This window comes from Medicago sativa, chromosome 2 (assembly GCF_051527215.1).
Source record: "Medicago sativa cultivar Bolivia chromosome 2, Bolivia_mono, whole genome shotgun sequence".
In the NCBI taxonomy this organism is placed as follows: Eukaryota; Viridiplantae; Streptophyta; class Magnoliopsida; order Fabales; family Fabaceae; genus Medicago; species Medicago sativa.
Window position 1 is genome coordinate 50,856,274 of NC_140750.1, and position 140,698 is coordinate 50,996,971.

The 140,698-nt window shown below is 33.7% G+C and overlaps 8 protein-coding genes, 1 long non-coding RNA gene and 5 pseudogenes across 27 annotated transcripts; 8 read left to right on the forward strand and 6 right to left on the reverse strand.

Annotated features, from left to right (window-relative positions):
- Nucleotides 1-5,711: 5,711 nt before the first annotated feature.
- LOC146948640 (F-box/kelch-repeat protein At3g23880-like) lies at nucleotides 5,712-13,845 on the forward strand. 11 transcript variants are annotated; one of them, XM_085744845.1, is made up of 9 exons: nucleotides 6,886-6,947; nucleotides 7,656-8,820; nucleotides 8,988-9,097; nucleotides 9,299-9,399; nucleotides 9,931-11,494; nucleotides 11,999-12,209; nucleotides 12,319-12,497; nucleotides 13,038-13,620; nucleotides 13,751-13,845. In XM_085744845.1, the coding sequence occupies exons 2-5, from the start codon at nucleotides 7,745-7,747 to the stop codon at nucleotides 9,952-9,954; spliced, it is 1,311 nt and encodes a 436-aa protein (XP_085600971.1). In that variant the 5' UTR covers nucleotides 6,886-6,947; nucleotides 7,656-7,744; the 3' UTR covers nucleotides 9,955-11,494; nucleotides 11,999-12,209; nucleotides 12,319-12,497; nucleotides 13,038-13,620; nucleotides 13,751-13,845. The 11 variants fall into 11 exon arrangements, with proteins under 11 accessions (XP_085600970.1, XP_085600969.1, XP_085600975.1 ...); XM_085744850.1 differs by lacking the exon at nucleotides 13,751-13,845 and having other exon boundaries at nucleotides 9,931-11,348; nucleotides 11,451-11,494; nucleotides 12,319-12,488; nucleotides 13,038-13,101; XM_085744844.1 differs by lacking the exon at nucleotides 6,886-6,947 and adding an exon at nucleotides 5,712-6,365 and having other exon boundaries at nucleotides 13,038-13,845.
- A 1,912-nt stretch (nucleotides 13,846-15,757) lies between these two features.
- Nucleotides 15,758-21,736, reverse strand: LOC146948641 (transcription termination factor MTERF15, mitochondrial pseudogene; annotated as a pseudogene). Of its 2 annotated transcripts, XR_015026928.1 has the most exons (3): nucleotides 17,713-21,736; nucleotides 16,216-16,425; nucleotides 15,758-16,106 (listed from the first exon to the last, which is right to left on the reverse strand). The product of XR_015026928.1 is annotated as a transcription termination factor MTERF15, mitochondrial pseudogene, transcript variant X2 (transcript). The 2 variants fall into 2 exon arrangements; XR_015026927.1 differs by having other exon boundaries at nucleotides 15,758-16,425.
- Nucleotides 21,737-29,368: 7,632 nt separating this feature from the next.
- On the forward strand, nucleotides 29,369-38,716 carry LOC146948642 (uncharacterized). The gene is made up of 6 exons (XM_085744852.1): nucleotides 29,369-29,717; nucleotides 29,880-30,627; nucleotides 31,587-31,793; nucleotides 32,783-33,689; nucleotides 34,694-37,214; nucleotides 38,168-38,716. The coding sequence occupies exons 2-6, from the start codon at nucleotides 29,949-29,951 to the stop codon at nucleotides 38,195-38,197; spliced, it is 4,344 nt and encodes a 1,447-aa protein (XP_085600978.1). The 5' UTR covers nucleotides 29,369-29,717; nucleotides 29,880-29,948; the 3' UTR covers nucleotides 38,198-38,716.
- A 2,920-nt stretch (nucleotides 38,717-41,636) lies between these two features.
- LOC146948643 (uncharacterized) lies at nucleotides 41,637-47,368 on the forward strand. The gene is made up of 7 exons (XM_085744853.1): nucleotides 41,637-41,813; nucleotides 42,812-44,430; nucleotides 44,519-44,600; nucleotides 44,748-44,814; nucleotides 46,137-46,322; nucleotides 46,432-46,492; nucleotides 46,675-47,368. Exons 2-7 carry the CDS (start codon nucleotides 42,843-42,845, stop codon nucleotides 46,887-46,889), a joined length of 2,199 nt encoding a protein of 732 aa, XP_085600979.1. The 5' UTR covers nucleotides 41,637-41,813; nucleotides 42,812-42,842; the 3' UTR covers nucleotides 46,890-47,368.
- Nucleotides 47,369-48,750: 1,382 nt separating this feature from the next.
- On the forward strand, nucleotides 48,751-54,961 carry LOC146948644 (uncharacterized). The gene is made up of 2 exons (XR_015026929.1): nucleotides 48,751-49,115; nucleotides 54,288-54,961. It is a non-coding gene; the product is annotated as an uncharacterized LOC146948644 (long non-coding RNA).
- On the reverse strand, nucleotides 49,834-52,239 carry LOC146948645 (putative disease resistance RPP13-like protein 1). The gene has a single exon (XM_085744854.1). The coding sequence runs from the start codon at nucleotides 51,585-51,587 to the stop codon at nucleotides 50,913-50,915; it is 675 nt and encodes a 224-aa protein (XP_085600980.1). The 5' UTR covers nucleotides 51,588-52,239; the 3' UTR covers nucleotides 49,834-50,912.
- A 6,565-nt stretch (nucleotides 54,962-61,526) lies between the features above and the next one.
- On the reverse strand, nucleotides 61,527-67,095 carry LOC146948646 (putative disease resistance RPP13-like protein 1 pseudogene; annotated as a pseudogene). 2 transcript variants are annotated; one of them, XR_015026931.1, is made up of 3 exons: nucleotides 63,518-67,095; nucleotides 63,256-63,411; nucleotides 61,527-62,989 (listed from the first exon to the last, which is right to left on the reverse strand). The product of XR_015026931.1 is annotated as a putative disease resistance RPP13-like protein 1 pseudogene, transcript variant X2 (transcript). The 2 variants fall into 2 exon arrangements; XR_015026930.1 differs by lacking the exon at nucleotides 61,527-62,989 and having other exon boundaries at nucleotides 63,093-63,411.
- A 627-nt stretch (nucleotides 67,096-67,722) lies between these two features.
- On the reverse strand, nucleotides 67,723-70,517 carry LOC146948647 (cell division cycle 20.2, cofactor of APC complex-like). Its single transcript, XM_085744855.1, has 5 exons — nucleotides 70,423-70,517; nucleotides 69,628-69,819; nucleotides 68,864-69,236; nucleotides 68,272-68,750; nucleotides 67,723-68,070 (listed from the first exon to the last, which is right to left on the reverse strand). Exons 1-5 carry the CDS (start codon nucleotides 70,489-70,491, stop codon nucleotides 67,927-67,929), a joined length of 1,257 nt encoding a protein of 418 aa, XP_085600981.1. The 5' UTR covers nucleotides 70,492-70,517; the 3' UTR covers nucleotides 67,723-67,926.
- Nucleotides 70,518-73,680: 3,163 nt separating this feature from the next.
- Nucleotides 73,681-79,521, forward strand: LOC146948648 (protein EMSY-LIKE 3-like). The gene is made up of 10 exons (XM_085744856.1): nucleotides 73,681-73,925; nucleotides 75,301-75,509; nucleotides 75,599-75,708; nucleotides 75,822-76,074; nucleotides 76,236-76,454; nucleotides 76,541-76,609; nucleotides 78,044-78,280; nucleotides 78,372-78,440; nucleotides 78,553-78,616; nucleotides 79,201-79,521. The coding sequence occupies exons 1-10, from the start codon at nucleotides 73,898-73,900 to the stop codon at nucleotides 79,248-79,250; spliced, it is 1,308 nt and encodes a 435-aa protein (XP_085600982.1). The 5' UTR covers nucleotides 73,681-73,897; the 3' UTR covers nucleotides 79,251-79,521.
- Nucleotides 79,522-89,039: 9,518 nt separating this feature from the next.
- Nucleotides 89,040-95,785, reverse strand: LOC146948649 (DNA-binding bromodomain-containing protein). The gene is made up of 3 exons (XM_085744857.1): nucleotides 95,061-95,785; nucleotides 94,218-94,941; nucleotides 89,040-90,400 (listed from the first exon to the last, which is right to left on the reverse strand). Exons 1-3 carry the CDS (start codon nucleotides 95,423-95,425, stop codon nucleotides 89,351-89,353), a joined length of 2,139 nt encoding a protein of 712 aa, XP_085600983.1. The 5' UTR covers nucleotides 95,426-95,785; the 3' UTR covers nucleotides 89,040-89,350.
- A 7,310-nt stretch (nucleotides 95,786-103,095) lies between these two features.
- Nucleotides 103,096-108,386, forward strand: LOC146948650 (protein N-terminal asparagine amidohydrolase-like). Of its 2 annotated transcripts, XM_085744858.1 has the most exons (9): nucleotides 103,096-103,302; nucleotides 103,386-103,547; nucleotides 104,119-104,183; nucleotides 104,301-104,400; nucleotides 104,534-104,572; nucleotides 104,674-104,865; nucleotides 105,522-105,700; nucleotides 106,348-106,467; nucleotides 107,930-108,386. In XM_085744858.1, exons 1-9 carry the CDS (start codon nucleotides 103,237-103,239, stop codon nucleotides 108,033-108,035), a joined length of 1,029 nt encoding a protein of 342 aa, XP_085600984.1. In that variant the 5' UTR covers nucleotides 103,096-103,236; the 3' UTR covers nucleotides 108,036-108,386. The 2 variants fall into 2 exon arrangements, with proteins under 2 accessions (XP_085600984.1, XP_085600985.1); XM_085744859.1 differs by lacking the exon at nucleotides 104,534-104,572 and having other exon boundaries at nucleotides 103,100-103,302.
- A 3,393-nt stretch (nucleotides 108,387-111,779) lies between these two features.
- Nucleotides 111,780-123,443, reverse strand: LOC146948651 (uncharacterized; annotated as a pseudogene). The gene is made up of 14 exons (XR_015026932.1): nucleotides 121,805-123,443; nucleotides 121,047-121,696; nucleotides 120,846-120,967; nucleotides 120,532-120,716; nucleotides 119,047-119,285; nucleotides 117,228-117,422; nucleotides 116,937-117,012; nucleotides 116,032-116,158; nucleotides 115,592-115,830; nucleotides 115,430-115,480; nucleotides 115,176-115,327; nucleotides 114,874-115,006; nucleotides 113,229-113,386; nucleotides 111,780-112,213 (listed from the first exon to the last, which is right to left on the reverse strand). The product of XR_015026932.1 is annotated as an uncharacterized LOC146948651 (transcript).
- Nucleotides 123,444-128,846: 5,403 nt separating this feature from the next.
- On the forward strand, nucleotides 128,847-133,211 carry LOC146948652 (uncharacterized; annotated as a pseudogene). The gene is made up of 9 exons (XR_015026934.1): nucleotides 128,847-128,984; nucleotides 129,067-129,142; nucleotides 129,267-129,348; nucleotides 129,880-129,962; nucleotides 131,468-131,576; nucleotides 131,941-132,029; nucleotides 132,129-132,193; nucleotides 132,292-132,370; nucleotides 132,891-133,211. The product of XR_015026934.1 is annotated as an uncharacterized LOC146948652 (transcript).
- An 89-nt stretch (nucleotides 133,212-133,300) lies between these two features.
- Nucleotides 133,301-138,577, forward strand: LOC146948653 (uncharacterized; annotated as a pseudogene). Its single transcript, XR_015026933.1, has 7 exons — nucleotides 133,301-133,946; nucleotides 134,259-134,486; nucleotides 136,992-137,065; nucleotides 137,184-137,342; nucleotides 137,754-137,873; nucleotides 137,994-138,102; nucleotides 138,187-138,577. The product of XR_015026933.1 is annotated as an uncharacterized LOC146948653 (transcript).
- Nucleotides 138,578-140,698: the final 2,121 nt, after the last annotated feature.

The following is a 140,698-nucleotide window of genomic DNA, read 5'->3' on the forward strand; positions in this document are numbered from 1 at the left end:
ATGCTGGCTGAGGAAGCTGATGACTGGTGGGTGAGCCTCCAACCTACCCTAAAGCAGGATGATGCAGTTATTACTTGGGCTGTGTTTAAGAGAGAGTTCCTAAACAGATATTTTCCTGAGGATGTTCACGGAAGAAAAGAGATCGAGTTCCTTGAGCTGAAGCAAGGAAACATGTCGGTGACAGAGTATGCAGCAAATTTTGTGGAGCTGGCTCAGTTCTATCCACACTACACTGGGGACAATGCTGAGTTCTCTAAGTGTATCAAGTTTGAGAATGGTTTGCGTGCTGATATTAAGCGGGCCATTGGTTACCAACAGATCCGCGACTTTTCTGCTTTGGTGAGCAGATGCAGAATCTATGAAGATGACAGCAAAGCTCATTATAAGATTATGAGTGAGAAGAGGGGCAAGGGCCAACAAAGTCGCCCAAAGCCTTACAGTGCTCCTGCTGACAAAGGAAAAGGAAGAGCTAATGATGAGAGGAGGTCAAATAAGAAGGATGCTGGTGCTGAGGTTGTTTGTTACACTTGTGGCGAGAAAGGCCATAAGAGTAATGCTTGTACTAAGGATATTAAACGGTGCTTTCGTTGTGGCAGTAAAGGACATACACTTGCAGAGTGTAAGCATGGGGACATTGTGTGTTTTAACTGCAAAGAAGAGGGTCATATTGGGTCTCAGTGTACGAATCCGAAGAAGACTCAGACTAGAGGGAAAGTGTTTGCTTTGACTGGGACTCAGACTGAAAACGAGGATCGTTTGATCAGAGGTACTTGTTATATTAACAATACTCCTTTAGTTGCTATTATTGATACTCGTGCTACACATTGTTTTGTTGCTTTTGATTGTGCTTCTAAGTTGGGTCTTGCTGTGTCTGATATGAGTGGAGAAATGGTTGTCGAAACTCCAGCTAAGGGTTCGGTGACTACTTCTCTTGTTTGTTTACGATGTCCTTTGTCTATGTTTGATCGTGATTTTGAGATTGATTTAGTTTGTCTGCCTCTGAGTGGAATGGATGTAATTCTTGGTATGAACTGGTTAGAGTACAACCATGTTCTCATTAATTGTTTTAGTAAGTCGGTGCGTTTCTCTTCTGCTGAAGAGGAAAGTGGAGCAGAATTTTTGTCTACTAAGCAGCTGAAGCAATTAGAACGCGATGGGATCTTGATGTTTTCCTTGATGGCATCCTTATCTTTGGAGAATCAAGCAGTGATTGATAAGTTGCAAGTGGTGTGTGATTTTCCTGAAGTTTTCCCTGATGAAATTCCTGATGTACCACCAGAGAGAGAAGTTGAATTTTCTATTGATCTTGTTCCGGGAACGAAGCCTGTGTCTATGACACCTTACCGTATGTCAGCTTCTGAGTTGGCTGAGTTGAAGAAACAGTTGGAAGATTTGCTAGATAAGAAGTTCATAAGACCGAGTGTTTCACCTTGGGGAGCGCCGGTATTGTTGGTTAAGAAGAAAGATGGAAGTATGAGGTTGTGCATTGATTATCGACAACTGAATAAAGTAACTATAAAGAATAAATATCCACTTCCTAGAATTGATGATTTGATGGACCAGCTGGTAGGTGCACGTGTGTTCAGCAAGATTGATTTAAGGTCGGGTTATCATCAGATTAAAGTAAAAGATGAAGATATGCAGAAGACGGCCTTTAGGACGCGATATGGTCATTATGAATATAAGGTGATGCCTTTCGGTGTGAGTAATGCGCCTGGCGTGTTTATGGAGTATATGAATCGCATTTTCCATGCATTTTTGGATCGCTTTGTGGTTGTGTTCATCGATGATATTTTGATTTATTCTAAAACAGAAGAAGAACATGCAGAACATTTGAAAATCGTTTTGCAAGTGCTGAAAGAGAAGAAGTTGTATGCTAAATTGTCTAAGTGTGAATTCTGGTTGAACGAGGTAAGTTTTCTGGGCCATGTTATTTCTGGTAGTGGTATTGCAGTCGATCCATCTAAAGTTGAAGCAGTATCACAATGGGAGACTCCTAAGTCAGTTACAGAGATTAGAAGCTTTTTGGGTTTGGCAGAGATTTATATTCGTGACATAGTGAAATTGCATGGTGTCCCTTCAAGCATCGTGTCAGATAGAGATCCAAGATTTACTTCTAGATTTTGGAAGAGTTTGCAAGAGGCTTTAGGCTCTAAGTTGAGATTGAGTTCGGCTTATCATCCTCAAACAGATGGTCAGTCGGAAAGAACAATTCAGTCACTCGAAGACTTGTTGAGAGTTTGTGTACTTGAGCAAGGTGGAACTTGGGATAGTCATCTTCCGTTGAAAGAGTTCACTTATAATAACAGCTATCATTCAAGTATTGGGATGGCACCTTTCGAGGCTTTGTATGGTCGGAGGTGTAGGACTCCGTTGTGTTGGGTTGAGACAGGTGAAAGTGTGGTTCTAGGACCAGAAATTGTTCAACAGACTACTGAGAAGGTGAAAATGATTCAAGAGAAGATGAAAGCGTCGCAGAGTCGACAGAAGAGTTACCATGATAAGCGTAAGAAAGACCTTGAGTTTCAAGAGGGAGACCATGTGTTCTTGAGAGTTACTCCAACGACCGGTGTCGGTCGTGCATTGAAGTCAAAGAAGTTGACTCCAAAGTTTATTGGTCCTTATCAGATATCTGAGAGAATTGGCACGGTGGCTTATAGAGTTGGCTTACCACCGCATTTATCGAATTTGCATGATGTGTTTCATGTATCGCAGCTGAGGAAGTATGTTCCAGACCCGTCCCATGTGATTCAGAGTGATGATGTGCAAGTTAGAGACAACCTTACGGTAGAGACCTTACCCTTGAGGATTGATGATCGCAAGATGAAGACGTTGAGGGGCAAGGAGATACCTCTAGTGAGAGTTGTTTGGAGTGGAACGACTGGTGAAAGCCTGACATGGGAGCTGGAGAGTAAGATGATGGAGTCTTACCCAGAGTTGTTTGCTTGAGGTAAATTTTCGAGGACGAAAATTCTTTAAGTTGGGGAGAGTTGTAACGCCCCTCTTAATTATTCGATTATTTAAAAATATATTTATATATATGATTTACGTGATTTTCATGATTGATATGTGTGAATTTTATGATTCATGAAGTTGAGTGGGTTATATGATTTATAACTGAATTATGTGGAGTATTTTGTTGTGGTGAAGTTGTTATGTTGTTATGACTTATTTTATTATTAAATAAAATAAGATATGAGAAATAAAATAAAAATATTAAAAATTGGGCTGTGTTGTGAGATGAGCAATTAGTAGTGAGAAGAGTAAAAAGGAGAGATAAATAGACAGACATAAGTTAGAAAAAATAGTACGTACGTTTTTGGAGAAAAAGGGAGAAAAGTCAGAAAGAGAGAAGAACCAAGGGAGGGCTGCGATTCTGCTATTATCAGGTAAGGGTGAGACTAATTTTCAATATTATTAAGATTATAATTCTGTAAAATGATTTAGCATGATTAGGTTGAGTTTGGTGAGAATTGATGAATTAGGGTTTGAGGGAGTTTGAGGATTAATTGATGAAAAGTTGTTAGATTGATGAAGAGACTGTAATTAGACCTTAGATAATCCCCATAATGATTATCAGAAGTAATTTTGAAGCTAAAACTATGTGATTAGATGAGATGTCGGTGAGTTAAGAATCAGGGTTGTGAGGTTTTGGAAAACGAGTTTTGAGTGGTTTAAACTTGAATTTTTCTGTAGAATATGATAGAGCTTAGTGTCAGGAGCGCGTAGGCGAAAACGGCATCGAAAACGGATTAACGGTTTGAGTTTTACGGCCGAAAACGTGAAAGGTAGAAAATCTGAAGTTGTCTGTCGAACTATGAACGTGCCACGATGGAAGCCCAACGTGCCACGATTTTTCCAGAATCGAAACCATTTTTAGGCTGTCCAAACGTGCCACGATGGTACCTCAACGTGCCACGATGCAGTGTTGACTTAAACTATATTTGACCCATTTTTATGTCTCTAAAGGAGTCCTAAGATGTATAGTAAGACCCCAAATCAATAACCTTAATGAGAGGGATTGTAATTAAGGGTTATAGTAGTAGTTTCTTTTGCCATAATGTGGTATTGTTATATGAGTATTATGTGGATTATATAAGGCGTTTAGGATGTTTTTGATTATCATTGATATTGTTATATTGTGATGTGGTTTCTGTGCTGCCATGTTGATGTCACTTACTGAATTAAGCTGTATGAGTCTATCCAAGATGTTGTCCTAAATGTTGGTTATTAATGTCATGAGGTTCTATATGTTGGTCTAAGTTGTAAGTTGTAAGAAGTTGTCCATGATTATGAGTCGTATGAGTTGTTCATGTTGTTGTCTAAGTTGTTGGAAGTTGAGTTCATTGCATACTCATTAAAGTTGGGGGCTTTAGGCCCGGCAGCCTTTGTGCTCATTAAAGTTGGGGGCTTTAGGCCCGGCAGCCTTTGTGCTCACACGTTGAGGAGCCTATTATGCTCATTATATTGTTGATTGGTACCACATGCATTTGCATATCAAGAAGTTTCATGATGTTTAAGATTGTCAAGTTGTTGTTGAGTTGATAGAGTTGCATGGTCTAAGATGAGTTGTGTTGTCAAGTTGTTGTTGAGTTGATAGAGTTGCATGGTAAAAGGTGAGTTGTGTCGTCAAGTTGAGTGTTAAGTTGATTATGATTTGTGATGAAAATTAGTAATGGTATTAGATGATTGTATTTGTTATGAAATGAAAAATATGCTAATTGTTAATTGTTGATATGTTATTAATGTTTAAGTTGTTAAATGCATTTTATTGGATTATATGCTTAATGTATTGATTATGAAATCTCACCCCTTCTGCGTATATGTTGCCTCGACCGTGGGTAATGTGCAGGTAATAAAGATTAGAGGCGTTCGTGAGTGGACTCCTCACTTGGTGTCTAGGTGCTCTGATACGTAACGGGATGGGGGCTTTGCTTTTACTTCTATTCCTTACGTGTCTCTTTTATGAACTAATTTATGAGATTTTCCAATAAGGCCTGCGTGCCAAGACTTTTAAATGTTGAACTATTTTCCGCTGCAACAGTTTTAAGATTTTCATGATGTTGAATTTGAAGGATAATTATTATTATCTGTTTGAGATGTTAAAGTAGTGTGTGACATTCCGTTATGAATTAAATACTCTGATTTTAAATGAAATTTTTAAGTTGGGAAAACGGGGTGTTACATATACTCATTGGTAGAATACCAAAATAGTAGTATCACAAGCTCAAAGAAGATATAAAAAGAATATTGTCTAAATCAAATGTGTGTTGATTGAAGATTCAACAAGAAGATGAATTTTATGATCAATTGACTCATCCTCATCACCACATGGTTTTTAGCAAAGCCTTAATGATTCGAGGAATAAAGGGTTAATATTTAAAAGGAATGATCTTCAAATAGCTTCTAAAAAATGTTTTTAAAATCCTCACATTTTTACTTCGTTATAAAAAATAGTCCTTACTGTCAATTCTCTAACGAGATGCTGATGTGGTAGTTAGCGGGTCCTAGTTATTTTATGATGTGGCAAAAAATCCATTACACATGGATGTATACGTGGCAGTAACAGGTCCCAGACAATAAATTAAATAAGAGTAAATTAATAAAATGATTAATGCTAATTTATAGTTAATTTGATTAATTAAAAGAAAAGTGAAAATTAAAATTAGAAAAGAAAAGAAGAAATTAAAACAAGTGCAGCAAGAGTTATCAGTTTTGGAAGCTTAGTGGAAATCAATTTGCAGAAAACAAAATTATATCTTTCTCCTTCTCTTTCCCGTATCCCTCATTCATCTCTGTTCTCTCACATCATCACTTCTTCCTTTTCCAATTTTCTTCCACAAATCAAACACCCACAAGAAAATTTATACACCTAAGCTAAGCTATCTCATAATCCAAGTGCTATTTGGGGTTAGGGTTCATTAAGGCTCCATGAGGTATATATATCAACTTTCAATCCAATTAGTGCATATTTAGACATGTGTTGGTTGTTTAGAAAAGGTTACTTCAAGCTAGAACAAGTATGTGGTTGCATAGTGATATGTGGAGGTTTATGCCAGAAATTAATACAGTAATTAGGTAGATTGTATTTGTACGTGGCTTGAAAACCAGGTATTGGGTTGAAGATATACTAGAGATTGAGGAGGGATATAAACGGGTTTCATTCAAAAAAATAAAATTATAGTGAGATTGACACCTACGGTGGTTAGTGATATCCATAAACTTGAGGAACATTTCTTCATACATATCATGGAGGACATGATACCCACTTGGTCGTGACTGGGATTCCTAACACAATTGATAATGATATTGCTATATGGCGTCGAATGCTTCACATGTTTCTCAGGAGTGGTTTCGTCATAACTGTGAGTTGATGATGATCATTATCACTTATTTTAATTATCGTTATTATTGATAATTTGGTGATTTTCTAAGTTAAAGTATTTATCAAAACGGGGAGCACACCCTTTGAACATTTTCACTAAAATTGGATTTTTATACTTTCTTTAAAGTTGATTATTTTGATTCCATTTCATTAAATTCGATTTTTATATTCTATTTGGATTTGATTATTTTGATTACTTTTCATTATGCGTGATTTCGATGTTTTCTTTAAAGTTGTGGATTTGGGTTCACCTTTTTACGACATTGGGATTTTGATATAGTCTTATTTGGTTTGATAAAGTTACAAAGTTTTCCGAATTTTCATGATACACTTGATCGTGAGTTTATTATATTTTTATACGGGTACTAGCTTTGTAAATTAAAATTTGATTTGAGAAAAGTAAATCATTGTGCCCTTGTGTGTTTCCCTTCTAGTTGGTGGTGGTTGTTATCTCTCACTAAGTCCTTGTGACTTACTCTTTCATTTTCTATTTTTTTCAAATTTCCAAGCAACTAAGTAGAAAGCTGCTATCAGATTCAAAGTTTTCGCAATGTCACTTTTGGTAGGTCCCCCTTGGTTGGCGTCTCTTTTGTATATGTATATTTTAGTGTCAATTGATGTATCTGCAGCTATTTAGAAGTCTAGGATGTTTTATTTTGAGATGTACAAAAATGGAAAAAATGTTATTTTGAGATTCTGGCTGATGAAACAGGTTTTTGAAACAGGATTCAAATCTTGGAAATGTTGAAAATACAGAGGATACTCTGTCGAAATTTCAGTGGATATGATTTTAAGTGAAAGTAAATTTGTAAATTGTCAAGTGTCGTCAATAGGCTTGCCGAGCTAGGATGTTCTAGTTCGTGAGCCGGTCACGATTAGTGTTTTTGGGCCGTGACAAATTTTATGTTGATTTTTGTTTAGGACATATTGCTCTCGATTTTATGTTCAATTATAGTTCAATTTTACACGATTTCTGTTTCACACGTTCAATTTTATGTTCAATTATAGTTCTGGTTATTTAATTGATTGCTTTTGTAAAATTACACTGTATTGGGAACATGTCAATATGAAAGAAGGCATGTACTGCTACTGCTAGTATACATTATTTCTTGTTAACCGATAAGTACATTGTATTATTATTAAAGTAAATTATTGTTCTCGTTATGGTTTAACTAGCAATTCAATTCAACTTGGCATTCTATGTTTGTCCCGATTTGGGAACTCACTGAGATCGCAGTATCTCATCCCATTCTGTTGATTTCTTTTTCAGGTATAAGCTATTTTGAAGTCAATCGGATACCAGATCACAAGTGTCTGTAAGCTATTTCTGCTTGTGCTTTCTTCCAACAACTAACTCCGATGTCGTCACTGATCCTCCCCGACGAACTCATCCCCGAAGTACTCTCCTTCCTCGATGTCAAATCACTCATGAAACTCAAATGTGTTTGCAAATCATGGAATTCACTCATCTCCTCCAATCCAATATTCATCGAAATGCACCTCCACAAATCTTCACGAAACCCGCACATCACACTCTTTTCCTCAGAACCTGCTCAACTATGCAATCCCAACCCTTTACTTCGCCAGACCGTCCCCCATCCCGACTGTCAATTACAAGACTGTTGGTTGGTTATTGGTGAATGCAATGGATTGATTTCTTTGCTCTCTCCTCACCATGACAACCCCTGTCCAGGCTTCTACCTCCGTTTTTGGAACCCAGCTACCCACTCACTCTCTCCAAAACTCGGTTTTTTTCCCAACAAATATTATCAACGTGATGTTTACGATCCACGTGATTTTGACTTTTACTCTGAGATTTCATTTGGTTTTGGTTATCATAACTTAACCAACCAATATAAGGTGGTGGCCATCTCTCCTCCCAATCAGGTTAGTGTTTTCACTTTGGGTCACAATGTTTGGAAGACAAACATTCAAAATTTCCCTACAACTGCCCCTCCTCGTTCTTATGGTGTCTATTTCAATGACACTCTTAATTGGTTTGCCGACCTCCCTTTTGTCATTATCTCACTTCATTTGGAAACCCAGACATACACACACTTTCAATTTCCTCTTGATTTTGGAGTGCCACCACGTGGTGCTCCAACTCTTTGTGTGTTGATGGAATGTCTCTGTTTTTCTCATTACTCAAATGAATCTAGTTTTGTTGTATGGCAAATGAGAGAATTTGGAGTTGAAGACTCTTGGACTAAATTCTTTCAGTTTGATCATCAAAGTCTTGGTCGCCACATATCTGAATTGGTCCCATTACATATTTTTGAGGATGATCATACAATCATATTGGCAAACCAGACCGGACTACTAATTCAGTATGATGCGAGAGATAACAAGCTAATCCGGAAAACTAGAATTACCAATGGCATAAAATGGTTTTTTTTCAACCATCATGTTGAAAGTTTGGTTTCAACTGGTTCCGAGTAAGTTCCTCTTATCATTTGCGTGTTTGGATTTTTATGTTAGCTCAACCATGTTGTTTAATGCCTTGTTTTCTTTCTTTACAAAGCTGCACCTTTGATAATCATGCATTCATTTTGTGTTTTGTAATTTCACTATGCTGTCTAATAAAGTTCTTTTCAAATTATAGATCTACGTTCATAGCTTCAAGCACAAGCGAAACTGATGGTACATGGTGGAATGCTTTGAAGAAAGCTTTATTGAAGAAAACACATTCGATATATTTTCTACTTGAAATAGGTAGTATGGCTGTTCTTGTGCTTGCAGTTTTATTCCTGATATATTTAAATTTTTTTCAATTGATTGTATTGTTGTGATCTATTTGCTATCTGAGTAACTTTCAATAAATAGCTACTGTTGAATACTTAAATTCTTTCAAATTTATGTTGTCATATGGTTATATTTCTCATATTATGGGCTTCTTGTACTCTGATTTTTCAGGATATGTCTTGATGATACCCATAATTCTTTTGGTCTGTGCAAGGGCTTTTCAATCTGCATTGAGATATGATGTGAATGAGAATTACTTTGATGTCTCAGAGGTAACATCATTCATCATCTATATTTATTGTAGTTGGCATGGGGATCCTTCCTAGACTTTGTTATCTTTTGGAGGTAAAAAGTAATTAGTCATGATGAAACATTCGGTGTCACTAGATTCTGTGTAGAGACGCTTATAATTTGGGCTAGGTTTGAGTCAACCCCAAAAGCTATCTCAAGGGGGTGAGAATTGCCCAAATTTTATAAGAAAAACTCTGACTATATCTGTAGTTGATTTGCAATCTCAACACACGCTTTCGTGCTAGGACAGGACATTTGGAGTGTGGATTAATGCATGATCTTCAATAATAGTTCTAGAATAGACCCTGATACTATCTTAGATTTTTTGATAGGCTTAACACAAACCTAAAATCTAGTTCGAGGGATGGGGATTGCCCAAATTCTGTAAGAAACACTTTGATCAAATCCGTAGTCAATGTGGGTTTCGGCCAAGATATAATTATTAAGAATGCTTTTCTGCTTAAGAATCAGTAAACTTCAATGTCAAACTCATTATATTCTAATGATTGCAGACAGATCCCACGGCAGCTTTGTAAGAGAGTATTGTTTCCATACTGATTGGCATAGCAAGGCATTCTCCTTCATGTGCTAATGCTGTGCTGAAGTGCGAAAGACTTATTCAGACAATTGTGGAGATTTACTGTTGGCGACTTTGAAATTCAATCTTCAAGATAAAGCTTATCGAAAGCGATGTCCTGTATGAATCTACTTGCATCTCTAGGGAAGCATATCTTTTTATGGAGTCTTTGACCAGAAGACTTCCAAAAATTTATTTTCACAACATCCCGAGTTGACCGATGATGCAGAGGTTTGGTCTTGGAGTTATTTTGGTTCGATGATTGACTTTGGCATAAACTGGATTGCAACAAGAAGTGATCCACAATCATCTAAATTGCAAGGGGGGGATATTTCTGCGACTTCTTTGTCGTGGGTGTATGCTGCTATGACTCACATGCTTCTCAGAGTTCTTGGAAGGGTGACATTGCAGGAAGCTAATGGACATGTGCCATGTCTTCCAGAATTTTCTCCAAAGATCAGACTTGAGTTGATCAAATATTGGCACCTGGCTTTTAAGGGACAAAATGTGGTGATGAATGACTAATTCATTTGAGGCAGAAGGGTGGTGAGTGGTGACCCTGAAATGTCTTTTATAAAAGAAAAGTGTTTGTGGAAGGCGTAGGTGTTTGGTTGAAATAAGGTCTAAGCTTCATGTCTTCAACTTCTTCAGTGTGGCAGCACATGCAGTCCATTGAATTGATGTTATGCAGAGGAGGACCAATTCCAGGTGTGGGAGTTGGATGAGGTGCCCCTGGCGAAGGATTTTGGTCAAAAACAATTTTATCGTTTCAAACAGATGCAAGATTTCTCACCTACTTACTTTAAATTTTTGAAAATGCAACTGAAGAGACGACCTATACCATTCAACGGAACAACACTGCCTTGGAACTATGTTTAACGGCAGGACCTGGGGATATGGTTGTTATAGAGAGACCATTGGGTTTATTGTTCCATGTCTCTGTTTTGAAGTACTTTGACCTCTGTACACAGAATTTTCTCAGTAGCTGGAGGGGTAAAGAAGCCTTTAGGTGGCAGCAATGTGTGGACTTTTCTTTGTTTTAGGCATTGAAACAATGTCCAATTTTCAAGGAACTGACAACATTCCTTTTCCTATTCAGCATTATCATTGACATGGAAGTTACATTCATTATCTATCGATTTCCTTGTTGGAATTGAAGTATTTGTACAAAATCAGGGTGGGATACTTTTGAAGCTTTACAGGATCTTTATGGTGAGCTTCTCGATAGGGCAAAGTTTAACCAAAATAAACAAATTATTTTGGATGATAAAAAGCATATTGAGTTATTGAGATTCAAATTCGAGATTCACGAGAGTTGCTCGATATTTACTCGATGTCAACTTCTTTTGCCTGGCAAGTTTCATTATATTTACACCACTGTGTTGAATTCCATTTGACTTGCCACCTGGAATACACTGTCGAATGCATGTGTTCCTGAACTTTTGTTACCTTCAGAGAAATGCTTTTCGAGAGCTGAAGGATACCTTGAACCTGCAGAGGTAAAACATAATTAATTATCAGTTGTATTATAGCAGAGCACTACCTACATAGAATATTTCTTATGCTTTTGATACTTTTTTTTTAAGTTGAAGATATAAACGTCACTTGTATGTTGTAATAGTTATATACTTAATTGAGAATATGGGTGTTTAAAGTGTGTTCTAAAACATAGAAGCATCAGCTCCAGAGTACAGTAGATGCTTTTTGTCTTGTATCAAAGCAAAAAATTGGTAAAAGTTATTGGACAAATTCTTTAAAGCGTTAAAAGGAAAATTTCATTAATCTTTTATGCACCTTTAGTATCTCTTAGTTAGATTTAGCTGTTGGGAAAGTTTTTAATAATGAACTTGAAGAGTATTCAAGGATGGGAAGAATAATGAAGATGTGTCTGACGAAACTATCATTTCAAACGCTTATTTTATAGATAATGTTAGGTGGGGCAATTTTATTTTCCCTAACGTAGTTGTACCAAACAATATTGATTATGTTGACTTCCACTGCAGGATAATGAAGATATTTTGGAGGTTTATGTCAAGTCATAGGTTTCTGATGCCCTTGACAGGGCCGCGATTTGAGGATCATTTGCATATACTATGGTTGTCCATCACCTTCCATCATTCATATTTCATACCTGTCCTGTGGATAAGTTATTGTTGCGCAACAGGCTTGTTGGGTCTCTCTTTGAGAGATTATGCTGGGAAACAGCAACATGAGGTGCACGCATTTTGAATGCTTTTCCCTGATGGATTAAGATGGAAGATAAGATTTTATTGTATCTTATTTGTTCTTATTGGAAATGTTACTGATCCAATTTGCGTTACAGGGAATGTTAATGAATATCATTTGCCATAGCAAGCAATCAACATCTGACATGGATGAAAAGAGTTGGTTGGAGTTGAGGATGAAAGAATTGATTGAGGCATGTGATGGAAATTCCTCTCTTCTGGCACAGGTGAACAAGTTGAAGGATGTTGCTGCTTAGAAAAATTTACTGTGAGTGAGGTATACATGCAAAATTCTATTAGATTTGTTTAAATGTACTGACTGGAGAGTAGTGGGTTGTGGCATATGTATTCCTTGATGGAATGATATGGCCGTCAAGATTTTGTGATGCAATGCTGGTGAATTTTAGGATAATTATTTTATTTTATTAGTACGTCTATCGACGGGATAATTAGATGCTAAATTCTATATAATATTGTCCATACTATTTCGCAAAAAGAAATGATTCCATAGCTACACGGGCAAAAAATGCTTGGTTTGATTATTTTTTATTATTGTTTTTAGCAAGAAAATTTATCTTTTTTATATATGCAAGAAATTTAATCATTGATTTGTTATTGGTAAAAATGGCTTATATAATCATGATAGATATTTGTACATGGACTTGAAGTGTAGAGTGAAACAATTAAAGGTTATTATTTTAAAAGGTGAATAAAAAATAAAGAATAGCTATTTAAACAAAAAGTTGAATAAACGAAGGGTTGCCGAGTCTTTTTTAGAGTAGCAAAATCATAGTGAATAATTCAAATCCTTGGGCAGATAACACCAACTAGAAGCAAAATTCATTCTCAAGGAACAACCCCGGATGAAAAAGAAAGAAAAACACAATTTATGGATCTTGCAACTCATTGAGCTTTGACGTGTTGCAGAACAACATTTTAGGCTTCATGTTCCTCCCCAAACCCCAGCCCATTCTCCGAGTGTCTTTGCACTAGGAACTGTCAGAAGACTAACATTGTGCTCAGCACAAAGAGCCTTGACAAGTTTAACATAGCCAGGTTGGTTCTGCAAAAACACAAAGCTGTCTTGCGTGCTTCTCAATTACTTTTGCTTCTTCATGGAGGCCACGTGCAAGACCACCAATGCCAGTGACTTCGTAAGCACACAATGCAAGGCTGTCATGATGTCCATTGGCTCGCCTGGAATTCCAGTAACAGTGGCGACAACAGGCTCAACTGCAGCAACAGCTTCCTCACCTGACATTTTTCTTCAAGAATTGAAAAAACAAGAATTTTTTTCTGTTTGTGGCTGCCGACTATGAACTCCGTCGGGGTTGAGTTCAGCGAGACTACAAATCCAGTCCAATCCCAAGGGTTGCCAAGTGACTCTAATTCCTTACTTGGTGAGCAAGGTTAAAATATTTGTAAATGGTTCACTCTAGACTATGGTTTCCTGGTATTTTCCTTTGGTTTATAATTTTCAAGTTCATATACCATATTGCTTAGTTCTTGTTTGTTGTATATTCACATCAGATGATATCTTATGTTAACATTTGCAAGAAATAAGCCGGAAGTGTGAGTATGAATTTTAGCATTCACAGGTATCCATCAATATCCGTATTATTCTATATTTTCTGTTAGCATTTATATCCATTAGATGTTTACGTGTGCTGCATATTAATTGATATCCTTATTGTTCTGCTAATAAGACATGAATATAAATATATATATGTAAAATTTTCTACGTATAGCAGTTCTTCTAGTCATGTTGCGGATAATGTCGGTGAGGATTGCCCAAATTTTATAAGAAAAACTTTGACTAAGGATTGCGTGCGTGGTGCCTTGGTGCTTCTGGTTGGAGACAACAACCAACCATGAAAAACTGTGATATATAAGCCTGTATACATGTTAATAAATGAGAAATGATATTTTCAAATTTGACAACAAATTAAATGAACACATTTCAGATGAGATAGGTTTAAGTAGACATAAATACAAATAAAATTATTTAGGCGTACACACAACAATGTTATAGAAATTGATGGTGGACTGAGGAAGATGGAACATCATGGTTATGGGTTCACTAGAACCTGGCTATATGTTGTTTAAATGGGGTATTTATTCAGTCTTAATCAGCCATTTTGATCTAAAAGGTTGATATATCTGTGTGTGTTAAACACTTAAAAAATTGTGGTTAATTAAATTCAGTTTATGGTTTATGAGTTGCAACACCATGTTCTATTCATTAACAATTTATTAAGCATAATTAACGACATATTTGAATTGTTATAACCATCAAATTTGTTGTTGCAATTTGATGTCAAATTTGTGTCAAAATAATACAAACTCTTATAAAAAACTACAGCCACGATGCTGGGTTGAATTTGCACAGTATATAATATAGGTATCAAAATTCCAATAAGCAATAAAAACTGAGCAAAGCATATGACATTATGCCATTCAATGATTTTGTCCTCTTGCTACAAACAAAATCTTAATCTGAATCTAAAACAACATTGAGTTGTTGATGAAATTAATCTAGTATTGTTGTTATTTGTCATAATTTAGTGTCAGAGGATCGCATGCTGACAGATTTAGTCCAACACATGCAGATTTCACACAAATCTCTCACCGACTCTAAGCCTAGTTGGTTTGATTATGTCCTTCAATCCAACTTCAAACCCAGTTGCACTTTTTCCTTTCAAAAAACACACATAAGTGCAAACAATCAAAGCATATTTCATCCTATGAACTAAAAACTTGATCTTCTTCTCAATATCCTACAAATCATAACTAATCAACCTCGGTTTCTTCCACAACGCCTTCAAAGCATCCCTACGAATAATCAAGTTGTGACCGCACAAACAATCCACTCTCAGTTTCACTTCAAAACAAAAATAAAATGAATTTGACAAAACTAAAATGAAATTAATGTATGTCTCACATTTTAACTCATGTTTGTTTTTCTTTTTGTTTAATTGATAAATGAATTCACCGTCTCGTCAACAGCTAACTGTTTTTTAGCGACATCATCAATTTTAGTTAATTCCTTTCAAAATAAAAAATTGTAGTTAGAGTTTCAAGTGACTTATTGAACCATCTATCAAGATGACCCACTTTAGAATAAAAGAAAAACAATATGCTAATCATGTTTTCTCAAGTACATGTTTGACTTGAGGGTGGCATAATCGTGTCACCCTGATTTTACCAAACCCTATAGTATCTCTCCCTTCTCACTTGGCAATCCTTCATTTAAATAACTTCTCTTTATTTTTTATTCTCCTTTTTTGTACCATTAATTGTTTCAGTCTACACTTCAAGTCCATGTACAAATATCTCTCGTGAATATATAAGCCATTTTTACCAATAACAAATCAATGATTAAATTTCTTGCCTACAAAAAAAAAAGATAAAATTTCTTGCTGAAAATATGATAAAATGTTAATCAAACCAAGCATTTTTTATCCGTTTATCTATGCAATCATTTCATTTTGCAAAATAGCATGGGCAATATTATATTATATAGAATTTTGCATCTAATTACCCTGTCAATACACATACTAATAAAATAAAATAGTCATCCTAAAATACACCAGCAAAGATTCACAAAATCTTCAATCAGTACAAATGTCGCTACTCACTACCCTCCAATCAGTACATTATTAACAGAATCTAATAGCCCTTGTTACTTTTCTAATATCTACATGCTTGTATAACTCACTCAATTTTTCTAAGTAACAGCATCCTTCAACTTGTTCACCTGTGCCAGAAGAGAGAAATTTCCCTCACATGCCTCAATCAATTATTTCATTCTCGACTGCAACCAACTCTTTTCATCCATGTCAAATCTTGATCACTTGCTATGGCAAATAAGGTCCATTAGAATTCTCTAAAACACAAATTGTACCAATATCAGTTCCAATAAGGACGAATAAGATACAATAAAATCTTGTATTCCACTTTAATCCATCAAGGATAAGCATTCAAAATGTGTGCACCTCGTGTTGTTTCCCAGCATAATCTCTCGAGAGACCGACCTAACAAACCTGTTGCGCAGCAATAAACTTATCCACTGGACAGGTATGAAATATGAGTGGTGAAAGGTGATGGACAGCCATAGTATATGCAAATGATCCTCGAATCGTGGCCCTATCAAGGGCATCAGAAACCCATGACTTGGCATAAGCCTCCAAAATATCTTCATTATCCTGCAGTGGAACTCAACATAATCAATATTGTTTGGTACAACTACGTTATATCCAATGCATGTATTGCCACTACAGATATGTGAGGGAAAAGAAAATTGGCCACCCATGGACGGATGTAGTGTGAAACATTGTGTGGCAGCCGCCACACCAGATTGTAGCCTAATTTTTTTTTTTTTTTATATGCATAAACAAACACAAGGCACTTAGGCACGTGAAGGAAGGAAAGTTAAGTGGAACAAACACAAACAAAACACATACGGCACGGGAAAGAAGGAAAGTGGAACAACACAAACAAAACAAAAAGCAAATCACAATCGGTTTCTTCTCTTCACAATCACAAGTCACAAACAATCGGTTTCTTCTCACAACAAACAAACAAACCTCTCCTTCTTCCACTCTCATCAGTCAGCAGCATCATTTTATCTCTTCACTCCTTCTTCAAATCTAGTGTATCTCTCTGTTCTCACTCCAAGTCTAAGCCAAGGTAAGTGAAATAGTCAATTGATTCTCTACTTTCTCATTCATTCTACAATTGCTTTTTTAGGGTTTTAGAATTGTGAATTGAGAATTGGGGTTTTTTTAGGGTTTGAATTGGGGTTTTTTAGAATTGTTCTGCAATGAATGAAATTATTGAAAGAGATGTTCTTTTCACAATTAGCACTGATGTTATTCTAGCTCATTTTCAACAAATGGATGGTAGACGATTTTCATTGTAATTTAACAAATGAATGGTTAAATGTTATATATTATTTTAAGTATAATTGTATTATAGTTTCTTTAAAAATTTTGCCACACTAATATGACATGTCTAGATCCGCCCCTGGCCACCTAACATTATCTATAAAATAAGTGTTTGAAAAGATCATTAAAAAATTGTTACGTCATCAACATCTTCATTATTCCCCCTATCCTTGGATACTCTTGTTCATTTGAAAAAACTTCCCCAACAGCTAAATCTAACTCAGAGATACTAAAGGTGCATAAAAGATTACCGAAATTTTGTAACCGAAAAAAAAAAAAAAAATTAACGAAATTTTCTGTTTTCGGACTTCAAAGAATTCGTCAATAACTTTTAACAATTTTTTCCTTTGATACAAGACAAGAAGCTTCTACTGTACTCTGTAGCAGATGCCTCTATGTTTTAGAGCACACTTTAAACACCCATATTCTCAATTAAGTATAAAGTATTAATATAACAACATACAAGCGACGTTTATATCTTCAACTTAAAAGAAAAAAGGTATCAAATGCATAAGAAATATTCTATGTAAATTAATTATGTTTTACCTCTGCAGGTTCAAGGTATCCTTCAGCATCTGAAAAACATTTCTCTAAAGGTAGCAAAAGTTCAAGAACACGGGCATTAGACATCGTATTCCAGGTGGCAAGTCGAATAGAAGTTTCAACATAGCGGTGTAAATATGGTGAAATTTTCCGGGCAAAAATCAAATCACCATAAGATATGGCAGAAAACTGCTCTGCAAGGTCTTCAATAAATATGGAGTAACTCGTGAATCTTGGATTTGAATTTCGAGAACTCAATATGCTTTTTATCATCCCCATAATAACTTGTTTATTTTGGTTAAACCTTACCTTATAGAGAAGCTCGCCATAAAGATCCTGTAAAGCTTCAATAGTATCCCATCCTGATTTTGTTTCTATTCCAACAAGGAAATTGACAGATAATGAATGTAACTTTCATGTCAATGATACATGCTGATTGCTGAATAGGAGAAGGAATGTTGTCAGTTCCTTGAAAATTGGACATTGTTTCAAAGCCTAAAACAAAGAAAAGTCCACATTTGGCAACTTCAAAGCAAATTAGTGGGATCATCTACACTACCAACTTTTAGAGGACCAGCTTGCTTGGTATGGGGAAATGTTGAAACTGCACCAAGGAAAAAGTGGACTGGAAGTGGTAGTTTCTGTCGAGCCCATTCTATCATTTAAGACTTCTCATCAATGACATGTCCGAGTCCTCATATATTGTATCGAAATGCCCATCAGCTTTTAGAGAGCCCTTAATGCCAGAAGAACTTCTGCCATCCACGGCTTTAGATTTTATCTTTACGGACAACCATCTACTCCTGAAATGAGATGATAGAATTCTACTAAAGTGCATATGCAGTCTTCTTCATATTGCTGCCACCTAAAGGCTTTTTAACCCCTCTTGTTACGGAGAAATTTTTGTATACAAAGTTCAAGGTACTTCAAAATAGAGACATCAGACATGGAACGATAGATCCTATGTTTGCTCTATAGCAACCATATCCCCAGGTCCTGCAATTAAACCTAATTCCAAGGCAGTGTTAATCCGCTGCAAGCTGAAGGTTGTTTCTTCAATTGCATATTCAAAAATTTCCAGTAAGTAGGTGAGAAACCTTGCATCAAAAAAGGTATTAAAAAATTTAAAATATGTACTATCACTAGCGGCATATTGATTTCCCACATGCTCAAAAGACCAAGTACCAAATAGCCCATATCTACAATTAATTGCATATCATCAGAAGCTGAGCATTAATTTAACAAATACCTAAAAGACAAAACAAGGAGCAGCCTATATTATTATTTATAAACACATGCAGCTAGAATACCGATCATGATGCAGTTGTGGATGCAAGGATCGTATATAGCATTACTTTGATATTAGAACTCATAAGCTAGACAAAAAAAAAGTGCGAAAAATGAAGAAGGCATACCACACACAGGTTACAGTTGAGTATCAACAACATCCCCAGCTAATGAATATCGGAACTCCCTAATGGCCTCGACTCTATTGCTCCAAGCATTCCATGAGCTACTGCTTGTGGTTGAAGTTTTTCCACTAACATTTTTATCATTCTTGTCTTCTATCTGCCGACGTTTAACTTTTTGAGTATCTGAACATGCGAATTCACAGATTCGGCTACAGTAACCCTTTGTGATTTAAAACTATTTTCGGGTTTATTATACGTTTCCTTCCCCCTTTTCTGCAGTACTTTGAGTAATGAAGTACATATGGTACTTCTTATCTTTTGCTTAGTAGAACTCTACGTAAACTCGTTTTGCATAGGAAAACGCATAGTCACACAATTCGTTGACTTTGCTAGGAACCACGTACCAATTCGTACGAACCGGTTCTCCATTCGTTTGCGTATTGGTTCTTAATAATTCGCCTATGAATTCTCTAAAAAGATAGTACCAGCGAATCATACATTCCCACACAAAAGATTTCGAAAATTAAACATCAATGGCCCACTATTTAAATGTATTGCAGTACACTTGGCACTGGATGGCACTGGATAGATGTGTTACAGAATGGATGTGTTGGAGACTGTATTTATAAGACTTATTACCTCTCAATGTTTGAAAACCTTCCGATGTGGGACATGCTATTTTTTTATGTTAGATAAAACACATTATATTTTTCCATGTTGGATAAACCTCTCAATGAAACATCACAAGTCCATCTTCCTTAGGTCTGAAAGGATAAAAAATGTACAACGAACTCATGACGTACCGACTATGTATACCCGCCACGTACCGAATTCTTTGAAAGTTACGAACCACGTACCCGAACCCATACCGCGTACCGAAGCGAATTGCGAACCATGTGACTGTGGGAGAACGAATTTTAAACTCTACATGTGTGTTCACTCTCAAAATCATGGACCGTTCATCCAACTAACATTATACATAGAACAAATCACTACACCAACGAGTCCATGAAAGCCTTCATGTTCTTCACATCTTTACTGGTTTGAGGGAACTTTGGTGGTTGGAACATCTTCCAAAGTCCAGCTGGATGCTTTCTTTTAACTTCAACCTTTTCTGAAAATCTGCCATATATTTTTTCACATTCAGGGTAAGGCTTGACATAAAGATTATAAAATCTAAGTCTAGTTGGTTTGATAATGTCTTTCAATCCAACTTCAAACCCAATTGCACCTTTTCCTTTCAAATACTCAATCACATTGTATCTAGGAACAATCTGGTTTTCAAAATTCACACCCATGTATTCAGGAACTTCATGCAAACAATCAACACCATATTTCATCCTTTGGATTAAAAACTCAATCTTCTTCTCAATATCCTCCAAACCGTAAGCAATCATCCTTGGTTCCTTCCACAACACCTTCAAAGCATCCCTACGAATCAAACCGTGACCGCACAAACAATCCACTCTCAGCTTCACTTCAAAACATGCCCTAACCAAACCCTCCCCAAAAATCTTCTCTTTAATTGCCTCCCTGCATTTCAAACTCTGCAACAACTTCAAACACCGTGAAAATTCCCCAATCTCCATTCCCAAAATCCTTGGATCCCTGACAACCTCCGCCCTGACCTCTCGACTGGAAAACCCCAACCCCCTCAACTCATGAATCAACGGCTTCAACCTATCCTCAATACAAAATCCCAAAACCCTAGGAAACAATCTAACAACCCTATCAATCTCATCCTTAGGAACCCCAAATTCCATAAGAAAATTAACGACACCAACAATTTGAGTTTCCCCCATTACAACTGCAATGGGAAATTCCTCCAAAACCCTTAACAAAACATCATCAGAAAATCCTAAACCCCTAAAAATTTCAACTTTACGGGAAATTTCAAGTGGGTTTAAATGGAAAGTTGTAGAACAACTCAACAAGTTGGCGATCATCAACGGGGAAGCATTAGAAAGCTTGGATATGAATTTTGGAAAACCCAATTCCCAATTAAGTAGAAATTGAGGTTCCAACACAGAAGGGCAATCTTGAAGAAGTGAAATTAGGTTTTTCTGTGGAATTTTGAAGGAAAAGAGGGTTGTTAAGGATTGGCGAAGGTGGGATGGATCCGAATTGAAGAGGAAGTGGTTTTTGGAGAGGAAATGGGGAAGAGAAGAGGAAGGGAAACCGAAGGTTTGGAAGAGATTAGCGAGTGCGATTTGTTTTCTGTAATGAGATGTAGGTGGATTAGAAATGGTGGAGAAGTAGTTGTTATTAGTTGAAGAAGTGGTTCTTACAAGAATAAGGACGTTGTTTCTTTTTCTGACTATGGTGGAACCCAACCCCATTGGAAAGATTGTGAATGTAGTTTGAAAACTAAAGACGGCGAGACAATGTGGTGGTTTCAAACTGAGAGTCAGGAAAATGGCGGTGGAGGGAGTTGGTTACGGCGAGGAGAGAGATATGGATGGAGAAGAAAATGGTGTTTTTATTTGGACGGAAGATGTTAGTAGCGGTGACTCGCGGCGGAGTGACGGGCCTTCACGGCGGCGGTGAAGCAGGAAACGTGAGGGAGGAAAAGGGAGCGAACAGTTGAGAAGAAGAGCAACAGTGCAAGGCCGATTATGTGCCCGTTTGGTTCAGCTTTGAATATAATTGATTCTGAGAGAATTGATTCTGACAGAATTGATTCTGAAAGAATTGATTTATGTTTGGATACAATTATGTAGAATTGATTAAACAAAATGATTTATGTTTGGATGCAATTATGTAGAATTGCTTTTGAATGTATAATTACTAAAATAGACATAGCTAAAGGAGAATTGATAAAGAATGAGAATTGATAAAGGGCAATAAAGTAAAATAACATGTTGTAATAATAAAATATACAAACCTATACACGTTGTTCAAGGAGAATTGATTCTAGAAAAGCTAGAAGCTAGGATTTGTAGCTTCATGGAGAATTACTTTTGGAGGACAAAAGCAATTCTGAAAAGCTGAACCAAACACGTTGTTTTTGGCTAGAATTGCTTTTGGCACTGTAGAGGATTGATTTTGGCTTAAATATGCTTTTATTCCATGCACTTTCATCAGTGTTTTTTTTTAACAAAAAGTTAACAAAGGGATTAATATCAATATTTTTACGAAGTACAGGGACCAATGCCAAACAAAAAAAAGTGCTGGGATCAATGCCAAAATCTAATGAAAGTGCAGGGACCAATGACACATTTAAACCTATTCTTTTTAATCTCAAGTTCTCAGTCAATTGATTTTTGGCTTAAATATGTGATTCGTCACTCTAAATTGGGAGCGTTTTGATTTTCGTCCTTGTAAAAAAAAAATATCCCTGCAAAAAAAAATTTGTTTTAAAATGGTCCCGGGCTCCACTTCAGTTATGATTTGGCATGGTTTTGGCCACGTGGCAGTTGCTGACTATGCAACTTTTGCCATGTGGCGCTGACGTGGCATACCACATAATTAAAAAAATATTTTTTTAAAAAAAATTCTGAAAATTCTTTTTTTAAATTAAAAAAATCTGAAAATTAAATTTTCGAAAATAATTTTTTTTAATTTGAAAATTATATTTTCAAAAGTTATAAATTTTGAGATTACATAATTTTTAATTTTATTTTTCAAACAATTATTTCTTGATTTAAAAAAAAAACTAATTCCCAAATTTTTTCTTCATATTTAAAAAAAAAAATTGGAATTTTTTATGATTTTTTAATTTATTTTCAGTTTTTTTAATTTTAAAAAATTATTTTCAGAATTTAAAAAAAAATAAAATTTTTAATGACGTGGCTTGCCACGTGGTCAAAACCATCCCATGTCGGCAAAAAAGTGGGGTCAGGGACCTTTTTAAAACAAAAAAAAATTGCAGGGATGTTTTTAAATTTTTTTTTTTGCAAGGATGAAAATCAAAACACGCCCAAATTACAGGGACGAATTGCATATTTAAGCCTTGATTTTTTTTGGTCAGGTTGCATGGAGCTGACATTCACACATTATGCGTGGAGAAGCATGGAGGTTCAAACTTGACTTCTGCACATAATGTAATGTACAGATAGGTACTTCCTCGGATCCTATTTATAAAAAACATTTGATTTTGATCCATTGTATAAATGATGTATTTGATCTATATTTTAGACAAGAAACATCGATTATTCAATGAATCTAAAAGGTCAAATTTTTCTTATAAATAAGATCTGAGGAAGTATCAACTAAACTTAGGAGTGGTTTTTGATTTCGACTTTTGGAAACTACCATTGCATTAAGTTATCTTTGTTAATTCAAAAGTGAATTCGTTAGAGTATGAATGTTATTATATGAATGTTTAGAATATTATAATAATCTGATTCAAAAAATTATTTTTTTAATAAAACATGAATTAAATAATATGATTTTAAAAATAAAATAAAAAATATTCATGTTTAATTCATCATTTGTTAAAAAGTTATAAACATTTTTGAGAGAGAGTGTTGTAAAGTACTAGACATGAATGCGACAACAAATTCAAAATTTCAAATGATACACGTGAGTTAAGTTAAAAACATGGATCAAAAGTGACAATGAAAAGCTTTTGAAAAACTAAAAATCGAAAAGAAAAAAAACTTTAGAGGAACTAAAATAAAAGGTTTTAATCCTTATATGGACCAAAAATATATTTAACCCTTTTTAATATATATTTGATTTAATTAGTAATAATGGTCGCTCTTGTATTTTTTAAGTAGTAGTGAATAAGAAATATTAGTGAATTAACTTATTTTAAATATTAGTTTTACTTTACGTCATTTTACCTTTTTAGCATAAAGGTTGTATAAACACTTGGCATGTGCCTCATTTATAATCAATCAACTTTTCAACAAAACATATATTTTTCCCCTATGAAATCTCTCTTTAGTATTTTTCAATTCACTCTTCATCATTAGAGTTTATTCAATCATCGAGTTCCCCGAGTTTAAGCATGGATTTTATCTGTTTTTCCTTGAGTTTCCTTGTGCTTAATCATGGGAGATTCTGAGCCAACTCAAACAGAATCGGAATTTTTGGAGCTTCATATGTTGAAGAACTATTATGAAACACAAGAAAAAAATTGTCCTATAAATGTATGTGCGGGTCTTACTATCTCGGTCAATTAAGGTCTATCCTTCTGTCTGTTTAGTCGTACCTGCTGATCATACAATGATCTTTACGTGTGGGTTTATCTCACTCAGGGGTAATTGAAACATAAACTTAAGTTAAAGTTCCTAAATTTCCAAAGGTATGATGGTCAATGTTCCTAAAGGTTCCCTCGTCTATGAATCTTAAAAGTGCATAGCACACTCTCCCTCTTAGTAGTTCTACAAACTGGCAGCCCTATCAGTGTCTACCTTACCAAGGAAAGAGAATGTAGTTACTGGGCTGATTTAAGTTGTTAAGTCATAGTTTCCTTAATTACTAACTACTTACTACATGATTTCAGCAGATGTTCATTAATATTAGGTATGTCGCCTTCCTAAGTACTCATTATCAAGGTGAACTCGCTCTCGGTTTATTTCTCTAGTTACTAATTAATTACTTCCTGGTTATACAGATATAAATATCAATATTAGGCTATGTCACCACCCAAGTACCTGAATCAGGGTTATGCTAGAGATGAGACAAATCTTACGCACGACAGTAAAACTAAATAACAAACAAAAAATGTCTGAATAAAGAATTTAAATTGAATAAATATCCAACTAATAAAATAGAGGTTCATCTTATAACTCTAGCATAAAAAAATTTAGTTACTCATGGTAACTAAAAACAAATTACAAAAGAAATAAAACATACCCTAGAAAAACTTGGAGTGAGGAGAGAGAAACTTCTCCCTGTAAGCTCTCAGTGTCTGCCTTCCTCTTGAACCGTTTCGTTCTGAATGAGAAATTGTGAATGAGGAAAGCGGTTTTTTCTTCATTGTTTTTTTGTTCTTAGTTTATATTAGATAGATGTTAATTAAATGTTTAGGCAATTATATGCTGTTTATTTATAGTTATGGGTGAGAATGCGAATGATGATCGGGTTGATCCAAAACCTATTTTTGTCTATTCTTTCGTCGATATCAAACCGCCTAAGGTTGAAGCTTCCGTGAAAGTTGACGCTTTACGTGTCAATTATGGTGTGTCCAATCTTCGTGACAAACGGAGTGGAAAAGCTCAATTATTTTCAAGCCAGGATACACGAAAAGATAAAGATGAATTGCTCGGTTGGGTACGTCGACAAGCAAATAGGGTTGAATTTATGGTTGTCATAAAAAGATATTGTGCAATAAGGAATCCAATGTTGGAGTTGGTTGGTGAAAGGAGTGGCGAACACAAAGTGCCGAAGAAAAAATTGAAGAATGAAGCAACGAGATCAACAAAATGTGGGTGTTTGTTCAATGTACGTGGATGTTTTGTTAAGGAATTAAATGCTTGGAAGTTGGCTATTCTTAATGGTGTTCGCAACAATGAGATTTTGTCGTATTTAGAAGGTCACCTTCTTGCGGGAAGATTAATGGATGACGACAAGAAGATTGTACGTGACTTGACCAAGAGTTCGGTAAAACCAAAAAATATTTTGACAAATTTGGAGAGAAAAAAACGAGAGTCCATGGCAAATATAAAACAAGTCTATAACGAACATCATGAAATAAAAAAGGCAACCAGAGGTGACAAGACGAAGATGCAATATCTAAGTTGGAAGAGTTCAAATATGTTTATTTCATAAGAGAAAAATGTCAGAGTGCTATTATTCAAGACATATTTTGGGCTCATCCTCAATCAGTTAAGTTGTTTAACAATTTTCTGACAGTTTTGGTTATGAACTCAACCTATAAAACCAACATGTACAAGATGCCACTGTTTGAGATAGTTGAGGTCACCTCAACCAATATGACATATTCGGTTGCTTTTGCATTTATGACGGGTGAGAAGGGGGATAACTGAGAAAATTGTGGATGTTAGAGGCGATGAGAATTGTGGGTTTAGGGTTATACCTGAGTTCATGGGTTTGACGGAAGAAGGTCATGTTATAGTGCGGAGAGCACTTATTCGAGAGATGAAAGAACATAGGAACCATTACATGCGAATATATGGGGCGAGGATTGTTATAACTATATCTTGAATGGATTGCATCCTCCCGAAAATGGCAGTGGTATTGCACCTTCAGATAAATGGTTAACATTGCCGGCTATAAGTCACATTGTTGTAACTTATTACAATAGGTCTGTGGTGAAGATAACTATAGCCTTGAAATTGGAATTTCGAAGACTTTTTACCCAATTAGAGGTAGACCTTCAATTAACCCGAAAAGCCACATCATGTGTCATGTGTTAATCTTAAGTCATTTTGTTCTTCTTTTTTCGAAAGATGATTGCCCACTACCTCCATCATCTACGGAGGGGAAGATACACAAGAACGAAGAGGCAGCTTCATTGGAATTTGAATTTTTGGATCAACATGATCGCTTTCGAACACTCATGAAAATTGAAAGAGGAGACAAACCGTCATCACCTAAAAAAGAATTAAACCGAGTCAACCCAATTTTGTGTGAACACTCCTGAAAAAGCCAATGAAAAATTTGAAGTTATTGCGGAATATGAAGATGATTCAATTTCATTAAATTAAATATGACACTTTTTTGTCGGTGTTCATCTTTTTTTGTTGTTGATATATACCGACGTGTTTTTTTATATATATAATGTAACGCCATTTTTTGTGGCCAACGTGCAACTAACCTTTTTTTTTTTTAAACAATGTATATATGACTTTTATGTTGTGTACAAGACACCGACATTTTACTCGGTTATTAATGTTCCGCATTTATTATAAATATATGTTTTAAGTTTCAACATTAATGTACTTTACCTTTCATTTTGTTTTATTCGGATATTTGCTTTTTTTTTTTTTTTTTTTTAACTTATGTGAAGTTCAACATGTCTCAAAATGTACAAATTAAAGGTCACCAGACATATTCCGCTTTCAAGAAGACGATTAAAGTTTTCTTAACTCCGACCGACACTTTGGATGACTTGAAGACACAACTTAACAAATACTTTTGTGTTTCATGGTGAAGATCATAGTACATCTCATGTATTTGTACATGTACCGTGTGTAGATGTTGGGGCGGACAAAGACGAAGAGATGTGGAAAAGAGTTCATTATTATCGGGTTATTCGTGATGATAGCGACATAAGATTTATGTTTAGGAGGATGGTTGAGAATAATATGTTACATCTATGTGTTCTTTCCAACTGCAGGTGCCTAGAATGCTCACGAGAGATTTGATGTCATTTAGTGCAATGTGTTGCATAATGTGAAACTTTTGTGGAATTTCAAACATTTTTGTACCGTTAACATATTGTCATATTATTGTACTGTTAATGAATCATTGATAAATTATGTAATGTTCTTGTTTATGATTGGTGGTTGTTGTTGTATTGATTAAATGTCATCAGGAATTGATGTTTGTAATCACATGTCAAACATGCCGAAAATTACTTGGTTTTACATTGCAGACAACACTGGCTTCTGTTTCTGGCAAGACTAGTAGTTAACTACCGATGGGGGTAAAACTGTCATTTCCATGCGTGTTTAGGAAAAAAAGTGATGTCAAAAAAGCAATTTTTTAATATTATTTGTGTAGAACAAAATGTAGGCCCGAACAATAGGGCCCATGATGAGTGGTACATAGGGCTGCACGATTATAAATAGAGAGGCTATGTCCCCTTTGCCATCACTCTGTTAATTTTGCTCATTAGTGGTTTTTCTCATTGAAAACCCTAAGTTCCCGAGCACGTGAAATGCAAATGAAGATTCTTGTTCTCGATATCGGCGAATATGATAATCATGATCATAATTGTCTTCTACAAAAAAGTGTGTTTAAATTTCGTATAATAATTCAATCTTTGATTATTTCATTATTACATTTTTATCATCTTAGGTTGATTTTTATTCAATTGTTTGGTTAAAATAATGTTTCTCATAAACTATGAAGGGGAAGGATCGACCATTTCAGTTAACTCTTTTGAAACTCATTTTTCCACATGGGGTATTAAAATCTACAATTACATTTTGTCTTTGTAGTTTATTTGTCTGAGATTGATTCAATGATAGTTGAATTATTTTTTTGTCCTATAAATGTAGAAGAGGATATATGTGTGTCGAGCTTTCTTTTCGCGCTACTTCAAAGAAATTCATTCTCTCGAGACTCTTTGGTCATATGTACCAAGTGTTAGCCGTTTCAAGGTTCAGATTGGTAAAAATAATGACGATAATATTTTGAGATTTGATATTGCTGTTGCTGAGCATCTATCTTTGACCAAACCATCTGCTGTGAAGATTGAATATATTGGAAACAAAAGGTGGTTTAAGTTGACGTTTTTGAGGGAGTATGTTGTTCCTGCTGAAAGTCAAGATGTTAATGGAGAGGTTATCGACAATAGTTATGACAAGAAAGGTGAAGGGGCGAATCAAGTTAACAACGATCAATTTGATCCTTTTGTGGTTGATAATATTGAACAAGAATTTATAGCCGTTGATTCTGATGAGAATGTCGAAGATGTGGAAGTGGTCGATCATCATAATTTTGAGAAACCCGTTACAATATCCATGTATAATACAAAAATGACTCAAGTTATGGCATGTTTACGTGATTTTGTTGTTCTAATGTTTTTCTTTTATTTGTGTGTGTGCGCGCGGGTGTCCCATATATATATATATATATATATATATATAATTGAAAATTAAGGTTTTTATTGTATTTTCAGCATTTTTTAATCAAGACTTCAATCCATGTTTTGAAAGAGAGGCGTGGTACTATAGTTGTGAATGATGATTAGAGTGTTTTTGAATATACTTTGATTTGAAATTATACTTTGTAATTTTCTTTACGCTTTCAATCTAAATATATGTTTTTCTTTTGTGTTGCATTTCGTGATTTTTCATACAAGTACAACATTGTTTTGATATAATAAACAATTGCAATAACAAAAATTAAAATATAGAGTCTCTGTGAACTTATTTCAATTGGTAAGGATAATTCATAATATATGCAAAGTACGAGGTTCGAATCGAATCCCAAACACCATCAAAAATTGAAATATAAATAAATAATTTTGGATAAAACAATTTTTGAACAAAATATACTCATGATAATCGGAGGAAGTTAATAAAAAAATAATAATTGAAGTGTAATTAGTTTGCTATCTCAAAAATTGGTGTTTGGAAGTAATGGAAGATGCGATATTCCCCCACACACACAACACAACACAACACAACACAGCACTAGTGTTTGTTTCTTCAGTTCGTTCCCCCTAAATAAACAAATTATCATCTTCTTCCTCTTCGTGAATCCAACGTCTAATTAGGGTTTATCTTATTTATTTATCACTCATCCACCCACCTGAAAACCCTCTCAACAAAACCCCTTTCTTCCCCCTTCTCTTTTCGCGATTCTAACTTCTGCGCGTTTCTGTTCCATTTCCAAATCCAACTCCAAAAGCAACTGAAACGCCGCGTTTCACTGCTTCTGCTGCTGTTTCTTATTGCCCAATGTCGCTAATTGCCTAAATCATTTCAATTCAACATACTCAAATCTTTTACGGTATGTATGTATATATGTTTGATTTATTTTATTCTATGAGAAATTAAATTAAATACTCCAATGTGTGAAGTGAATTCAATGCTGATTAGGTTTAGTTAGCCCATCAATTCAATTATTACTATTAACTCGTTTTTCTTCTGATTATCTTTGTTTTTTATTCAGGGGATTCTCTATTAACTATCAAGATTCGCTTTTCTGTTGCTTAATTCATAGTGTTACATTTATTTAAACATGTATAATCAAGGGAACCACACCTCGAATTCTGGTCCTCCACCTCCACCTACCCTGCCGCCACCACCGCTACAATCGGGTTATCAGCAGGGTTTGCCACCTCCTCCGCCGCCGCCCCATTTTCAGCATTTTGCCCCACCACCACCTCACCATGTTTATTTACATGGACATGGACATGGACCCCCCACCACGCCAAACACCGCACTTTCATATTCCATCCCTCCCCCTATTGGCCACTCTCACCAGCAGCCATCTTGGCCTCCCCAAGGACAAATGTTGCATAATCGTCATCTTCCTCCACCGCCACCTCCCCCTTTTCGTGCTCCGTCTCCTGATGGGGTTTATTTCCAGTCTTACCAAATGCCTTCTGTTGCTCCTCCACCATTGCCGGCTGCTCCACCACCAATTCTGCCATGTCCACCACCTCCTAATGGCCTGAATTCCTCTAAGGGTGTGGATTCAGTAGATGGATTTGTAGCTTCCTGTCCATCTGATATTGCACCTGTACATAATTCTGAATCTGATACCAATCAGGATGGTGGAAATTGTAGAGAGGTTGCACCGGTTTCCCTTAGAGACGAGCTATTGCCAACTAGGAGTGTGATGGATCTTCACCCACCTCCGCCCCAGACAGTAGAAGAAAATACTGTAAGCACTGATTCTGACATGGAGATGGAAGGTTAGTTTGTGTTGTTATCTAACACCTTTTTAAACGTTCTATTAAATTATGATATACTTGGCTCTGGTCTCGAATTGGTGTGTGTGTGTGCATGTGTGCTGAATATGTGACCAAATGTATGAGTCTGTTGTTATGTATTCTTAATATTACTTTTTTATATTGAATCTGGATGCTAATATAATATGGAGTTTCTTACCATTGTTAGAGATGCTGATGGAGTAGAGTTTTATAATATTCTTAATATTACTTTTTTATATTGAATCTGGATGCTAATATAATATGGAGTTTCTTACCATTGTTAGAGATGCTGATGGAGTAGAGTTTTATAATATAATATACAGAAAATTGGATAACAAATTATAGATAAGTATAATCCATCCTTAGTATTCCATTGAGGGTTACTACTCGGCTGCTCGCACTTTAAAAAGTAAAGACATACAGTTCACTTGATATAATTCTATGATGGTGGCCATAATAGTGAATATCCTAGCTATTATTTTCTGTTTATCTGTTCTCTGCAATGTTTATATAGCTGAATAGGTAAAAGTGCATACTGGAGTTAGGATCCTCTCCATTTCTTCCATTTGGAGAGATAAAGACACAAAGAAGTTTTAAAAAAATATAAAATAATTAATGGTGGTGGGACCCACTTATTGGTAGGATCCATTATCTATGATGTGTGTCTTTCTTTCTCTATGACATCATCCATTTATTTTGAGAAATGAAGATGATCCTTACTCGTGTAACTGGTTTAGTTTAGCTTAATTTTTGAATGATAGCTGCCTCAAAATTGCCTAGGGGAAAGAGAGGAGTGGCCAAAACTCAGATAGTGCTTTTTAGGGTATATTTTTATTTTGAAAAATACTTACTTTTAACGAACAGATTTTATTCTTTAAAAAAAAATTATTTTATAACTTGAGCCTGATCTGCTTTATTTTATTTCTCATGTTCTGGTTAAGATGATATCACGCTTTCTGACAAAGACCAAGGATCAATTTATGCAACTGAAGTGGTAACTCAGCAGCATGATCGGGTTGATGAGGTGTTTAGCATGAATGAGAACATACATCAGCTGCAGAATTCAACTGAAATCGAACCTGCGAAGATAATCTTATCCAGTGGTGCATCATCCTTTGGGTCCACAGGAGTCGGCAAACAAAATGAAGGTTTCATTTCAGAGAAACACTGTTCATTGTTTGATTGATTTTTTTATTTCCTGTGTGATTAGAGTTTCCATACATTTATATGTTTATTAAATCAATTATTCATCGTGGTGATTGATATTTTTAAAATTTAGGGACAAAGAAGATTTTTCATTACACTGTAAGTTTCAGCACTGGAATCCTGCCAATGTTGTCTATGGCTGAATGTGGCGGAAGGCTAAAAACACACCATATAAACACATCATTGTGGCCTATGGTGCCACCGTGACGGGCGTCCCTTCACAAATTGCCTATGTCTGTAGTAAAAAATTCCATCACGCAATTCCGCTAAGTTGGCGCCTGACCACCATTAAAAAACCCTGAATCCAGCACTGATTTTTCAGTAATTGATCAATAACTTTTCGCTTTGATGTTTAGACTCCAGATCTAATTGATAAAAACTTTGAAAAACATATACAAATTAATCAGAAGTTATGCCAATTGCTTAAGTGAAAGTGCTCAGTTTTTATCCTGTTACTGAGGTAGCCCTCTCAGAATTGAGTAGCTCTTACATGTTAGGATTTAGGAACTCACAATGGAAATAGGGGAAATAGAATGAACAAGAGAAAAATTAGAATTTTTTTTTCTCCAATGGTTCCTCCTTCACAAAGGATTCTCTCTTACAAACAGAATTTTTAATATTTTGAATGAACTCTTCCATCTCCCGATCCTCCAATTTTATAACTGATACCCACCCCCCCAGCTAATTAACCACCCAAACTATCCCCTACCATACTATCCTAACAGTAATGTTAGAGTATTATGTGTCTGTCCTCGTGAGCTTAGCTCAGTTGGTAGGGTCCGGAGTTCGAACCCCGGCCACCACCAAAAAAGAGTAGTATGTGTGCTTTATTATTTGATGCCAAATCCATGCTAGAGTTAACTGTCTTATATTATTCCTTTTTCTGAGAATTTTGCATTCCTGTGTTGATAACTCTTAAAATAAAATGCAGGACCAGGACCTTCAACTGATGTTGATCCCATGAAATGTGCAAGGTCAGTTACCAAGTTTCATAGTCCCCTGAATGACTCAATTGAAGTGTCTGAATCACTCCTGGGGACTGGACCGGGAAGATTGGCAGCTCCTCTAGACAAGGATTTTATAAGAAATGGTACTTCTGATCATAGCGAAGCCACTAATCCCAACAGAGATTCTGAGCAACTTATGCAGATTGGCAGCCCAATAAGACTTCTTCAAGATTATGCTTCTGATGAAACTTCAGATAATGAAGATGAAGGCTGTATAAAAGATGCTAGTAGTGGTTTTACAGTCTCTGCAGAAGCTGGTCCTGGTGTTCCGGATGCCCATAAAGATTGTGAGAGTAATTTGGAGACTGATATTGGATTTAGAAGTCCCTCCTGTAGTCAAAAGGAGATCGGGCAGCTCTCCACATCATCACAGAATAATTCAAAAATATCTCCATGTTTAGTTCAAGAGTCTGAGGAAACCTGTAAAAGATCCGTCTCACGTACTGGTGATGGATGTGTTGAGCCTAATCTTGAAAATCAGGTGTCTGTTAATTTTGATTCTCCAGTAGAAGCTTTCCAAGGAAAAGACGGGTTAGGTGATACTAGCTTTGACATTGATAGTAAGAGTGGTACTGCTGAACAGAAACGTGAGAAGGAAACCACAAAGTTTGAACCAACTGTTCTAAAAGTAGATGAATTTGGGAGGCATATCAAAGAAGGTTCTGCAGATAGTGACTCTGACGAATCTCGCAGTCGTCGGACTAGGAGGAAGAACAAAAGAGATAGAAGCCGGAGTCGCAGTCGGTCTCGATCTCCCCTAGACATAAGGAGTAGGAGGAGAAGAAGAAGTAGTCCTCGGAGGAGAAAGGATAAAAGAAGCCACTCTCGCAGGTATATACTGCTGTAGTGCATTGTAGGATGTCTTGATTACCTTCTATTAACTTGAGCATTGGCTACAAACAAACAGATTATGTATGCACAAGCGGTCTTTTCCTAGGTTATTTTGTTGTCTGAGTTGAACCTCGGCTAAAACCTCTCTCTGTTAGCTGATGATTTACTAGCACCAACATTTTTTATTTCCGGTATCGTACTCAATTATGTGTGATATGTTGATACTCTCCAACACACTGTTGATACGTGTTGGTGCAGTATTGGAGACCACAACAATAACCAAGCCTTATCCCACTAAGTGGAGCCGGCTACATGGGTGGTGTAGTTTGGAGACCATTTTAGAAAGAAAAAAAAAAAAAACCGATGCTTTTGAATATGCCATTGACATGCTCCCGACACGCCGTCGACACCTCATTCTTCATGACTCTTCTCAGATACATATTTAATAGTAGATGTTGAAGCTCTCATTCATTAATTGCAACAAATATAATTTATATCACCCATTCAGCTATTAATCTGTTTTTGCAATTTTATACACACACACACACACACACACACACACAGACACTCACACACAGACACAAATGCAATGTATATTACCCGTTGACCAATTTTTCACCCATTTCATATTTTCATCTCTATTTTCAGTCATGATTGTTGGAATGCATTGATATATATATTCTTTTTTCTTTTTTGTTAATTGAGATACTATATTTATTATATTTTTTTTTATCTTTTTTGTGAATTGGGATACTGTATTTATTATATTTTGTGGATTTTTTTACTTCTATATATCTGTATGCTAAATATATTGCATCATATATTTTTCGAGGAAAATCTTATCTGATACACCATACACATCGTATCTAATACTCATATCGTATCTTTGCATCATAATTGAGGATTGATTATCTTACTTACATTTCTAGTTCTGGATCTTCATCACTTCAATTACTCCTTTGAAGAATATTCTATTATAAATTTTCAACTTTTGTTTGTTGCAGCTGGTCTCCTCGGCGGCGTAGGAGCAGGAGTAGGTCTCCAATGTTAAGACGTTCAGGTGACGTTCATGGTGAGAATGTGAGAAAGGACAAGGCTCAATGCTTTGATTTCTTACGTAGAAAGTGCTATCGTGGAGCATTGTGTAGGTTTTCTCATCATGAATCTGACAAGAATGCTACTTCAAGGCGCTCTAGGAATAAGCATGATGTGGAACTCTATTCTCGCGAAAAAAGTTCTAGGATTAATGAAGTGCAGAGTATTTCTTCTAAAGTGTCAGATTATGAGCATGATGGAGTCAGAAATCAGGACATAGATCTTCACCAGAATATAACTGGCCAGGAAGTAGTGCAAAGAAAGGAAGATTCTGAGTCCCGTGCTGTTTTGTCTACTACCTTTGGTATTGACGGTCAATCAGTTAATAGCAATCCAAGTTCTGAAGGTATCAGAGAGGTTTCTCCTAAGGTGCAGGAAACCTTAGATGTCAGAGAAAAGTCCAAGACTTCAATACAAGAAAATGATAGTTTTCAGAACGCAGTAAATTCTCATCAGCAGCACTTGGTTGATGATTTTCAGCCTGAAGCTTTAAGTAGTGATGATGCTTCTAAACCATCTGATGGTATATATAAAGATGTTATTCCCTCAGAAGATGGTTCATCTGTTCAGCATCTACTACAGTCCAATGTTTCCGTCGGAGTTCCTGAACTTTCTGGTTACCCGTCTCAGTTTCTAAATGCGGCCTGCGTGACTGATTTGTCATCTGATAAAAGATCAACGATTTCTACTAATGAGGTTTCTGGCAGTGACCCTTTACCATCTACACAACTACAGTCAGCCACTAGTTCTGTTGGTCCATGTGTAGCATCAGAGCAGGCTTCATTGCACTCTCAAGCTTCTAAAGAGTTACCTCCGCAAAGTGTTTCATCAGTGGGATTTCTGCCTCATACTTACCCATTGCCTGCTTTTGTTGGTTCACATTCCCAAGGTGAAAATGCTGGGCATATGCCACAAATTCCAAGCCAATATGGTGTGATGCAGCAAAATGCATTCTTTCCTTTCCAATCCACTGCCAGAGAAAACTTTGAACCTTATCCAGCTCCATTACCGCCACCAAATTCTCATTTCAGTGTACCACCTAATAGTTCTTGGACGTCCTTGCCACCACCACCGCCACCACCATCACAGGCAGTGTATAATTCCAGTTCAAACTTGGGAGTTGTAAAATCATTTATTTCTTCAGAATTTAATCAGATTCAACTGCATTCGAGAACTGACTATGTATCCCAGACTTCCATGATTCCTGGGTTACCAACTCATTCTCAAAGTTCGCAATTTGAGCATCAAGCCTACCCTCCAATGCAGGATAATTCACGAGCTTTCATGCGTGAGCCTTTCTCTCCCAAGCATCTCCATCAGGGGAACCCAGCATACCAACCGCTTCCAAGCTCCACATCTTTTGGCGGCCCGCATCATCAACCAAAACAATTTTCCTGGGATTCAGATGTGAACAGACCACAGCTTTCTTATGGCGGCAGGTTGCCTCCTGAAGGACATTTCAGCACATCTTCCCACATTAATCCATTATCACAGCAGCAGCAGCAGCAGCAATCAGTTCATAATTTTCAATATACTTCATCTGAGGTTAATTTGGCTGGACCTGGAGGGACTGCTACCGTATCCAGATATCCACCAGATATTCCTGATAGCAATCATTCAACTTCTCTTCCGAATTTCGGAGCATCAAGAGGTTCTGCTCACCATAATCCTTATGCATCAACCTTTGAGCAGCCACTTAGTTCAAAATTGAGTTCAAGTTTTCTACAACAAGAAAATGATATAAATTATGATAATAATTATGATCCTTCTAGATATAGGGAAGGAGATAGCGCTGGATCAAGACAGACAGCATCGCCAAAACCAGCAAGAGCTGTTGATCAGAACTTGCCAGGGTCTCGTGTACAATATGATCCACTTTTTGATAGCATTGAACCATCATCCTCTTTGAAGAAATTTGATTTTGAGCAGAAGCAGGAAGTTACTGGTGAATCCAATATCAGCCTAAGGCCTAAAAGTTCTCGCAAGTCTCTGGATACCAAAGAGAGGAAGCATGAGAAGGTTGGGGCTGTTGCCTCAACCAGTTCTCTGAATAATGATGAATATGGTGAGACAGCCGATGCGGAAGTGGGTGCTGTTGAAAATGAGAGCCTAAGTAATGACATGGATGTTGGAAACCTGTCTCCAGGGGAGGATGAGATTAATCAGATCAAATCTCCAGGGAAAAGAAAGAAGAGCAAGGATTCCAGATCAATGAAGTTGTTCAAAGTTTCCATTGCAAACTTTGTAAAGGAGGTTTTGAAACCATCATGGCGACAGGGTAATATGAGTAAGGTGGCTTTTAAAACCATTGTGAAAAAGACTGTAGATAAGGTGTCCGGAGCCATGAAAGGCCATCGTATACCCAAATCTCAAGAGAAGATAAGTCAATACATTGACTCATCACAGCGAAAGTTGACTAAACTTGTGATGGTAATTGATCTTCTCATCGCTGTATTTTTTGCATTTAACTCATAGGAAGCATTTAGGTAACTGTTTATGTTGGTTTTCTGTTTATACATCACTATCTGAAGCTGTGGATACTGCACAGAAATAACTCAGTTCTGCATTTTATAAACAATTCTGTGTTTGGAGAAAATAACTAGAGTCTGGATACACAGACTTCCATTTTCAAAGAAAAGATAAACTCTAACTTGGTTGAGAGGGCTAGTGCTGTGGTTTTGTCTGCATCTTAATCTTAAGGGGCTGTTTGTTTCAATTTTACTAGATTTATTCCTAGGAATAACTTTCCTTAGAATTTAAGGAATCGGAGTTTTATTCCCAGGTATTTTAAAAAAAGTTGTTTGGTTAATATTATAATATTCCCCGATACCATTATAATAGGGAGGTTAATTGGTAGTTACACTAGAAATTATTCTCATATTCACGAGAACTTTATTCCCACCCTTTTCTTTGGGAAACTTTTTCTATTCCCAGGAACATTTTATACCTAGTAATAAAATTTTAATAAATCTGTAACAAACATAGGAATACATATTTCTATCATTTTATTCCCAGGAATTTCCATAGATAACTTGAAACAAACGCACCCCAAGTATAAATATTTTACTGATCTAAATTGAAAACTTGATCATGTGTTGTCTTCTGCTTACTAGTTACTATCCAAAATTCTTGATGGTCAACTCGTCTTACCTGTCTGAAGACAGATTTTAGAGACTATTGAACTTCATAGAACTGCTGCCTTTTTTTCTTCTATCGTTTTTGATTGAAAAGGAAAGAGAAGTAAAGCATTACATTTGAAATATATTATTCAAAAATTATAAATAATTGTCAGAATTGGAAAGTTGGTTTAAGTATAATAACTTGCCTTAGTGTTCAAATGATGATTACTTTCAATGACTTTTCATGTCCTACATTTTCTTCAGGGTTATGTTGACAAGTATGTCAAGGTGTGAAGATTGGAAGTGAACTTCGCCAATGTTTTTTCAACATTCAATTGTCAGTCTGCAGACTTTTGTAGAAAATGCCGGTGCTTACCTGGAGTTTGCCCCCTTTCAATTGAAAAGCGTATCAGATCATGATCTGTGACAGTTTTTCATCAGCATTCCATTTCCTGGAGATTTCTTGGTCAACTTCAAATTTGTATGTATATTGTGAAATAGTTTTTATTTTGTAGTATTTTCAAGAGGTTCGGCCATAAGTATCGCTAAGTTGGATTTTCCCCAAGATATCTCCTCTGTTGTTTCAATGAGCTAATAACTTTAAAGAAATTGCAGTCAAAAAATTGCCGTAAGAAAAGAGTAAAATTTTCCGTTCTTTTTTCTTGTACAAAAGTTCTTTCTTTTGACTTCGCAAGTACTCTGGGTTCCAAAGCGTCTCATGGTTGACAGAGATCTTACTTGTAGCCTCATCAAATATTTTCCCTGAACCATGGAAATGAAACATTTTTCTCGCAGAGGTGCTGTTAATCCAAACTGTCTTCTATCGTGGAGGGTTTATGATGCATTATATGTCATGATTAATTATACTGCAAAATGTTATAGGCCATTTTACTTTTTTATTTTATAAATTTTTGAGGTATTTGCTTACTTCTGAGGAGAGGTATTAATCAACTTCCTCTGGTAGAGAGTCAGGTTAGCACCTAAGACTAATTCTCTCTGGCAATGCCATTGGTTTTCACTGTGTAGAGCAAAAGAGTTTATAGCTTGCAAGTGAATATATTACTATTCTCGTTCGAACATATTGGTTTTCACTGTGTAGAGCAAAGTAGTTTATAGCTTGCAAGTGAATATAATACTATTCTCGTTCGAACATGATTTAGTTTACATTGTTTCTTGTACCTTCATGTATGTATGCCAGGAGGAGTGATTTAATTTTAAGTTATGATCCTAGTATTCAAGGTTTTCTATCCTGTCTTTGTTTTTCACGGATTTCTGTAAAATTGAACGAATTAGCAACATTGTTTGCACACAACAATTGTAATTTTCAAATTTATTATTTAATACATGTAAACACAACCTTAGCATCTTACAGGTCTTCCAAATTTAAATATATATACTGCTTAAAATAAAATCGAGATTTGACTTTATAACCAAGTACATGATTTGGAAGTTTCTCCCTTTCTTTTTCTTAGCTCTTGCATGTACCTTGGACAATATCCCTCCTAAGTCACCTTGCTTTCGAATTTCAACTGTTTTTGCACAAATCCTTGGGATTTTCTCGACCTTATACTTATCTTGCACAAATATTCATTTTCCTTATATCAATGATATCTTGGTCCCTTATTTTCAGTATATGCTAAGCAGCTCTGGTTGGAGTTTGTTAATTTTGATCATGTCATGGTTGACTACAATTGTCTTGCAATGATTGCAAGTTTGATTTCATCACAATCTTAAACAATTTCCCAATCCAACTTTTCAAGGTTTTAAATGTATTCAATCATCTTGTGAATGCAAAGCTTCAAAAAGATAATGTTCTGCTTAGATATATCATGTATTTCACCTCTAACCTTTTCTTTGTAGAGCTTTGTTGAGAAGAACAATCATAACATAAGGCGCAATACTCATTTTTTTTCTTTCTTCTAAAACTGAAGGAAGATTCATTCAACTAGCATGAAATAACTGATATTTAATGCAAAATTCCAAATTTATCGACACGACATATTTTTTTAATGACATATTTTTTCCGAGAAAATAAGAATTTTTTTTAACGGAAAATGTTAGTAGTTAATTGTTAGATTAATATTTACTCATTTGTTCTGGTTTGAACCATAACTTCCGACTCCTTAACCGTTAACTCAAATCAGTTGAGCTACCCATAAAAATAAAATAGGGTTACGAAAGTAGTCATCTTTCTCTCGGTGCAAAGGAAGGACACCGCTTCAAACATGATTTTATCCTTTTTAGTCAAACGAGGTTATAAAACATAAGTTATAAGCTCAAAGACAAGTATTACTACCCTAGATGCATCTTATATAACTCATGGATAGTCAATTGAGAGAACAATTCCAACCACGTGGTAAGAAATACCGAAGAAACCCAGAAATTACAATAACATGTAACCCATAAAAATTGGAAAAACAAAAATGGGGGAAAACCCCATCAAATGATAGAAGGGGAATGAATTGGGAGAAAAGGGTTTACATTTGAAAACATAAAATAAAAAGAATTCTCTATCAAATTTTGTAGTGAGCGCCAAGATAAATGAAGATTTTTAAAGGAAAACGACGTTAACAATAAAACATAAATAAAAATTTCAATGTATTTTAAACAAATTTAATTAATACGTACTTGGTCTACATGTATATTCAATGATGTGTCGTTACTTCAATTAATAATTATAAAAGTTATCATAAACATAATTGACGTGAAAACACATCATTAAATATATATGTAAAATGATTTTACATTATCGGTGTATAATAATTAACGTCATTTTAAAATAGTGTCGATGTATTTTAAAAATGATTTGAATTTGTTTGCCCTACAAATTGAGCGGCAATTTGGGTATTGACTCAAACAAAAACTTGGTAGCATTCCCTTCTCTTTCTCTTCTTCTATTTCTTCTCAACCCTTCAACTATTGCATTGGGAAAATTTCATAGGAACTTTATTCCCACCTTTTTCATTGGAAAAATTTTTCTTGAAAATTTTTCTATTCCCAAGAATGTTTTATACCCGGGAATAAAATTTAGTAAACTTGTAACAAACATAGACATGCATATTTCTATCTTTTTATTCTCGAGAATCTACGAATATAACTTGAAACAAACACACCCTTAGTGAGTAAATTGTAAACGAAGAAAGAACGATATGACAAATTAATGATTTGTTACAACGTAAATTCAATATCTATCTTCGATATTTGTGAAAAAAAAAATTCTTTAATACTCCATCCATTCTCATCTATCTTTGTCATTATCAATTTCTTAAAAAAATGTTTGTGTAATTAATGCGTTGTCGTTTATTTATATGTGTATTATTTGATATTAAAAAAACAATAATATTAATTAGGTGTGTGTCTTTATTGTTTTTTTTTGACAGAAATGTGTTTAGGAAAAATAATAAATGATTTGAAAATCAACTTATATTTAGGAACAAATTTTTAGTCAAATAATTGCTTATATATAAGGACAGAAAAAGTATTAAATAACTGTTGATATAGTCATTATGCATTAAATTCATTTTAGAAGAGTCAGATCCGCAAATTTATACAAAAAAAAAATGAATTTATTGTTGATCGTTAAATCTAAACCGTTTAATCTCACCAAATATAGAATCCAATTGAATGACTGCGTGACTGCATGAAATCCAAATTCCAATTGTAACCTTTAGAAGATTCGGATCAGCCAATTCCTATGCCTGCCAATAGGAAGAGCTTTTTCCGTGTCTCATTCACATCACATTCTTTTCGTCTTTCACCCTTCTTTTCTTTCATATCGCGTGTGTATGCGTGTAACAAACAAACTCAACAACAAAAACCCTCGCTCTCTCTCTCACTCTCTCTCTATTCATAATATCAAACTCAATCTCTTTCTCTCACCCTCACCGCGGCGTTTCGCTTCTCAACTCAGGTAACTTCTCTCTCTCCCTCTACTTCTTCTTCATCGTTCAACTATGGCATTGCTTTTTCTTTTCAACGCATTCTGAAATTTTTCATTTTCAATTCTACTTTTTCCGCTTTTTATTATGTTCTTGTGGAAATTGCATTTGGTTGCTTGCTTCAATTCTTTCAAACTTTGAAGATCTGAATACGTAACAGCTTCGATTCAATTTTTGTTTTCGAATCTCACCGTTACTTTCTACATTGCTGTGTTTCGGATTTTCATTTTCAATATCTATCAATCAAACTATTAAGTTGTTAGAGACTAAATTGACGGATTTTTATACACTTAACATGACCAAGTTCAAATATTTTAGGGTCTACGTAGTATATTTATATAGTTTAAGGACTAAATTGGAGAGAGGATAGTAGTTTAGGGAGTGAATTGATAGTTTAAACAAGTTGACTTGGAAAATGGAAAATCATAATTCCTCAAACTATTGATCCTTTTTTTCAATGCATTCTGACATTTCTCGATTATTTCAATTATACTTCTTCCGTTTTTTGAATCTGTTGTTTTTGTTGCTGTGGAAACTGCATATGGTTAATTCATTTGTTTGAAATTTGAAGATCTGAAACCTTAATTGGTTATTATTATTATTTTTTGGATATGAAGTTTATTTTTGAATTTGAGCTTTCTTTTCTACATTGCTTTGTTTTGGGTTTTTGTTTTCAACACAAATGAAACTAGTTGACTTAGAGAAAGGAAAATTATACTTCCAATAATAATAGCATTTTTTTTAGTTTGTGTTATTAGGGGATTATCCATAGTTTTTTAGCCGAGGTGGAAGAGTAGTAATTTGGTAGTGGAACAATGCATTGTTATGTTCATGAATTTAGAAAAATTAAACAAAGTTTCTTTAGTGATATATGTTGCTTTGAGTTTTGATTTATTTTCTGTACATGTTTTGATTTTTCAAATTCTGATTTATGCTTAAAATGATCAGTAATTTTTTTGTTGTTTTTTAGGGAATTCTAGGGATTTATTTGGTGACTTAATATGGGACCAAAGAGAAGAGGAAGGAAGACCAGACGTACAGTTCAAAGTGATGCCAATGGTTGTGGCACTCAAGAGAATACTGTTTCATCAAAACCTTCTACATCTGTATCCGATATGCTTTCTGAACATCCCATTCAATGCGAGTCCACTGATGCGTCAATGAGCCAATCTTGTGTAGAAGCAGATATTTGTATGCCGGCAAATGAAGAAAAGGAGCAGAATATCCTCGGTCAAGCTGCAAAAAAGGACAATGGAGGGAGTGATATCCAAGACAAAGGGAGTAACTGCCCTTCAGTTGTTGCTGATACAGAGTTATCAGCAAAAGAGTCTGTGTTAGAAGTTGTAAAAATGAACGTGGAGCAAAGTATAAATGAGAAAAGTTCCAACCCCGACGAAACAGGTGATTCCGTGAAGAATGGGAGTCTGGTAAAGAATCAGGATGAGGACCTAGAAGTTCATGATTTGTCGGGTTCCCAAAACAATTTAGATGTTAAATTGACGAAGAAAAGTAAAAAGAGAAAAAGGAGGAAGACTAAAAATAACGTAGTCGAAAGTGATGCCAATGGTTGTGGCACTCCAGAGAATACTTTTTCATCAAAAACTTCTACATCTGCAATGGATATGCCCTTAGAACATCCCATTCAATGTCCTTCAGCTGATGCATTAATGAGCCCACCATGTGTAGAAGCAGATATTTGTTTACGCGAAAATAAAGAGGAGGGGCAGAATATCCTCAGTCAGTCTGCAGAAAAGGGCAATGGAGAGAGTGATATCAAAGACAAAGGGTGTAGCTGCAGCTCAGTTGTAGCTGATGCAGAGTTATTTGCAAAAGAGTCTGTGTTAGAAGTTGTAAAAATGGATATGGAGCAAAGTATAAATGAGAACGGTTCCAACCCCAAGGAAACAAGTGATTCCTTGAACAATAAAAGTCTGGTGATGAATAATGATGAGGACCTAGAAGTTCATGATTTGTCTGATAAATCTGAGTGCATTAAAACCTATTCAAGGAAAAATTCAAACAATGTACATTGTATCAAGGAACCACCTATCCAGGACCATCACAATGATGATTCACATGAAGTTTCTGATGGACCATTGACAGATAGCTTAATGGAAAGAGAAACGGAACATTCAACCGATCAGAACAAAGTTGAAGCTGAGGAAATGGAGTTGATAGTAGAGAATAGTTCTGAGCAAAGATCTACAACTACATCTTGTCTTGTAGACATTCCAGGGACACCACTTGAAGAAATAAATGCTAGTCAGGTAGATCATGCCGAGGTTACTAGAAATGGTGGTAATACAACGATATCACAATGCTCAGTGGAGAGACCTACATCTTGTCTTGTAGACATTCCAGTGACGCCACTTGTAGAAACAAATGCTAGACAGGTAGATCATGCTGAGGTTACAAGAATTGGTGGTAACTCAAAGATATCACAATGCTCAGTGGAGAGACCTATTATCAGCAACTCAAAGAACAAGCTTCTCATCCTTGATGTGAATGGATTACTTGCTGATTGTGTCAGTGATGTTCCTAACGGATATTATCAACCAGAACCAGATTTTTGGGTTAGAAGGAGAAAAGGTAACATGGTCAAATACCAAGTTCTCTCATATCAAGTCCATATCTGATCTTGGTTGAATTTAACAAATTTTACCTGTGCCTTTTGCAGTGTACAAGAGGCCCTTTTGTGATGATTTTCTACAGTTTTGCTTTGACAGATTTCATGTGGGAATTTGGTCATCTAGAGCCAAGTATTTGCTAACCTTTGATTGATTTTATCTTATTTCTTGTGTTTATTAGTTTGTCTTGGGTTTACAATGTAATCATGTGCTGGTTTATTCGCATTTCAAAATTTAGGCTTTATTTTTACTATTCTTGATGCTTGTGCGTACTGGCAGGTGTAATGTTGATGACGTAATCAAACATCTTATGGGGAAATCTGCATCCAGACTGCTCTTTTGTTGGGTAATCTATTCTAATTCTTTAGTTTTTAGCATAATTTTAGGGGATATTTGGTTAGATAAGTAAGTTTGCTATAAATAATTTCTATATCTCAAGTTAGTATTGGGATAAATGGTACATCTTTTCCTAGTTGTACTTCATTAACAATTTTACTGGGAGAATTCTTGCTGACCAACAAAATATTGCAGTATCATGTCGCCTGTTTAATTTTAACATATTATATATATTTGGGAAATAGTTATTGTGCTGAGACTAAGAAAAGATACCAGAATTACTAAAATTCAATTTGGTTTTATGCACTTGGGGTAGACTCTAGAAGCAATTTATTTGCTACGACGAGTGATTATTAGAGGGATCAAAAAGACTTTTCCATGGTTTTCAGTTATTTGGAGGTGTATGATAGAGTGCCAAGAGAGGTTTGGTTGAAGAGCTAGAAAAGATAGGGGTTTTGATTTCCTACATTAGAACTATCAAGAATATGTATGGGGGGCCACACAAGATTTTCCAATATCCACAGAACTGCATTATAGGTCAACTAAAGTCTCTATCTTTTTAAAGTCTTGGATGTACTTATGAAGCATATTCAAGAGCCAACACCAAGGTGTATGTTTTTTTTAATTTTAATTTTATTTTTTATGATATAGTCCAACTTGGAGATAGTGGGATAAGGCTTGGTTGTTGTACAGTCCTATTTGGAGAGTTAAGAGAGGAAATAAATTGGAGGTTAGAGACTTGTAGACAAGCCTTAGAAGCATATGGCTTCTGCTCAAGTATAAAGAGAAGGAGCACAAGGAATGTAAGTTTGGTAAAAGGCAAAGCACCCTTGGCTAAAAGGTGGAATGCTGAGAAAAATTAGAGGTCAATCATTTAAGTAGAAATATGATTCGTGATAGAACATTGTGGCATCGTTTGATCTATGTAGCCACCACACCTAATTGGATAAGGCGTGATTGCTGTTGTTTGCTTCTGCTGCAGAGACATCCCACCCTTAATAGCATTGGTCTCTGCATTATAACTCAATATGCTTTTACAGCCAAGCTGACTTGCATGCCTTCCCTTGTGGAGGATTTTCCATATCATTTACTAACAAGTAACTACTACTATTAATTAACAGAAGCAATAACTTTTATATATGGATTTCACTTTGGACAAAATGGATTTGGATTTGATATTGTAAATTACAACTGTGTTAGTAAAATAGTTTGTTTTTCGTATTACTAATTAGTAAGTTAAAGATGAAGTTCAAAATTATTATTGCTGTTAGCAATTAATTTCTACTTGGAATTTTTCTAGATGCTAATGAATCTTTTTTATGTTTTCTTTAGAATCAGTCCCACTGTACAACAACAAAATTCAGTACTGTTGAGAATAAAGAGAAGCCCCTTGTGTTGAAGGAACTCAGAAAGCTGTGGGAGAAGCTGGAACCTGATCTTCCGTGGGAGAAGGGAGAGTTCCACGAGTCAAACACATTATTAGTGGATGACTCCCCTTACAAGGCGCTTGTGAATCCTGTAAGCTCATTTTGTTTTCCTTTCATTCATTATGCATTAAGCTTTGCTTTCTTGTGTTACACTGGTTTTCCTCCTATGTGGTCACTCCTCCCAATGGAATTGTTTTCAGATGCATACGGCCATATTCCCCTACTCTTACCGCTACCACTACACCAAAGACTCGTCATTAGGTAGTCTTCTGTTCATATTTCTCTCCTCACACACCTTACCTTTTGCTTATTATTGCTAATTTCCATTGATTGACATATTCAAAGTCTTTTTTAGATTCCAATGCTTTCAATATATTTTGATATTTATGCATCTAAGATTGTTTATTCATGTTTACACTTCCATTCCTTTTTACTATTAACAGGACCTAAAGGTGATCTTCGGGGTTATCTAGAAAGGTTGGCTATGGCTGATAACGTTCAAGAGTTTGTGTCACGGAATGAATTTGGCCAGCGGCCCATAAGACCAGCAAATCCATCATGGGGTTACTATCTCAAAGTTATAGAATCAGTGCAGGAAAATGATATACCCTCAGCACCAGATGGGGGAGCAAACTGCTTAAAGAAGAAAGTAGGATGAAAGCCATTGAGACGAATATTGACACATGCCGTTCGTACTTTAGAGTGTACTTGTTTGTGTTACGAACACATTACATACATCATAGGACACAGATATGGGGCCAAATATTTTTTGGTGTTTTAGAAATGATATTTATCACGAAGAATTGACTCACGAAAGCATCACGAATTCCAAACTGATTAGGTGGTACAATATTAATGCTATACCCAACCGTGTTTTCCAACCAACAGAGGATTTAATTGGTTCACTAAAAATCGCGACTCCTTGCGTGAAATTGTTGTGAAATTTAGCCCTGCTCGTTGGATTTTTGTTTCATACATTGAGGTCTAAAAGTGTATTTGCCTCAAAAGAACTATATATTTCAGGATTAAATTTACTTTTACAGTTAACTGCATACCAAGCTTACACAAATATTTCAAGGCCACATGCATGTCCAAAGCAGTTGAAATGGCAATACAAACTTTATTATGATTCGGTAAGGTATCTTGAATGCTATGCATACACGCATGCATACTGTTTAGGTGAGACAAGCTTTGGCATTTATGATTAACACCTGCTTCAATGTTCAGTTTAGTGCGCCTATGATATTGTGTTTATCTTCCTTTAGGACTTTCAATACGTGTTTGTATTCAATTAATGATAATGATAATGATAATGATGGATAATTTTGGTAATCAATAACTAAATATTAATTTATTTTAAATTGAATTATCTAATACATGTTTTATTTAGATAGTTTTTTCGTTCCCATGAGTTTGGTCGATGGCTCTCCATGTTTTTGTATTTGTTATTATTTTCTCTCTCTTTGACTCCTTATTTTTTCTTTCGATTTATTATAAATTACTACATATGAATGTTATAGTCTAAGGTAATGTCTTGTTCTTTTATAATCCAAGCTAAAAAAAAATGTATTTTATATTTTAGTGGGTGTTTTTTGGGTTTGATAAAATTACGAATTATAATTGAACATTGGTGTAAAATATGTCTTCACTACATAATTTGAGACGGTTAATGGTTTTGTTGGTGCAATTTAGGGGGATTGTTTTGAGCATCTGTCCTTCGTTTCCCTCCTTTCTTCTACCTACAACCCCACACTCAACGATATTTATTATGACCAAACCAACTCTCTTTTAATCACCCACACAAGTAGTCGGTATATGGTTTTGAGTGAGAATGCAAACAAACTATAAATGAATCCTGGAGGGTATGGGTTTGGAGATGAAGAAGAAGGTGATGGGGTCAAGAGCAGGGACGGATCCAGACTTTAGGTACATGTGGAGCTAAAATTTCAAATAAGTAATACTCCTTCCGTCCCATAATAACTGAACCATTTGTAAAAAAAAATGTCCCAAAATAACTGAACAATTTCATTTTTCAATACAATATTAATTACTTTTCCCTTTATAACTCTAATTAATATTACTTTCATCATTCTAATTCAATATATTCCACTTTATATTTATGATAGTGAAAAATACACCAATAGTTAACAAGTGCACATAAAACTATTTTTCTCTCCTTCATTTATACATTTTTCTTAATACTTTCTTAATACATATGAAATGAGCTTTTGGCTCAGTTAATCCGGGACGGAGGGATCAATAATACAAACAATTTTTTTTTAATCGTCAAATATTATTACCTTATTGTTTGATGCAATACATTACAATGAAAATCATCTCCTATCCATTTGTTGAAAATGAGATAAAACGACATCATTGCTAATTATTAATAGAACATCTCTTAGCCACTAATTACCCATTTTATTACATAGGTTACTCTTCACAACTTTCATAGCTAAAAAAACACGTTCAACACTTGTAGTTGCTACCATGCGTGTATGCTATATGTGTTTTATCTATTAAAAATAAAAAAAAATAGGGAAAAGCATGTGGAGCTATAGTCCCATATAGCTCCAACATGCATCCGTCCACTCAAGAGGATGCCAAATGAGTCTGCCTCATAATTGGAACGGGAAGAACTTGAGGTAGAGGGGACTCGGGAGCAGGATTGTTGGTTGTATACTGGTTTGATCCCGTCATACTTCACATATAAAACTCAAAAAAATCTATTTGTATATAGGCTTGAACGGAAGTTCAGTGCTCTGCAGGTAGAATGCCCATCCTTCGTCAATGTTAGCAGCACTTACAACAAGCATAAATGCAAATCAAGCTGTGTGAGAAATGAGAATCAATTCAATGTTGACTAGATGTTAACATCTGTTGAGTAAGAACTTCTCTACACTTTCAAAATATTTTGCTTTTTTGTTTTGTTATTTTTATTTTTCATGAAAAATAATAGTATTTTGTAAGGCTGAAGAATAAGACACACGTGTAAAAGATTATGCTGTTCATCTTCAATAGGATTTTAGGCAATTAAACTTTAGGGAGAAATACTTGTTGTGTGTGCTGCTCTTAACATTCAGATGATAATCATTTCTAAAATCATTGAGGGTATTTTACCCAGATGCTATTATTACTTTTGGTGTTCTATCTATTACAATATTGACTATCATTGTCGGTCATTTATTCGGATGAACATTTTTTGTTCTTCTCTCCTTTTATGTTATCCTTAGTCTAGACATACGGATATCTCTTGCACAAATTAGTTTCTCTATTCCTTGAGTCTGTTTTCATGGAAACCAGCACGGCAAAATTTTGTAATTTGTTTGCAATGAGTGTTCTTGATCTATGTAAATTGGTTGTTGAAGTGCATGACATTTTAGATATCAGAGTCTATATGGGTTGGAATACCCGTTGTATTCCCTTCCTAATATAAGCCTTTTGCTCCTTAAAAAAGAGTCTATGGATAATTATAATCATGGCATTGTGTAGTCTTTTTTATCATTGAAGAGAAAGAGATAGCAGTTAAGGAACTAACTAAAGAACACATTTTCATGAAAATCAAGTTTATTGGATTAAACTTGCAGACTTATGAGGTGTCATGTCTTAATGGGTTTCCAATTATGCTCAAGTTACAAGTATGCTCTTTTAAAAGATTTATGCCGATTTTATGTGTTCTCCCTCTCCACTTTTGTACCTTCCTAGAGCAACCAAATGCCAATAACTTCTAGCAGCACGATCCTTGCTTCATTGTTACCAACTCGATGAAGGTTCTTACCGAACCACTGGAAAGCCTAGAAGCTTTGTAAGCTCGCTTCAAAGCCCATGTATGAGTATATTTATATTGTGGGTGCTGCCTTTATATGAATTGAACCCACAAAGGTGGAGGTTGTGGATCACTTTCAAATGTTTTAAAAGTCGAACTAGACATTGAACTGCTTAGACTTCTAGATCAGGTTCAACAACTTTAAACCACTTGAACTGGGAAAAAACTGCAATCGAACTGTTGCCAACGTTGGTTCACAGTTCAACCAATTGAACATTCCGGTAAGGTTTAGCTTTTAAAACATTGCTCACTGTGCTATGTTTTCCAGACCAAAGTTATGATGCTTGTGGGGTGCACAAGCAGGTGTTGGAGGTTTTTCAATCATTGGATGGAACTAGGATATGTGATTCTGCAGGATACTTGGGAGCAAGTGAGATTTGATGGGTATTATCACAAGTTAATTGTGGGTAATGATTACTTGCATAGATGGCTATGTGGACGTGTAATCTATGTGTCCCCTAAAAGCAATATTACGATCTCGCTCGATGATTCCCTCTCCGAACATTACCAGTTCACTGTTAAACAGATACCAATGAGTAGAACCATTGTAAGTTGGATGGATAAGTTTGTGATTGTCGATCATACTGTCACAAACAACAGATGACCATGTTATCCCAATTCAACAAAAAAAATAACTCTGCCTAATTGCTTTTTTGCATTTTAAAAACAACAAAAACCAAATAAAACTCGACCATATATTTGAAGTCAGAACTCATGCAAAGCATACTAGACTAGTACATCTTCGTTTATGACAACATTGAAGGATTCATTGTAGATTATTATATATATGTCATGATTTACCTTTCATTTATCTTTTAAAACAAACCGCCACATTTTTGGCTCCTCAAGTCTCATTCATGTAAGAGAAGCTTCCAAACTTTGTATTATGATATGTTCACCCTTCTTCAATATTGTGATAATATCTAAGTAACGCAGGTTAACCAACCTAAGAAAATCTTTAGGAAGTTCTTGTAGGTTAGTACATCCAACTAGCTTCAAAGTTTCCAAATTGTACAGACAACCAATGCTTTCCCGCAATATGTTCATCTTAGCCCCAGACAGATCTAGATACCGAAGATGTATTAGTTCGGTAATTGAATCAGGAAACCCCTTATTATATATGCCTTCCAAAGATAACACCCTTAAAGACTTGAGCTTGATCAACAAGTCATGTGGAATCTCATCAATAAAGCTCACAGATTTATCTACTAACCTTAATTCCATGAAGGTTCTTAGGTGAGTAGCTTTGCTCATAGCCTTCCAATGTACAGCAGGGAATTTATGTGCAATCAAATGCAGCAGATATCGAGCACTTTCTTCCACTTCTTCATAATTGCCTTCTATTCTGACAGAAAATTTTCCAGATACAAATTGAGCTAAATCATTTACAAAATGGTGCATTACAAAACACAACTTATTGCATTTCGATTGCTGAAAAAACGATCTAGACACTAGTTCACTAAAGGTCTCATCTCCAGCTTCTTCAATTCTCTTGCGTCTTCTCAATGGTTGCAGTAAACCTTCTGCCATCCACAATAAGATCAACTTCTCCTTCTCAAATTCATAATCTTTTGGAAAAACTGAACAATAAGCAAAACATGGCTTTACATGTGATGGAAGATAATGATAACTTAATCTCAAAGCTGGGAGAATATTACTCTCATCATCCTGCAAATCCCATATCTCACTGTTCAGTACTTTGTACCATTCCCTTGTATCATCTTTAGACCTCAGAAGTCCTGCAAGTGTCTTCACAGCCAAAGGCAATCCTTTGCACTTTTTAATTATTTGTTTACCAATTTTTTTAAATTTTGGTGAACATTTGAATTTGCATATCCAAATACATGTTTTGTGTAATATCCCGCCTGTCAGTATCAGAACTGTATCAGTCGATCGTCCCAGAGAACTTATTTTGGAAGAAAGTTTAATGGAGAATATTCATTACGTAATATCAGCTTATTACGGGTTAAGTATCAGAGGCGTGTATAACACGCTTAAGTCAAGGGCAGTTTGGTAATTGCACGAGAGGAAGATATTTATTTGGTGGAGGACCAAAAATATCTCATTTCCTCTTCTCCATTCTCTCTCCTAAGATGTTGGCAAGGCTTTTCTCTTCTTTCCCTCTTCTCCATCGGTTCCCTCTCTTCTCTCCCTACCACACCATGTTATCAAATCTTCTCCCCCATGGATCAAACATCATAGTTTCCTTCTCCTCCTCTCTCAAGAACAACAAGAAGCTTTGGATTGATATCTCTATTTCCTCACATAGAGATTCCTTTGAGACTAGGGTTTTGGTTAGAAAGCTTTGGGTTGGAGTAAAGATGATCAAGCAAAGATCAAGATGTTATGGATTGCAAGAAAACAACAAGATTGGTTTGGTTTGAACAAAGAATGCAAAAAGGGGCAAAAAGCTAGGGTTTGGTCATGTGAGGTGAAGATGATGCTTGAAGCTTGGGAATCATGTGTGAATCATGTTAGGTGAGTTCCTTAGATAGCTTTCCCACCTTGAGTTTATGTTATTGACTTGTAAGATAAGAAATGAATTTTTAGGGTTTGCATATAGTGTGTAAGCACCCCTTTTTATGTTATGCTTGCTATACTTGCCAATGCTTGCAATTCAAATGTTTTACAAGTTTCCTATGACCTCTAGAATCATACTATGCATAAAGATATTTGGTTTTGAGGCTTTTGGGTCAAGAACACCTTTTATGCAGGGCTGGACTGCCACAGCTCGCCTCGCGAGCAAGTGAGCTCGCCATGGCGAGCAAGACAACTGAACCAGGGGTACTGCTCGCCCCTAGCTCGCCTCGCGAGCAATGCAACTAGCCACGGCGAGTAATGCTGCTCGCCTCGCGAGCAAGACAGTGCTTAAGGCATTGTTTGCTCGTCTTAGGTCTTATTGACGTCCCTTAAGCCGGTGTTACCCGAGCAGCCTTTTATGAAATAAACCCCTCAAACCAAGATTCTATTGGCTAATTTTAAGTAAAGATCTCTTGAGAAGAAGCAAGTATTTGGCATAGTTAGCAAAGCATGGCAATGAAAGAATGTTAAGATAAGAAACGGGTAGCAAGTCAACCATTAAGAAAAGGGAAATCTAAAGCCTCGACATAGTTGTTGAGAACTAGTAAGTTAAGTAAGAATCTCTAGAATATTAGGACGTGAAGTGTAATCTCTTCGCATAGAAGTTAAGTGCCATACGAGTATGGTAAGATGTGAATCGATTTATATCCGTTCACAAAGTAAGTTAAACAAGCATTAAGCTTACCTCTAGTGGGATCGTTTAAGGGTCCGAGGTAAAAGAGATAACATGTTTAAGTTTATTTCTCATGCATAAGACTAAGGCTTATAAGAAAGTAAGAAAGAGTGTCATGTCTCTTGTTATCCAAATTGGATTCAAGGGGTTCCCCAAGGGGAATGGTTAAACCGCAAGGGAGCCGCATTTCACTAAGCTAAGGTGCCGTGTCTTTTGTATTCAATCCAAGGTTGGGTACAAAAGGTTCTCCAAGGGGAACGGGGTAAGCCGTAAGGGACCCGCACGTTCACTAAGGGAGTCCGGTGCGCTCTTGCTAAGCATTTCACCGGTAGTAAGGGATTATCTTCCGGGGTTACTCCACTCGGAACTAATCCGTAAAATTTGAACCAAGATAATTGTTTGTTACACGCTAACATAATCAATGAAGTTGACTATGCATATTCATCATACATTTATGTGTGTTATGTCATAGAGCCTTGGCATAGACTGTCAAGAACTAAAAAGAATATAGAAGTAGAAAGTCAAGAGCTAGCAAGCTAGAAAGAGTCACTTTTGTGGCAAGACTAAGGAAGTTTATTAGATACATCTTATTTAAGTAAGAAAAGTAAGCAAGTTAAGAGAGTTATACCGATGACGATCTTAGGTTCCCCTAATCGTCCGGTTTAGAGTCGTGTCATGACTTTAGCAAGTGAAGGCCATGATGCGTAGATCGTATCTTGGCATTGCGGTTTTAGTTTCCCCTTAACCGCCATGACACGTATAAGAAGAGAAGCCTATAACAAGTAAGATAAGCCTATGACGGGTCTAGCATGCACTACCGTCTAGGGAAGCAAGACTCCACACACGTATAATCAACCGTCAGGTTGTATTGTAGACACGTGGCGACTATAGGTTTTTCCCCAGAGGTCGCCTATAGCCTAGGGTTAGGTGGAACTCACTGAGACATTATGTCTCATCCCAATCCTTATTTGTTTCAGATATCAGGATGGTTTGCAAGCTAGTAGCCGAATGGATGCTGTGACAAGTGTTGGTTCGTACCCGATGTCGTATGATGTGGATCTTCAAGGATGTATACATTATGTATTAGGAAAGTTTAAGATGTAATCTCTTGTACGAACGCATGTTGTTGTATAAACATTCATTTGAAGTTTTATTGTTGTAAATTTTAATGTATCCAGTACTAAAGATAACGCACGTGCTAGACTTTCTAGATACGTCTAGTATGGGTGTTACATTTTGAAAACAGCATCCAACAATCATCATCACATAGTTCTGAAAGATAATAAGGCTTAACAGTCTGCATAATTGATGCCACATGAGCAATTCTTGTTGTTACAATAATCTTACTTCCAGGAGCTCCATACACAAATGGATTCTTCAAAGTTTCCCAGCTAATGTAGTTTTGATTCCATACATCATCTAAAATGAACAAAAACGTTTTCTTTAACAACCTTTTCTTCAAATCATGTTGGAGTAAATTCAGCTCTTCAATACTGCAACTACATGAAGTAAAGGAAAAAAATTGGTGGCTTGATCAAGATCCATCAAACTTCTATTGGGAATGAACCGATCACCCTGTAAAGGAAAAAAATTATATAAATGAGAATGCAATAATGCATGCATGCATGCATATGAAGAAATAAAAAGAAAAGAATCATATTCATAATAATGGAATAGTAGTATTACTGGGAAATCATAAAGGGTGGGAGGGTTGAGGAGGTGTTTTGGAGAGTACCAATCACGATCAAGATTCCACATTTTGTGAAAGAAAGAAAGAAAGAAAGAAAGAGAGTAATGGAAGAAGAATGAATGAATGGGTTTGAGAGAAATTGAAAGAACAAGAAAAATTTATAAATTCAATATATTATTGAACATAGTGTTATATACATTCATAATATGAAAGTGATGTTACATGTACAACTCTGCCATACCAGTAGGCGCATCCTTGTTTTTATCTGATGAATCGAAGTCAGCTGCCTTTTCTTTTTCTTTTTCATCATCCATGGGTGCAAGCGCTTCAGTATTGAAGATTAATTAGAAGGAAACAAATTTTATATCCATTGACGCCATGATGGTCAGTGAAAGAAGATATATAAAAGGTAGGGTTAGCAACGAGGGAGCAATCCAGGTTAGCACTTGTGAATTATTGCTAGACTTTGCAGAAGAAGGAATGATGGCAGAGGAACAAGTCGTGATAATCAAAACGAAGATAAGGAAAAAGGTTAACCGAGGGTTAAACATTAAGACAATTCAAATCTGTGAGAATTTGCGGTGAAGAATTCAGAGGTTCAAAGTATTTGTTACTTTAAAGTCAAGCTTCAGAGTCTTTATATAATGGTTTTTTCTAAATTGCCCTTTGAAAACTCATGGGCAATTTACCCAAACCAATCAAAAGTTTCCATGTGTACTCCATTTGAATAAACACATTTATTATTTTATTTTGCAAAAATTTAGCATATATTTTATTATTTGCTTATTCACCCCATTTTAAATTAATGATGTTTTGCAATTTAAACCATCACATTAATTAAATTTCTCCTCCAATCCCTCTTCAAACCTCTTTATTTTTTATTTATTTTTATCAAAATTGGATTCATCTTCTTCAACCATTTTTTTTTATTAAATCTGGGTTCATCTTCTTCAACCATTTTTTTTATTAAATATCATGCATTCATTCCAATTTAGTTGAACTTGGTTTAAGAATGGCTTTGCAAAAATTTGAAAATTAAAAATATTATCACCCCTGGGAATCGAACCAGGGTGCTCTCCCTAAAAAATATATCGAACCAGGGTGCTCTCCCTAACTTTTTTAATCATATTGCCAAACCACTTGGCCAATACATCTTTTATGAAATTATTTGGAATGCAAAAATATGTTATTAGTGAGCAATTTTTTTTTTGCAGTGTCTTATAACCTAGCTTGTGTAAAAAAAAAAAAATCATTGTATATGTGTTTATTTAAGAAATCTTAAATCTTTCTTAAAAAAAATAATTTGAACTCATTCATTTGATTTTTTATATTCTAAATATCATTCTTTTATATAAATTCATACTTTTATCTAGATTCGATGAACTACAACAATATTTCATTTGTGATCAACCGAATTGTGATTTATTTTAGGTACTATCTTTCGTTTGGATCAGATAAATTGTTTAAAGGTATTAAGTGAAAGAAAATTTTCAGAATAAATGTAATGTTTGTATTAAATATTTTTACATTTTATATGTAAAAAATATGTTAAATATTTGCATTGCTCTCCTTAAGGATTTTATTTGCTTATATATATTGATACAAATTTTTATGTATCAAGATGAGAAAGTTAATATGACAATTTTGAAAGCCAATGACTACTTTTAAAATGTGCTTCACGGCGTGCTGGGAGAATCACTTTTGGTTTAATATTAAATCTCATTTTGGCTTGTTAAAAAAAATAACTACTTTTAAAAATCTATATTAATGCAATGTTTCTAATAAATATATATATATATATATATATATATATATATTTTATTTTATTTTCAAAATATCGTTAAATAATTGTACCACACTCGTCGCGAAATTTAAGTGTTTATATTTACGGAAGTAAATTTTACGTATAGTGTAATAACATAATTTAAGAAAGCAAAAGAAAGAAAGAAGGACAAACGGAAAGAAAGAAAGGGATATTATTATAATAAAAAAAGAAAACGATGACAACGGTTGGGGAAAAAGATATTGAGAATAGATGTAAAAGTGACATTGGAGAAATATATATATATATATATATATATATATATATATATATATATATATATATATATATATATATATATATATATATATATATATATATATATGTTTGTGAGTTTAGCTTAGTTGGTATGGACAATGCATAAAATATGCAAGGTTTGGGGTTCAAACCCTGATCACCACAAAAAAAAAAAAAATACACACACACTTGATTGATATCCTTAACTAAGATATCCTTAACTATTTATTACTTTTTTTTTCTTTTTGTTTCTTTAATTTATCTTTCGCATACTATTTATTAAGGATAATTTTGTAAAACAACTCATAATATCTCTTTTTTATAGAAAATTAATTACATTTCTTAATACATTTTTTAGGAAATGCCCAAAGCGTCGTATAATTTGGGACGGATGGAGTATTCATTTGTTCTTTTTATTCTTTTATATACTTTGTCTTTTCTTTTAACAACTAATTGCTAATATTTGACATTAAAAAAATCCTTTATTTTAAGGACAAAACTTTGTTGCATTTTTCTTACATGCTTTTTCGTATGGTTCTTCACATATTTAAAATTCATTTTTTGTGGTTATAACAAACTTTGAAAAAAATTGTTTTTTTTTTTTGAACAAGCTTTGAAAACCCTAAACCCTAAAATATAATTTAAAATGAATTTTAATGAAGGAGAAAACTGAGAAACGAATAAATAGTTTGAAATAATGACAGAACTCATGTGAATTTCTTTATGTGTTTTTCATATGATTCTTAGCTAAAAATACACTTTTCATGAGTAATCTATTTGGAAACCATATGAAAAGCACCTAAGGAAATACACCTAAGTTTCTTGCTAGAATCAAAATAAAGATAAAACTTAGGTACATTTGAAAAAAATTGTTGATTTGATAAATCATAGATATATAGTTGTGAGTATTTTATGTTACGTACCACACAAAAAGCATATAAGAAAATGTACCTAAGTTTTATCTTTATTTTGATTCTAGCAAGAAACTTAGGTGTATTTCCTTAGGTGCTTTTCATATGGTTTCCAAATAGATTACTCATGAAAAGTGTATTTTTAGCTAAGAATCATATGAAAAACACATAAAGAAATTCACATGAGTTCTGTCATTATTTCAAACTATTTATTCGTTTCTCAGTTTTCTCCTTCATTAAAATTCATTTTAAATTATATTTTATTTAGCATAGATTTTGTCAAATTTAGTAGATAATTCATTCATTTTTAAAATATTAAATTGATAGAGAAAATTTAGATGATTATTTGATTAAATTAATTATTTTAATCAATTTCATATATTTATAAAGAAATAATTTTGTTTGCCTACATGTGCTCATTATTTTCATTTTAAACACGCACTCTTGATAATTTTATCAACTCAGATGACTAGGATTTGTTTATTTTATATTTTAAGTAGTTTTTCATAAAACTTGATATCTGGTCCTATGACCGACTCTTCCAAGAGGTCCAATTCCACAGTCTATTTGCTGGATCCAATTTAAATTCATATTTTAGGCCGATATTAATAGTTTATTTAACAAGTTATGAGTTATATCACCACAAAAAATTACGTGTTATAATATAAATAAGATTTGTTCTTTTATTACTTTTAAGTTATATTATATGTATTTTGAATAAATATTATACATATAACACAAACACTAATATTATTGATAATTTTTTCAATTTAGAAAACTACGATTTATTTATTATTTTGTCAAAAAAACTATAATTTTTTTTTTATACTTTAAGCATATACTAACAATTTATTAATAAAATACGAGTCATAATATGAATATTTTTTTTTTTATTGTGAAGAGATCAAGAGAGTAATTTTTTTTCTTTTATAACTTCTTAGTTATATGAACTTTTAATACATAAAACACAAACATTAATATTATGTATAGAACCCGAGTAACAACTATAAAATACACTAGTAATAAAAAAAGTAACATAAAAAAAGTAATATCAATACTTCAATGATATCATATTGACTAGGATGAGTTTTTAATGGAGGGAGTATTTATAATTTATTATCTCTTTTTGACCCTTTATTTTTTCTTATTCGATTATTATAGACTGCTACACATATTGTTAGTCTAAGCCTTAGAAGCCCGGATACGAGATACGATACGGATACGATACTGCATCGATACGGAAAAATTTCAAAAATCAAGATACGATACGATTGAGATACGTTAATAAAAAAATTATATAATTAAATGTACAATATAATTATAACCATTTTTTTAATATGCAAATATATTAACAAACAAAAGAAACCAGTCATAGGCTCATAGCACATCAACATAAATATAAATAATATTGACGATTAAGAGAGTGATGATTAGTCAATTACATACACAATATATCCCAAAAAGAGCACCATCAGTGCTATACTATATCCAAAAGAAACATTGTTAGACCTATATCGATCCAAAAAAAGAAGCACTATATCCAAAAAAGAACACATCAGTACTCAAGAGTTAAGTTATTTTAATTAACAATCAATTGGGGACTATCGGGGCAGGTAGCGGTGCATGATAATTATCGGATACTCTTCTGATACATATCGGAAAGTATCGGATAATTATTTAAAAAAAATAAGATTTAATCTTCGGATACTCTCCCAATACGTATCGGGAAGTATCAGGAAGGTATCAGTGCAAAATACGCAGAGGATACGATACGTCGTCTATTTTGAAGTATCGGGGCTTCTCAGGTCTAAGGTGATGTCTTGTTTTTTATGTTTCTCTTGCAATCCATGCTAAAAAAACTGTATTTTATAATTGTAGTGGATGTTTTTTAGGTTTAACAAAATTACGAATTAGAATTGAATAGTGGTGTAAAATATGTCTTCACCCCATAATTTGGCCAGTTAATTAGTTTCGTTGGTGCAACTTATGTCGATTGTTTTGAGTATTTGTCTTTTGTTTCCCTCCCTTCCTCTATCTACAACCTCACACACAACGATTTTTATTATGACCAACTCTCTTTTAATCAACCACACAAGTAAATGAATCTAAGAGGGTATGGGTTAGGAGACGAAGAAGACGATGGGAATCAAGAGGATGCAAGATGTGAAGAACAAGGGGACTGATGCTAAAAGAAACAAAAGAGAGAGAAATAAAAATAAAAAAGAATTGGTGCAACAGTTATTAGTTACACAAATGTGTCACGCAAACCTATGTTATAATAGTGTAACTAATATTATATTTAGTACATTAACACACACTCTGAAGAGTATTGTCATCATAGATAGTTTGTGGTATTTCGTTAGGCAGGTAAGATGCCCGTTCTTCATCTATAACTAGTTTAGAGACCTGGTGTTGCCCGGGTTAGATATTAAATAAGTTTTATAAATTTGTGTGCACGAATACACGTGCAGTATATTAGATTGAATTTTTTTAAATTTAAAATTTTAATAATATCATAAAAATAAATATAAATGATGAGATGAATGTCCAATGCAAGAATAAAAAGTTTTACAAAATCAATAATGAATTATATATATATATATATATATATATATATATATATATATATATATATATCAAAGTATATGTATGAGAAATAATAAAATTGGTGTTTGGCAAACCTGAAGAAGAAGAAATGTTAGATGAAAAAAAGGTTTGAGGTTTCTGCTTGTGCTCAAAATATGTAAATATGTGATTAACGAAAATTTATTTATTTATAGTTAACATTTGCATTTGAATATTTTGTCAAAAAATTTGCATTAGAATATGCTGTTAAAAGATAACATAATAACTAATAGAACCTTTTTTTTATCAAAAAAAAACTAATCGAACGATTTTTTTCCTCAAACATAAAAACTAATTGAATGATATACTGCTAAAAGATTAGTAATAACTAATTGAAGCTTCTTATCCTAAAAACAAATAAACAAATTGGAGTCTTTTAATCATAAAATAAAATCGTATATGTAAAGTAACTAATCATAAAATAACTGATCGTATATGTAGTTTGTTGAGATATTTCTGCTACATAAAATATTAGGAATTCAATAAAAATTTAAAGAAAATATTGAGTGGATAAGATCAAAATGTTGTTGAGATATTTATGTTAAATAAAATATTGGTTTTTAAAAATAGAAAAAATAATAAAAATATTGAGAATGAATGTGGAAGTGACACGTGACATAAAAAACCTTACTTTATATATATACTATTGATTGATTGATTGATATTGATTGATGATTGATGTGTAGTTTGTTGAGATATTTCTGCTACATAAAATATTAGAAATTCAATAAAAATTAAAAAAAATACTGAGTGTATAAGATCAAAAGTTTGTTGAGATATTTATGTTAAATAAAATATTGGTTTTTAAAAATAGAAAAAATAATAAAAATATTGAGAATGAATGTGGAAGTGACACGTGGCAAAAAAAACTTTACTTTATATATATATATACTATTGATAACAATACTAGCATGGAAAAATGAAGAATCAATTCAATGATAACTAGATGTTAACATTAACAACTTTTCTACATTTTCAAAATATTTTTGCTCTTTTGTATTGTTATTTTTGTTTTTCCATGAAAAGTAACAGTACTTTGTAAGGCTCAAGAACAGGATACATCTGTAAAAGATAAAATTATGTTTATCTTCAATAGCATTAGTAAATGGAGAAATACTTGTTGCGATGATAATCATAACACACACAAACTCACAAAATAACTATGAGAAAACAAAGGAGAGAATTTAATCGAACACACTATTTTTTTATTCATGAAAACTTAATATTACACAATGGATGCTTCATGCCTTTTATAGGCCTAGTTTTTTAAAGCAATTCTTACATGCTAGGAAAGTAAATGCTAGACTATTCAAGGTGTGTTAGTACTTATATTTTTTACTTTGAATAAGCAACAGACAATCTTAATAACCAAGTAAATCTAATCTGTTATCTCATAAGCCACATCATTCTAGTAGATTCTTGATTTAATTTTCCACAATCATTTCTAAAATCATTGAAGGTATTTTACCCGGATGCTATTATCACTTTTGGTATATTTTGACTATTGTTGTTGGTCATTTATTCGGATGGACATTTTTTGTTATTCTCATCCAACTCTCGATATACGGAGATCTTTTGCACAAATTAGTTTTCAATTCCTTTAATCTGTTTTCATGGAAAGCAGCAAGGCAAAATTTTGTAATTTGTTTGCATTGCTTGCGTGATCTTGATCTATGTAAATTGGTCGTTGAAATGCATGACATTTTTGATATCTGGGTCTATTGTATTGTATTCCCTTCCTAATATAAGCCTTTTGCTCCTTAAAAAAGAGTCTATGGATAATTATAATCATGGCATTGTGTAGTCTTTTTGATCATTGAAGAGAAAGAGATAGCAGTTAAGGAACTAACTAAAAAACACATTTTCATGAAAATCAAGTTTATTGGATTAAACTTGCATACTTATGAGGTGTCATGTCTTAATGGGTTTCCAATTATGCTCAAGTTACAAGTATGCTCTCTTAAAAGATTTGTGCCGATTTAAAGAGTTTATGCGTTCTCCCTCTCCAACCAAATGCCAATAACTTAGTCTAGAAACTTTGTAAGCTCACTTCAAAGCCCAAGTATGATTATGTTTATATTGTGGGTCCTGCCTTTATATGAATTGAACCCACATAGGTGGAGGTTGTGGATCACTTACATGTTTTAAAAGTCGAATCAGACAGCTCAAATAATCACTTGAACTGGTGAGCCTTCTAGATCAGGTTCCACAGTTTTAAACCACTTGAACTGGGAAAAAACCGCAATCAAACAGCTCAAATAATCAAACTGTTTCCAATGTTGGTTCACAGTTCAACCAATTGAGCACTCCGGTATGGTTAAGATTTTAAAACATTGCTCACTGTGCTAAGACCTGGCTTGATGGTTCCCTCTCCGTCCGAACATTACCAGTTCACTGTTGAAAAGATACTAATGAGTAGAACTACTGTAAGTTGGATGGATAAGTTTATGATTGTGGATCATAATGTCACAAACAACATATGACCATGTTATCCCAATTCAACAAAAAAATAATTCCTGCATCATTCCTATTTTGCATTCTAAAAACAATAAAAACCAAATAAAACTCAGCCATATATTTGAAGTCAGGGCTCAAGCAATGCATACTAGACTTGTACATATTGAAGGATTCATTGTAGATTATTCTATGTCATGATTTACCTTTCATTTATCTTAAAACAAACCGCCACATTTTTGGCTCCGCAAGCCTCGTTCATGTAAGAGAAGCTTCCAAACTTCGTATTATGAGGTGTTCACCGTTCTTCAATCAAAGTGAAGAGCATGGCCATGAGAAGTACTGGACCAATCTAAAGCGGCCTTACAGCAGAGAAATAACAACACACAAGAAAAAATTATCAAATTAGTCTTAGTTATATGGCAAGATAACAGGTGCTTGTAAGTACAAAACGCCAAAGAAGCACACCTGTGACAATCCATTATTGCTGATATAATCTTCACCAAGAGACTATCATCTAAATACTCTTTTAGCAAATGATTTTTTCTGAGAAGAGCTTGATAATGCTTTCCTACCTGAGCCAAGAGTTGAACCGGCGATTGTTGAGCAGCAATCTTCAGATTTGACAGTGAAAACCCTAGACATTGTCATGTCTGATAAATGGATGGGATTGGATTGATTCCATTCTAACTGACGGGCAATGAGTTTGTCACAGTTCCAGATGCTGACTGATCTCAAATCACTAGGCCACTTTTCAATTGGCTGAATTTGTGGACATCTCCATAGTTGGAGTTCTATCAAGCTTGGCATATGTTGATCCATTTTCGGCGGCAGGGACTTGAGCTCCTCACAGTAGTCAATACTCAACAACGTGAGCTTTGGGGCGAAGAAACCTTCTGTTGGAAAGGATACCAACTTTGGACAGTTACTTATGGACAAGGAACGAAGGGAATCAAGAATTGGAGGACGGAGTCTCATTTTCCCTGAAACTGCAAGCGCTTCTAGATTTTTACAACCAGAAACATCCAGGGACTTGAGGTTGGGAAAGATATCTAACAAAAGCAGCTCCAGTGAATCAACGCTATTGTGTAAGTACAAGGATGTAAGTGTTTGGTGGAACAGACATACATGTGCCGGGAATTTTAAGTTCCCACAGTTGTCAATGTTCAGTACCTTCAAAGCTGAAGAAGTTGTTGGAAGTGAAGAAATAAGCTTTTTGCAATCTCTGATGACAAGTAATGTCAAAGATGGAAGGTTAACAGGTAAATCATTTTTCAATCTAGGACAACTATTTATATGAAGTTCTTTCAGTACTGCAAATGCTTTGTTAGCCTCATTAGGGTGCTGCCAATCCTCCCATGCTGACATGTTCTCAATCCTAAGAGTTTCTAGGGAACCAAAGCTCTCAGTTACAACGGAAGAACCATTCCCATAAAACTCCGACCCTACGCTCACTAATCCATCGAATTTAGCAATTCGTAGTTCTTTTAGAGAAGGAAGTTGCCCAAGTGGAGGTAATTTATAGCAATATTTGCTACCCTGGAGCTCCATGAACAACAAGTTGCAGAAGGAAGAGTCTCCGACCCAATTAGGAAATTCTGTCCCTAGGTAGTTATGTATAGAAAGCTCTTTCAGATTTGTATGGGGCTGTAACCTGTCTAGTATGTCTTTTTCTTGTTGTGAATTGTCAGTATCAGCATTCTCACCCCATTTCAAAATTAACTTTTCAAGAAGTTCCTTTTCATTCAACTTGGCCTTTTCTGAATGCACATAGCTAACATGTTCAATATTGTGAATGAACAGTGATCCATGTAAATCAGATAATTCTCCTAGTTCATCAATGGAAGATCCATATTCTTTTCCTATGAAAAAGTCACTTAGTTTTTGTAGGTTTGTCAATGCACACAAATGCAATGGCATCCATTTCAAACTCGTACGAGTAATATCTAAGTAACGCAGGTTAACCAACCTATGAAAATCTTTAGGAAGTTCTTGTAGGTTAGTACATCCAACTAGCTTCAAAGTTTCCAAATTGTACAGACAACCAATGCTTTCCCGCAATATGTTCATCTTAGCCCCAGACAGATCTAGATACCGAAGATGTATTAGTTCGGTAACTGAATCAGGAAACCCCTTATGATAGATGCCTTCCAAAGATAACACCCTTAAAGACTTGAGCTTGATCAACAAGTCATGTGGAATCTCATCAATAAAGCTCACAGATTTATCTACTAACCTTAATTCCATGAAGGTTCTTAGGTGAGTAGCTTTGCTTATAGCCTTCCAATGTACAGCAGGGAATTTATGTGCAATCAAATGCAGCAGATATCGAGCACTTTCTTCCACTTCTTCATAATTGCCTTCTATTCTGACAGAAAATTTTCCAGATACAAATTGAGCTAAATCATTTACAAAATGGTGCATTACAAAACACAACTTATTGCGTTTCGATTGCTGAAACAACGATCTAGACACCAGTTCACTAAAGGTCTCATCTCCAGCTTCTTCAATTCTCTTGTGTCTTCTCAATGGTTGTAGTAAACCTTCTGCCATCCACAATAAGATCAACTTCTCCTTCTCAAATTCATAATCTTTTGGAAAAACTGAACAATAAGCAAAACATCGCTTTACATGTGATGGAAGATAATGATAACTTAATCTCAAAGCTGGGAGAATATTACTCTCATCATCCTGCAAATCCCATATCTCACTGTTCAGTACTTTGTACCATTCCCTTGTATCATCTTTAGACCTCAGAAGTCCTGCAAGTGTCTTAACAGCCAAAGGCAATCCTTTGCACTTTTTAATTATTTGTTTACCAATTTTTCTTAAATTTTGGTGAACAATTGAATTTGCATATCCAAACACATGTTTTGAAAACAGCATCCAACAATCATCATCACACAGTTCTGAAAGATAGTAAGGCTTAACAGTCTGCATAATTGATGCCACGTGAGCGATTCTTGTTGTTACAATAATCTTACTTCCAGGAGCTCCATACACAAATGGATTCTTCAAAGTTTCCCAGCTAATGTAGTTTTGATTCCATACATCATCTAAAATGAACAAAAACTTTTTCTTTAACAACCTTTTCTTCAAATCATGTTGGAGTAAATTCAACTCTTCAATACTGCAACTACATGAAGTGATCTCTTCCACGAGGGTTTTTGTAATCTTGAGAACATCAAACTGCTCAGACACATAAACCCAAGCTTTGAGATCAAATTCCTTCTGCACTCTTTCGTCGTTGTAAACAAATTGAGCTAAGGTGGTTTTTCCAATCCCCCCCATGCCCACTATGGGAATCACACTTATATTGCATTCTCCTTCTGCATCGTCGGAAAATAGCAATTTCATTAAGGCCTCCTTATCATCATCCCTACCATACACATCACTTGATCCCACTACAGATGAAGTTGGTATCTTTGTTGGGATTTTTACTCCTTTAACCATTTGAAGTTGAAGCATATTTTTCTGTTTTATGATCAAGTCTAGTCTTTCAATTATGTCTTGCACTTTCTGTTCAATTTCAGCATCATGCAAATTAACAAAAGCAGTAAAGTTTGGGTTCATTATTACCTCACCTATCTTTGCATAAGTACATATCTTATCCATTACATCATCAGCATCAAAAACAATTTCTTTAAGTTCCTGCATCCACTCCCTGACAGATGCATTTCTCAGTTGTTTTTCCTCTGCATCACTGAGCACTGCATCAATGGACAACAAGGAGATCTTCAACCTCCTGAGCAACAAGTCACTAGTTTTACTTTTCTTAAAGAATTTAACCACTGCAGGATAGGCTATTTTTCCAAGCAAAACACCAAAACCAGCCTCTAAGAAAGCTCCACCCACAAGTTCCAATGCCATGATGCAAGGGGTGATCAATAAAGGAATGCCTGATTGTTAAACTTGATCCAAATTGTCTAATTGTAATGGATGAGGAAAATGTTGTTTATCATGTGTGTGAAAGTATAGTACTAATTGATCAATAAGTTAGTTGGAAGTTTCAAGGAAAATTTATGATGGAAAAGTAGGACACGTTTTTTGACCATTCTCATCCAATCATTGAATCATATATATATTGCACGTTGTTGAATGATGGTGACAAATGACAAAAACTATGTAAGTAAGATGACAAAAGGTAGTACTACTAGTTTTTAAGAGAGAAAAAGGAAATAATAGTGAACTAATTGCAATTAATAGACGATAGTTAATGTTTAATTATTGAACTCCCTAGATAATTCGTTTGATTTTCTCAGTTATGCAACACTTATTTAGTCCTTCCTAGTACAACAACAACAGATTCTTCTTCAACTAAGCAAGGTCCGTTACAAAGATCAAACAACGTTATAATGTTATACTCCCTCCGTCCCACAATAATTGTTGCATTTAACAATTTTACACATTAAAAAATATGATAAAAGTGAATGATAATTTTACTATTGTATTACTTATGGATAAGGAAAGCAAGGAATCAAGAATTGGACTAACCCCTTGTTGGAGCCATCATTTTGTAAGTAGTAAGTACATTAACCATGTTAATTATTGTTTAACAATTTAATTTGGCATTGGTATTGATTATTGAATGGAGAACTAATGTAAATGTTACAGTAGTATCTTTTAATGACAATATATAATTGATATATGTAGGAGAGTAACATCCACTTCAATTCTTGTCAAAAAAAAAAAATCCACTTCAATATTCTTCTGCCTGTTAACAGTACAAGAGCTATTTTTTTCCTATAACAAAATTTACACAAGAATGATTAAACTTAAAAACTCACTGCAGTAGTATATGACATATGTGAATAATAAAATTCCACACAAAAGAATGCTACCCTAAATCCAAATAGAACAAAATTGTTATGTTCCTATCATCTTATTTGTGATGCCTTCATCGACAATAGGTTACCCAGAACCGAAGACTCTCTTGTATCATTAACAGGTGGTCCAAAAATATCCCAAAACCGAAGAGTCTCATCTCCCCCAGCTGAAACCACAGTTAAACCATCTGGACTCTGCAAGACATAAGAGCATTAGTGTAACTTGAAAGAAATAATCACCTTGATAAAGTTAAAGTTGATGTCGCTTGTTGAAAACAATCCCAAGCAAATATATTAGATGCTATTGCCAATGAATGATTGTACTCACATTATCACATGCTTTAAAAATTCACATTGGACGATTAATCGTCTCTCGATGGAGGACTTGAAGCATACCTGAGAAAGATGGAGGACTCTAGAAGTATGAGGGTCCAAGCCTCCAACTTTAGTCATAGATGGATATTGCCACAAACACAGTTGGTTGTGTTCTGGACTAGTACTAAAGCCATGACCACTTAATATCTCTTTGTAATGTCTATTCCATTGTAATCCACAAACCTGAGCTTTGGTATCTATGCTGCAAATGTTGGTTCCTTTTTGTACATTCCACAACTTAATACATCTATCATCTGTTCCGCCTCCAGAAGCAAGCACATCTGAATCATAAGGGCACCAATCAAGAGCTTTGACTGCCGCAGTATGCTCTTTAAAACACTGCAAGAAATTCGACGAGTTCATTTTATTTGAGTCCCATACATAAACGTAATTTTCATTTCCACCACTAGCCAATAAATTGCCCCTTTTCGACCATTTTAAACCGCAGATTTCTGCTCTGTGTGTTTTTATCCGCGAAACCTCATTTCTTCTTGCTCTAACTGCACACAAGAACATAATACAGCATTAGGTTACAACATTTTATCAATAGCTTAATGTATTCGTACATAAAATACATCGAAAAGACTTAAAGAGAAGAACTAAATCTAATTACCATCATGGTTGATTATAGATTTGTCATGGCCTCCGGAAGTTAAAATACGATTATTATTCCATGCTAGAGTTGCTATCCTTTGAGTATGACCTTCAAGATTTCTTACTAGCTTGGAAGTCTCGGCATCCCAGATTTGAAGTTGAGAGTGCACAAATCCTGTTGCCACATATGTTGCATCCTCAGACCAGGAAACACTTGTTGGATAATTATTGCCATTGACTTTAAACAACCTAGATACATCAGTAGTAACTGAGTTCCAAAAGTAAATTTCTGGTCCCAAAGCAACAGCTAGAATGCTGTTTTTCCCCCAATCCACAAGGTTTGTGTAGTAATCATTTTTTATTTTTGGTGCATCCAATACCCTTGATTCCTTCTGCAAGCACATTTAATCAATTTATCCAATCACAATACAGAACAAGATTAGGAAAATACAGCACAAGATTAAAACACTTGCTCATTGATCCTTTCTAAGAACAGCTTAGAAACAGCAATAAAAACAGAATCGTCGCATTCAGCTTAGAAACATTTATACTAACAACAGAACAAATAATACACATTTAATTGAAGCATTCATGCTTATGTTGCACTTAAAATGGTTAAAAGTGTGGAACATTTTGAACAAAGGCACACCCTAAAGATAAGTACAGGTGCATTTTAAGTACGCATATATGCATTCTATCGCTCAAAATTGACTTAAGAAATGCCATAAATTGTTACTATATTGAAAATGAAACCGTATAAAAGATCATTAATATGAACAAAACCTTAGGCAGCCTTCGATGGATACGTTGATTGGAACTGTTGTGAAGTGCTGCAGCATCTTCTTCTCGCAGCTGATCAATATAACGAATAGATTTTTTACTTGATTTTGGACTTCCCCTAAATACCAACATCCGAAATGGTCTCCCTTCTGAATCCAAATTCAGTTTCTCATCTAGTTTCTGTCTATATGCTTCCTGTCATTGTGAAGATGTATAAGATGTTACATTAAAAAGATAAAGCCTCATGAAATATGAAAATATTCAAACAAGAATCTCGAAAAGGACAAGCGACAAAAAAAATACCAACAATCACTTTCTGTAATATGAACAATGTTAACATTCGAATAAATTATATAAAAAAAAAAGATTCAAACCAAAATTTTAATTTGAAAAGACAATTAACAAAAACTACTCCATCAAATTAAGCAATAATTACTTTTCTTGAATGTATTGAAATAGATATCATTGAAAAAGTGAAGTGGTTTTCATAAAACAAGTTAAAGCCTCACTTTTTGTTCTATAAAATTCCAAAATTCATATAAATAAGAAAAATAAAATAAAAAAAAAAACAAGAATCTGGAAATTAGACAAGTGACAAAAAATACACAAGAAATTCAGCAATTACATAACTTCGTTAAAAGTACTCAAATTCAGCAAGACATTGAAAAGTTGACAACTTCACAAAGAGTGTGAAGAGGTTTTGAATCATAAGAAAGAAAAGGGGGGTGTAGAAATTGAAAAAAAAAAACGTTGAAAAAGTTGAGAATTTAAGAATGATAAAGAAAGAAATATACATACATTGAAATTTTTATTGTGAATTTTTTTGGTCTTGTTAGTGAGCAAACTGGTGGCTTGATCAATATTCATCAAACTCCTACTGGGAATGAACCGATCACCCTGGAAAGGAAAAAAATTATATAAATGAGAATGCAATAATGCATGCATGCATGCATATGAAGAAATAAAAAGAGAAGAATCATATTCATAATAATGGAATAGTAGTATTACTGGGAAATCATAAAGGGTGGGAGGGCTTAGGAGGTGTTTTGGAGAGTACCAATCACGATCAAGATTCCACATTTTGGAGAAGAAGAAGAAGAAGAAGAAGAAGAAGAATTTGTGAAAGAATGGAAGAAGAATGAATGAATGAATGGGTTTGAGAACGTTGTTTGGTTTGTTTCCCCGCCAACTACATATAAAGTGGCAACGGTTTGTGTTTTGAACCGTTATTATATTTTGCACTCGAATAAATCAAATCTATTATGAATGAATTTGGCCAAAAATAAATAAAATATTTTATGAATTTTATTTTTTACAATAAATAAGTGTAACCCGTTTTGATTAAGGAGGAAAATGGAACACATGATATGTATGTGTTGGAATGAGATACTTTGTATCTCTTTTCCAAACGAATCCTTGTCTGTAGTACGAATACTTGTCTGTCTAAGTGCTTGTTTGGGATTGAGTTTGCAAGCAAAAAAAGCAAGTTTGGGGGATTTCCAAAGCAAATTTGCCGTGATTTTTAAAAGCTAGCAATTGGAGCTTTTGGGTTAAAGTGGGTTCTGCCGTGCTTTTACACAAAACGTGGGTAGAAAAACTCTGTACCAAACAGGCATTAAGTTCCACTTGGAATAGTACTTTTTGTTTTGGTTTAGAGAATAAGAGTAATATGAAACTTTTATGGATAAGACATTAAAGACGAATAAGAGTATAAATAATTAATAAGAGACTTCCCTTCAAAAAAAAATTAATAAGAGACTTATTTGATCCAAATTAGTGAGGAATTAATCTAAGGGAAATCCGAATGAGACAAATAAAAATGCAGAAAAAAAATTTCCCACTTTGAATATAATTTTTATTTTTATTTTTGAGAGGGAAATATAACATCTATATTGTTCTCACTTTGGTCACATGGGGCAACCAAAGGGTAAAGAATTATTAATTTGTTTCCACAAAATATATGCACATGGTACATGGGCACCACGTTTGTCCTTTAGCGCTAGCGTTTTTACAACTCATGACACTCTTTTTGCTCTCTCTTAGCAAGCAAAAGTCTTTGCTTCAAAATGCAAGATCAATGTTACAACACCTCCAAACATATATGCCTAATCCTAGTTAAACTAAAAAAATTCCTATTTAATTGACTCTAAAGGACACTAATTACCCAATTCATAGAGAATAAATCAAGTTAAAGAGTATTTGATAACTCTTATTTCTAAGTTACAAGAGTCCACCAAAAAGAACTCATCATCTTATCAATTTTATTTTTAAGGGATGATGAAGCAGATAAACACTTATATAAAAAGATATTGTTTGCACCATTGATTTAAGAAGAAATTATCCACACACACGAAATATAAAGTCTACCCTTTTAAATTTGAACCTTTTTCCTAACTTATAAGGATGTGAGAGACGATGAGGACGTCTATGCACACTTTAATTTTATGAATATCTCTTATCCTTTTCATTTGGTGGGTCAACAACAACCATCGTTCCTCACACAAAAACATATAAGGTGATAGAGGTGAAATGATATCCTTGACGAATGCCTCTATCTTGAGGTGTGTTTCTCTCAAGGTCTCAAGTTCGATTCTCCCCAATGTCAATTTCAGTGGACTAATTTTGCTTCTTAAAAAAAAACGTCATTAATCAAAGGAATATGATAAGATATTGTCTCTATACTCATCACATGTTCCTCCATTTCTTCTTAAAACCTCATCTTATGAAGAATAAGAGCATCCGCAATGGTAGTCCACTAATAAGGACTCCTTAAATGGACCCCACATGTACACATCACTTATTTATAATTTTTTAATGAAAGTACATGTTAAGGACTCAATGACTCCAATGACAATACACTAATAAAGACTCCAATGAAAAGTACTTAAATATGTCGCACTAACTTTACATTATTATACAAAAATAATTTATTACTTTTTTTGCAAGTGGGACCAACCAATACATATTTTATTACTTCTTTTACACGTGGGGCCCATTAGTTGCCTAAGAGAAAGACGGTTCTTATATAGTTGTCCGTTGCTTAATAGAGACTCGTTTTTTCTTCCTCCAATGGGAGGTTCTTGACGGGGAGTGATCATTGTTAAGTAAGGAACCTCCATTGGAGATGCTCTAATAAACTTAAGATAACCCTAATCCGTATATAAGAATATTTAATATCATGAGTTGTCACCCCAACCATTTTTTTGTCAACCCTTCGATTCTTAGTGGAAATGAGCCTTGATAATTCAAAGTTCAGTCAAGAGGTAAGTAAAATCTGACCAAGAATTGTTCTACCAAAGAATCGAACTCAGGTTCTCTTGAATAATTCGTCCTTGATGAAGCTCGTTAATCAATTAAGTTCAGATACTTGGTTCCTCAAACTTTTCGTTTATAATGTTATACAAAAAAAAAAAAAGACAGCCTAATGCACTAAAGTTTTGCATACGTAGGGTCTGAGAAGGGGTCCCGCATACATAAGAGGTTGTTTTGAAGACTTGCACGTGTGCCATTTCAATCACGTGACAACAATTTTACTATTGCGTCAATGTTCCTTATTTTGTTTACCATGTTATATTATATGTATGAAATAATTATTGTCATCAAGTGATGATTAATCTTTGTTAGATATCTCTTGAACATATAAGATGAGTTTTTTTTTCTACAACCGAATTTTCTTCCCACGAAAAGTCAAACATCGAACCTTTAATGACTTGTTTAAATGGTCCAATTCCCTTATCATTTGAAGAAGAAAAAAATTAACAAACATTTTTACAAAGAAAACAAACAACATATATCTTAATGAAGATTCTCTCACTTGAGAAAAAGTGTAACTTATATCCCGCAGGAGCGTGAATTTCTTGTTGTTAGCTTGAGAAAACCGTTAAAGTATGATGAGTTGTAAGTACATATCCTAACTTGTTAAGTTTTGAGGTTTGCATGATCCTAAGTAGTTGAGATATAATTTAAAAAAAATATTTACCCAAGAACTAAAATTGAAAAAAATAAAGAAAAAAGATTTACCCTCCCTAGAAATAATATTGAAAAAAATAAGAAAAGAAAAGAAGGCGACTCGTACCAATAACTCAGTTTCCGAGTCCGACACGACAAATCGAAACTCAACACTACACACACAAACCTAAGATCTTCGATTCGTTCATCAAAACCTCAATCATTGTTCCTCTACTCCTCCTTCCTCATTCTCTTTCACTTTCGCTGAAAAACTCAGTTTTTCTCTCCTTCGATCTCTGTACTTCGCTTCCCGTGAAATCTGGCTATGGATTACGAACCTTACGATAGTAGTGGTAAGCTTCATTCTCAACTTCTTCGTTACTTTCTTCCCTCATTATTCCTAAATTTTCAATTTTTTTTAATGGGTCTCTTTCAATTTTAGGATTTAGGGTTAGGGTTTTGTTTTGATTGATTTAATTAGGGCAAAATTTTCAATTGGCACCCAAATTAGTAGTTTTATGCTATGTTTAAGGAATTTGAGTTGTTGTTGTCCGTTTTATGTAGTATGTGTAATTGTGATTAACTTAAGAGTGTGATTAAATTATGGTTATGATGAAAATTTTGATTGTTATTGAACACAGGGGGATATGGTATTGGTGATTTCAGTTTCATAGTTTTCATTGGAAGTGTTTATTTCAACGATGAAATTAGTAATGTCTAGTTTTCAAAGTGTTTTGTGAAGTATTTTTTTTTCTATGGAAAGTAAAATATTACAGTTCTGTTTTGTTTAGCAAATGGAAACTGAAAATGTTGTTATAGTAACAACTGAACCTAACGCGTATTTTGAACTATATAAAGTTTTTTCCAGTTCCATGAACTTGATTATGCCGCTAAACTGGTTTATTCGGTTGGTATACTAGTTGGGAACTGGGAACTTCTCAAGCTTAACTTTCTCAGTGAACTTGAAAATTTGAAATTGCTTTGGTCTTTGAGTTCCAAAGACCGTCAACTAGTTGTTATGATTATTGTTATCTTGAATAATTTGATGGCCTCTTGGTTTTCTTTCTTTACCTTAGCAATAAGGTGCGACTTTTCTGAACTAGAAAGGCACATCAAGCACCTCAAGCAGCAAGAGGTGCTAACCGCTTCTGGTGATAGCGGACTCTATATTGGTTGACACTTGACTGTTTTATTCGGATGTAGTATCTCTTAAAATTTCGAAATGTATTGAATTGTCTATCCATTTGTTGATGGGGGATTTAGAGTTTTTCTAACTTAAAGGTTTACACTTTCAAATATCCTCAAATGGCTACCTTTTTGTTTTTCCAGTTTGACACAATATTGACTTAATGTTTCTCCCTACCATTCAGTGTAACACTGACATATGACAAACTGCTTGCATTAGACCCATGTTGTGAATTTGTTGATTTGAAATATTGATTTTTTTTACCTTAACTGCAGTATTTATTATCTAGTTAGTTGTTGCATTGAGTAGATCGTGGCCTTTGCTTTGTATAGTTAGTAAATGCTTGTATGCAATACCTGCTGCATTTAGTAAAATCTGGTTGATGTATATTTCAAGGATTTATAGTCTGGACTGACTTTGATCCATGTAGGCTGCCCCACTTAGTGGGATAAGGCTTGGTGGTGGTTGTTGTTGTTATAGTCCGGACTGACTTTGTTATTATACTTATATACATATAAATTCATTGGATGTAATGATTGCAGGTACTGATGATGATCTTCCACCAACACATCAAAATAGAATTCCTAGAGGGGCACGTCTTGCTGGGAATGGGCGATCTGCAGTAGGTTCGATGTCATACCCCAGGATGTACGGTGAAATTGACATGGAAGCTCAAATTCACCAACTTGAGCAGGACGCGTATAGTTCAGTTTTACGAGCCTTTAAAGCTCAAGCTGATGCCATTACTTGGGTACATTTTCTTATTTTATTTTCACTTATTTATTTTGAAAATTTTTAATCAGGTTTAAATGACTTCTAAACAACATGTATTTTCTTCAGGAGAAGGAAAGCTTGATAACAGAACTAAGAAAAGAACTAAGATTATCAAATGAGGAACATAGGGAACTTCTAGGCCGTGTTAATGCAGATGATGTCATACGAAGGATAAGGTCTGATAAAATTGTAAAACTTGGTCTATGCTTTAGAAGTGAGATTTTCATTACATTTTGCATATACACACTGTCATGTTGTTAATCAACATTTTATTGGATGTTGATTTAAGGGAGTGGAGACAGACAGGAGGCCATCAGCCCAGTGTGCTGAGTTCTGGACATGTCATTCACGATTCAGTTCCAAGTCCAACAGTCTCTGCTTCTCGTAAGAAGCAAAAGGTAACACCGTCCGTACCATCACAATCTTATGGTGGGCCTTCTCCTTCATTTCATCCCCAGCCCGTGGCTGCACCCCACCAGCCATCTTCTTCTGTTGGAAAACGTGGACCTGTTCCAGGAACTAAGGGCAAGAAGCAGAAACCTGTAAGTAAACATAGAAGTCTGGTTACATTGTTCTTCTTCTCTTAGTTTATCTGCAGTGAGCTTGGTTTGATCCCCTTCATAGCTGCTTAAAAAATTATTTGCCACTATTCAAGCCTACATAAGCAACACTATTTCATTTACTTTGGTTCTTGTATATGCAGGGCCAAGTATTACCAGGAGCACCTTCAATAAAGCAATACCCTTCTTCGGGACCAGGGGGAAGGAATCAAGTACCTAATAGAGTTACTTCGGGTACTGGCACAGGTGAGCTTGCTGAGGGAGCATCAATTGATCCGCTTGTTGGCAAGAAAGTACGAACAAGATGGCCTGATGACAATAACTTCTATGAAGCAGTTATCACCGACTACAATCCAGTAGATGTACTTACATCCACTTAATCAGTTTAAGATTTGTTTGTCAGTTAATTTATAGCTGATATGCTTACTTTTTACCTCTAACTTTTCAGCGTCTGCACAATCTGGTCTATGACATGGGAAGTGTAAATGAATCATTGGAATGGGTTAATCTGTCAGAGGTATATCTGATACTGATTACTGTCGTGTAATTCTTTTTGTTGTCTTTTTCACACTCCCCACGTTGCGACTCTCTTCAAAAAATAGTGTTTTTCCAAACCTTGCGAAATTGAAACTAAAAGTAGAATTATAAAAATAGAAGTGTATTAGTGAAATTTGAAAATAAAAATGGAGTAATTTAATAATTCTAAAATATTGGTATTAGAATTATAAAAATAGAAGTGTGTTAGTGAAATTATAGAAATAGAATTCTAAAATAACTCTAAATAATTTATTACATTATTTAGTAATTTAATGTCTTTGAGTAGAGTTCTGAAGGTGTTTTAATGTATCATATACAGTAATTATGTGAAATGTTTGTATTTCTCTAGAATGTCTAAAGAAATATGTTGGTAAGCTTTCTTTTCCATCTTTAAATTAAGAGTTACATTTCCAATGTGTGTTGGTCCAATTATGAAAGGATTTGGATCTCATAAGCATGTGGTCCTCAGTTAAATCCTAGGATTCATATGAATGGAAAAAGTACTACTGGGATGTGCTCAAACTTTGGCGTCTAATGTAATAATTTCTTTAGGTGCCCCTGTAGTTAGTGATGTTAGCCCGTGGTGCATACAAGGACATAGACTGGAGCATCTTGTCATTTGAGAGAGTTAAGACCTTTGGGCATTAGGAGAGGTGCAGACCCTTGAAATTCTGCCATCTATACTCTATTGAGGGAATTCTTCCCTAGTTCTTTCTAATAAAGATAGAAGTTTCTATCACGTATCTCAGGAGATCTGTCTCGTACCTACTGGGTAAAATGCTCCAGGGCCCAAAAAAATGTGGGCTGGGATGTGTTTGGTAACTTTCTGCATAAATTCGGCACTGAATTTGAAATGTTAGAAAATATTCATTTTAGATGCTAAAAATGTTTTGAAGGAAACTATTGGGCATTTAATAAAATGAATTTGACTATACTATTGTTGAAAACTATTTTATAACATGTTAAATTAGGATTTGGTTGTTCATAAATAGGGTTATGACCTCGTTCTGAATTTTTTTTATAGCATGTTTCTGCTTTTCTTAATATTACATGTATGACAAACTTTTCATTTGCTGCACCAAATTGAGATGTCAAGTTGGCTTACATTACTTTCTTTTTGTAACACTATTTTCATTCATGAATGAATGCATAATGTGGTATCAAACGCTGCAGTTGAAGACCGCAGCTGCTGGTTCCATGTAAAAATAATATGTAATTAAATAAATGAAGTTTTGACTTGTTTAAACTTTCAGTAATCCTGAATTGTGGTTGTTATTTAAACTTTCATAAAATTCAAGCACCGCTATTCTCGTGTACCTTGATTGTTCAATAACATTTAGAATTTAGATTTTCTATTAGCTTGATATGCTTAGCACTTGCCAGCACCTAATTAGATACAGTCTTGTAACCGCAGATCTCTCCGGAAGATATTCAATGGGTAGGGGAGGAACCTGGAATCAACCATCGTTTTGGGGGATCTGGTCGTGGGATGAATAGGTCTGTAGGTCGTGATAGTGTTCCAGGAGCTGGAAGAGGTAGGGGAGGTACAAAGGGGCAATCCAAAAAAGATTTATTGCCATCACAGAATGGAATCGGAAAAAAGGCTCTGGATGATATACAAATACTTCACACAGACACACTAGTTAAAGAGGTAACTGAAAACGGTTCAATCAAAATACTATTCAATTGAGATTGTTTAATCTTTTCATGGAAAATATTTAAATTTTTGGGTAACTTGTCAGGTGGAAAGGGTGTTCAGTGCAAATCATCCTGATGTACATGAAATTGAGAAAGCCAAGAAAATATTGAAGGTAAAGTACAATTTTATTCTCCAGTCTGCCATTTATTTTACTGCTAGCCGCTAATTTATCTTATGTTCTTGCAAATGCTGTATGTATAATCAATTTAATGAATTAACTACAGGATCATGAGCAAGCTCTTATCGATGCAATTGCAAGGCTTGCAGATCTTTCTGATGGCGATAATGGTACTTATTCGCATTTCGCACACCTATTTGCACTTTTGCAGTATTATAAGACATTTGTTCTTTCACAAGTAGTCCTCTAAATGCTATGGAGTATGGACTTCGTTTAGGTGCTTTTTTTACTATTTAGTTTCAAATCATAATTCAAATGAGTTGCAACTTGCAAGTGATACGGATGATAATACAGATTGATTTTAAAAATTACATTGACTGCAAATTTGAGTGTAAATAGAAGTACAATAGTTTGGAATAACAAGGATTTGATTTTCACTGATTATTGCTTGGTATAATAGAAAATCACTTTCATCTTACTTCCATGCCGTGGAAACAGTGGCCATAATTTGTTACACTACACCCCACTTCCAATCATCCTACGATTTAATATACCACTCAGGGGTGATTCCATATTTTTCACTTTTGTCTATTTAAACAACCTTGGCCTAAAGTATCCAGTATTCACTACTTTTTTAAAAAAGTGTTGTCATCAATTATATTCAGTGAAATGGCCAGTGATGGAACAATATGGATCTCCACACTTGATTCTGTGTATAAACTTTCTTGATGATCTTATCTTATTGTTTATACAGATGGGGGCGGTCGCCATTTCTCACATGTTAAATCAATGGATCGAGAATGACGGAACACCTACGTTGTAAAATGGGGAAAAGGAGGCATTCAAGGAAGCAAAAGTCACGGGAAAGTGTAGATTTTCTCTTGTATTCTATCAGATAGGATGACAATTATGTAATTTGGTAATAATTATTTATTGAGGGTAAGATTTGACCTAGGATCAGCTTCTGCTTGTATAAAAAGAGAATGATAGTGGATACATTCCTATATTTGCTGTATTAAATTATGAGTTGACACCATTTATTCACAAGACTTGGTGACTGTTTGGTTTTCGTAAACACCAAATCTTAATCATCATGGGTACTGCCAAACCAAAGTTGTTGGTGGTCATTTACATAACTCTTTTTCATCCTTTTTTGTCCTCTTGACTATCACCAATGACTTTATGTTTACTATTGGCACCACCTACCCAAACTGAAGATCCACCATAAACATTAAACAACCATCACAGTCACTCACCTCCATCTCTCTTTTCCTTATCTCTATAGTTTCTCCTTTTCCTCTTGCACAACTCATTTTAGTCTACGCATTTGTGAGTGTTTTCTACCACTTTAATATTTTCTTTCCACTTACAATCAAAATATGAATATTAGTATTCATGTCCCTTTATGCATGTTCATATAGAAATGATGTAAACAAGCAGTTTGTTCTTGTAATTATGACTGAAAAATGAGACGTACCTATAAGAGATGATATGGAAGAAGTATTGAATGAGAAAAAATTGATTTTAGAATTTATTGTATGAAGTTGATTATTTTTTGTTACTAAGAAGAAATTGTTACAAATGAATGTATGATCACTTTAAATAGTGATCTAACTAAAATTATCAACTGGCAGCTACTCAACTAATTTTTAACTACCTTAAACAATATTTTATCAATTATAATTAATATCCACCATATCTAACAATAAAGAGGAGTCACATATTATCAAGGTTGTGCCATCTCAATTCCCCTTTGTAATGGACCTAGTGTGGAACAACATAGAGTGTTCGTTAGGATTTGAGTTCTGGTCTAGTTATACCCTTGTGACTTCTGATCATTCTATTTGATTAATTAAAGTTCCTTTAACGTAAAAATTATCAAGTCAAGAATAAAGAACTGTGGACTTTTTGGTCTAGGTTTTATTATATAAACCAATGAAATTAAAACATGGTCCACAACAAGGATATGATGTCTCTAGAAACCAAATATGGTCTGAACAACAAGGACGTGGGAGACCAAGTATGTTTACAGAGAAACTCAAACCTAGTTAAAGTTTCAAGTACGTTTCACGAACTCTGTTCAAGCACGTGTACTTAAAACTCAGTTCACACACATCTTGTACACTGAGTTTCTAGATCTTCTGTCCAACACTCCATCTTAGTTCAAATAAGTACCTTACACAAACTCTATTTATAAGACCATTTCGTCAAAAAAAAGTATCTCTTTTTATAAGACTCTCTTCGAATATCAAGGTTCATTAATTAATTTTTTACAAAAATATCCCTAATTAAATGAAGAGATTTAAAATATCAATCATTTCTCTCAATAATTGAAGGATAATTTTGTAAAAAGAAGGTACATTGTTGACAAATTTAACGCAAAAATATTTTTTCTTGATTCTTTTGCTTTTATCAACTCATATATAAGGAAGAAGTCACAAAGGTCATGTGCGTGTCTATATATATATATATATATATATATATATATATAGGGAAAAATACACTAACCTCTCCTGAACTCTGTCTATATGTAACCCACACCCCCTCTATTTTATCTTATGACACATACCTCCCTTGCCGTTAAGTGCTGTCAATGTGCCGTTAAAAAAAAATAGAAACTTTTTTTCACTCCTTTTCTCATTCAACTGCATCGCACAATACCTTTCCTTCTCGCCACTGTTTCATCCTAACCTAAAACTTCATTAACAACACAACCAATGTTTTGATATGATTGTTATTTTGCTCACATCTTTGTCGAGAATTTTTGGGTCATATAAGATTTAACAAACAAATTGTAGAATGTAGGCAACCGTAATCAAAGTAAATTATCATAGATTGAGTTTCTCAAACAGAGTTTCTCAAAGGATTGTACCAAATAAATGGGTTTTTTTTTTTTTACGAAGAACAAATAAATGGGATGTTGTTCATTTGTGTTAAGTAGCTTGTGTATGAGTCGCGGCGGAATAACTAATACAGAGGTGTGCTGCTTTGTTTTTGGGGGATACTCTTCAAAGAAAAATAGTCTCATCTATGTTATTAGAGATATATGAAATAAAGGAAATCAATAAAATAATAAATGATAAAGATGTGAAAAGCTTTCAACAATGGCAGAAACGTGGTTCAGTGGAGATGGAGATAGTTTCATTAATAGAAAAAAAGTGTGTTTTTTTTAACAGATCTACAAACGGTGTTAAGTTGTAAAGGGAGGTGTTTATCTATTTCAAGAGACTTTAAGGGAGGTTAGTGTCTATTCAAAAACTAGAGGGGATGTCTGTGTCATTCAACGAAACCTCAGGGGAGGTTAGTGTAATTTTCCCATATATATATATATATATATATATATATATATATATATATATATATATATATATATATATATATATATATATATATGACTCGGATTCCGTCAACGACACCAGGTGTAAGTCAAAAGATTAACACTAAATATGCGTCGTTGGATTTGTTTAATCCTACTGTTAATAAAAAAGAGGGTGACTTAATGTTAGTTTCTTCACTCCAATTTCTATCTAGCGTCATTGATGATGAATTTGTTGTTGTCTCAACCAGAATTTAACTCTAAATTATTGCTAAAAAGTCATATATGAACTTCTAAAAAAGCAATGGCTGGAATATTCATAAATTCAATTGCTTTTGTTCAACCTTGCCCCAAACATTTAAGCGATTAAAAGCACAAAAGAAGAATCTTTCACTGACGTTTTACGTTGACTAAATCACGGTAGTTACTAAATCTCCGTTGAAGAACATGTATCATACATAAAGTGAATTCTTTCATTTCAACTAAATTTTTTACTATTGAAAAAAATGATTAATCTCTATGATTGCTTATAAAAAATATTATTGAAAAAATAATGTTTCTATAATTTATCATTGAGTATTTTGGCCGTTGTATATTATGTGATTGATTTTTGAGTAGTTATGAGATGCCTAATTTTTTTCGCATGGGATTAAGTGATTGGTTTTTGAATTAACGGTGGTCTGGTCGTAATCATAAAAATTAAGAAAATGCTAACTTATGTCTTTATGGCTCAAGATAAGGATCTTGAAATAGAATTAAACAATAAATATTGTATTGAAAATATAAGTTTTAAAGTTATGAATGCACAATTTTCAAAGTTAAATTTTTTTATTTAGTTTCTTATCTTATGCCCTTATGACACAGGTTAGCAACACCCTAAAAATTATTGTGATTTATATAGAATGTAAACTTTACATATTCAATAAAAAGCAATGTTATTTGAACAACCATTTATTGTGACAGCTTGTTAGATAACCAAATTTTACAAAGAAATTTAGATAGTGGCCCAAAAATCAAAGCAATAGAGAGAGAAAGTAGAATGATCATGTGAGTATGAGAGATGAAGTTGTCACAAAAGTTATCAAAAAATGGTTGTTCAAATACTCCCTTTGTCCCTCAATAGATGATCTATTTGACAATATACATTATTGACTTGACATACTTTGACAATATTTTTCTACTAAGTCACACAAATAAATAATATCATGTAAGATGTTGTTGGATTCGTCTCGGTGAATATTTTTAAAATATTAAATTTTCATAATTTTTTTTAGTAGAGAATTGAAGATATCAAAGATAAAACATATGCATTGATATGTGTGTCGGAATCAACTAGGTCATGTATTAAGGGACGAAGGGAGTATCATTTCTCATCAACAAAATTACGATAATGATGGATGTTTTGCCTAACCTACACTAAGTTGTCTATCAACTTGACAACTATAGTAATCATAACACTCGAGTTCTTTTCCTTCAAACTAGTCATGTTGGCACTCTTGTGAGACTTTGTAACTTTTAGATACAAACAATATTGGATAAAAAATTCAAACGAAATATGATAGAGAAAATCAAATTATTATTGTACCATGATAATATTTGGCAGATGTGTTTTTTTCTTCAAATTGGCATATATATATAGAGAAATGATATTCTAACAACCATTTTGTGACAACCTATGTGACAACTTTATCTCTCATACTCACATTATCTTTTTACTTTCTCTCTCTATTGCTTTGGTTTCCGTGTCACTATCTACTTTTCCTTTAAAAATTGGTGGTTGTCACAAAAGTTGTTGATTTTTGATTGTTAGAATATCATTGCTCATATATATATATATATATATATATATATATATATATATATATATATATATATATATATATATATATATATATATAGGGTCATGTTAACTTGTGCCCTTAGGGCACATGTTAAGCAACCTAAATAGAGCAATGTTGCATTGGAAAACACAATATAACAACTTTTAAGAAGTTGAATGCACGCCTTTTGATATATGTATTTCTATAATGAGTATCTTAACATGTGCCGTGAGGGCACAAGTTAACATTAGCCATATATATATTGTGCTCTATTCATATGCACACTTGACCACTTCACATCATTTGCCAGTCATCACTATAGAAGTGAATCTATTTTTTGAAATTCGCTACCAAAATGTGTAGTAACTCTTTATCTAAAGAGGCCAAAGAAAAAAAGCTGGAAGATGACGAAACACCAAACACCATTTTAAGAAAGGTATCTTATCCATGAGAGAGCTTGACTAAATTTGTGTGGTTCTCCCTCCACACAAGACCAAACATTCTTCTGCCTTCAAAAAACTACACACCTTATATGCGTTTTGGGCTCTTTCAACCTTAGATAAAAATAATTTTTTAACATTTTTATTTATCCGATCTCATATTCAATTCTAAAATTTAAAAATGGTGTTTACTCAGGGACAGACCCAATTGAGAGGGATTATAGGCCATGGCTTACACTTAGTTTTGGAAAATAAATAAATTTTTGTAATTAATACAATAAAAAAGAAATGAAATTGATTTATATTATTGATTATGACTACACTATAGTTTGATTATTTTTTTTTTTTAATGTGTAGGTTTTGTCGTTAAAGTATTCTTTTAATGTGACTACACCATAGTTTCGCTGTCAAGCAACCCAACACTATAAATAGGCATTGGCATTTGAACCCGCCCCCGTCCAGACCTGTCTGCTCCTGCCCTGTATTTAACAAGGAAAAGCCTATTTAACTGGGTGTGGGTGCGGGGAAAACCCGTTTCTTAAGTACGGGGGGAGGGGGGTCGGGGGATAGTTAAATATGCCTCGCACCTGCTCTGTTTATTTTAAATTACTTTTTTACCTTTATATTTGATAATCACATTACACGTATACCCTTCTTAACATAGTAAGTACATATTTAAAGTTGGTCAAAAAAAGTACATATTTAAAGAATGTTTTTTTTAGATATGTGAAAAAACATGTTATTTTTTCACTACAGCTTCGCGGATGAGGGTTGCGGCGGGGCTGGGAAACTCATCCCCGCTGGAGGCAGGTTTGGGTGTGAATTTTCTATCCCCGACGAGTTTGGAGGCGGGGCGGATATGGACACAATGAAGCGGAGGTGGGGCGGGTATGCTAAAACCCGTCCCCAATTTGACCTGTTGCCATGTCTACTATAGATGTAAACAAACCTGCCTCCACTAAAACATAACTCAATAGGTTCATGAACTCAAAAGTCTAAGACATGGATCCGCCACCAACACTTTACAAATTACACGTTTTAAAAATATACGCGAAAAACAGTTGATACCATAAAAAAAAAAAATGAATGACATCAACTGTTATTTTTTGTCCAATTTATAATTTGTCATGTATGTTTTTGTTCTATTGCATACGTTTCGTCCCGTTACTTTTCAAAAAATCATTAAAGAAATATGATTGAATTATATAAATTATACTTTTTCGTATCTTCTTAGACTATGTGCAATGGTGCTGTTGAACCTGACATTCAACAAGAAAAAGCAGTCCAATGCATGTTGAAGCTGTGTTGAATGAGGCGCTGGAAGAGAGAGATGATTAACAGATTCAACACCATTTAATCTGCCACAGAATGCCACGTGGCGGCGCGCAGTTGGACAGCAAAATTGAGAAAATGATGCTCGCCAAATGATTTATCAAACATCAAATAAAAAATTTAAAAAAGCTGTTGTTCGCCAAATTGTTTATCAAACATGGGGCCATATCCATCAATTTTTTTCAATTGAAGGGTAGAAGGAAAAAAAATTGCAAAAAAGTCTGAGAAAATAAAAATACAAACACACAAAAAAGTCTGAGAAAATAAAAATAAATTTTTTAAATAAATTTTGTTTTTACAAAAAAAAATGTTAAGTGTTTCTTTATTTTAATTTAATTATAATCGATAATTGTAATTTTATGTAATTATAAAAACAAAAATATAAAATTAAATAAGAATAAGAAATAAAAGGTGGTGGGGTAGAGTGTTGAATGAAAAAAAACCATTGGAGAGGTTAAAGTTGAATGAGTGTTGAATTAAGAGAGAGAAGATGATGTGGAGTGTTGGGAATTGAAAAAGTGGGTGTTGAAGGGTGTTTAATGTTGGTGACCATTGTAAATGGTCTTACTTCTTAGCCTCTCCCGATCATCCGGTTCCCGTGATTTGTGCAATGATGTCTATGTCTTTTGAGCTTTGACCTTCAAAATATATGGGATCTGACAAATGTGCAATTTTAATCTAGTTGTTTGCCAACATCACGGTTTGTGACTCTTCTTTTTCTTTGTTTTTTTTTTTTTTTTTTTTCTAAGGTTGGTGACTCTTCTTAGAAAATTGCTGTTGACACATTGCATAAGGCTGTGACACACATGTAAAATACGTTTTTGCCCCCTCGACAGTTAACTGCCGAATTATGAAACCGGCTGCAGTTAACTACCGAGGAAAACTTCGGCAGTTAACTACCGAGGAAAATTGAAAACTTCGGCAGTTAACTGCCGAGGAATCCTCAAACCCCTTTTTTTTTTTTACAAAAACATTAATTCTTTTTATTCTTTAAACTTAAATTTTCCTTAATTAAATTTAATTCTTTAATCCTTTTAAGGAATTAAACATAATTCTTTTCATGATTTCATTTATGTGATTTTGTTGCCATAAATGAAGAAATATGAATTTTGTTGCCATTAAATACACGATTCTTTTTATAAAGTTGTTGATTTCATTCATATGATTTTGTTGCCATAAATAAAAAAATATGAGATCAAAGAATTACTACATATTCAATCACGTTTATTAATTAAAAAAATGTTTTTTTTGAAGAATAGAAAAGTGGTTTTATTTGTACAAAAAAAAAGGTATTATTGATAGAATAATTACAAATATAATTATTTGAAAGAGAGATGAATAATATCTGAAATATTATAATTTGTGAACAACAAAAAAATATCTTAAATATTATAATTAATTACTAATAATTACAAATATAATTATTCTATCATTTGTAACGTTTTTTGTTGTTGCATTTTTTTATTGAATTATCATTTTAGGTCCATTAACTACCGAATATTATTCATCTCTCATATTTCTTCATTTATGGCAACAAAATCACATGAATGAAATCATAAAAAAATTGTGTTTAATTCCTTAAAAGGATTAAAGAATTAAATTTAATTAAGGAAAATTTAGGTTTAAAGAATAAAAAAAATTAATGGTTTTTGTAAAAAAAAAAAAAAAAAGGGTTTGAGGATTCCTCGGCAGTTAACTGCCGAAGTTTTCAATTTTCCTCGGTAGTTAACTGCCGAAGTTTTCCTCGGTAATTAACTGCAGTCGGTTTCATAATTCGGCAGTTAACTGCCGAGGGGGCAAAAACGTATTTTACATGTGTGCAACAGCCTTATGCAATGTGTCAACAGCAATTTTCCTCTTCTTAAACAATGTAGTGCATAGTTTAATTTCATACATTTACCGTAACGAGTCTCGATTGACACTTTCTTACTTGTTTTATCATTTCCATTTCTTTAGGATATTATTTATATTTTGGATTTAATTCATACTCCCTCCGGTCCTAAATATAAGCAAATTTGACTTTTTAGATTCATTCAATTAATGATGTATGTGGTCCATAATATGAACCACATACATCATTAATTGAATGAATCTAAAAAAATTAGATTTGTTTATATTTAGGACCGGAGGGAGTATATATCAATACTATAAATTTTCTTACCCTGCCAATCATAACCGTGCAATCACAACCAATCACATTTGAAATTTAATCATAACTACTTTTTTTTGAAAGAATCGTAACTACTTCTAAAATCAATTGGTTATGATTTGATTAAGGCGTAAAACTTCTTACACACAAAGGGTATCACAATAAACCCTTATATTAAAAAGAAAAATGATATTTGAACAAACACTTTTGACAACTTTTGTGATAATTTTCTCTCTTATACTCACATTATCTTTTTACGATCTCTCTATTGTTTTGGTATTTGTGCCAATATCTCATTTCCTTTGTAAAATTTTGGTTGTCGTAAAAGTTGTCACATATATGGATGTTCAAATAACACAACTCTATTAAAAATGGACCATAAAAATCTAAATAGACTATTATACTCCATTTAGAGAGCAGAATTGGTGTTTGATGGAGCTTTGAACATGTCTTTAAAAACTATAATAAAGATGAAGAAGAGTGAAAAAATTATGAGATTTTATGCAGTACACTTAAACGTGTAGTGGATGCATATTCTTATGCTGAATCATAGGGTAAGAGAATGCAAGAGCATCACATCAGGGTTTTGTATGCGTGGCAAGCTAGTGTTGTCCAAGTGACGACATGTAAATGGTTAATCATCAGGGTATACACCAGAACACCGACCATGGGGTCAGGGCCGTTCCTATAAAATAGGAGGCTCGGCTATCTTTTTAAAATATGCCCCCTAAAATAAAAACATAATTTTTTTGTGTAGTTTCATTAAAAAATCAGAATTAGAAGAACTTCTAAACATAAACGAAATAAATAAAAAATTAAGTGAAAGAGGTGAAATTTACCAAACGGTGTCGTTTGGATTTATCATTCCTCCGTTGTGGGAAAGCGGAAACAAATGGTTTATGCGAAAAATAAATTATTGTTGTGATTTTTTTTATTGAAATAGCTTTCCAAATTGACTGATTGAATGATTATATAAATTGGGAGTGGTTTGGTAGCATCCGATTTATGTTAAAAGGAGAATTAAAGTCTAGAAAAAACTCAAACGTGTACCGTAGAAAGAAAAAGAAATAACATATTTTTTTTTAAGTAGGGTGTGGTATTAGACTTAATTTTTTTTTTTTGAGGCACATAGGTTTTGCGTTACTGTCGGAAAATAGATTCCACCTCCCAAATTTCACAATTGTTTCACTTTTACGATTAGCTATTCAATATGTGAATATGTTTATTGGTTTGTTCATGTGCAAGATAAATGTCAAGTAATCAGAACATGTTGAGTGTTCACTAACGAGTTAACCACAGATGTAAAAATTTAAAAATGTTAGGACCAAAAGCATCATAACCAAAATTAAAATGAGGAGTAACTCTTTTTTACCATGTCATATCAAGTTGAGGGGAATTTATATTGGTCAACTCACCTCTAAACAGAAAAACACGATGCAAAGAAGAAAACGACATAGAACTAACAGAGTAAGACGATATAATGTGTATACTAGACGATTGAAGACTAAAAGAAAATCTTATATAACCCAAAAAACAAAGACAAAAAGAGCAAGTGAATATATATCCAAAAAGAAACAGATCAAGTGATCCACGAGCATAAGCACTGGCTATGCTTTCCTGTTAAACAAAAAATCAAGAAAAGCAGTGTGCCATGGGACAATGTTGTTACAAGTTACAAGCTTTAGCCCAAATGAAAAACATTGTTACATTTACCTAGGAACTGACTACAAGCTAAAGCTGACCAATAAATTTGCAGTATAAATTATAAATAGAAGAAACACATGCTTTAACAATAACAATAAATAATAATATACAGGGGAAAGAAGAACTAACTATGAATCTGAAAATCATTTCTTAGAACGTTTTTTGGGTCGCTTATCTTTGCCACCACTTGCACTACTTTCCCTTCCACGCTTTGTACTAGCTACGGTCTCTGTCGCTTTTTTTGGAGGTCTTCCAACATTCCTCTTCGAGTTGCTCTCAATATTCTTGTTCCTCTTATCTCCTGAACCTGACCCTCCTCCATCGTTATACCTTGAAGCTCTTTCTTTCCCTTTCTCCCCTTTTCCATTATTCACTATTTTCTTCTGCTCTTTTGTATTAGTACCACCTCCACCACCACCCTTACTGCTTCCACTACTTCCTCCTCCACCACCACTACCACTCCTCAGCACCTCCACCGATTCATTTTTCTTTATTCTATTCAAGAAACCAGCGGCACCGTTGTTCTTCTTCTTGTCTGACACCCCCTCTGCTTTGTTCTTCAATTTTGGGGTCTCGGCCGGTTTGTTTGCCGAGGACCCTGTTTTAGGAGTGGAGTTAGAGGGTGGTTTCTTATTGCTGGCGTTGCTGCTGAGGTTCTTGTTACTTCTTCTACTTCTAGCTCCAGTGACAGGCTTTTCCTTGGCCTTAGGAGGCTCCTCTTCATCTGTCTCCGAACTTGGTTTTAAGGTTGGTTTCACATCAGAGAAAGGCCTTTCCTTCTTGTCATTGATGATGGGTTTGTGATCACCCTTTTGGCTAAAGGTGGTGGTAGAAGGTTTGACTGGGATTGAACTACGTTTGCGGCAAACTAATATAGGAGGTTTATGCTTGGAGAGAGAATTTGGTCTGGATAATGGTGTGTTTGGAGGGAGTGAATCGCTCTTCTGTGTGATAGTGTTGGATTGTGCTTGGCCGAAGGTTTTCATCTCATCAAGGATGAGGCGGCGCAGCTGCTGCGCAGCCCGCAATTCAGGTGAACGACGAGAGAAGAACACGGTGGCATTGCTGAAGAGAGTAACGAGGTCAAGGAAGAATGTGTTTGTCCCTGAGGAATAGTGACCCTCTTGGACCCTCAGTTGTATGGTTTCCAAGTCCACGTGCCGTTTCACAGTATTTTTGTATCTGTCCAAATCCTGTTATCACAACAGACAAAAGCAAATCTGTTTGCTAAATATTCATAATTCCATGAATGTAACAATTACGAAAAATAGTCGCTATCACACATAAATCATTTATTAAATGTTCACCTCATAATATATTTTTTTTATAAATAATAATATTCATAAAAAAGAGTGAATATTATCTGACAAAAAAAATAAAAAGGCAAATGTTATAAAAGTTTTACAAGATATTAAATTTCAGCGTGAGAGAATCTTTTTGATATCCTTAATGTTAAATTATCATAAAGTGGAATTTTATCCTAAATATTCATGGCACGTTACAAAATTAAATAAATTACATTGAGTGGGAATAGGTCAGACCGGTTTACCCATGTCACACCTAGTTGGGGCCAAACTTTATTTTATATAAAGAATGTTAAGACTTTCTTAAAAGTCTTTTATCTAATATTATTGCATTCTCATATCTAAATACAAATTCTTTGATTAAATTAGAAAAGTAAAAAAATATATTCTCCGATGATAAAAATATACTATTACTATTATTTGGTTACCTTTTGTGATTGATTAGAGACTCAATTATACTTTGGATATATCCTATTTACCATGCCAAAAAAGGCACATATCTAAAATGTCGCTTTTTGTAGTTTAAACGAGAAAGGACGTGCAAAGGAACAAAAAAGGAATGAGCTCAAAAAAGATAGTCCCCATTTTTAATTCCACTATCGTTCTTTTTTTTTTTTATGAAATTTGAGCATTAACCTAACGTTTCAATTTTTTAAATGGAAAATATTAAGTAAAATTAAAAATAGTGGTACTAGTGGTTTTTTGTTTATGCTTCCTTTTATACCATCTTGGAAGTGAAAAATAGTCTAAAAACATTGAATGACAAGCCGTACATTTCCCAATTATTTAAATTCAAGAAATAACTTTTACATAATTACCGGTTATTGTTGCTCCACATAGCACAACACAAGTCTCGCCTTACTAAATAGAGAAAGCTTATAAAGTGGGTCCCATCCCCACATCCAAACTTGTAATTAATTTCTTTATCTTTATTTAAGTCTCTTAGTTTTTTCGACAAAAAAAAAAAAAAAAAAACAGTCTATACACGACCAAACAAAAGGTGCTGTTTCACATTTTTTTTCGTTTCCATCTCTATCCTTCCAAACAACACATTCAGTTTCTATCTTTACTCTTTTTTTTTTCCTTTCTCTTTCCAAATCTATCTATCTAAACAAAGGGTTAAACAAAAATTTGGTGATATCCGCCCGGAAATAATATATGCTCCATGTCCCTTGATAATTGTCAAATTTGAAGAAAAAATGTTTCAAAAAGCGTGTGAATTTTAGTTTCTATTAATTTAGCAAAATTGTGTTATATACATTTTTATTTATGAAACTTCTCTTTATCATGTGTGAAATAATAATTTAGTATGACAAATTTTACGGGACAAAAGGAGTAACAAATTTCCCTCGAAAAAAAAAAAGTAACAAATATTTTTTTTTGGACAATACGTAACAAATAAATCTCCCTTCAAAAAAAAAAGTAACAAATAAATCTACTTTCAAACGTAGTAGGCGTTCAACTTTAAAGACACAGTTGGATGATTACGACATATGACCAAAAAAAAAATCACCACCTTTTTTTTTTTTTGAAGGAAAAAAAAAAAGTCACCACCTTATTAAAGGGTAGTACTGATTTTTTGCCTGGTTCAATAAGCATGTAAACCATAAAATTGGTCATTAAGATTATTTTGGGTCTTTTTCGTAAAAAATAAAAATAAAAATAAAAATAAAAATTGGGTCTGATTTAAAAAAGATTATATTGGTTCTATTGTCAAAAATATATTATTATGGATTTATTGTCAAAAATATACTATTATGGGCGTAGCCCAAGAATAAACTAGCTATTGGACTAAATATCAGCCTGAAATCATCTATAGGCACGTTGCATGGAGATGCACCCAATCTGGGTTCAGAAGATGCACGCGTTCAGCTAAACTATAATTTTTCTCATTTTATTTCCCAAAATTAGGAAGAAAAAAAATTTAAACATTTTTCTTCCAAGAACAATAATGTAAATATGGATAACATTTGCAATGCGCTCCTTTCAATACACTCTATTTTATTAATTGAAATTCACGAGTCCGATCAAATATTGACTCTCATTTAATTTTGATAAAACTCATGAATTTAGCCAATAAAAGACCGTGTTTTTGTATTAAAAAAGATAGTGGTGTTATACCGGAGAAAATATTAAAATCCCTTTATTAAAGAGTGTATTAACACTCCTGCAATATATTTTAGTGTGTTTGAAACCATTTTTTAGATCAAATATCCGCAAAAACATGTGTTTTTTAGTCGAAAATGAGAAGCTTCAATACCTAACTCCTACCAAATGTGAAAAACCCACCGCATAAATGGTAAAAGCCACCGCTAAATAGAAAGTATGCTTAAATTTTGTGAGTTGCGACTATAACATGTTAAAATAAAATAAAAAATTATTTTTTGATGTAAATTTTTTTATTATATCTTATCAATATGTTAATTTCTAAAAATATCTTCCAAATATCAATGCGATGAGATCTGAATTAATGTCTTGCGTAAAACACTTTTACGTGACAGCACAGTATACATCAATTCAATTATACTCTTATTAATAATGCATTAAAAAAATTATATATTCTAATGTATAATTTTTTTTAAGGATATTCTAATGTATAATATAAAGTAATAATAAATATTAGAAAAAGATATTTCTTTTTGATAGTTTAGAAGAGGATATTTATGAAAAAAAATTGGTAGAATATTTATGAGACACATATACTATATATTGTATTGCAACCAAAAATAATACTGAGAAATGATATTTTGACAACCATTTTTTGACAACTTTTGGACAATTTTATCTCTCATACTCACATGATATTGTTATCCTCTCTCTTCCTTTTTCTCACTCCATTGTTTTTGACCAATAAGAAGTGAGAAAAACAAGGTTGTCAACAAAGTTGTCACTAAATGGATGTCAAAATATCATTACTCAATAATACTATATGTTATACGATAAAAATAAAACTTTTTGAGATAGCTAAAGATTGCTAGTGATATCAACCGTGAACACATAGGACTACAAACAATACGGAGCATTCAACAGAAACAAAACACAAAACACGACATAAGACTATCAAATATACAACACTCGTTGGACCTATATAATCTTTTTTTGGACCCATGAAGTTGAGATAGATGCGGTATATTTTTAGAGAATAAACTTGCTCATTTTTGTAAAATAAAAAAAATTAAATACATATAGAAATTTTAAAATTTTATTTTTAATCTTTATAAAATAAAATTACATAAAATAACTTTATTTTATAACGATTAAAAACGAAATTTTAAATATTTATAAGGACTAAAAATATATTTTGTGCAAAAAAATTGATAGGTTTTTACAATTCTTTTTTTTTTTTTTTTTTGAAGGAAGGTTTTTTTACAATTCAGCAGTCCTCACAAACTTCGTACGCATAAAAAATCTATCTATCAACAAAAAAGATAGTGGTCCCTTTTTGTTAAACACTCATCATTCTCACTTGTAAATTTTTTTTTTTGACAAGTCACTTATAATTATTTATCGAGTTATATTGTTATATTTTACGAATTTTTATAATTTTAAATTCTAACAGTAACATAATTGATAGAATAGAATAGTTAGCACACAGTTAATAATTACGACGTGAATAGTAAAACTATAATTTCTTTCAAATATTTGAAAGACCATGAAATACCCATTTTATCCACACAAAAAAGTATGCAATGAAAATTTAGAGTACCTGGTTTTTTTCAAGACGGCGCTCAAACAATGAAAATTTTTCATGTCTTTTGATCATCTCCAACACGCAAACCAACGGTTCTGATTTCACCACCGCCACGTCCTCATTCTCCGTCTTTGCGTCTTCCTCCTTCCTCCGCCGCTGCGTCCTCCTCGTCTTCGACAAACTCGACGAACTCTGCACCTCGCTGCTCTCCCTCGTCCCTCCCTCCTCCGACCGAGTCACCGACTCATCCTCCACCTTCCTTTCCTCACTCGGAGGCACCGACTCACACGTAACAGCTTTAGCCTCATTGTTATCATAGCTTCCGTTATTCGATTCTTCCTCAACCGATTTTCTTTTCCTCCCGGTTTGATCCGGTTCATTCAAACCGGATTTTACTTGAACCGAACCGGAACTAGGACCTGGACCTGAACCTAATTTTACATCAACCTCACCGGTTTTCAATGCATCAAACCTCGAACCGGTTGAGTTTGACTCATTAACAGATTGATTATCCCGGTCCGATTCTTCACCCGTTGCTGGTAACAACTTATCAGTATTAGTTGTGCTTTCATCGAGCCGCCGAATATCCGGTACCGGTTCATCCATATCTCCACCGGTTTTTTCATTCTCCGGCAACCGTTCGTCGCCGGAAACCGCCAGATCTGGTTCTGTTTCTTCTTTTTCCTCATTTTCTTTGGCTTTCTCGTCTTCTAATTTTTTCACCTGCAACTGCAACGACCTTGACAAAGAAATAAAAACTTTAAATTAGATCTAAAAAATAATAATAAACTAAAATAAAACATTCGAAATTTCTAGAGAGAGAAAACAATATATATTTAGAGAGAGATAGAGATATACAGAATGGAGACGTCGCTGCGTTGGACATCACGACGGAGCTCAGCAACACGCTGTTTCCGGAGTTTATCAAGCCATGGAACGTGATCGGAATCTTCAGAGGTGGCGGCGGAGACGTCACCGTTCTGCTGTGGCGGCGGGACGTCGTCTTTAAATCGGCGGTTTAGATCGTGAAATTTTTGTTCACAGTGGTGTGCGGTGGCGAGGAGGGAAGTGCGGTTGGTACGTGACTGAACCTCCATGGCGATGGTGTCCCAGTCTTTGAAGCCATGGCGGTCGACGGCGGAGGCTAGTAAAAGCTCTTCCCACGTGCCCCAACCCTGTAGGTCTTGGTTTGGGTTTTTGTTTTGGTTTTGGTGGTTTTCCATATCATGAGAAAAATAAAAATAAAAAAAGAGGATGGTTTTTATTTAACCATAAACTGCTTCTCCTATATGTACCCTTTCTTGCTTGCCTCCTTTTCTCACACCTCTTCAAATCTAAATCCAATCTTTTTGTTTTATTTTATATATTTTTTCAAAAAAATAAAAACATAACATTAGGGTTTTTTAATTTATTGGGTTGGTTATTTATTAATATATTAAAATCTAACATGTTGTAATTATTTGGTCGTGTTGAGTTTGGTTTGTGGAAAATCTTGAGAGTTCATGGGTGGAAGGGTTTTGAACTTTTGGTTTGGTTTGGTTGGGTGGGAAGAGTGGTGTTTGTGTTTGAGGTGGGAAGTTGGTGTGATTTATGTGTTGTGAAGTTGTTATATATTAACAGTGTGCACTTAACGTCTTCACTGCTTTGTTGCACGGACCTGATACTCGAGGCACATTTTACTTTGAAGTCTTTAATACTCACGCGCAGCTGAGTTAAGGGTTTTTTGATTTATCTTGTGAGATACGAACCGCAAAATTTGATTTGTAATTTTCCATATTTGTCCCTTAAGGTTTTATATATGTAGATATTGGACTGGGTTTTTTTATTGGGTTTATTTTGGATTTTTGAGTGACAATGCTGCTCAGTGGCCCAATTGAGATATGTGGCAGAGGATGCAAAGCCATATGACAAATTCCCAGTTGTAGCAGTATTGATGCAAACTAAACAGCATGTTATCAAAGATTTTTGAATAATTTTATTGGTTTGAACTAAAGATTAAAAAAATTATGAATTAAAGATTTATGATTCAAGTCTTGATAAGAAGAAATATATTAACATAAAAATTAGTATAATTTGTAATTTTAAAAAATAAAGTAAACAATATTTTGAGTGTCAAAAATAAAAGAAAAAGTAAGCAATGTTTAATCAGGTCTTTAATTAAAATTTCTCGTACTATTTTGCTCAAACAACACGACCTTCAACGTTCGATTTAGAAAATCTCATTGAAATATATTTTAGTGGGTTGAAATCCATAGTTCACTTTGTTTTGAGTTAGCGACAGCTAATCCCCCTAAACTTAGTTATTTAGATAGTAGTTCCTTTAGATTGTATCACTTATATAACTTTCGAATCATTTGGGTAAGTAATTTCTAACTCTAATCTATCATATAAATGTTCCTAGACATTGCTTCTAAATTTATTTTAAACTTATCAAAATAATTTAGTTAAGTTATTATACCCAATAGAATAACAGTCGGGTAAATGAAAATATTGCTCCACAACTTACTAGTGTATAAAGTATCCTTCACGGAGGCGAAGCCACAAATTTCGATATTAGTCTTGAATAGGGTTATCCTTTAAAAATCAATTAACTTAATATTCTATTTGAAAATTTAAATTAAGTTTGATCTCATCGACATGTGTATCTCTTACACGCGTCTATTAAGATTCATGACATTTATGTTCGTATATAACATTTAATTAACAATTCAATGTTTTTTATGGTCATACTATCAAAGAACCAAATAATTAATAATCAATAACAATTTTATTTTATAATGTGCCATTAAGATAAACAAAGAATATAGGAAAATTATTTTTACAAAAGAAACAATTTTGAAAATATGTAATTTACTTAAAAGTAGTTGCATGCCTCATAATAAATATTAATTCCATGTATAATTTATAAGTCACAAACATTTTGTAACTTTTCTAAAGTTATGTTTTTTTTTTTTTTGAACAAGCCAAAATGAGATATATTAACAAAAGCATCTGCTTCCATAACAAGCCAAAGTTATGTTATTTATGATTCAATCAAATATAATTGAATAAATTTAGATGCAAAAATATGTATCATTTAGAAATAGTTGTGTTTTTTTTTAATAATTCATAATATAGTAATTATAATTTTTGTTATGTATAATTTATATAAAAAAATACAAACATTTGTTAATAATATATAAAAAACACATAACTCATTAACACTATCTTTGTCACTAATATTATATTTTTTATTTGTAATATTTTGACATATTTTTATTTTAATAACAATTATTTTAATTTTTTAAGCTTTTTTTTTAAATAATTGTTTTTATTTCTCAATTCAAATAAGTTTACGAATATAACTTGCATTTTGACTCATACTTAGTATGGGGAGGAGTGCTAGCAGCATTCTCTTTTTAATACTCTCTTTAACACTCACTCTCCAATTGGATAAAATTAATGTGGGTTCCACACTTTGGAAACTAAGTGTTAAAAAGAGTGTTGATAGTATTCTTCTAGCATCGGTGGGGGTATGTTCTTCTTTCTTTTCACACAATTGACTTAGAAGGATGAATGAGCTTTTTTTTTAGGCTTTTTTGAAGTTGTGGATGTAAAACCCAGATGGTGAAAAGTACGACAAGTGTATGTGCATCTTTCTCTTGTTGGCTTTTGTTTTGAACACCAAGGTAAATTTAATGCTCGTTTCATTTGTGGTTTCATGCTATATTATACTTTATCTAATCTAAAACGAATTATTTTTCTACATAATCCAACTCTAATATATGCTTTATTATCTGCTTGATCAGGATGGTCCAGTTTCAACATTGAATTGGTTACGCCTACAGGATGGTCTAGTTTCAATTCAAGAAAGGTTTGAATACATCATGTATGGAAGGTTATATGACATTACTACTGATGGACTTTAACGTTCTCCACCTGAAATGTATGTAAATGTCTCTCATGTTATATTGTTGTATCTGACTATTTGTATTAATTCATTTTATTTTCATCATAAATATCACCTAGTAATTTATGATAGAAAATGCTTTGGTTGATCCATATAATCGACCTTAACTAGTGACAACGACAGACAAAGATTCAAATGACAAATGAATCAAACATTTGTTACTATAATTGGATTGCATGCAACCCAGTAAAGTGTTTTACAAAGGATCCTCAGGGTTGCAGGAATAACCAAAATTTAAGTGTTTTTTTTAAAGGTTTTAGGTCAAGTTTGAGAAAAAAAAAACCCTTTATATGATGAATCATAATTTATTTATTTTTATAAACTATAAATGAGACATGCATTAATTATGGTGGTTGACATTCCAAGTATTCATATTAATCATTTGTTTGGGACTATTTTCATGTTGTTTGAGTCTTTGATTAATATGCTTCCAATCACATAAGCTCTCACTTGCTAGCATACTCAAGTTACTAGAAGTAGAAGATTTAAACAATTTACAACAAAAACAGTATACTTTGTCAACATATTTGCAATAAACTAACCATTTTTTATCACTAATCTCACCATTGCTTAATGTTCTTGAATAATTTGCATATGAGAAATGCCTACTATATTTGTCAATGGGAAATTAAGATTCATTTCTATAGTAGGCCCCCTTTCAACTAGAATATTCTTTGATTTGTTATCAAGATTCTTCCAATTTTTTGGATCATAAATATCAAAATGAGGAATTTCGATATCAAATGCATTTGGCAAATCATCATCAAGATTTTCAATATTAGGTGCATTTGGCACATGATCACCAAGATTTTTAATATTAGATGCATTTGCCACATCATCACCAAGATTTTCAATATTAGATGCATTTGGAACATTATTAGAAACACTTGCATTATTATCAATTTCCTCATTTTCATTTTTACGATCCAAATTTTCTTGGGCATCAACCTTTTTGAAAACAAATTTGTCAAGAGCACCTTGTTGTGATTTTAAAAAATCTTCATTTCGTTTCCTTTTTCTTCGCTTTTCACTACCAAATAATTTTTTTTAAGAAACATCATATAATAAACAAAAACGAGAACAAAAGCACATGACGAATCAATATCAATTCAGAACAAAATAGTAATTAAGAGCAACACCTGCATAAAATCAATACAAGAACAAAATTAAAAACCATCCAATTAGCAATCAAAATTTCATCACCATAAAATAACATGAAATCTTATTATATTCTTTGATCTTTTTAATTATTTTTAATTAAGTAATTCAATTCAATTTTCCAAACAATTGGCCATTGAGCAACAAAATCAACAATAGAAAAAGAGAAAGGAAGGAATTAAATCGAGAAAGTGGAAAATTACCCAATATCTTCGGCAAAAGTGGCATGGGGAGTGTGAAAATTTATGTTTTACACATTTCCTTCTTTTTCGTTTTGTATCTTCTTCTTTTTGCTTTCTTTAGGGTTTTACCTTTTTGCTGCTTTTGCGTTTTGATCGTTTCTGCATTTTTTATATTTAAATTCGCGTTTTACTGACTGGATGGGGGGTGTGAAAATAAAATGCTGCAGATGAGCCCTCTTTCTAACTGGCTGGACTATTATTTCTGATAACAGTTGGGCCCTCTTTCTAACTTTTGCTATATAAATCTCCATATAATTAATAATTTCTATATACACCCCTCCTATTAAAAAATGGGTTAAATATGTTTTTGATCCCTATAAAATTGGGATCTTTTAAGTTTAATCCTTACTTAATTTTAATAGTTCTTTTAGTCCCTAATTTTTTTTTCCTACACTCAGTATTAGTCCCTCCTCAATTCAAATTTGTTTAATTTATGCTTAAACTCTTGACTTTTTGAACAATTTTTTGAAGACGTGTTAAGAACATTACTAAAAGCTCCTCTACAAAAAATTGTCATAAAATTTGATTTCTACGTCCAGATTTTGTTAATTTTATCTTTAACTTTTGTTGTTTTAAAAAATTCATATTTAATTCGTTTTATGTAAAAAATTCTAAATTTTAGTAAATGAACCTTTCGTAGTGTTCTAAACGTGTCTCAAAAAAATCGTTCAAAAATTTAAGAGTTTAAGGATAATTAAACAAACTTTGTTGTTACAGGGACTAAAATTAAAAGTAATTTTTTTTGTAGGGACTAAAAAACCAATTAAAATTAAGTAAGGACTAAACTTAGAAGTTTCTAATTTTATATGGACCAAAAACATATTTAACCCAAAATCAAATAGAAATAACTCCAATCCACCATCATCATCACCATTGATAGAGAGGACGAAACACATACCATAAAAAAGAGACGTAGTTAAACAATTGAGGTGAGTGGTTATTTTAAAATTAGAGGGGCTTCTATGTTATTTGAAGAGACTTTAGGGGAGGTCTTTATTTGTTTTAATTTAATTTTCTATGCCTATTTACTGAATATGAATATTTTCACTTGATAGATTTATTGTAAACAATTTTGTTTCTTGAAGTGGTGAAAAGCTGTTCTTTTTTATGATGAATAAGTTTATTATAATTTTTAATCCATTTAACATGATTATCAATTTATCATGCTTAGATTTGAATGGATTGGTATGTCAATCTGTGTACATTTTGCGATACAAATGTGGAGAATACATGTCATATTTTTCTCACATGTGATAAAAGTGTAGAATGCTGCAAAGACTTGAGTAGGGAGATGCTGCAAAATTTGTCATTATTAGTAGGGGTGTTCGCGGTGCGGTTTGGTTCGGTTTTGAGGATAAAACTCATCCAAACAGCGAGATGAAAAAGCATAAGGTTTGGTTTGGTTCGGTTGATTTTTAAAAAGTCATCCAAACCAAACCAATGCGGTTTGGATTGGTTCGGTTGGTGCGGATTATCGTGAGGTAAAAAAAATATTACATTAACTCTAATATTGCCAACTTGTTATAAAATAAACATAGGACATTTTATTTTGTTGTTTACATGATAAAATATGACTATACATGAATTGCATAGATCTTAAATTTTTATTTTCAATACCAACAATATATTGTTCTGTCTTAATATAGTCATGTATTATCTATGTCATAAAGTGGCAGATCATACCACCAAAGTCATATGGCTGATCAAAATAGGTAAAAGTATAACTAACCAGAATAAAATCAAAAACAACTTATGTCAAAAATCAAATATGATTGATCGAAGCACAATTAAACAAAAATATCATGGAATCATTATCACTCATTATTACTCATAAGAGGAACCAAAACAAGTGTATAAAGTTACATACAAATTATAAAGTCACTCTTCACAACATATATAGACAATACATAAAGTTACATACAAATTATAACTAACCAGATTAAAACCAAACAAAACTTATATCAAAATAGGTAAAATTAAAAAGAAACATAAGCATGAAACAAATTATTGGAAATGAATTGAAGGAGATGAAAAGGAATTAGAATCAAACCTGATGGTGCAACAGTGGAAAAATCGAATCAAAAGAGATTATTCTTGGGCTAGTACAAGTTTAAGTAATATTGATTATTCTTGCGGTTTGGTTTGGTTTGGTTCGGTTGCTGAGATGCAAACCGCAAACCAAACTGAACCGTGCGGTTCAATGCAAAAGTCATCCGAATTCATCCGAACCAAGTGCTGTTTTTTGCGGTTTTTCTATTGGGTTGGTTCGGTTTTGAACACCCCTAATTATTAGAGACTATTTGGTGGTGGCCGGGATTCGAACCCCGGATCTTGTATATTTTCTGCATTGTCCATATCATTTGAGTTAAGCTCACGAGGACATTATCATAGACTATATTAACATTGGCAACTGATAAAGCTTGTAAAAAATAAAGAATATCATCGAAAAGAAACCAAATTGAATATCAATTTGATACAAACTAAGTAAATTGGACAGGATTAAATCAAAACAATTAGACGATGTTTCGATCAAATCCACGAATACCGCCAAATCTAGCTCAAGTCATTTGATGCACGCGAGATATTGAGTTCGTAAATCATATTTTTACACCAAAATTGGACAGAGTATTATATGGTTAACACAATTCAATTCAAATACGTGGTTAATATATTTTTAAATATTTTTTTTGAACAAGCAAAAATTATATTTTTAAATATTTTAGTTAAAGGTGTTGTTAACAAACGTCAGTATTTTTTAAGGAATAACAAAATGAAATTTTGTTTTGAAAATACAAGTTAAACACGTGTTAAAATTATAACCACATAATTTTTAATGTAAAAATTTCTACTTTTTGATATTTAAACAATGTTCTAAAGACACTTGTTAGTATTTTATTTTAGTTTATAATTCATCTATTCTAAAAATTTCACATATATTAAAAAATGTAATTAATCTTGTCTAGAAAAGAGTAATTATTAGTTATTCCCTTCGTCTCATATTAAGTGACACAGTTAATTCTCTCATATATACCAACACATATTTTTTTATCTTTAATATTTTTAATTATGTATTAAAAAAATTATGAAAAATTGATATTTTAAAAATATTCATCGAGACAAATTCAACAACATCTTATATTATTATAATGAAAAAATAATAATATGTTACGTAAATATTGCATATTGTCAAATAAAATCATCTAATATTGAATGGAAAAAGTAATAAATGATATAATGAGAAAATAAACATTAATTATTCATTCATTGATATATGGTAAAATAACATTTAATTTAGATCAATTTGTTTTTGTTAGAATGATCTATAATAGAGGGAGTAATTACTTTTTTAAATTGATCGAATAATTTAGGTATCTAATAAATATATTATAGATCCTCTCCATTTATAAAAATAAATGGAAGATGCAATTTAGAGAGATATAAAGACATATAATAGGTAGTAGATTCTACCATTAAGTGAGTCTCACAATCATTAATTACTTTTTACTTTTTTGTGTATTTTTATCTCTCCAACCGATAGAAATAGAGAAGAGGATAAATGATTAAGATGTTAACTCATCTTCAACAGCAGCTTACTTAACATCTGCTGCAGTACTTACTTTCCTTTCCATACCATCAGCACATGCAATTGAATCTTCTTTGATTCGTTTACCATTCTCTACGCATCATGATATTCGTTGATGGTATTCCAATTCCATTCTCTACGCATTCATCTTCAACATCTCATTCTCAGGTACGTAATTTATTACATCAATCAATTCAGCAATGTCATTGGTATAGAGTTGACTTTCTAAACTTTCAATTGCTTATGAACAGGGAGTGGAGATTCTATTTGCTTTGTTGGAAAATCCTATTCTCGTATCCGCCTCAACCTCTTTCAAGGCAAACCCAGAGAAGAAGTTCTCAGTTTCAGAAAGATCAAAATGGGTTTATTTATTCCAAAGAGAATTTGCCACTGTTGATCCAGCATTTGTCGATGTACGCAACTTTTTCACCCTTTGTAATATCTATTATTATTTCAAAAGTAACTATTATGTTTTTTCTTCAATGTTTTACTAGAGATGATGCATGTTAAGTTGTATACTTAGTTTTAAGTTGGTTTCTACTTCATTGTAACATGCAACTAATAATCTTTTGAATGCACTCACCTCATACTTAATTGGACCGTCAGTGACATAATCTGTGCAATTCTTTTTTCTGTGCTCGATGTTCCACGGGTTCTTCCTCATGTCATATCCAGTCCAAATTTTGCCTTACGCATTTCTGTAATAATTTTATATTGGTTAGGCTCCGGTTGACCTTCGTTCTTGTTAGAGAAACATATACTAAAGTATAAGCAAAAGCCGAGGAGGCTCTTTAAAATACGTTGTTTTAAATCATTTTCTAAACTCCATGACATTATTGTTTTAGTTATCTTAGCAAGTTAAGAAATGTAGCTGTGTGATGATGCTTTTACATTTCAAATTCAACCAGTAGTTCTATGTCTTAAGTTTCTTTCGTAACGTTGTATTTATCTGCTTTTTTCTCTCTCCTTTACATGTATCACTAGTTTGTTGGCACTGATGAAGCGACAACATGCGTAGGAGTTGTTATTCGGAATCCAAAAAATGGAATGTAAGGATTGAAAATTAGTTAATACATACATAAGAACTCCACTGTATATCAAGTTTTACAGATTCTTCCACTTGTTGTTCAATTACTTATTTTATCATTTTTAATTTAATACTGCAGGACGTCGGTTTCCCATATGGATTCACCAAAGATTGTAGAAGCGGGCCTCTCTCAAATGTTATCGCTACTTGTTGACAACAGTTTGGAAAATGAGTTCGAGGTGCTTTTCATATTCTATGTTTCTCTACTTCCTATAGAGATTTCCTTTTTTTTCATTTAGTTGTTTGATTGCTACTTTTTGTATATAACATATCTTCTGACGTAAAGTATCTGTTTTATTAAAAAAAATGTAGGTGCATCTAATTGGGGGTTTTGAAGAAGTTTCACCTCAAGTCTGGCCAGGGTCTCCTGCTTTGATAGTGATTTTTCAATTTTGTAGTTTTCCCTTAGAGACTGAATGATTGAAGTTGAATTTATAGTGACCTTTGTGCAGCTTGATGATGGTAGCATTGAGTCAGAAAATGATGAAGATTTGGGTGGTTATTCCATTCCTTTGTGCTCAAAGATTGTTCACACTTTATGCTCAAGAGAAGAGAAGTTTCACGTCCGAACTACATGTGTTCTTGGACATAATACCAAAAGGGATTCTGATGGAAACACTTATCCTATTTTCAATGGATTTGTGGTTAGTTTTTGCTTTCAAATATTCTTATCTCAGCTTCTTCATTTACAGTATGTGATAAACATCTTGCTTTTAATCACTTCAAAACTTATATACTTATTAAGGAATTATAGGTTCAACCGCTCAGGGTTGGAGAAGAAATAAAATCGAGAAAGATGGCTACTGATAATAAACTGAAAATATAATTGATAGCATTGTTACATTACTTTAAGATAATACTAAGATTGATACTATGAATTACTTGTAAGCCCGAGCCTTCTAACAATTAGACTAATTGCTTCCTTGATCAAATAGCGAATGACTCTACAAGTTTCTAACATAATCTACTTATCTGCTAAATATTCTATGACATAACCTATATACACGTTTAGCATTATGATCATTCATCCATGAAAATATTCATTTTGTTCCTTCATTGTTATAATTCATGTAATATCAGTAGATGCATAATAATCCAAACTATTAATTGACAACTTTATCTATATTGTAAAATTCTATACACATGTAGCATGGCAAAAGCTCTCAAGAGCTATATAATACATTTTTCGGTTTCAATGGTTTGGCAAACACTATTGCAGTCCTTTTTGGTGCAATAGTTACTTGCATTTTCAAACTATTAAATGAGATTATAATTTATTACATCCTATGCACAATTTCAGGTGGAGACTGCAACAGGAACTGTCATCCCAGCAAGTTTTGATAGAAGTTCTAGATGCCCAGATGAAATTGTCAGAAGAATTCGAGTTTCTGTTTCTTATGAAGATTCTAGTTGGAATGGGAAGTTGCTAGAGACATATGATACTGCCACCGACAGCTTCAGGATTTCTCCTTGTTGCTGGTAACAGTGTTTCATGAATTGTTCTTCAAACCCTACATGAAAAAAATGCTTAAGGGCACAATGCTGATATAAGATTGAGTAATGGAAAATAGCTCCTTTAAAGTGAGATTTCCCTAAAGTGAGCGTTTATCAATCTAAAGTAAGCATGCAAGTATGTTCCCTTAAATGAAAGTGGATACACCTTGTTCAAGACTAAGGGCATGTTTGGATAAGCAGCTTTTATAGTATAAGCGCTTATAATATAATTTTTATGTATAATATATTTCTATAAAAAAAAGATAAAGGGAAATCAAACTGTTTTCATATAAGCTACACATTGTTTTGATAATCTATCCTGGAGAGCTTGTGAAAATAAGTTCAAAACAGTTTACGAACATGTAATAAGCTGTTTCTATATGCTCTACAGAACAGGCCCACATGTGCTTATGTCTGTAGATAAGCTCAGATAAGACAATTCAAACAGGCCCAAAGTCACTTTACAGGAGCTTTATCCAATAATAAATTGTGCTATGCCATAGATATTCGTGAAAATTATTTTTTTTCCGATGTATGACAGCTTCTTCCTTGCTGATGAACTTTATTCATTGATGCATGAAATCCTTTTCTATATTCTGGTATACTGATGCTTCTTTCCTCATCTTATTTAGGACTCGGCGCCAATATCATATTGCTTTGTCATTGCAGCATTATTCTGATTCAGAAATTCTTTCAATTTGTTCTACCTCACCTACTGCTGAGGGCCCAGATTTTGTTGATGATTTAAGAAGGTAAAATTTTGATTGGTTCTGATTTAATATTATCTTGTTTAGAAGTTTAGTCTTTGAAGTGACCGATAACAAAGTTTTTAGCATTATTATTTTACGTTCTTGTAAATAATGCATTGTTTATAACTATAAATGTTTGAATGGCTTTGCCACCAAAGAGGCAAAGACAAGCTAGCATACCTAATTAACAGTCAAATTTATACTTGTAATTTCTATGGAAGAAAACACACACACACACACACACACACACACACACATACAAGTAGGGATATGTTTACTCCGGGGGTCCATCATTAAACTTACTCCAAATCTTGACCCTTAGGTTCTTTTTAATCTAACGGCTAAAAACATATCATGAATCACGTGGCAGTTTGGCTTATGATATATTCAAAATGCCGTGCGTCAGGTTTAAACCCTTGTAATTCTTCTAACTGATAAATCTAGATCATACACTCATTGAATTTAATGAATTTCCACTTTTATTTTTTATTGGCAACTGCAACTTGTTCCAGCCTACGAGAGATGGTTTTGTAATTGAGATAGGATCATGCTAACCAGTGCCCCGGGGCACTGGTTATGGAAGGAAAAAAAAAAAAAAGTTTTACATTGAAAATGATTCTTTTTGAACTTGAGGCATTGACTGAACAATTTCCAATATAAAACTACTATAAGTAAAGAGTAGGGATATCAAGTATAAGGGGGGAGATGAGAATTGATGTGGAAAAGTTTGTTAGGAGGGAAAAAACATGGAGTGGTTGAGGGAGAGGGAAGAATAATGAGTACAAATAAAAGGCGGCATGTAAGAGCATGTGCATGAGAATTGTTATGTTGGTAACTGGGTATGGGCAGAGAATAGGAGTTAGTCCTTTCTCAGAACTAGGAGTTGGTCCTTTTCCAGAACTAGGGTTCAGTACTATTTTCTGTTTTGAGCTTGTAACAGAGGTTTCTTCCTCTTGTCCTCCCATATCAAGAGTATTTTCATATTCATATTTTTCAGTTTATCAATCTGCTTTTTGGTACCTACATTTCTGTTTTCAAATATAGAGAAAACAGTGAAACGAAGCTGTCCTTTTGTGTCCTGCAAAGGTAGCTCGGTTGCTGAGCGCCGAAAGAGTTTTAATCACTATCTTACTAACATTTGCATATCCATAAAAAGACGTAGTTTTGTATTTAAAGGTTAAACATTGAACCAAAATAGAAATCGATTTCTCAAACCATACAGGCATTGAACTTTTGAGTAGCTATTTTCAGATTACATTTTTGTGCATCTAATTTTCTTTTGATATATTATTTGGCAGAAGCCAGGGTATTTTTGCAAGATTATGATCATTTGCTGTTTTCTATGCATATCTGAGAGTACTACTAGACTAATAATCCGATATCTAAATCTGTGTATAATCCATTGTTTTCTAGAACTTCTTATTTGAAAATCACATGAAATAATGACCACCTTGCCCATCTTCAGAAAGTGGAACTACATTATTGAGCATCCACACTGGACAGAAACCTTTCCCAAGAGGCAACCTCACATTTTTACAAGGAGTGCTGATGGAAAGTGGAAAAGGTGTTGATGACATGTTGTTACTCGGCTAACATTATTCAAGGCATCATATTTTGCAGCAACATTATTCAAGACATGAAGTTCAGCTCAGAAGGAACATTTGCTCACATGCTCTCTGGTAGCATGCATCTGCTGAAAATGTACTTTAGATCAACAGGAAACTGCAGAGAGGGAACTCATGTGAAGTTTGTCTAAACATTTGAATTTAAATTTTGATGATCATAGTAATTAGGAGTGAAAGAAACTATGTCAATAGTAAACTATAAGACTGCATTGACAGGCCTAATCCTCGGCAATTCTTTACAATATTTAAAGATCTTATCAAGCGCATAATGAAAAGCTGGTTCCACAGTTCAGTCAACAACCCTGACAAATGAGAGTGAGATTATGATTGCTTTAGGAAGCAAAAGAAAATTAAAATAGAGGGTTCCCTTCAATTTTAAGACCATTTTTGGAATTTAATTATTAAAATAGAGGGTTCTCACAAGCCACCCCACACTTCCTCTTGGACTTTCTTCAATGCTCCTTTCTTATTACATTAGTTAATATTTTTGTAGCCTTTATTTGTTATCATTGTACGGTGACGTAAGATTCACATCCCACTCCCAATCCATCTCAGACACCTCACCATCTAGATACCATTTCACAGGTGAAGTTACTAGTATACCCCTATATGATGGATTCGCAACATAACTCTTTGAACTGGTGGTGGTCTGTAAAGGACAAAATAGACCAAGCAAAAGCAACATTAAAATAATGACAACAAAATTCACAGTTAGGTTTTTCAATATTAGGTTAATTTGTAAATTTGAGATTGTGGTAGAATTCGAAATTTGTGATGCTTTTTATATGTTGTTGTGTTTGATAAACTTTGATTCATTTTGATTGTTGTTATATCTTCATGATGACTCTGCTCTAGAACTGTGTTAGGATTATGTTGTTGTTTATGATTTTGATGTTGTGTTGTTATGACTTTTGATTATGATTTTGATGTTGTTGTTTTGATTAAGTAGATCTGGATTAAGTGTCTGTTTAGATAAAAAAAAAAACTTATTTGCAGCTTATAGCATAAGTGCTTATCATAATAAGCACTTATGTTTGCAGCTTATAGCACAAGCGCTTATCATGATAAGCACTTATGTATAAGCTATTTTTATAGCAAAAGAGAAAATAACTTTAAATTGTTTTTCTAATTGCTATAAGTTGTTTTATAAGCTATATAGAAGAACTAAGAACTTATGAATATAATTTGAAACCAACTTATGAAAATTGTCATAAGCTGGTTTCATAAATTCTGCCATAGAGTCTTGCAAAACTTATGTTATAAGATAAGCTCAAACAAGCCTCGTGCACTAGACTGCCTTTCACTATGTTTTTTATCTGAGTAATGAATATTTTGGTTTGGTACTAATATCAAGGAGCTTATTGTCTTAGTGAATGTCAAGTACCAAACTAGGAAAGAACATACTTCAAAATCCATGACTTCTTGTGAATGAGAATCAAGATTATTTGTTTTGTCAAATTTCAAAAGCAGGAAAAATGAGTTATAATAATCTTTGAATGCCAATGGAATCAAACTTAAGTTTCCAACTATACTGTTAAAGAAAGAAAAGTATTATTCTTATCATGCTAGTATCTTTGAAATCATAACTTCTCATCAATGTCTTTGTAGGGGTGAAAAAATGAGTTATAATAATCTTTGAATGCCTATGGAACCAAGTTAAATATAGAACCAAGTTAATAGAGAGATGAAGTTGATTCTTTCCATGTTAGCTAGGGTGAGCTAGTTCTTTTGTGTCTGGTAGTTTTGAATAGGGGTGGGCAGAGTATAATGAAACAATTCAAACCAAACTGAACTGCTACTTCAAAATGGTGCACTGTTTCATTTAAAAAAAGAAAAACTGAACTGCTCCTTAAAAACAGTTTTTCATGTTATATAACCAGAAAAAAATGCAGCATTACAAATTCATGTTATAACCAGAAAGAAAGAAAGAAAGAAAAAAGAAGTTCTCCATCGATTAATCAGCAACCAACATCACAAATTCTCATTGTCAAAAATAAAATAAAATCACAAATTCTCGATAAATCACTACATAACAAAAAAAGAAGTTCTCCATCGATTAATCAGCAACCAACATCACAAATTCTCGATAAATCACTATATAACCAAAAAATAAAAGAAGTTCTCCATCGATTAATCAGCAACCAACATCAATCATTAAGATTAACCACACTAGCTGATGCCATTGCATAGGACGATGAAGAAATCATCTCTGCAAAAAAGATATTAAATGCTATTAGAAGTGATATTAAACACAAGAGTACCAAATCAATAAAACCAGCTCTAAGAAAAGAGGATTGAAACTGCACCAAAATCAACAACACAACAATCAAAGCACCAATGATTATGATCTTTAATGATACATGGTTTTCCATAGAGAGGTCACCTTAAAAATAGGGGAAGGAGAAAGCTAGGTCTCTCACTTTCATTTGAGACTAACCTCAAACAAACACTTACAAAGCCAAACTAAAGCAATAACAAGTATCAGAATAAATCACACAATCGAAATTGACGTCTAAACGGGAAAATATAATCACACAGCTCATTTCCAGCATCAACAACATAAACAGCAGAATTGATATACCAAATTCAGGCATAAGCATTGAAGATTACTATAGCAGTTTTAATATTCAGAAATAAAATTATGCAACAATATTTTGAATAATGTTTCATAGACTACTCTTAACCTATTCAGAATGTAAATTTATTACCTGAAAGTTGATTTAGAATTGCATTCTATTATAGTATGAAACATAGAATTTTTCAAATAACCATTCAAGAAGAATATTTCTGATGTTCTCATTGGTAGTGGAGGACATTCAATATTTTAGATGTGTAGTTTTGACTCAATATTAAGCACTCGATAACAAGTACGATTCCATAACCCAGGTAACTAAAGAATCACAGCAAAGGCTGCAATTGAGAGTTTCTTATTTCTAATGAAATCAAGTAGCTGCTGCAGTTGATACAGTTATCTAGGAAAACAGAGAAGTTATTGCACAATTCTTTTGCTATGCACATAAACAATGCCATATAAATCTCAAATAGTAATCTCAAACAGAGAAGTTAATAATTCATTTCTTGACGTGAAATATTATCATGATAAAATAACATTAACTTCTGTTAAAATCATTATATACAGAATCAGGACAGAAGTTTCAGAAGTTTTAAAACCAATTCATCTACAAATGAAATTACAATATACAAAATTAAACTTCATGATTGTGAACACTTTATTGCCCTATCACTATACACTGATCTTTCCCTTCACATGTAACTTATAAGGTGCTTTAACACTAAATCCTCGTCTATTATGTGATTGCTTCTAAATCCTTATGTATAGCCTAATGTGTATCCACATTAGATACATGTTATAAACTTTACATTATACTCTAGTATCAGTTCAACAAAAAAGCGACAAGTCGAGGCAGAAAAATTCATAAACTTCTTTATTATTACACTAACATAGAAAGGAAATCAACAGAAAAATAAGGTCAACATTTTATTTATTTAATACCAATTACTACAGCAGTTTTAATATTCAGAAATAAAACAGCAGAATTTACCTTGCTCAAAGGTTTCTAGTTCTTCAAGGTCCTCATCAAATAAGTTTGAGAAAGGAGATCCTTTTAGCCAATCTTGAGTGCAAACAAGCACTTCCACAATCTTAGGTGTAAGATTACTGCGATGAGGATCCAATACCCTTCCTCCAGCACTGAATGCAGATTCTGATGCTACAGTAGACACTGGAATAGCCAACACCTCTCGGGCAATACTTGCCAAAATGGGATATCGAGACGAGTTAACTTTCCACCAATTTAGAATGTCAAACTGATTTGACTTAATATAAGGTTCGCATTCTTCGCTGAGATATTTATCAAGCTCAGTCCTAGCATCAATTCTACGGCCAGTTGCTTTTACATAGAAACCCATGCCATGGATATCATCATCATCATCTTCCTCTGGTTGTGATTCTCCCATACTTTGAGACCCTTCTCCAATGCCTTCATATTCTCGATAAATTGACTTCAAAGATGACAACAATTTTGCTTGCAATTCTTCGGCAATTTCTTTTGAAACAAAGCAACTAAATGAATGGTAGAAATGACATCTTCATCCGACGACATCTGTCAACAAAATGAAACAAAGCAACTAATCACAATAAGGAAACAGGGAGTGCAGGAAGTGCCCTGCAGGCTAATCAGAAATTGCATGATCCATTAAATTAGAGAGAGGTGACAGAAGCATCCATGAAGGGGTAGGTAAATATATTACAGACCAGCACTGGTTGGTACAAGTATTGCACCTGAAGGGTATTTGATTTCACATCCAGCAATACATTTTCTATCACCGATTCTTTCTTAAGTGTGAGACATTGATGTGTTTATGTAAGCTTCAAGAGTGAAGCCTAGAAATGAGTTTGGAAGGTTGAAGACTTTTGAAGTCTTGTTATTTGGTAATTTATTTTGGCAAATGATACACCAAAAACTAAATAGCCATTTGAGCTACCGTCTAGTTATAGCCTAGAGAAAGTTTAATAATGCATGAATAAATCACGCAGCGAATACAAAAGTGACGTTAGTTTTCCCACAAAAATAAATAAATAACGTAGGTGGTTTTTGTTATTTTTTTCAGTTTCAACAAAACCTGCATCTTTAAAAAAAAAAAAAAACCAAAATGGTACACAATGTCAAAACAGAAAAGAGGAGTGCAAGCCTATTAGACCATGCATGTCATGAATAAGCAATCATGTGACGATCCAACAATGGAAGCAGGTCATGCATGGTACACGGCCTAAGTGCCGCGCACCTTATATGACACCATAGAAAAGATATTGACTGTGTTACCGTTACTTTTATCAAACAAACAATATATCTTTATTTCTTGGTCATCTTATCTATATATTTGAAATAAATCAAATATACGGACTTTATATACATATTTGACTACGTATTAGTAATAATCAACGAAAATTGAATAATAACTATACACATATTGGCAATAAAACGTGGAATATTTTCCATTACTTTTAAGGGTTGAATTTTGGATGGATCAAAACAGCTGAAAATTTTCCAGTGTGACCCACACGATCTATATGTTGGAGAAGACTAATAATTATCTTCATCATCTACAGAACTATACCAATAGTGGTGCTGTCAAAGAGTTGGAAGGATGGTGGAAATCCATTGTGCAAGTTACTACCACTCCAAGTAATGCACAAACTGCAGGAACAAGACCCAGGCCCAATCTTGTAATTGATGGGGGGAACTGATGAACTACTTGGAGCTGTGGAGAGATATCTGCATTCATAATTTGAACTGTATGAGATAATTAAAAGCTTGATATCGTTAACAATGTCACTACATTACGTGATGGTATAAAGGTAGCGGTATGGCCGCTTCGTCAAAGGTTGGGAAAAAACAGTACAAAATTTTTATATCATAGTATATACATAAAAGCTAAAATATAGCACAAAATTACAGATATATATACATCACTAGAAAAGGGAAACCGAGAAGGAAGGTGAACGCCGGAGAAGTTAAAACGTGTGTGTGAAGAAAAACGTTGAAACTTCTCTCAAACGCCTAATTAAAATATATATTACTGATAAACTCTGATTTGTTTCTGATTTTATTTAAAAGTGTCAAAGTGTTTGTTCTACCAGTAGTTGTGAGTGTTCAAGAACTGCTAGAGGTGTATCAAAGGGAAGATAAAAAAAAAAAAACAGACACTTTTGGAAGTGTCAGAAACGTGTCGTCCGGGTATTCAAGTGTAATATATGGACATGCCTAAATGCAGAAGTGATGGTGCTTCATATGGAGCTTCATTAAAGAAGCTCCTACTTAAAAATAAGCTAATGTAATGCACGGGGTTTCCTGTAGAGGACCTAATGGCCGCTACACACAACCTAGAGCGACCTCTACGACTGCTATGAACTAGAGATATTTTTCACATTGCACTGTCCATATGCTTTCCATTGGATCTTAGTTAGGATTATTTAGAACCAACTCCAAAATCAAATTCAAATGTTATTATCATAAGGTCTTTTCTCTAGACCTTGCAATGTCTTCAACCCCATACATATGTCACACCACAAAAAATTGAACATTGAAACCCAATCAACTATAAGCAAAAGGATTTAAACCAAAGTGTATTGAACATTTTGGTGTACTTCTGTTAAGATAAGAGTTCGGACAGCAAAAAGCATCAAATTATTCCACAACTCTTAAGTAGTCACAAACTAATTAATCAAAGCCTTTCTGAACATACATATGAAAAGTCATTGTACAAAAAGCCAAATTAATAACATGATTTGGCTCCTCTAAAGTGAATAAACAGTAAAATAATCTCAACCATTGATGAGAAAATCAAGGGTTGATATTTCAATACATTGTGACTTGTTAATTGTTATGCATATGAATGTAATATTAACCATTGAATTATTCAGCAATGGTTAATAATACTTTACATCCAAAGTAAGTTGCTCACTTAAAGGAACTAGATTCAAATCCAAAATATGAAATTAGGATATCGTTTTGATCCATGTAATCGAAACAGTCAAAACAAAGTATCCACGGTCAAAATAGACAACAAAAGATGCCCAAGACACAAGAGTGAACTTTTAGGTGAGAATAAAAAGAGGAGTAAGGGCAGAGAAAATACTTAAACCTCATTCCTGCTAATGCAGATAGAAGCAGGTTTTTCCTCAAACTTAATTACCAGTGCCTATTGTGTGCTTGAAGCAACTCAACATTGGGATAAAATAAAAGGAATTTAAGAAACTTACTTTGATACGACTGAAGAATATATAAAGCAATCCCGCATGACATTTTGCCTAGAAAGCTCAATGATCCAACAACAAAAGCACATCCATTAAAATTCTCTCCAATGAGAAAATTTTGCATGCTTATTCCAGTTACCTGTTATAAAATCAATAACAGTAAAAATCTTAAAAACTTAAAAGACAAATTTGGTGTCAAGTTTGAGCACTGGATGCATCCTCTTATATAGAAAATGTCTTCAAACCAACATGAAAAATAAAAGACTTTTATCTTACAGACAATTAATTAAGTAAAAATCATATCATACCATCATGAGGGCATCTGCTATCCCAATAAATACTGAAACCATGTACATGGCATAACTCATGTAAAAACCATGATAACTGTACCACAAAAAATCCAAATAATGCATCCGGCAGAAAAGTAAGCCTTGAGAAGTTTGCCAATCCATGCTATCTCCTACAAAGATAAACAAAATTAAAAGTCAAGTTTGACAAAATGAAAATGTAATAAAGAAAAATATCTATCAAGGAAGTATAACTATATATTTAATAAGCAAACCTGTAATGCGATTGATACAATGAAACTGCTGATATATATGATAGCAGGAACCTATTTAGTCATCATCAAATAGTGTTATCAGTATCATCACAGTCAAAAACCTCAGACTGTATAATGATAAAATACAAATAAATTTAAAAATGGACAAAATCTGTTGCGTACCAGAGCTTTGGCTGATTGAGGGACACGGATCATCTCCTGCTTAAGTCTGCTGCCATCCCTCATGCGGTGATCCAATGGTTAAGATTACTTAATTACTTTATTTTACTCTCTCATCCGTGTATAGATCCAACGACTGTAACCACTGCAGGATAGACTGCAGGAGAAGATTGACTGTAGGAGATCCAAAACCCTGATTGAGCCATTTGTAGGTCATTGATCACATAGAAAGCAAGGTACGCCTGAAAAATAATCCATTTTGGCATATCAAGTGTTCGTGAACCTAAAATATATCATTGTTAACTTCAGTTGGAAATTCAATGCAGTCATTAAATTTCAGTTTCTTTTGAAGGATGTTCATAAAGGTGTCTTCCTAAAAAGGATCAAAACTCATCTTCCTAGATAATGAGCATGTATAAGAAAGGAAGGAAACATATGCTAACCTGTGAAACGTTAACGATTAATCTTGTAAGGACATAAATAAGAGCAACTTGGTAGTATAAAACTCTCTTGAACCAGTAAGCCCATGAAATCCTCCCACAAGCCTTTCCGCGCACGTCCATCTGCAATCTAAGAAGAAAACAAAAAATTCAGTTTCGACAACAATAACTAAAAGTTATGAAGCAACCTATCTTATATGAATAGCCTTTAGAGAGATATGGGCCCCATTTGGATAAACATCTTAGTTGAGTGCTTATAACATAAATAAGTGCTTAAGGGAACATAAAATAAAGTCAATTGTTACCATATAAACTATAAGTTGTTGTCATAAGCTATTATGGCAAGCTTATGAAAATAAGCTGAAAACGGCTGACGGACATGTCAAAAGCTATTTCCATAAGTTCTCCCAAATAATCTCGCAAGTGCTTATGCTAATAGATAAACTCAAATAAGCTAATCTAAACAGACCCATAATGGATCTCGTGGATAATGATTATTATGGCTTCATTTAGTTAATGTTTTACTATTAGAACAGTAAGTGTACAATCACACCTGGGCTCTTTAGTTGCAAGAAACATGCCCACAAAGCAACATCCTATAAAAATCAAGACATATGCAATCCAGCAGTACTGCTCATTTGTAAGAGGAGCAAGGTTAGTATGCTCGAAAATGTCTGAGCATTTGATAGATCCAAACAATTTCCACCATATACATACTTGATTCTCAACATTAGCATATGTTTTTCCATACGCTGAATACAACATACAAACTCAGGTTGGCAACCTTGAAAGATATATAATTATATGCATTGGTAATTTATATTATGAATATGCTATCTGTTTATTTTTCTAGGAGGGGAATATGGAGTTTCATATCTGTAATGAAGTTTAACTAGAAGGAAGCTTACCATGGTAAAAGCGTTGTGACAACTAGCCAATGCAGCTCTGCTTGTTGAGTTCAACGTGATGCAACTAACCATGGACCTTCATGAAACAATTCAAAAAAGACACTTAATGATCATGGTTTTAAATTGAAGGGATACGAAACTATGCTTTTTATTTAATTTTTCCCTTGACCACTGAAATTATAGGATAGGAATTTCACAGGGGCTAAACGGTTTCAAAATGTTAACATTATAAGACTTCTAAATTTTAATCTTAACTTTCAAAAGAAAAGATAAATTTGATAAAGTTATTACATGTGAGACCTGAGTAGAAGCCCAGCCCACGTTGAAAATTGCTGCAAACACACTGTAACTCACGGTTTCAAAAGTAGTTGAATCGGAAGTAGAAATTGTGCATGGTAGACAACCACCAAAAACAGAAGAAAATGAAATAGCCACCAATAAAGTTCCGGCACCATGCCATATCTTGAAATCTCCAAATATGTCTATCTATCAAGCAAGATAACAGAAATAAGCATTTCTATCAAAATAAGGTCTGAAAAGAACAAAATAGGATAGGAAAATTTCATAAGAAACAAATAACTAGATTGACATGAGGTCAATCAAGATTTTCAGTAAGTACTACATCCAAACTAAATGTGGAAATTCAGAAAAATTAAAATAAGGGTATTTGGAGGATGTAATTGAGGAGTTTAAAACATAACTTGGTCAAATTGGTAGAGGACTGATAGTAAGGAGGGGTTAGAGTATGAGGGAAATAGGACAGCCTACAATACAAAGTGGTTACGGAGGTGAGTTGGAGCCTCTTTATATACACATAGAAATATTAATCCTACATTGCAACAAAGATGTAATATGGCTATTACCCACGTCAATGCCAGATAACTGATTTTATTTTATTTTTGCATGAAATGTTAGGGACCAATAAGGATGAAATTATTTGCAAGGGACTAAAAACAGAAACCCCTATATTATCAGGAATGAAAAGAATATATAAGCCCAAATTCATTCAATAATTAGGGTTTTATAATATGATATACCATGTAGCTAGGAAAAAAATAGGTGATTTCAATTAAACTCAAAAACACAAAATTTGTTACCTATGTAATGCAAGATGAATAGAATCAATAAATTAGGAAAAGAAGAATGTTCTTACGAAAGATGGATAATATTTAATAAGAACTTTTTGCAACCAATAGTTTTCTTGGCTACAAGTCTCATTATAGTTAAAAAAAAAAAAAACCTAGCGAGTCTCATTATAGTTGCATCTTCAAAATAACCTAGCGAATAATACCTCGTCAACAATAATCATATTATTTCATATGATCATATCTACCTTTTGATCAGATTTTTTTTTTTTTAAACTCATGTTCGATAATTGTAAAAACTCCCACAAAAATTATGATATAAGTTCTGGCATTCTTGCAAGAAAAAAAAAAAAAAAAACTTCCTCTTAGAATTTAGGTTGAGCTTAACTCAACCCTACAAAGCTGACTAGTAACGTGAGAATAGTCCAAGCTTTATAAACACTACTTAGATCATATCTCTAGGTGATGTGAGACTAAACCTAGCCCCTCACAACCAGCATACTGGTGGTGTTGGGGGCTGCAGTGAACGCAACTCAAATGCCGCAATGGCGGACCGCGATTAAGGCGGAACTTCCAACACGTTCAGGTCCATTGGAGCTGGAGCGTGGACAATGCCGGCAACCCAAAACCGGATCTAAGATATGCTCATACCATCTTTTAATTTGATTTTGGCCTAACTCAACCCCACGAAATTGATTTGTAAGGTGAGAACCACCCAAACTTTATAAACACTAGATAGGCAATAACTCTATGCCATGTGAGACTAAACCAGCCCCGCACACCCAACACAATGATGGTGTTGGAGGTTGCAATGAAGGCAACCCAAATGCCGCAATAAGGCAGAACTTCCAACATTACTAATTTTTTTATAATCTTTCCGGTTCCAGTTTTCCATAGACCAGCCATAACTCTTAATAAAGAAGTTTTGCCACTTCCACTTGGTCCTGTTATCTGTTAAATTGGTTATATTTGGAAATGCATACAGTTTTTATATGTTTACAGGTAGTGGGAAGTCGATGTCTTACCATTAAATTATCTTTTGCCTTGATTGTCAATGACAAGTCTGTAATAAGTGTAGAATCACTAGGTGTCTTCAGAATCAAATTATCAATCTCCAGTAATGTTTCATGTTTCTCTTGTGGAGTCAATCCATTAGATTCCAATGCAGTTGAACTTGTAAAGTCTTTCTACATAATATCTATACCTTCCAAAGAATCAAAGAGAGATTTAGATTTGCCTCTATCCAAAAGATCATCAAATTCACCTGCATAAATACTAAAAAAATGTTAACCAATCTCATAGGAACGGACTAAAAATAGGATGAACAAATAGATTTTTATTGAAAAGGCATCCTTGATCAGTATCAATGTGATACAGAACCAGATGCCAAAAATGATACAATGTAACTCTCTCAAGTCTCAGATTATCAGGTATTCATTTCAAAAGACCTAGTTCTCTTCCTCCCCAAATTCTTATTCTATGTTAAAACCAACCCTTTATCATTTCTCTCCCATTCTTTATAAACACTACTCCCTATTCCCTCCATTTCAAATTAATTGTGTTTTTAATGAAATAAAACATTTCAGAATAACTTGCATTTTATTGTTTCAATGCAGTACTAATCTTTTTCTCCCAAATTTTCCGTCAAATAAATTTAGTAAACAAAGACAATTTAGTAAAACTGTTCTGCTCAATGATGTTAGTTACTCCCTCCACCCCTTATTATAAGACCCACTTCTGAGATTACTTTGCCCCTAAATAAAAGAACTTTTCTATTTTACTCTCTCTCTCTCTCTCTCTCTCTCTCTCTATCTATCTTTCTATCTCTCTATCTCTCTATCTCTCTCTATATCTCTCTCTCTCTCTTATAAATAATTGTAAGGGTAATTATGTAAAAGTAACATGTTTTTGACAAATTAAGGCTACAGCTACTTTTCTTAATATCCGTAAATTTTGTAAGTGGGTCTTAGTATAAGGAACGGAGGCATGGTTTTTCTTAATCGTTGTGAAAAAACCTTAACCTACAATACAAATAATTTGAATTCGATAGAGTATCTACTTTTCTAACTAACTAACTAATGCCCATAAAGTTTTCAACTTACAATGTCTGTTCCAACAAAGTGTGGATATTTGGGCCAAGTATCTAACACATGATACAAAATTTTCAGAAACATTACTAATTTTTTTATTATGCAATCTTATCTCCTAGGCATTTGACTATGTCAGTACATACATACCGACCCATGCATATATAGAAAGGGAAAATTCTGGGAGGACAGTATACATAGAAAAGGAAACAATATTCATACAGTTGTCTCACAAATAACCTCTTAATACTTTGTAACATCTTTTCTTTTTCTGAGGCATTTATATGCGAACAAAACCACAAATAAATGAAACAATCTTAAACTCTTTTCTGCAGAGTGAACTTCATTCACTTGTGCTCATATCTTGAATAAATTAATACAATGCAACAGGAAAGATAAGATAAGGGAAAAACAATGCTGCACCTAACCGATTAATGACAGCAGAAAAAGCACTTATAGCTTGAAGCAGAGACTGACTGGTTAACGACACCAAACTCAATTTTTCCAGAGAAATACATGGGAGCAACAACAGCAGCTGGAAGAACTTGAATGACACAGCGGTAACCATTGGTGAAGAACTCCAGATTTCTAGAAGAAATCAGTAATTGCTGTAAAGAAAGAAACTATAAGTTAAATTTTTTATCACAGTTTTAACATCTGGTAGATGATGAAATTTCATTATTTAGTTCAATTGATAATGCAACAAGGTGACATTTGGCAGTGAAAAGTTATAATACCTTGAAAAGCCTTCAGCTTAGCCAGCTGAATAGAAACTACAACATCAGCAGTTTCACCTCTTGCCAAAAAGGTGTTCAACTCATCCACATAAGGCCCAAACAAAGTGCACTGAAGCTTGTATCTATAAGAGAGGTTAAAAATATAAGAATGTAAGGTATAAAACATTACTTAGAATCATAAAAAACTTTAAACTTCCATACCCATCAGCTTCAATAGCAATGACATTGAGTTTGGTAGCACTGCTGTTGCGTTCATATTCTCTCTCCGTGCCAACACCCGTCAGCTTCCTGTAATGTCACCCTTTCAAGAACTCTGAGAAACATGTGAGTCGCAGCAGCATACACCCACAACAAAGGGGTCGCAGAAATTTCTCCCCCTTACAATTTAGATGCTTATCGATCACTTCTTGTTGCAATCCAGTTTATGCCTAAGTCAACCATCGAACCAACATAACTCCAAGACCAAACCTCTGCATCATCTGTGGACTTGTGGACTCGGGATGTTGTGAAAATAAATTTGCAAGTCTTATGGTCAAAGACTCCAGAACAAGATATGCCTCCCTAGAGATGCAAGTAGGTTCATAGAGGACATCGTCTTCAATAAGTTTTTCAAATGAAGGAAGATCCAACCAAAAACACAAGGCAGGGAATATCTCGGAGAGTTAAGACACACAATATCCATATCGAATGCAAACCCTCCAGAATTGCAATTGTTCAATAGTCAGAGCAGACCTGAGCTTAATTTTTCCTTCCCTAACTTTAGCCAGTTGATATAAATTCCAAGTCATGGCACCGAGAAACCCATTCTTCATATACTCTAAGGAAGTTTTCTGCACCACCCGAGCTAAGACCTTAACCAAAATCGTATGAAACATTAATAATGATTCTCTACCTGTAAATGCTAAATAATAAATTAACAAACAGAAAAGGAATAAAATGAAATTAAACTTCTGACTCACCTTCAAGAGTTTTACAGATTTTATTTTGGAAGATTGAATTTCAAAATTGCCAACAGTGAATCTCTGCACAATTGTGTGAATAAGTCTTTCACACGTCAGCACTGCATTAGCATATGAAGAGGAAATCCTTGCTATGTCAATCTGTATAGAAACAATACATTCTCATTCACATCACAACTCAATGCAGATTGACTACCCGAACAGCCAACCCATCCTTAAATGTGGCACTAAGAGCCGGACTAAATTGAAACTCTGGGTTGTGGTTGTTTCCATGAACTCTGATCCGAAACCTTCTCAGCAAGCCAACTATTACAAGTTTCATTTCTGTAACAGCAAATGTTTCCCCAAAGCACCATCTCGGACCGCCTTGAAAAACAGGATATTTAAAATCAGACCTAGATATATCCTGATTCAACCACCGCTCAGGGTTGAACACCTTACAATCTGCTCCCCAAATACGCTCCTCCCGAGCCATGGCATATGGATGATAAGTCACCCGACAGCCTTTGGTGACCGGATACCCATCTGGTAGAATGTCGTCTTTTTGAGCGTATTTGCTGCCGAATTGCAAAGGTGGATATAGGCGGAGCGATTCGTAGACAACGGCGTTTAGGTAAGGCATTCTCTTAAGCTGCTCCAAAGGGACTTCTTCTAAACTTGGACCCAGTATTTGATTGATCTCCTCCATGATCCGCTCCTGCACTTGTAAGTTCCTTGAGAGCAACCAAAATAGGGCCGTTAAACCGGCTGCCACTGTGTCCCGACCGGCGGCTAGAAGACTTAGAACGGTATCTCTTAGGTAATCTTTCTCTGTTATGTTGTGACGGGCAATCAAGTGGGTGAGAAGATCGCGGTGGCTTGAAAAATCAAGAGGCGGGCGGTTTCGGATAATCCTTTTCAATTCACGCCTGACCACTTTAATTGCTTCTTTGAGCTTCTTCTCTGACCCGATGTTAAAATACCGCTTGATTTTCCAAATCAAGGGTGACAATGACAAGGCTCGCTCAGCCGAAATCCGAGCAGCAGTGTCAAATGCCTCGCCAAAATTCGAATGTGGCAAGGCGACCTGTAAAGTGTATGGGTCCCATCCAAGGGCGAAGCGGCAGATGACATCAAATGAAAAGCGTCTCATGAGGTCCTGAAGGTCAAATACTCTCCCGTCATGTGTGAATGAGTAAAGTACGGGAATCAATCTCTTTTCAACCTCCTCGGTCATGAGTTGAAAAGCGCGATCAAGGTTGAATGGATTGGTGAACTCGGGTATTGCCAAATTTCTTTGAAATTTCCACTTTTGGTCATCAACATTTAAAATGCCATCACCTAGTAGATCGCCGAAGATTTCATAGTACACCTTTCCTTTTTTGTAGTTGACAAATTTTTGGAGGAGGATATACTTAATATTATGAGGATTGGTTGTGATGATGTTGTTTGTGAGATGGAGATGGATGGTTCCCGAGGGGGACTTCTCTAACAGGCTCGAGTACCAATCGGAGAGGTTGAGGAAGTTCTTCCTCCAACTCCCCAATAGGTAGCTCAAACACACGTCACAGGTACAGAACAAAGTGCGGAAAAAATAGAGGAAGTAGCCGAATGCAAAGAGAAGTGTGAAATACAATGTCACCCAATCAATAGAAATAACCTATAAAAAAAAAAAAAATAGAATTAGTGTGATGTTTTATACATAAATTTGGAATGCATGCAGTTGAAAAGGTTGGAATATGCATGGTGTTCCTAAATTTAAATTTAATAATGATATGATTAACATTTTGTGAATAATACCAAGAAGCAGCTCAAAAACAGAAAAATCATAATTTAAAATTCTCCATAGTCTCCTACAACAATAAAAACAAGGCATGTGTGTAACACTAGTCAACATTTCAATCATCTAACATATATTAATTTTCAAAACTCAAAATTAATAAAGTTTGATAGCATCCATTGATTCACAAACATCTAATAATTCTACAAAATCCCACTTGAGAAGTGAACTCTACCCAATTGAAAACTCATAAATCCCAATTGAAAACTGATAAAATCATAATACTAAGAAGCAGCTCAAAAACATTTAAATTTGAAGAAAGATTCAATTGAATTAAGAAGGAGTTACCGATTGAATCATATTGAATTGAATTTTTCGGATATACTCCAAGGAAGTTTTCTGCACCACCCGAGCCAAGACCTTAATCAAAATCGTATAAAAACATTAGTAACTGTAAATTAACAAACAGAAAAGGAATAAAATGAAATTAAACTGAACTAAACTTACGACTCACCTTCAAGAGTTTTACAAATTATTAATTTATTTTGGAAGATTGAATTTCAAAATTGGCAACAGTAAAGTAAATCTCTGCAGAATGAATTGCGTGTGAATAAATCTTTGACACGTCAGCACTGCATTAGCATAGCATAGCATATGAAGAGGAAATCCTTGCTATGGCATAATCCCTAATTTCAATTGCACGATTATGGAGTTGGTTTTCATCAATTCAATTGCCTATAGATGATGGATGATGTTGCTGTTCGACGTGAGAAGCTTCTCACGAGGAATTGAACCGTGTTGCTTTGCTGGTGTGGTTTCTAGACTAGGGAAGAAGCTTTATGTGCCTGCTTTGCAAGGGTTTGAGCGTGTATGGTGATATTGTTAGTGTTAGTGATGTGAATGAATTGTGAGGAAAATGGATAGGTACGTACGTACGTACGTGACTGTTACTAGGAGTTTGTATAGTAAAATGGGGGGTTTGAATGAATTCGAACAAAAGATGAAGAAAGTTCAGAATAAGGAGAGTAGAAGAAGGGGGTTTGAGCGTCGGTTTTGTGGATTCGTTTCAAGTTTTTTATGAAGATATAAATATGATTGATGAAGAAGAAGATGAAATTCAACTGAGGGAAGAGATGGTGTGAAAAGAGCTAGTATTTCAGTAAGTTCTGATGGTGTGAAAAAAGCAAATATTAATGTTGGCCACATATTGTCACGACCCAAAAATATAATCGTGACCGGCGCACGAACTAATACCTTATAGTTCGGCAAGCCTGATGACAAAAGAATTAAATAAACAATTTTGAAGTTAACTTTTGATTTAAAATCATGTTTACTGAAATTTCTACAGATTAACACCTATAATTTCAACATTATCAAGATCCAAATCCTGTTCATAAACTATTATCATCAACCAAAATTTCATAGTGACATTTTACATATTTGTACAACTCAAAATGAGACATTTCTAAACTGCAAATAGCTGCAGATACTTGACTCAACATATGCATAAAACAATAGAGACATTCGTCAAGGAAACCTACCAAAATGAGTGACGCAGCTGAACTTGGGTCTACTGGCAGCTCTCTACTTAGCTGCTTGGAAATCTGAAAAAAATAGAAAATGAAGGAGTAAGTCACAAGGACTTAGTGAGAGACAACAACCACCACCCCTAGAAGGGAAACACACAAGGGCACGATTATTTACTTTTCTCAAAATTTAATGTTAATCTACACATATATTATCCGTATAAAATTCTTATAACCTGCAAACGTTTATACGCATGAAAATCCGCACGTTATAAATGTTTACAATCAAATGGGTATACCTCAACGAAAATCCAACATCGTAAAGACATAAAATTACAAGCCTTTAAAAATAAATTGCCGAAAGTCTTAATAAAAACCTTTAAAGAAAATATTGAAAACTCTATTTAGTTAAAATAAATAATATGGGTGAATCGAGAACTAGCTCCATCTCGTTGATAGCCCTCTCCTCCTAATGGTGGCCTTTCCATAGGGGCGGCTCCATATAACGGATAGCTCTTTTCTCTCGACTCAAAACAAAATGTTTTTAAAGTATAGTCAACTCAATTTAGCAAAAATAATCAAAATGGGTGAATCGAGAACTAGCTCCATCTCGTTGATAGCCCTCTCCTCCTAATGGTGGCCTTTCCATAGGGGCGGCTCCATCTAACGGATAGCTCTTTTCTCTCGACTCAAAACAAAGTCTAAAACATTCTCAATTAGGGAGTTTACCTCTCATTGATAGCCCTCTCCTCCTAATGGTGGCCTTTCCATAGGGGCGGCTCCATCTAATGGGGTAATTATACCTAATTGAAATCACATACTAGGTGCACCTAGGTCGTCGTCATTATAACTGTAATTTTCAAAACACCATTCTTCAAATACATGTTTAAAATCATATTTCGCAACATCACAAAACTTATGTCAAAATACGTTCATCAAAACTCAATTGAAAACCCACTACTTATCATCATAAGTAAATCCAAATTCAAATCCAAATCCAAATCGCGTACATATTAATATCAAATCCTTTCAAAACGCATATTAACATCGAAAATTCTCAAGAACATAACCGTAATCCCCATATCTCAAAACTCATGTCATTGTATATGCAACCAAATCTCAATTTCAAATCCTTTGCTCAATAAGTCATAGATAAATTCAAATATAGACCATAATAGCATTGATGACTTTAAACATAAGTATCAATTGACAAGAAAAATGTTCAAAGAGTGTGCTTCCCGTTTAGATAAATACTTTAACTTATAAAATCACCAACATATCAATAATAACGATAATTAAAATAAGTGATAATGATCGTCATCAACTCACAAATATGACGAGTCAACTTCGTTCCTAGCAATGCCTTTCGAAATAACCATCGGAGCAGTCCTCACATCTGTACATGATACAACAATTTCAGCTCTTTAGGAAATTTATTTTAAGACCACAACACCAATGGGTAAGGAATTGAACGAAACCCCCAAATTGACAGGCTTAGGATTTGAAAGGGACTAAAGAAAATCTAAGATTTTACTATTAACACTAATTCCACTAATCATCTAAAGCTAGATATTAACTCTAAAATTTATGAATCATAGAACTTTACCTCAAGGATCACTAAAGTGCACACCTTCCATGAGTGGATATTCCTATCCTTTCTTATAGCCCACACCCAACTCAAAACTCTATCCAAAAGCACTTGTAAGAGGATGAATTAAAAGCTTCGATTGAATGTGTCAAGTTTTGCTAAAAGTTTCAGATAAGTTTGAGATTTTATGGCTTGAACAATATGAAGTAGAAGAATGGCATGGAGGAGAAGGATGGATCGGTTTGGAACAAAGAAAAAGGAGAAATGGAAAAGTGACATGGAAGGTCAGAATGAGAAAGAAAAGAAAATAAGGAAGGTTCTCGATCCCCCCTGTTTTATTTATTTCATAATTTATTATTATTATTATTATTATTATTATTATTATTATTATTATTATTATTATTATTATTATTATTATTTTTAACTTAAAAAAATAGATATGAAACGGTGCGTTTCACATATGAAATCATTCCACACGAGAATATTTCAGTCAACTTCTGATTCTTCTTAATATTAAAGGGGTTATGCTAACAAGTTTAAGGGCAAAAAAAAATTGATTTTTAAAACTAATTTTTTGCTTTTGAATTCTTAACAAATATCATTAATTAATTGAGTCATTCCTCTCTAAAAATAAAATTAATTGAGTCCTTACAGTTTTAGTCAAAATATATTTGATCTTCATTTAGGTTAAATACATTTTGCCTTTGCTTATATTTAAAATCGGACAAGCATTGCTATAAATTAATACTCTTTTCGTGTCATTATAATTGTCTTTTAAGAATTGTGTGTTATTCTTAAGAAAATGACCAGTTACATTAATTTTAATAGTAAAATTAATATCATTTATTAAAACACGCTTATTAGTTGTAGTAATTTGTGTAGTTAAAAAAAAAAAGATAAATGTTGCATTGATATTCTAAAGTTATAATTATTTTGAGATCGGAAGACTTGACAAAAATAAAATGAGACCAAAGAAATAAGTACTATAAAATATAAATAAATTTAATGAACTATGAAGTCTATTCTTGTAGTGTGATTCATTTACTACCAACAACATATTATTTATTGATTTTGAGTTAAATAAATATTTGGTTCTTATAAATTTTTTAAATTTCATCAACTTTGGCGCTTCAAATATTTTTCATCATTACTCTTGATCTCGGGTTTTAAGTCAATTCACATGTGTTATTTGATTTTTTTAACAATCATATTTCGTATATTGCAAAAATTTAGATTTTTTTAACAAATGAAATAAAATACTAATTTTTATATTTTTGAGCTAAAAAATTAATTTTTTTTATAAAGATTCTCATAATATTCTAAACATTCACGGACAACTCATTAAAAAATATGAAGGATACACATGAGTTGAATTAAAAGAAGGAATAATAGGTGGCGACAGGAAATATTTGGAGGGCAAAGTTGATGAAATTTTTTATTAGGTTTAAAAGATGAATTTGAAAAGAAAAAAATTAGGGACAAAAAACTTATTTATCCCACTATTTTTTATTTATAAAAGTAGTAAAAGAACTTATTTAAGACAAAAAAATAATATAATTGTGAACAAATTCACAACATTCAAGTTTGTAAAAAAAAAGTTTGTAACAAAACAACATATGCCGACAATGTGACAAAATAAATGTGTCTAGAATAGAATATCCACGACTTTGGATATGTAAGGTTTTTTTGAGAGGATTGAATATGTAAGGTTGAAGATATCAAAATAATTTCTTAACTTTGTAATAGACACCAAAAGAGAAAAAAATTATGTCAATCTCAATCGATAGAACATCGTAAGAAGAAAAACACCATTTTAAAACGATCAAACAACACAATACCATCACACTATTTATAAACAACTTTTTTATTTTAGTCAAACCGTAAAAAACAATTTATCAAATTTATTTGAATAGAAGACAATATTAGTGTCCTAATAATAATGAACAAAAAATTCTTTCAAAAAAAGTAACGAATAAAAAAATCTTATGTCTTCAAGTAACTAATAACTAATAAAAAGTAGGTAGATCCATGAAGTAACTAATAAAACAGAGTTAAATGATAAAAATCTTATGTCTTCAAGTAACTAATAAAAAAATTAAATGAAATAAAAAAAAAAAAAAAAAACTCCGGTTAAAACGACGTCATTTAGCACTAACATATTTTTCTCTTATGTCTGTCTTCAAACTTGAAACTTTGAACAGTGGAAGCTTAGAACCCTGATTTTGAAGCTTTGCACGTTGTGGCGGCGAATCCATGAAGAAATCCAATCAAACCCAAATGAACCCTAATTGGGTTCAACTCAAACAAGTATATCCTCTATTCTTCTTCTTCCTTCTCTTTCATCCTTATACACACATTCTCATATTTATTGCTGTTTGGCTTTTTGCAGAAGCTGAATCTTAATGGCCCAAAAGCTTCAAGGAACTTCAATGATTCTGATGATGACGCGCCAAATTCAATATTGGGTAATAAAAAAATTCATGTTTTCTTATGGGTTTTGCTTGTTTTGTGTTTAAGAATCATGCAGCTTCCATTGCATTGTAGTTTGAGTTTTTGTTTTTGGAAAAAATGTTTTTTTTTTTTTTACAGGGAAACGTAAAGGGAGGATTGATGATGATGATTCTGATGATTGTGAGGTTAACCCTCTTGCTTCTGTGAATGATGATGCAAGGTGAATATAGTGATGTTTATATTTGGTGTATACTGAATTATGCGCTGTTTTATGTATTTTTTTTCTTGTTTATTTGATGCGGGAAATTGATTGCATTTTGAGATTAAGCGTAGCATAGATGAAAATGTTGCGTTCAATGTGTGGTAAGACTAGACAATATATGACTAGAAATGACATGATTAGAGAGAGAGTTGGGGTAGCACCTATAGTAGAAAAGATGGTGGAAATTCGGCTTAGGTGGGTTGAACATGTAGAGAGAAGACATAAATTTTGCGTTAAGAAGGGTGTATCAGATGGAGGGTAGTCAAATCACTAGAGGGGAGTGGCTATAAGAGAAAGTATTAAAAATTCTCGAGATTAATGAGTTGGTTAGATATTATATAATAAAATATTATGGCATCTTTCTGAGCTAGTTTTTTTCTTCTTCTCTTTGTATATTCGTCTCATTTTATCTATCCATGTTGTGTTATTATGTAGCTTTCTAATCTGTTTTAGAGTTCATTGTACTTCAACATATTAACCATTTGGCAGTGTGACAGATGCAGGTGGCCATGGATTGTGAAATGGTTGGGGTTGGTCAAGGAAACAAAAGTGCCCTTGGAAGAGTAACACTGGTAATTATCTGTTCCTCTTCATCTTGTTATTGTCTATGCACATTTATAAATTTGTTTTCCTAAAAGAATGTATGATTAGTAAAGTTATTAACTAATTGTTTATAGGTTTTTTACCTCTTGTTCATAATCTGTTTTGTTTACTACTGGTTATTGCTCTCTGCCTATATTATTGCTTAACAATTGTAATTAGCTTCTCCGGATCCAATATAATGCTGAAAATTTAGAAATTTGAACATCAAAGTGCCCTTGCTTACAATTATATGTTTACTTGCTTATTTATACTTACTTATATACTTGAATTACATATCACTTAGCCGTGGGCCATGAGGTGTGGCTCAGATGGTGATTGAGCTCCGCCTGGGAGGACTTTACTTTCTGTGTGGGGTTCCTAATACCACTTGAAATACCTTGTAGCCAGGGCGACTCCTCCATTAGCCTCATGTGACACCATGAAAATAATAGACTACACATTAATGGGAAGATATTTCATATTGACTGTCGTTTACCTGACAATTCTGAGATTGTTGTCTCATAGTATTGTCAAATAGAGGCGATAGCGCCATAGCATTTCTGATTTTGATGAATTCGATATGAAAACATGGTGCTATCCTAACTTCACTGTTAGGGCAATAGTAGTCGCTATTCCAATTTGTACCGACTGATGTAGTGGCAATAGCTGCCGCTATTCCAGTTTCTGCTAACCAATGTAGCTGCAATAGCGGAAAAAAGAGAATTTTAGGGTTTTTAAATTATAAAACTGAAGAATCTGCATGTGTGTCAAAGTCGAACATGTCCTATTTGTTTATTAGTTTTTTGAAAACCGAAGAGTTACGAGTCTTACTCACACATTTACCGTAATACGTAAACCTTTCAACTTAAAAAATAATAAACGTAAACCTTTTAATATGTAAGTGATGCTCTGCCTCCATTCCGTTTTTTATTTGTATCCAGCATGCCTTTTTTATGTATTATTGTCCGCAACTCAATTAAGCCTTTCAATACGTGGCTTCCACTATTTTCCCTCAACGCTATATGCTATTTAATGTATAGTAGATTTTAAGTGCTAGAGTCAGATGAGCATTATTTGGCCCTATTATGCCCACTATCAACAACTAATATTGTACCTTAAACATATTCAAGTAATGTAGATCTCATTGTTGAAAACATTATAATTTATAATAATCAGAAGATATATTTTTTTGCTACATCAAAAATAAGTTTGAAAGCCCTCGATATATAAAAATCTTGTATATATGTGAAGTCAAATTCAATCTGGACTCTAGGAAAAATTCTTACTGAAGAGATTCAAGTGGTCCTGAATCCTGATTCTAAATAGGATAATTCTTTCTTATTTAACATTTGATTAGTAAAACCAAAATACTAAATAATTTATTATCAATTCCTGAATTTCTTCGACATTAACATAAATAAATCATCATTATTTTCGTTTCATCTCCCATTGCCTTGTTCAGTCATATTTTTGACATTAGTTCAGTTGATGGCAGGTAAACAAGTGGGGCAATGTTATTTATGACGAGTTTGTACGGCCAATGGAGCGGGTTGTTGACTACCGTACTAAAATTAGTGGCATAAGACCTCGAGATCTGAGAAAAGGTTCACATAATATTCCTTTGACTTCATTCAAAATTTTCAAATTATAGTTGAATTGAAAGCATTCAACATAAAATTTCAACAGATATGAGGCAGTTTGACATCTAATGTTCAAGTTGAGAAATATTATTTTGGAGTGAAATATTCTGACTTTCAATTTCCTTGTAGAAAATATGAAGCTTCGTAGGTGGAAGTTAGTGGCCTTCTCATATTTTGTTTTTACTGATAATAATGACTACAAAAGCATCGCATTAAAACAAGTTGTAATAGCTTAATACCACTATGAGGAACAGTATTTTTCCTAATCACTTACGTGATTGACATTATGATTCGCACACTGATAAGCAATTTTATCTTTCATTTGCAGCAAAGGATTTTTGTACTGCTCAGAAGAAGGTGGCAGAGTTGATCCACGGAAGGATCCTTGTGGGTCATGCCCTGTCCAATGATCTCAAGGTCAATTTTTTAGTTGTTTCTCTTTCTTTTCCAAGATTTACATGTATATTTTTCTGTTATCAGTCTGTAATATATGAACCTATCACTGTACTTTTACAGGCGTTGTTATTAAGTCATCCTAAAAAGGATATACGCGATACCTCCGAGTACCCGCCGTTCCTAAGGTACTGTCAACTTGTCCTTCTACTGTTTTTCTCTGTACTTTTTTATGCCAAATGTTTATGTAATATGTTTTGATAAACACGCTGTTAGCTTTAACCAGATCAAGTGGTAGAGTAGCATTGCGACATCTTACTTCGGAACATCTTGGTGCTAAGATTCAAACAGGAGAGCATTGCCCGGTTAGTCTATCTAGCTTTTTGCGTATCCCTCCTACCCTCTTCTATTGTGTGGTCTCTGGACTAGTATAATATAACCATTAGAGCCTGTATTAATTGACTTATTTGAGTGATAAGTACTTGTGTGACTATTTAAGAGAACTTATCGAAACATCTTATTTATGACATGTCCATAAGCTCACGATGATATCTTATGAAAACGACATATATTTATAGCTTATATAAAGAGATGACTTTATTTTATTTTTTGTTAGAAAAATAGCTTATACATAAGCACTTACATGGTAAGTGTTTATTCTATAAGCATTAAATTACGTTGTTTATCCAACAGGGCCCTATTATCGTAGTATGTTGGATAAATGACAATTGTGTTTTGAGGATGATATTTTCACTAGCTTTAAGAAACCAAAGCTGCCATTTTGGATTTTTATTTTCCTTAATCTCCCTGAACCTGCACGTGACTAGTGTTGGGCTTGCAAGACACAGCTGAATCCGTAAATCTAACAAATCAAAGTTGTTTCAGATAGATGATGCCTGCGCTGCTATGATGCTTTACCAAATAAATAGAAGAGAATGGGAGAAAAGCATAAAAGGTAACTTTCGGAAGCAAAAGAAACGGAAGAAGAATAAGGAAGCAAAAGAATGAAGATATGCTTCTAATGCCAACCATGCTGGAATTGTATCATAGCATTGGCTGCCTTGTATTCAAAACCATTATTGTCAGGGACTCTCTCTCCTTCAATGGTTATTGTATTGCTTAAATTGAATTAGAACTCAAGTTACAAAGGGAAAAAAAAAAAAAGTTTTTGAGTTACTATAAGATCAGTTTTGTATTTGCAGGGTATCTCATTGTTCTTCTGTTTTGTGCTTTTTCTCTAAATTGGCGGGAAACCCCTGCTAAAGTAAGCAGATAATGATGGATTCAATTATAAATATATTGGATTTAACTAGGAAAAATGTGATCAAGTTAAAATGATTGATTAATCAATAGGTGCTGGAGCTGCTACAATTGATTAGAAAAACCTCATCTCTATTGCAAAATCTTAACGAGCTCGACCAAGGTGAAACTTATTTTCATGCAATTCCAACCTATTAGTTTCACGAACTGAGTGAGGAATGTTTTTAGAAGGTAAATGAGTTCATATATCAACTGACTTGAAGATAGTACTTTACTAAGGCGTCTATAGATTCTCAATCATGGCCACTATTTTCTGTCACGTCAAACACCAATATAAACTTGTCATTGAGAAATCAGCACCATGTAAGTAGTAATCCATGTTAGTCAATTTTCTGTTAAGTTTAGATTTTTTTTCTCTTTTCAAGATAAGAAGTCTAGAAGTGAAGATGAATGTGAAAGTTCAGTAAGATGCGAATTCCGATCAATCACCGACTCAGAACCCTCATCACCCATTCTCCCTCCAAATTCCGCCATGTTTCCACATGTAGAGCCGTTCTTCTTCCCTCTTTCGGTGGACCCCAAAACCTCGAAATCCACCCCAATGTCGAAGTTCCTCCTCTCAAACCCAACGAAGTTCTCGTTCACTCTCGCGCCGTTTCCATCAACCCTCTAGACACCCGGGTCAGGTTCTTTCATTTTTGCTTAATGGGCCATCCCAATTTTTCATATTTCCAATTAAAGTTTCATTCTTGCATAATGGGTCATTCCCAATTTTTCATTTTTACTATCAAATTTTCTTGCATATGCTAATTTTCCTCATTTTTTGCATAATGGGTCATTCTAAAATTTTCATTTTTCTATGGAAGTTTCATTTTTAGATAATGGGCTATGCTAGTTTTTCATTTTTTGCTATGAAAGTTTCATTCTTGCATAATGGGGTGTGTTAATCTTGATGAATTTTTTTCTAACAATGTGTTTTGTTTTTGGTTGCAGATGCGTGTTGGTTATGGGCGTTCAGTTTTTGAGCGGCTTCTGCCAATTATTTTGGGCCGGGATGTGAGCGGTGAGGTAGCGGCGGTTGGTGCTTCGGTGAAGTCGGTGACCGTGGGCCAACAGGTTTTTGGGGCCTTGCATCCAACTGCTGTTAGAGGGACTTATACTGACTATGCAATTCTGTTTGAAGAAGAGGTTACTGTAAAACCAGATTCACTCTCTCATGTGGTATGTGTTCTCGGATTGTTTCTAATTTTATACCTTGTTATTATTAATAGTGATTTTAGGAAAAGAAATGTTTAAATTGACATGCAATGAGTAATAGTTTTGTTATGTTAGTTGAACTTAGCATTTACTCCCTCCGGTCTCAAATGTAAGAAACTTTTCTATTTTCTTTTGGTTCATTCAATAAATGATGTATGTGGTCTATAATAAAGACCGCATACATCATTTATTGAATGAATCTAAAAAGTGAAAAGTTTCTTACATTTGAGACCGGAGGGAGTATAAATTTGTATGACTTAAGAAATGTTTAAATTTTCATGCAGTGAGTAATAGTATTTTTAGCAATTATAGACTTGTAAGACTTTTCATAAGTTACGAATCAGTTGAGAAGTTAGCTAAGGCTTAGTTTGGATGAGATTTCTAGCTTATAGAAGTTTCTTAAGAAAAATATGTTTATAGTTCTTCTTAACTTATAGAAAGTTAGTAGGAGGTTGTAGTTGTTTATAGAGAAGTTAAATGATAGATTGAGGAGTTGAGCTTGTGAAAAAAATTTGAGACGCAAAAGCTAATTTTGCCTTATACCATAATTTTTTGTTTCAAAAACCTCTAATTACTATAACTGTGAAGATAGATCAGGTTTCACTTACCTTCGAGCAATAGCGTTGAATACATATTTGGCCTTGTTCACTTCTTTAACCAAGAAATACCCATCCATCAAAGAATTATAAGTCACAACATCTATTTTTGCACTTTGTTTTATCATAACAGTCAAAACACTTTTAGCTCCTTTCACCCCGCCTTCCTTATATAAACCATCAGTTATTTAAATGCTTCTTAAGAAGCTTTTCACAAGTGCAAGATTCTTTAAACATCTGGGTTGACGTTTTTCAACATCTGAGTGATATTATAAATATTGCAAGATTCTTTTGATATTTCTTTTTTCATAAGCACGTCTTAAGAAGTTTATCCGAACTAGGCTTGATTCAAATTGAGTTGAAGTCTATTGAGTTGATGTTTAGAGTTCTCTTGATTATGTAGTGATGCCATCAAATGTTATTAAATTTTATTTGTATCTTTCTTTAAAGTATATAAGCGTACTGCATTTGTGTTGACTGGCTTTAGTTATGCATAGCCCTGTCGTAATTGAATCCAAAACCCTCCTCCAATACAATTTTTGAGTTCCCCCAAACGAAGGGATTTTGTATTATGAATAAAAAATTAACCCACAAGCCCTCTCCTCCCAATGTCTTCCATTTCTTCCACTTGCTCCTTCCTATTTTCCAAACCCTCCCCTTCCCTCCAAATTCCCAGGCTTTGTTTGGGAATTTGGAGGTGAGGGGAGAACTTTGGGGGTGGGAAATCTAGGGGAAAATGAAGAAATCTTTTACATTTTTTGAAAATGTATATTTTTTTAGAGAATGATAAATTAATGTTTATGATTGATATATTTTTTTTTATTTTAAGAATATTATAACAACGTAGATTAAATTTGAAGAATACACATAAACTCTCCAAAACCCTCCTCCAATACAATTTTTGAGTTCCCTCAAAAAGGGGGATTTTGTATTATGAAGAAAAATGAACCCACAAAGCCCTCCCCTCCCAATGTCCTCTATTTCTTCCACTTGCTCTTTCATTTTTTACAAAGCCCTCCCTTTCCCTCTAAACTCGGAAACAAAGCCTTAGGAAGGTTGTGCTTTCATGCACTGTCAATGAAAAACATTAGGTCTGTTGAATTTGATGTTTAGAGAACAGCATTTCCCTTTTAACCTTTTTTTTGTATTAAGTTATGCTGAAGCGAGGGGGTTCTGAAAGTTGAAGTGTGGAGTTTACTTATACCAACATTTAGATGTAAAATCGCCCGTTAAGATAATGATGAAATATATGCAAATACCATCTACCTACATCATGCCCCACATTCCTTTCATATCCATTCCCCATATTCCTTTCATATTTATGCCCTATATTCCTTTCAAGAGATCGGTAGTTAGTGTTAGTAACAACAATGAATTGATCAAAGTCTGCTCCCTACACTACACTACACTTTGGTCATATCACGAAAGCGAAACTCTGGTATTAGAGGAACCACGTCTCTTTCTCTCATTCCTATTTTTCTTGCCTATTGTATATATTACCTTCATGTGCAGTTAACTTGGGGGTTTGGTAGACTGAAGTCTAAGAGAATGAAATTCTCATTGGTCAAAGAAAAAGAACAATGATTGGTAAAGAAGTCGGAATATGTTGGATTACTGAGAAAGAGCTGGTTGTTATGTTTCCTGGAGTAAAATGATTTCAATTTATGTGTGTTCTAGAATTTCCTTCAACTGCATATTATCCAATTTGTGCTTATTTCTTGTTCAATCCTTTAACTCTTAAAACCAACGATCTTTGTCTAGCTATGCCCAATTCATTTAGTGCTTTCTAATTGAACAATTGACCATCAGTTTTCCCCCTTTATTTACTTTGGGACATTGAAGGCATGTTTTTTCTTGATTTTTTATCTTGTAGGAAGCAAGTGCCATTCCTTTTGCTGCACTGACAGCTTGGCATGCTCTAAATGGTACTGCTAGAATAACTGAGGGGTATGTTTATAATGCTGAGATATGATTTCCATCCGTGAAAATAATTTTTTTCTCTTACATATCATTTTACATTTAGAGTTTTCATTTTCACTCATAACTTTTAGCCCATGTCAAACAGGCAAAGGATGGATGAAGTGGGAGGTGGAGGGGCTGTAGGGTTTTCTGCTATTCAGCTTGCGGTGGCTGCTGGCTGCCCTGCACAACTACCTGTGGAAGTCAAAGCGTTGAACGAATGTTAGCAGCCGGTGCTGAGCATGCTGTTGATTATCTTTCTGAGGTTGTTCTGAATTTTCTCTTGTATAAATTTCCAAACATTTGTTTAGGTATTACAATAATCACAGACGATGTTATTATATTTTGTTTTTTGAAATAAAATGAACAAGTTCTTTTTGTGACATATTAGGCTGCTTGCCACCTGAATGTCTGATTCACGAATCCAAAACACCATAGTTGACTCCATTGGTATTTCAATTCAATAGCATGCAGTAAAGGAAAACGCTTGAACTAACTAACCACCCACACTAGTAACTAGTTTAACTGATTCTAAAACCAATCTAACCAATTATAATCTGAATGTTATGATATATAATCATAATACTAAGATAGTTCGATCTTTAAGCTTATGTTTTCTTCATGGAAGTGCATCTTGCATTAGACTTCTATGACTTACTTCATTCTTGATTCGCAGAATTATGAATTGGCCATAAAGGGAAAGTTTGATGCTGTTTTGGACACAATTGGTGTGCCAGATACAGAACGTATGGGCATTAGTTTTCTGAGAAGAGGTGGACATTATATGACACTTCAGGTAGAACATTTAGGTTTATTGCTTTTTTTCGTTTTCACCATACTTGTTAGGTCGTTTTTTTAGAATTTTTTTAGTAAGCGACATCTGTGCTTTAATATATCTTTTTCTCTTATCTTGAAGGGTGAAGCAGCATCTTTGGCTGATAGGCTTGGTCTGACTCTTGGTCTTCCCGCAGCTACAGCTTTTCTATTGAGAAAACAGATTCAATACCGACTCTCTAACGGAATAGGTAAAATTTCTCAGACTGTTGTGAATTTTTTTTTTTTTTTTTTAGAAATGTGAAGCCTAATCCTAAAAAATCCTTGTGATGCAGAATACTCATGGGTATTCATGAGGTCTGACATAGAAGGCTTAATTGAGATTCGAAAGCTATGTGAAGCAGGGAAGATGAAGATACCTGTGGATAAAACGTTTCCCATAACACAAGTAAAAGAAGCTCATGAGGCAAAAGACAAGAGAATCATTCAAGGTAAAGTGGTGCTAGAATTTGATTGAAGGCCTCAAGCTCATAATAGGGAGTTGCTTAGTCTAGATTTTTTAGCCTATTTTGGGTCTCCTCTTCAATGGATTGTTCCACAATTAATTGAGAAATAGACAGTATTTTTTTCTTCTGGGTTTTTACTGTATGATAGAAAGTGAAACTTTTTTTTGTAAATTTAGATTCATAATATCCAATAAAAAAAAACTTGTAAATTTATTGAGAATTTTGTGTGATGCTTGAGCTGTATACATCTGTTCTGTTTGTAGTCATGTCCACTTGTGAAAGGTGTGGGAATGACTTTAAATCCAATGTGTCAGTTGCACTTATTTTCTGTAGCCTAATCTTGTTCTCTTTACTTGTAACGTTGAAAGTGAATACGGTTCAATTATTAGCAGAAAGTTTGGAGATTGTATTACTCTATATATAGTGCTAGAGAGTGAGAGGCAAGCATTATTTGTCATTCAAATTCAAATAACCATATCATATCTCATGAACATTCTCAGCAAACATTTGTCTGTTTGCTTTTATATAATTTGAACGGTTAGGAACAAGTTATTTCCATCTTTTTGTGATCATGCACAATTCACACACAATCGACAAATTGGGATTTGGCTCCGCTAAAATGAGTGAATAATATCAACCGTTAATTAATAAATCAAAGGTAGATATTGTAACAAAATCAGCAATAGAGAAAGAGAAAGGAAGGAATTAAATCGAAAAGTGGAAAATCACCCAATATTTTCGGCAAGTGGCATCGGAGTGTGAAATTTTTTGTTTTACACATTGGGTGTGTTTGGTAAAACTAAGTTATAAGCTAGCTGATAGCTGAAAAGCTAGCTTATAGCTGATGACTTATAGCTGAAAGCTTATAGTTGAAAAGTTTGTTGATTTAAATTAAAGTGTTTGGTAAAATTAGCTTTTGAAGTTACTCATAAATATAAAATGACTTAAAAGTACATATATGTTTAATAAATATTATATATTTAATTTATAAAAAATTTAACTTTTTTTTACTCATAAATATTTTAATAAGAATTTATCTTAATAATTTTAATTTATTTAAAAATAGTTTTATGGAAAATTATTTCTTTTGATTTATATTGGTATGTTCAAAGAAAAACATAATAATAAACGTTTATATATATTTTTTCGAAGGAGTAAATAAATATTTAAATATGAATTTAATAGAAAGAGACCGTATAAAAAACATCAAATCTTGAACAATATTTCAACTAACAGGAACAAAAAAAATCAAATAGATACCAACGTAAAGCAAACCGTAAAAAAAAAGCATTACGTGGGTAGTTTTTTGAATAAAAAATAATATTAAAGGTTAAAAATGGAATAAAATGTGAAAAGCTACAAGCTCAAAAGCTACTTGGATTAGCTTCTTAAAAAACGCTATAAACTAGTGAGAAAAGTTTTTTACCAAACACATCTCATTCTATCAAAACAAGCTTATAAACTAGTCCAACAAGCTATAAGCTAACTTATTTATGTTACCAAACACAGCCATAAACTTCTTTTTCGTTTTGTATCTTCTTCTTTTTGCTTTCTTTAGGGTTTTACCTTTTTGCTGGTTTTGCGTTTTGATCGTTTCTGCATTTTTTCTCTTTAAATTCGCGTTTTACTGACTGGATGGCGGGGGTGTGAAAATAAAATGCTGCAGATGAGCCCTCTTCCTAACGGGCTGGACTATTATTTCTGATTACAGTTGGGCCCTCTTTCTAACTTTTGCTATATAATTACTTCAAAAAAAAAACTTTTGCTATATAAATCTCCATATAATCAATAATTTCTATAGACACCACCTCCTATAAAAAAAATTGGGCCTTGTATGTGCATGGCTCCTAGGCCGTCGAACCCCCGGCCTATGCCTTAGGCCGGCCCTGAATTTAAATTTTGTTAGACAAAAGTAATATATTAATTATTGGAACTTCTACGGTACACTCGTAAATTGAGGAGTACCGATACTCTTGTTTTCTGAATCTATAAATTAACAATCATTTTTATGAAATAAATAGTTATTTGTCGACATTTATTTTTTAGAAAATACCATTTCACAAGAAAAAAATATAATTTCATTGTTTATAAGAATCATACTAAATTTTACATTTTATCGTAAAAATAATCAATATTCTCTATTATGTGTAATAAAAATTTAGAAAAATTAAATTTTATTTCGTGGATGCTTTTGGTAAATAAAATTTAGTTATTATAATTATAAATGATAGAAAATAATATGTTTTCTTTGAAAAACAACTCATTTAACTATTGATTTGAGTATTTGGTGTACGGTACACTCGAATTATTGAGTGTACCATTGAATTTTGCCATTGTATTT

Bases quoted from the DNA above. Each gene is read 5' to 3' on its own strand.
- LOC146948648 (XM_085744856.1), top strand. From the start codon at position 73,898: ATGGATTACGAACCTTACGATAGTAGTG. The intron at 75,709-75,821 runs GTCTGATAAAAT...TGTTGATTTAAG, and splicing joins GATGTCATACGAAGGATAAG to GGAGTGGAGACAGACAGGAG. The intron at 76,075-76,235 runs GTAAGTAAACAT...TTGTATATGCAG, and splicing joins AGGGCAAGAAGCAGAAACCT to GGCCAAGTATTACCAGGAGC.
- LOC146948645 (XM_085744854.1), bottom strand. From the start codon at position 51,587: ATGGCAGAAGGTTTACTGCAACCATTGAGAAGACGCAAGAGAATTGAA.
- LOC146948640 (XM_085744841.1), top strand. From the start codon at position 7,745: ATGTCGTCACTGATCCTCCCCGACGAACTCATCCCCGAAGTACTCTCC. The intron at 9,098-9,298 runs GTAGTATGGCTG...CTGATTTTTCAG, and splicing joins ATATTTTCTACTTGAAATAG to GATATGTCTTGATGATACCC. The intron at 9,400-9,930 runs GTAACATCATTC...TAATGATTGCAG, and splicing joins ATTACTTTGATGTCTCAGAG to ACAGATCCCACGGCAGCTTT.
- LOC146948643 (XM_085744853.1), top strand. From the start codon at position 42,843: ATGGGACCAAAGAGAAGAGGAAGGAAGACCAGACGTACAGTTCAAAGT. The intron at 44,601-44,747 runs GTATTTGCTAAC...GCGTACTGGCAG, and splicing joins ATTTGGTCATCTAGAGCCAA to GTGTAATGTTGATGACGTAA. The intron at 44,815-46,136 runs GTAATCTATTCT...TGTTTTCTTTAG, and splicing joins CCAGACTGCTCTTTTGTTGG to AATCAGTCCCACTGTACAAC.
- LOC146948649 (XM_085744857.1), bottom strand. From the start codon at position 95,425: ATGGAAAACCACCAAAACCAAAACAAAAACCCAAACCAAGACCTACAG. The intron at 94,942-95,060 runs GTATATCTCTAT...TTCTTTGTCAAG, and splicing joins CGCAGCGACGTCTCCATTCT to GTCGTTGCAGTTGCAGGTGA. The intron at 90,401-94,217 runs GTACTCTAAATT...TTGTGATAACAG, and splicing joins GCCGTCTTGAAAAAAACCAG to GATTTGGACAGATACAAAAA.
- LOC146948642 (XM_085744852.1), top strand. From the start codon at position 29,949: ATGTATAATCAAGGGAACCACACCTCGAATTCTGGTCCTCCACCTCCA. The intron at 30,628-31,586 runs GTTAGTTTGTGT...GTTCTGGTTAAG, and splicing joins TTCTGACATGGAGATGGAAG to ATGATATCACGCTTTCTGAC. The intron at 33,690-34,693 runs GTATATACTGCT...TGTTTGTTGCAG, and splicing joins AAAAGAAGCCACTCTCGCAG to CTGGTCTCCTCGGCGGCGTA.
- LOC146948650 (XM_085744858.1), top strand. From the start codon at position 103,237: ATGATATTCGTTGATGGTATTCCAATTCCATTCTCTACGCATTCATCT. The intron at 104,401-104,533 runs GTGCTTTTCATA...AAAAAAATGTAG, and splicing joins GTTTGGAAAATGAGTTCGAG to GTGCATCTAATTGGGGGTTT. The intron at 104,573-104,673 runs GTCTGGCCAGGG...ACCTTTGTGCAG, and splicing joins TTGAAGAAGTTTCACCTCAA to CTTGATGATGGTAGCATTGA.
- LOC146948647 (XM_085744855.1), bottom strand. From the start codon at position 70,491: ATGAATATTGATCAAGCCACCAGTTTGCTCACTAACAAGACCAAAAAA. The intron at 69,820-70,422 runs GTATGTATATTT...TCACAATGACAG, and splicing joins TTCACAATAAAAATTTCAAT to GAAGCATATAGACAGAAACT. The intron at 69,237-69,627 runs GTTTTGTTCATA...ATGTGCTTGCAG, and splicing joins TCCATCGAAGGCTGCCTAAG to AAGGAATCAAGGGTATTGGA.